Here is a 125,822-nt window from a genome sequence, read left to right as displayed (position 1 = left end):
GGTCCCCCCGCGGCCCTTGCAGTCCCGCAGAGGACAATCCCCCTGGGGCAAGCTGCTGGGTTCTCCACCCCCTGCGGAGTCACAGCCCTAACGCTGCCTCCCCCAGCAGCCCTGCCATAAGATGGCCAGCCCCGGAGGGGTGGTCAGTGCCCCACCACCAGCTCCCCACCGCATCCCAGGAGAGCTGCCACCCCTTTCCCTCTCACCTAGGTCTTCCCAACTCTTTTTGTTTGTTTCAGAAGTAGCTAATGCTGCTCTTTGAAGAGCAACAGATGAGTGAGGGCCTCCCAGTGCCTTTTATTATGTTAAATTTATGGCCTGAGCTCCACTATCACCGTTTGAACCATGGAGGCTCCCTTGGCTTTAATGCATCTCCGGTGCTGGCACCAGGCACAGGAGCAGAGGGGCACTCAGTGGCTCTGCCCTTCTGGAAGTGCTGAACTCTAGCCCTTTTCCTGCTCCCAGCACAAAGTTCTGCCAAACAGACCTCATGGGTAGAGACTGTGTGGAGGTGTGGGGCTCTGTGTGGCAAGGGAGGCCTTCTGCTAGCACCCAGCTGGCCACCGAGCCTGGCCCCAGCTGGGCAACCACCACAGAGGCATCAAGCCTGGGGAGACACCTCCAGTGAGCCATGCCTGGAGAACAAAGCCTGGGGAGACACCTCCAGTGAGCCATGCCTGGAGAAACAAGCCTGAGGAGACAGCTTGAGCAAGCTATGCCTAGAGAGCAGCTGGAGATCCAGCCCATAGAACCAAGCCTGGAGAGCCACCTCCAGCAAGCCAGGACTCCATGATGGGAACCAAGTTTGGGTGGCCATGCCCAGGAAGCCATGTCCAGGGAACCAAGCCTGGAGAGCTCACAGAGGGGAGCACAGGGAGCTAAGCCCAAGGAACCAAGCCTGGGTAATCACATCTAGAGTGCAGAGCTCACCAGGCTGAGCCTGGGAGACTGAGCCCATGGGGTCATCATCAGAGACCTGGACCTGGAGAGCCATGAATGGCCAGGCCAGCCTGGAGGGCCAGGCCTGGTGGGCTTTGTCTGGGCAGATAAGCTCACAACCATGGAATGGAAGGGGCTGGCAGCAACCTCTGGAGATCATGCAGTCCACTCCCCTGCCAGAGCAGGATCACCCAGGGCAGGGCACACAGGAACACATCCAGGTGGGTCTAGAGAAGGAGACTCCATCTCCAACCCTCTTTCATCCAAAGGCTGCAGGATGAAGCCCCTGCTGCCTGTGCTGCTCTGCCAGTGGAGTTGGTGGCTGTGCTGGGGACATCCCAGCCCTATTCCTGCAGCTGCCCCATGGTGGGGAACACCCAACCCCAGCATCTGCTCCGGGCTGAGGGCTGGGTAGGATCACTCTGGGATGGCTGGGCTGAGACAACAGCTCCCCAGGGGGTGAGCTGGACCTGAGACACCTCCTAACTTGTCCTAGAGAGGGCTGGTGGCCATTCCCCCTCCCCTGGGCAGAGAGCCCAGGAGCGACAGTCCCCAGGCTGGGAGCCCCTGCTCACCTCTTTGGTGATCACCTCACCAGGTCCTTGGCTGGAGGAACCCATTCCTTGCCAGAGGGCAAGGCTGGTGATGGGCAGCACTGGCCTGGGCAGAGAGCCCATCTGGATTCCTGTGTGACCTGTGCTGGATTTTATGGTCCTGCTCTGGCAGGAGGTTGGAATCGAAGAGCTCCGAAGGTCCCTTCCAACATCCTGTGAGCTGTGACAGTCCCCAGGCTGGAAGCCCCTGTGGCCACCTCTCACCTCCCTCACCAGGTGCTCAGCTGGAGGAGCCCACCCCCTGCCAAGGGCAAGGCTGGCAATGGGCAGCACTGAGCAGCCCTGGCACGATGCCAGCCAGGCACACCTACCTAGCCAGGGGGACACCAGACGAGGCCATGGACTTTTGTCAGCAGATTCTTCTTTATTTTTTAACGGTGCCTGAAACTCGGCCCGGGGCTATCGGGAGAGATTGGATTGCTGCGGGAAGCGACACCAGCGGGGGCGGCAGAGCCGCACGGTGCTCTTGCTGCTTCCCGCAAGGTCGAGCCGGGCAGCCCCCGGGGACGCCGCGCCGGCCGCGTCTTTCCTGCGAGCAGGATCGTATGTCGGAGCCCAACCGAGCCTGGAGAAGATGAAACCTCTGAGCTCACCTCCCTCCTCGGCACAGGCGCCAGCCGGCCTCCTGGCCCCCGCCACTGCCCTACTGCCTGGGGGCACCGGGCAGGGCTACCAGCGCTGCCCATCTTCCCCCCAGGGATGGCAGCAGCCCCCGCGGGTGTCCCTGCAGCCGGTGCCCCAGCAGGCATCACTGGGTGATGCTGAAGGACCTTCCCATGGGAAGAAGTCATCAGCCCTGGTAGGATGTGGCTGGCAAAGACCCCTGAAGGCCTTCAGGCAGATCTCCCCCTGAGAACCAGCTCCACAGAGTGCAGGCTGGAAGGGACCCTCAAAGGTCATCTTGTCCACCCCCCCCTGCAGGCAGCAGGGACATCTCCAGCCAGAGCAGGCTGCACAGGGACACATCCAGGCTGATCTTGAATGTCTGCAGAGATGGAGCCTCAACCTCCTCCCTGGGCAGCTTCTTCCAGTGTCTCCCCACCCTCACTGTGCAGAACTTCCTCCTGATGTCCAAACTAAATCTGCCCTGCTCCAGTTTCAAACCATTGTCCCTCAGCCTATCCCCACAGACCCTTCTGAACAGTCCCTCCCCAGCGATCCTGCAGCCCCTTCAGGTACTGGAAGGCTGCTCTGAGGTCTCCTTGGAGCCTTCTCTTCTCCAGGCTGAACAGCTCCAACTCTCCCAGCCTGTCCCCATAGCAGAGGTTCTCCAGCCTCTGATCATCTTGGTGGCCTCCTCCAGACCCACTCTGTGGCAGTTTAGGCTGGGTGCCCCCTGCCACTGCTGCATGAGATACACCTCTGGTGTCCTGGGTGCCCGCCCAATAGGAGTGGACACAGGAAACGGCGTATTTCTACCCATAAATCCTGCGCCCTATAAAGCCATCTGCAGAGTCATTCCTTCCTCATTCTCCCCTCTCTGCTTCCCATGGGAGATGTCCTCTCTTATCGGGTAATGCCGGGGGAGTATCCTCAAGGCCTCTTAGGCCTGACTAGGCCTAATGCCAGGAGGAGACTGGAGGGCGGGGGGGGCAGTCTCAGACCTGGCCAGCCTGAGACTTGCCTAGCAGTGGGAGGGGGGAAGGAAGAGCCCTGAGGGATTGGGTAGACCCTCAGGTGGGAGGAGGGAAGGATTGGGAAACCTCTGGGTACTATGTAAGGGACTCTGTATGCTTTAGGATGTTCTTTGCCACTATGCTGTGTAGTTTTTCTGTATTTTCACCAATTGCTTTTCCATTTAAACTCTCCCTCACTCTCCAATCCGTTTGCGTGTGTCATTCTTTTGTCCCTTCCGGGCAAGAGATGTTCTGGCTGGCCCCAAACCAGCACAGATTTTTGGTAGCAGAGGATGGTTCCTGTGGAACTCTGCAAATTGGTTTGGAGAAGTGCAGGGGTGGAAAAGTTAAAATGGTATCTGGGCGTTGTTGGTTTTGGTGGCTGGGCTCAAGGCTTTGTGCTGGGGCGACCGTGTGAGCATTTTATGGGTTCCTAGGGGACGCCCTGGTGCGTAGCCGTGGCGTGGAATCCCGTCTGCCCTTCCAAGCGGCAGCGGTGATTTTGTAGCCATTTGCTTCGGGGGGAAAGCTTAAGAATGCGGTGCCTGTCCCTTTCCCTTTTGTTCCCCGCGGCGCCAGCGGCGAGCAGAGCGGCGCGGAGCCGAGGAAGGGGGAGGGACAGTCGGAAGCAGACCAGGGTCGGCTTGTCCCGCGGCGGTGGGGGCTGGCCGCAGCGGGAGGTGAGCGATGGCTCCCGTAATCAAGAAGGCGAGCGGTGGCTCCAGTTCAAAAGCTGCTTCCGAGGACCCAGGGAGCGAGCGTAGCTTTGGCTGGAAAAGCCGCTCGTGTGGCCCGAGGGGTGGCGGCGGTTTGGATCTGTACCGCGGCTGCAGAGGTGACGGCGGCTCTCGCTGTTATCTCTCCCCTGATTTTCAGACGCGTTCCGAAAATGGCGCCTAGCACCTGGCTCCGCCTCTCTTCTCGGTGGGTTGCAGTGCCGCCACGCCCTCTCCGGGGGAGGGCTGTGTAGCCGGATCCCTCCATGCCTTGGCATGCGTACGCTCAGGGGGAGCGGTGTGCCTGTGCGCGGTGTGCATCCGTATTAGCCTCGGGCCGCGGCTGGAAGTGGTCAGCACTGGGCTTGGGAAAGGTCCGTGCAGCTTTGGAAAGTCTCAGCGTGCTGTTGCCTGCAAGGGGTGGAAGGAGTCGAGTTGAGGAGCCTGATTGCTCAGACTCGATTGCCCCGAGGGGTGGAAACATGCCGCTTGAGTGGATGGAGATTGAAGTTTGATTGAGAAATTGTGAGGTTGTTTCCAGGTGGCCAGGATGTCCATCGGATCCATGAAGAGTTCACCGTGCAGAGGAATGAACTCTGCGTCGCTGGGAGGTTCCACAGGACGAGGGAGAAGAGCTGGACTGAACTGTTACCTGAGCCCGAGGGAGAGACCTTTCGGAAGGACGCCCAGATGAGGACCTGGACTTTGCCAGACATGTCATCTAAGAATTGTCTCTGATCTGATGATATGTTTTGGGTGCAGGAATTATGGGTATGAAATAAGGGGTGGGATGTGGCAGTTTGGGCTGGGTGCCCCCTGCCACTGCCGCATGAGATACACCTCTGGTGTCCTGGGTGCCCGCCCAATAGGAGTGGACACAGGAAACGGCGTATTTCTACCCATAAATCCTGCGCCCTATAAAGCCATCTGCAGAGTCATTCTCCTCCTCTTTCTTCCCTCTGCTCCCATGGGAGATGTCCTCTCTTATCGGGTAATGCCGGGGGAGTATCCTCAAGGCCTCTTAGGCCTGACTAGGCCTAATGCCAGGAGGAGAATGGAGGGCGGGGGGGGCAGTCTCAGACCTGGCCAGCCTGAGACTTGCCTAGCAGTGGGAGGGGGGAAGGAAGAGCCCTGGGGGGTTTGGGTAGACCCGCAGGTGGGAGGAGGGAAGGATTGGGAAACCTCTGGGTACTATGTAAAGGACTCTGTATGCTTTAGGATGTTCTTTGCCACTATGCTGTGTAGTTTGTAGTTTTCTGTATTTTCACCAATTGCTTTTCCATTTAAACTTTCCATCACTCTCCAATCCATTTGCGTGTGTCATTCTTTTGTCCCTTCCGGGCAAGAGATGTTCTGGCTGGCCTCAAACCAGCACACACTCCAGCAGGGCAAAAGCATGGACAGACAGGTTTGGCTCTGGTGGGACAGACACATGAGCAGCCATGTCTTGTCTTTGCCAGGGCTGTTCCCCACACCTGGAGAAGGACAAGCATGGGGGGTGGGCTCCTTCCAGGGCCAGGTGAGTCCTACTGCATCATTCCACTGTGACACAAGAGATGGACAACAGAGTCAGCAGGGGAAGTGCAAAACTGTCCCCATCAGAGCCCATGTGAGCATGGGGGGCACTTGGAGAGCCACCAGGGACCCCAAGCAAGAACCCTGAGCAGCCCACAGCTCCTGGTGGTCTGCCACCAGCACTGAGGGAAAGGCACCACAAACAGTGCTGGCTGGAGAAGCCAAGAGCTGAGAGGGCCATGGGAGCTGGGGACAGCCAGGCACTGGGCAAACTGGGGAGAGAACCACCGAGGGGGCCAAGAGAGGACCATCTGTGGAGCATTCCCTGGGAAAAGTCCCAGGGCACTCTCCCAGCTTTCCTCAAGCTCCCCATCTTGGGGGTTGAGGGGAGCAGAAATGCAGCTCAGGCCCTGTGTTCCCCTCCAGCCACTCGCTTCTTCATCACCCTCTTCCTCCTCACACCAACCTGTCTCTGCCCCTTGTCCCTCCCCCATCCCAGCTGGCTGGGAAGTGCCAGGGCTGATGTTTCATGGCCAAATTGGGCATCCCCCACTGGGGACAGGGTTTCACTGGCCCAGCCCTGGGGGCACTGTCAGCCCCCAGCACACCCCCACCCCAGCTTCACCCATGACCAGGACCTGCCAGACAGTGTACACCCACCCCTCCAAATCCCCTCTCCCTGCCACCACGGGGAGCCACCGGCATCCAGGCTCAGCAGCCACCTCCCGGGGGCCACATCCAGCCCCAGCACCTTGGCGCAGCCCTGCCTGGGTGGGGGCTGCAGCCCCGAAGTGGATGGCCAAAGGCTGGCAGCAGGGATGCTGGGGCAGCTGGCAGGGCACAGCCAGCGATGCCCTTTGGCCGGGAGCAGCCAGGCTGTGCTGCTGCCCTGCCTGGGAGAGAGCAGAAACCACAACCCCGGCCCTGTTCCGCGCTGGCTGCGGCGAGGAGGCGGCGGATGAGAGGCCGGAGCCCAGGCTGCCGGAGATGAAAGGACCCCGCAGCGGCCCTCCCGGCTCCCCGCGGCCTCAAGAGGTCCTAAAACATTAACGAGGGCCCCCCGCCCCCAGCGCAGCAGCAGCTGCCGGCCGCGGGGTCCCCGGGGGGACGGCTGCGCGGTGGGGAGCAGCGCGGCCGCGCAGGATGCTCATTAACGACCTCCGCTCAGCCCTGCAGCGCTGCCCTCTGCTCCCCTCGCCCCCCCGGGGAGCCGCCGCCGCTCGGCCCGGGGCGGGGGTCCTGCCTCCTGCCCACCGTCTAAAGAGCACAAGGCAGGTAGGTCGTGCTGGGGAAGGTGCCCCCTTGCTGCCAACTCAGCACCCTTGGGTGCAGTCTTATTCTCCCCACACCCCTGAGGGTGGGCATGGGGGCAGCTGGCTGAGCTCTGTGCTGGGGAGAGGGCTTGGTGCTGCTTTTTTGGGTGTCTGAATGGGACTGGCTGGAGACAAGGCCCCTGGAGCAGGGTGTCCTTACAGCAACAGCTCAGCCCTGAGTGCCACCCACAGCTGGGACACCTGTGGTGACCCCGGGCAGGGGTTCTGCCACCTTCCCACCTGCACAATGTCTAAGGAGCATGAGGCAGGGGGGGGTCATGCTGGGGAAGGTGGCTCCTTGCTGCCACCTTGGCAGCTTTGGGTATGGCCTTGTCTGGGGGGGCATGGGGGCAGCTCTCTGAGCTCCACATCAGCTCCACAGCGGGGAGAGGCCTTGGTTCTGCTTCTTTGGGTATCTGCATAGGGTTCACCCAGGCCCCAGGCTGGGGCAGGGACCCTGGAGTGGGGAACAGAGAGTGCCACCCACCCAGTCGGTGCTCAACCCCACACCCTGGGGTGCCCTGGGGACTGCACTCGCCTCCTGGCCATTTCCCAGTGCCAAGGACCTTGCCACACCACTCAGCCCAGGGCACCATCCCCATCAGCCCTGCTGGCTGCTCCAGGAGCTGAGCTTGGTGTGCACCCTCACAGCCACCCAAGCCACACAGCCAGGAGCTCCATCCTCAGGTGCTGACCCTGCTGCTTTGTGTCCCCAGCCCAGGCTTTGTGTCTCCTGCACTGGGAGGAGAGCTCCTTGAAGGGCATGGTGATAGTAGCCAGTCCCAGCCCCCCGGGGACTCAAGGTGACCACTGACGCCGTGGCACAACCATCCTCACAGGCACCCACAGCCCACACATTCCCTCCTGACTCCCTGGCCCAGCTCAGGCACAGCAAAGTCCTTGGGTCAGAGGAGCAGAGGAGGCTGAGGGAGACCTCATTGCTCTCTACAGCTCCTGAGAGGAGGCTGCAGCCAGGTGGGGGTTGGGCTCTGCTCCCTAGCCTCAGGTGAGAGGAAACATCCTGAAATTATGCCAGGGGAGGCTTAGGTTGGAGAAGAGGAAAAATTTCCTTGCTGCAAGAGTGGTCAGGGACTGGCAGAGGCTGCCCAGGGAGGTGGTGGAGTCCCCATGGCTGGAGGTGTTCCAGACCCCTCTGGCCATGGCACTTGGGGCCATGGTTTGGTGGCCATGGTGGGGTTGGGCTGAGGGTTGGACTGGATGAGCTCAGAGGCCTTTTCCAACCCAAACCATTCTACGTCTCTCTGATCCTTAGGCCCGTGGGGAGGGCTGATCTCCCTGCTGCTCCGAACTGTGCCGGGGGTGCTGGGAGGGAGGAGCCGTGGGACGGTTCCAGCTCTATCGGTCTCCGGGGCCGGAAGCAGCCCGGAGCAGCCCCCAGCAGCCCGAAGCGGGGGATTTGCATAGCACAGATGGCAGCCCAGGAATTTCAAAGCAGACCCCGAGCCGCAGCAGCTGAAGGGCTCCGCGGCCCCGCGCAGCTGCCGGCGGCAAGCTGAGCTGCCCTGGCAGCCAGCGCCTGGCAGCCAAGAGGAGGATGCACGGCACGGCACAGCATCTCCCCACTACCCCCCAGCACCGTGGTGCAGGGTGGGCAGCCGGCAGCCCCAGCAGGGGGAAACGATGAGTCTGTGGGAGCAGATGGGGGGATGCGGGGGGCCCTGGCACCGCTTGGCACGGCAGGGCTGGCACAAGCAGCGGAGGGCACAACACGTGAGAGCCGGCGGGAGCTAAATTTACTGGCGGCTCGGCTCGGCGAGCGGCCTCCAAGGAGACGCCAGCAGGGGCTATAAATACCTGCGAGGAAACAACCGGGCACGGCCGCGCTGAATTATTCACGGGCGTAAGATGGCAGGACACGGAGTCACGGAGCTGGCATCGCGGGGGCACCCGGAGCCGCAGCACGGCCCCGGGGTAGCCAGGGACCGGAGCTGGGAGAGGGCAGATCAAGAGCGGAGATGAGGAAGAAATTCTTTCCAGTGAGGCTGGGGAGACACTGGCACAGGCTGCCCGGGGAGGCTGTGGCTGCCTCCTCCCTGGAGGTGTTCAAGGCCAGGCTGGATGAGGCCTGGAGCAAGCTGGGCTGGTGGGAGGTGTCCCTTCCCATGGCAGGGGTTTGGCACTGGATGGTCTATGGGGTCCCTTCCAACCCAAGCCATGCTGTGGTTTTGTGATGTGCCCCTTGAGCCAGGGGCACCCCGCGTCCTCCTCTGCCTCCCCGCGGTGGGTTTCTGAGGGGCTGCTGAGTGGTTCCAGCAGCAGGAGCAATGCTCAACATCTCGGGAGGACTGGAGGGGAGGACTTGGGGCAGTGGAGCAGCACTGAGCTCCTCTGCTCAGCTCGGCTTGGGGGACCTGCTCCTGGAAAAAAAACAAAAACAAAAAACAAAACCAAGAAACAAAATCCACAAAAAAAACCAAAAAACCCCAACCACCAAACAATAAAACCACCAACCCCCAACCAACCAAAAAACCACAACAAACAAACAAACAAAAAAAAAAAAAAATCAAACTAGAAAGCCCCCAAGCCGCCAGCCCCCTCCTCAGCACGGCCGCTGCTCCCCGCGGGGGTTCCCGTGCCCGGCCAGCCGGTGCTGCAGCGCGGGGGGGGAGGGGGGGGGCACCGGACCCGCTCTCTTCCCCGGGTCTCTGCTGCCATCCCCTGGCAGCGCGGAGCGGAGCCGGCGACACCAACCCGGGGGGACCAGAGGGATCATAGGGGGCCCGCTGCCAGCCTTGCCCCGCGGAGGAGGGAGAGGAGGGGACTTCCCCCCCACACCAGGCTGGGGGCATTTTGTCTGTTTTCTGCCCTGGTTTTGTTTCACTCACGCCGAGTGGTGCCAGGGACTCGCTGGTCCCCAGCCCCCTGCCCCTTGTCCTCACCTCCACCTGCTCTCAGCATGCCTACTCCTGGGAATCACAGAGTGGAATCACAGGGTTGGAGAAGCCCTTTGAGATGAGGAGCCCCTGCTGTAGCAGGGCAGCTGGGCCAGATGACCTCCAGGGGGTCCTTCCAAACCCACCATGCTGCTTCTGTGCTCATCCAGTCCAACCCTTACCCCAGCACTGCCAAGGCACCACCAGATCACATCCCTCAGCACCACATCTCCATGGCTTTGAAACCCCCCCAGGGATGGGGACTCCAGCACTGCCCTGGGCAGCCTGGGCTAGGCCTGGACAACCCTCAGGGGGAAGAAATTGTTTGTCATATCCAACCTAAGCCTCCCCTGGGGCAACTTGAGGCCATTTCCTCTTGTCCTTGTTCCTTGGGAGAAGAAATCCATGAGAGTCCCCTTGTGTCCCAGCTTCACTCACAGCTGGAAAGCCCAAATCTGGCCCAACAAATCACACCCAGGTGAGAAATGTCCCTTCCCCGTGGGGTCAAGCTACTCCCTGCCATGTCAGCCCTTGAAGGTGTGGTGCTGAGGGCCATGGCTCAGTGGCAGTTCTGGGTTAAGGGTTGGACTTGATCCCAAAGGTCTTTTCCAACCAAAACAATTTGGTGATTCCATGATTCCCACTACCCTGCAGCCTCAGCACCACAGCTGCAGGGGAACTTGTGCCTGTATTAGTTTTGGGTTAAATTAACGAGGCAGGAATTATAAAATCTAGTTATTTTTATTTTCCCCAAACCCCACCCCAAAGCTCTGTACAAAACTGACAGAATTATTTACAGGCTCTATTGGGTCATGAATTCTTCCAGGGTGCTTATGGCAATTTTACACAATTTAGAGAGTTCAGAGACTGGAAAAAGCTATGACACAAATAGCTTCACCCACTTATAAACCAAAGGCCAACCAATAACCCTTAGGAAGATCTGAGCAGGCCAGGATTTACTCACGAGTGTTACAGTGGGAATTTGGAGGTGGTCCCTAGCTTGCTCTCTCTGCTGACAGGCTCCAGAAACTGTCAGTTTGTAATCCAGTTCCAGGCTCAGGCTTTATCCCAGGGCTCTGGAGCAGGCACTGGAAGCAAGGCAGGACACTGGAGACGACAAGGCTGGAAGTGAGGAGAGGCTTCAGCAGAGGTGAGCAAGGCTTGAGCAAGGCAGAGCTGAGCAAGGAGGATCTGAGCAAGGAGGATCTGAGCAGGGGGATCTGAGCAAGGGGATCTGAGCAGGGGGATCTGAGCAGGGGGATCTGAGCAAGGTGGATCTGAGCAAGGGGATCTGAGCAAGGGGATCTGAGCAAGGTGGATCTGAGCAAGGGGATCTGAGCAAGGGGATCTGAGCAAGGGGATCTGAGCGAGGGGGATCTGAGCAAGGGGATCTGAGCAAGGGGATCTGAGCAAGGTGGATCTGAGCGAGGTGGATCTGAGCGAGGTGGATCTGAGCAAGGTGGATCTGAGCAAGGGGGATGTGAGCAAGGGGGATGTGAGCAAGGGGGATGTGAGCAAGGGGGATGTGAGCAAGGGGGATGTGAGCGAGGAGGATGTGAGCAAGGGGGATGTGAGCAAGGGGGATCTGAGCGAGGGGGATCTGAGCGAGGAGGATCTGAGCAAGGGGATCTGAACAAGGGGATCTGAGCAAGGGGATCTGAGCAAGGGGATCTGAGCGAGGGGATCTGAGCAAGGGGGATCTGAGCGAGGGGGATCTGAGCGAGGGGGATCTGAGCGAGGGGGATCTGAGCGAGGGGGATCTGAGCAAGGGGGATCTGGGCAAGGGGATCTGAGCAAGACTGATCTGAGCAAGGGGGATCTGAGCGAGGGGGATCTGAGCAAGGTGGATCTGAGCAAGGGGGATCTGAGCGAGGGGGATCTGAGCAAGGTGGATCTGGGCAAGGGGATCTGAGCAAGACTGATCTGAGCAAGGCAAGGCAGATCTGAGCAAGGTGGATCTGAGCAAGCCCCCAGGCTCCCCAGCCACTTGCATACATACAAAATGCCAGAGGTCACTTGGTCCAATGGGCACTAAAGCTAACATGGAGCCACCCAATGGCAAAGCCTTCTGCCAGGCTATGACCATCAAAGGCAGAGGCCAGGACCTCGTATCTGGGGCAGCTTTCGTGGTCTGACCCCAGCTGGCATCTTGTTTACCAGACAGGCAAGGGCCTGGCCCCTTTGTTCCTTTTCCCTCCTTGCCCTGTTGCTGTGGCAGGAAGGAGGGGACAGAAAGGACCTGTCTGGACATCTTGAGGCCTGTCTGGATCTGTACTGGGCCATGTGTCATGGCCTTACCACCGCAGTGCCCCACAGGCTCCTGGCATGCAGGGGTCATTCACAGCCACCCCAGCTGTGACAGCTGCCCAGTGTCCCCTGCCCCCTCCCTGCAGAAGGCCTGGGAAGAGCTGCCCAGCACCCCCTCTTCTCCTGCCCAAAGCCACAGGCATCAGGGATGTGACACTTGCCTGGCCAGGGGCTGAGGGAGCTGGAGGGGAGTGGGGCTCCAAGGCCAGTGCAGGAGAGGAGCTTGGGCAACCCCAACCCCAAGCAGCTCAGCAAAGGCAGTGCCAGCTCTGCCTCAGCCCCCTGGCCCTTGCAGGCTGTGGGGAGGGGATGGGCCTGTACTTGTTCCTCCCTGGAGAGGCTCTCAAGCTCCCAGCAGAGCCCAGATGCAGGCAGGAGGGGTAGGAAGGATGTGTTCAACGTGGAAGGGGTTTCTGGGCTGGGTTGCTTCCCTTGGGAATGGCTCAGCCTGAGCCATTTCACCTCATTTAGGAACCAGGGGCAGATGTGTGTGGCTTGGGCTGCAGAAAAGGGCAGGAGTTGAACAGGTTCCCTGCTCAGACTGAGAGGTTTGAGAACTCCTGCTCTTGAGCATGGCTCTTGCTGCATTTCTCTTTGCCAGCTCCAACTCCTCTGCCAGCAGAGGAAGATGCAACAAGAGGTCACAGGCTGAAAGGCAGAGCCAGGACAACATCCCACACCTAGAAAGGCCAAGCAGGGGCTGTCCAAGCTGATCCCCCCTTGGTGGCTTTCAGCTCCCAGGGACAGCCCTGAAGGGCTCCTGCTCCCCATCACCCCAGCCCTGCACCAACCTGTACAGGGACACTGCTCCCTGGCAAGCAAAGCTGAGGGACCCTCCCCAGCCCCAGCCCCAGCCCTGCCAAGCCATGGTGGCCATCAAGGGCCAGACCCCCCAGGGACAGCTGTGCCACCCAGGAGCTGGCTCTCTTTTCCAGGCTCCCAACAGCATGCCTGCAGCAAAGTGGGAGCAGGGATTTGGCTCCTTTGCCTTCCTAGGAAGGACTCAGGAGCAGTGTCCAGGGGGAGGTGGGAATTCACCCTCAGTGCCCAGGTCATGGCTAAAGCAAACTGGCACCTCCCCATGCCAACCCCTGCCACTCCCAAACCTCACCCTGCACCCAGGGGGCAGCTACAGACAGAGGGGTGACCCCAGCCTTGCATTTTCCACTTGCCCAGCCCAGAGCCTTGTTCCTACCCAGCCAAGGGCTTGGCCCAGAGGATGTCCCTGCCCAGATGCTGCCAGGGCACAGCCTGGCCAGAAGTTGAGCTTGCCAGGGAAAGAGAGATGAGGCAGCAGCAGAGGAGGGGGCTGGGCAGCTGGGCTGAGGGCTTCCTGTGGGTTATGGTGGGGCAGGAGCATGGCACTGCTGTGGGGAGGGAGCTGGGCAGGGCAGGAGAGAGCCAAGTTCCACAGTGAAGCCCTTTGGCTCTGCACCAGCAGGACCCCACCAGCACCATCTTGAGCCATGTCCTGTTCATCCCCACACAGGGCACAGGGGCCAAGGTGCTGCTGGTGGAAAGCACTCCCAGGTCCACCCCTCGATGGGGCTGAACCAACCCCCAGGCAGCCAGCCCAGACCACCTCTTCCCTGGAGAAGGCACTGACGTGGGGAGGGCTTGGAAATAAGCCCCTGGAGGAGGGTTTCCTGGTGAGTGCCTTACAGAGGCCATTTTGTCACTGAGGAGCTGAGGCTCCTGACCAGGACAAGGCAGGAGCTGAGGAAAGATTCCAGAGTGCCACTACAGCCCCTTGGGGCTCACCTGCTGCCCCTCAGGCCACAGCATCTCAAGCTATCCCACAAGGAAGCCAATAAAATGCTCTTGGCAGAAGCCCATCCTCCTGGGAGGCACTCAGGGTGGGGTTGGAGGCCTCCCTGCAGCTTCTTAGTGAATGGAGGCAGCTCCAGGGGGGCACCAGTGGTGTTCCCCACGGCTCAGCACTGGCACAGTCCTCTTTAACACCTTCTCAATGAGCTGGGGGAGAGGATGGAGGAACCCTCAGGCAGTCTGCAGAGGACAGTGTGTTGGGTGGGAGTTGATCTGCTGGAGGGTCAGGAGGCTCTGCAGAGGGACCTGACCAGGCTGGATCCATGGCTGAAGGCAGTGGGAAGAGGTTCAACAAGGCTGGGTCCTGCTCTTGGGGCACAACAACCCCAGGAAGGATCCAGGCTGGGCACAGGACACTGCCCAGCAGGAAAGGCCCTGGGGGTGCTGGGTGCCAGCAGCTGGAGATGAGGTCAGAGTGTGCCCCGGTGGGCAAGAAGGGCAGCAGCAGCCTGGGCTGGAGCAGCAATGGTGTGGGCAGCAGGAGCAGGGCAGGGATTGTGCCCCTGGACTGGGCACTGGGGAGGCCACAGCTGCAGTGCTGGGTTCAGTTTTGTGCCCTCGCTCCAAGAAGGACATTGAGGAGCTGGAGCAGGGCCAGAGAAGGGCAAGAAAGGTGGGGAAGGGTCTGGAGAAGAGGGCTGGGGAGGAGCAGCTGAGGGAGCTGGGGGTGGTTAGTGTGGAGCAGAGGAGGCTGAGGGAGACCTCATTGCTCTCTACAGCTCCTGAGAGGAGGCTGCAGTCAGGTGGGGGTTGGGCTCTGCTCCCTAGCCTCAGGTGAGAGAAGGAGAGGAAATGTCCTGAAATTGTGCCAGGGGAAGGTTAGGTTGGAGAGGAGGAAAAATTTCTTTGCTGCAAGAGTGGTCAGGGACTGGCAGAGGCTGCCCAGGGAGGTGGTGGAGTCCCCATGGCTGGAGGTGTTCCAGACCCCTCTGGCCATGGCACTTGGGGCCATGGTTTGGTGGCCATGGTGGGGTTGGGCTGAGGGTTGGACTGGATGAGCTCAGAGGCCTTTTCCAACCCAAACCATTCTCTGGTTGATTCTCCACCAGCACCTGCACAGCAGGGAGGACAAGTTGGATCCTCAGCACCTCATGTACAGTAAGAGGCCTAGGAGGGCTCCACACCAGTGATGAGCACAGCAGGGCTGGTGGCAGTCACTGACCTGGGCAGACACAGAGGGACCAAAGGGCACCTCTGTGCTGTGCATGGAGCCTTTACCTCCACAGCTCAGCTGCCCCTGGCACCTGGTTGCTCACAGTGGGCAGCAGAGTCCAGCCAGGAGCAGCTTGTCCCAGCCCTGTCCTGCACCTTCACCAGCTGCTCTGCTCAGTTCCTTTTGCTCTCCCCAGGAGCTGAGCTGCTTCCCAGCAAGGTGTCAGCCAAGAGGGATGAAACCCAGGGGACAAATCTTCAAATCCCAGGTTGGGGGGGTTGGAAGGGACCTCTGGAGCTTTCAGAGCAGCTGAAGACACCTGCACAGCTCAGCATTTACCTCCCCCCAGGCAGCAGAACTGGCACTGTGCTTCTGAAACATCAGGGAGCAGCCACCCACAGGCCCCAGCCAGGAGCTTTTGGGTAGAAGTCCTCCCCCTGAGCTCCACAGCTCTGCATGGCTACAAGCTGTGCTCACACCTCCTAGGTAGGGGCATCTGAGCACAGCCTCAGGTCCCAAGGTAGCAGAGCTCTGTCAGAACCATGGGGGGTTGGAAGGGAGCTCTGGAGCTCAGCCAGTCCAAGCCCCCTGCTCCAGCAGGGCACCCCCAGCAGCTTGCCCAGCAGCACAATGCCCAGGGGGGGTTGGAAGCTCTCCACACAAGGACACTCCACAACCTCTCTGGCCAGCCTGCTCCAGCCCTCCAGCACCCTCACAACAAACAACTTTCTCCTCCTCTTCAGATGGAGTCTCCTGGGTTCCAGTTTGTGCCCCTTGTGCTGTCCCTGGGCACCACTGAGCAAGGTCTGGCCCCAGCCTCTTGCCCCCCACAGCTCCTTTAGCTCTTGCTGAGCATTGCTCAGCTCCCCTCTGGGGCTGCTCTTCTGCAGGCTCTCAGCCCCAGGGCTCTCAGCCTTTGCTCCTCAAGGGGCTGCTCCAGGCCCCTTAGCAGCTCTGCAGCCTCCTCCCTTCCACAATGTTGCTCTCAGGGGTAGGGACTCTCCACCAGTGCTGATTGGGACATCTTCAAAGTTGATCTTGCAAGAACAAGCAGCTGAGAGAGGTCTGCAGCTACCCTGGGCCTGCAGGGGCCTCTGAGCAGCACCAACCTTTGGAGCCTGTCCTGCCCTAACAAACAGCCCCCAGAGTAGGATGTGTCCTGAGGAAAGGAGATGTCAAGGAGCAGCAGAGCACCAAAAGCCCTGCAGAGGGGCCCTGCAGCCCTCCTCAGGACCAAAGAAGAGGTGAAGCAAAGCAGGCTCTAGGCTCTAGGATGAGGGCAGGGACACCACTGTCCCCCACCAGGCTTTGGAAGCTGCTCCCTCTGCATCTACCCTCAGCTGAGGTTTCCATGATGGCCATCATACACCAGGGGGTAAGGCAGAAGGTTATCAGCAGCTCTGCTTCAGTACCAGCTCCAGCTGGTGATGCCACTCCAGGGCACCCCAGCTCCCTCTGACTGTTCTCCCAAGCACTCAGGAGAAGCTTTGCTTCCACCAGACCCTGCAGCCACCATCAGCACCACTCAACTCCTTCCGATGGAGAAGCTCCAGCAGGGACAAACAAGAAGAGATGACACCAGCAGAAGGACATGGAGGACAGGGAGATGTTGGGTGTGGAGAAGAGGAGGCTGAGGGGAGGCCTCATTGCTCTCTACCCTGGAAGAGGCTGCCCAGGGAGGTGGTGAAGTCCCCACCCCTGGAGGTGCTCCAGAGCCCTCTGGCCATGGCACCTGGTGGCACTTGGGGCCATGGTTTGGTGGCCATGGTGGGGTTGGGCTTCTGGCTGGACTGGAGGATCTTGAAAGCCTTTTCCAACCCAAGCAGTTCTGTGGCCCTGTAGCACACCCCCCAGATGTCTCCTCAAGATACCCAACAGGCACCTCTGAGCCTGGGGGAGCTCTTCAGCTGGCAGCAGCTGGAGATGAAGCACCACAGCTGCCCACCCTGCCCCTGGCCTCTCACAGGTGGCCTTTGGTGTTGGTTGCTGTTGGAGAGCAGGGGCAGGGTGGGCTTCCAGCACCCACAACAAGGATTGCTCTGAAGGGGGAAGGCAGCACAGAGCCCAAGCACAAGGACTGCTGCCAGGCAGAGTTCCAGCTTGCCCTAGATGCCAAGTGGCAGCTCCACCCCAGGACTTGGTCTTTCAAGCCAAGCCTCCAGCTGGAGGGGGAGGCTGAGCAGCTTCAGAGATGGTTTCTCTCAGCCTGGTTCTTCAGAGCATGGTGACCCAAGCTGGAACTGCCCTTCCCCCAGGCCCAGCTCTTGGAGTGCTCCCCAGGGAGCTGCTCAGGGAAATCCACCTGGAACTGAGCCAAACTCTTCCCATTGTCCTTCCTTGAGGCCTCTGCTCTTCTCCCACTCACCACAGCTGGGAGAGGAAGAGCTCTAGAGCTGCTCTGCTGTGAACAAGATGAGTACCAAGAACACCACCAAGGAGGCCACTAAGATGAGCACCAAGGAGACCACCAAGGAGACCACCAAGGAGACCACTAAAATGAGCACCAAAGAGACCACCAAAAAGACCACTAAGGAGACCACCAAGAAGACCACCAAGAAGACTACTTAAGGAGACTACTAAGATGAGCACTAAGAGGAACACCAAGGAGACCACCAAGATGAGCACTAAGAGGACCACCCAGGAGACCACTAAGAAGACCACCAAGGAAGCCACTAAGATGAACACTAAAGAGACCACCAAGAAGACCTTTAAGATGAGTGCTAAGAGGACCACCAAGGAGACCACTAAGAAGACCACCAAAGAAGCCAAGATGAGCACTAAGGAAGCCACTATGATGAGCACCAAGGAGACCACCAAGAAGGCCACCAAGATGAGCACCAAGGAGACTACTTAAGGAGACCACTAAGACGAGCACTAAGAAGACCACCAAGGAAGCCACTAAGATGAGCAGTAAGGAGATCATTAAGGAGACCACTAAGATGAACACTAAGCTGACCACCAAGAAGACCACCAAGATGAACACTAAGAGGACCACCAAGGAGACCACCAAGATGAGCACTAAGAGGACCACCAAGGAGACCACCAAGAACACCACGAAGAAGGCCACCAAGATGACCACCAAGGAGGCCACCAATGCAACCAGCACCTTGCACCAGCTGCTGCCAAAAGTGAGGCCAACCACAGGCTTCAGGAGCAGGGGACAGGGCAGAGTGTGCTTTGCTGAGCACAGCATGGGGGGCAGAAAATCCTATCAGAGGCAGACAGCTTCATCATGCAGCTTAGTTGAAGGCACCTCCAAAACACCACTTCCACAAGCTCTCCAGTACTGCCCAGTTGGAAGGTCCCTCCTTGACTTAGGAAGATCTAGAAGTGACCACAGCAGATGCACACCAGCAGCCCCAGTTTTTGGGGGCTGCTGGCGTGCATCTGCTGTGATGAGGAACAGAAGATGACATCCAAGCAGTGCTGCAGCTTCACAGGAGGACCTTCAGAAGCCCACAAGGATGAGTGGCAAGGGCTTGGAGCTGGAAGAGCAGAGATGGAGGCTGGAGAGGGTGAGGAGACACTGGAACAGGTTGCCCAGAGAGATGTTCAAGACCAGGCTGGACGAGGTCTTGAGCAACCTGGGCTGGTGGGAGGTGTCCCTGGCAGGGTGTTGGAGGTGAATGATCTTTGAGGTCCTTCCCAACCCAACCCATTCTGTGGTCCTATGAATCTCAGGGACACCTCCCACCAGCCCAGCTTGCTCCAGGCCTCATCCAGCCTGGCCCTGAACACCTCCACAGCATCCCTGGGCAACCTGTTCCGGTGTCTCCCCAGCCTCACTCTCAACAATTTCTTCCTCCTCTCCACTCTCACTCTCCCCTTTTCCAGCTCAAAGCCATTCTCCCTCATCCTGTCACCCTCCCAGCCCTTGTCCAAAGTTCCTCCCCAGCTCTCCTGTAACCCTTCAGGTACCCTTCAGCCCATGCTGAGTGAAGAACATGGCCACAGCTAGAGCTCAACAGAGAGCCAAGGCCCCAGCAGCCATATGGCTACACTCCAGCTGTGACCATGCCACCAGCTGCTTTCCAAACCAGCAAAGCACCAACCCCTTGGGGGCCAACACCAGAGTGCCAAGAGTTCAAGGTGACCCAAGGCCCAGGCTCACATCTGCTAGGGAGATGCTGACTGGAGTCCAGCAGCAAATGTTTCCCATGAACACAGCTGGACACAGGAACCACCTCCCAAGGGCAGCACTGGAGTCCCCTGCCTGGGACAGTTCAAGACTCAGCCTGGCAGGGTGCTGTGCCAGCTCAACTCCACTGTGACCTAGAAAGCTTGGAGCAGATGATCCTTAGGGTCCCTTCCCACCTGGCATCCTAATGTCCCTGCACACCACACTCCTCCCCCACCCCTGTAGCTGTCACTCAGCCACCTGCTCTACCACCATCCAACTGAGACTGCTCCAACCCTTCAGAGCTGCTGTCCCCACAGCAGTCACACCATGGATCATCTGCTGGGAGGCCTCCAAGAAACACCACTGCCAGGGTGCTGCTCTGGAGAACAGTTTGCTGAGGAGCAGCCCAGGGAGCTGGGGCTGCCCAGGTGGGCAAGAGGGGCAGCAGCAGCCTGGGCTGGAGCAGCAATGGTGTGGGCAGCAGGAGCAGGGCAGGGATTGTGCCCCTGGGCTGGGCACTGGGGAGGCCACAGCTGCAGTGCTGGGTTCAGTTCTGGGCTCCTCACTGCAAGAAGGACATTGAGGAGCTGGAGCAGGGCCAGAGAAGGGCAAGAAAGGAGGGGAAGGGTCTGGAGAAGAGGGCTGGGGAGGAGCAGCTGAGGGAGCTGGGGGTGGTTAGTGTAGAGCAGAGGAGGCTGAGGGAGACCTCATTGCTCTCTACAGCTCCTGAGAGGAGGCTGCAGCCAGGTGGGGGTTGGGCTCTGCTCCCTAGCCTCAGGTGAGAGAAGGAGAGGAAATGTCCTGAATTGTGCCAGGGGAGGCTTAGGTTGGAGAGGAGGAAAAATTTCCTTGCTGCAAGAGTGGTCAAGGATTGGCAGAGGCTGCCCAGGGAGGTGGTGGAGTCCCCATGCCTGGAGGTGTTCAAGGACCCTGTGGCCATGGTACTTGGGGCCATGGTGTGGTGGCCATGGTGGGGTTGGGTTGGAGGTTGGACTGGATGACCTTAGAGGCCTTTTCCAACCCAAACCATTCTCTTCTCCTATCCCTTGGTGCACACAGGAGGAGGACACTGAGAGATGAGACCAGTGGGACAGCTTTAGACCAAAAGCAGTGGACATTTATTCCTCATTTGTGCAAGAGTGTCAAGATGCATTTGAAGATGGGACAGGGGCCAGAGCCCCATGGCCAGAGGGAGCCAGGGAGGCCACAGCCTCTCTCCCTCCATCGATGGCTTTGATACAACTCTACTAGGAGGAGATAAACTTTGCAGACTCACCTACAGTCACACCAACAATGCTGGCAATTACATGGAGGGGAGGGGGGGGAAGAAGGGAGGGGTTTACAAAGGAAAGGCTCCAACTAACAGCTGCCACTAAGGGGTGAGTGAAGACTTTGTTCCAAAAAAACAAACAAACAAAAAAAAAATATCAAAGGAAGAAAAAAAATAAAGAACCCCCCCCAAAAAAAAAACAAACTCTAGACACAAACAAGAACAATTTCCAACTGTATGAACATCTGCAGATGTTTAGTGCAAAGTAATTATGTAGAAATCTACATTTGATGAAGGTTTGTGCTGATGTGGTTGGTTGCTTGGTTGGTGACCCTTTGCCATCCATGATTGCAGTTACAGGAGGTCTCAACTTACCTACAGGACACACAGGCAGCCTGGGGCGGGCTGGGAGCAACACCTCTAGGCTCTGTCAAAAGTCACTTGGGAGTTTAGCAAAGCTGCTGCTGTGGCTGAAGAGTCAAGAAAGGGTCTCCTGGCACTCCCAAGTGCAGGTCCTGAGCTCAGCTGAGCGCTCTCAGCTGGCCTCTGTCCTGTCCGGCTGCGCGACCTCGGCGTGACGCAGAGCCCGAGCGCTGCAGGGCTTCCAAAGGCAGGAGGAGGTCTAGAGAGGATCCACACCACCAGCTCTGAGGCTTGTGCCAAGCTTGCTCCTCACATTAAAAGCCCACTGAGACCAAAGCTGGATGGAATGACTGGAGGAAATCAGTTTATTACACAGATTAATCATTCTCCACCGTACAAGCTCCAGGGGAGCACTCAGCTCTTTACTATACACAAAATTTGCTGTTAAATGGGTTGGGTGGGGTCAGGGTGGGGGAGGTTTTTATCTTTTGTTTCTTTTCACCCTTACATCCAGACCTAAGCAGTTTAAAAAAAAAAACAAACAAAAAACCAAACCCTTCAGAAAAAAAAAACAAAACCCAAACCAAAAGAAGAGCTATTAGCTAGGGACTGAGTGAGAAACCATCTACAAACCAAAAGGATGGAGGGGAAGGGAGAGAGGTGAAACCAAAAACAAAACCCAAAGTCAACGGCACTTGGATGCACCTAAGAGCTCCAAAACCCACTGGAGATGGGGGGAGGGGGAACTTGGTGTCCACTTCCACCTTGAATCAACCACAGGATGTGGGCACACAAAAAGTTGTTTTTGTTTTGTTTTCCTCTGGTTGCTCAGAACATTTTAAACCTAAAGGTGTTAGGTCCTTCAGAATCAAATGGATACAGAGACAGCTGCAGGTTCTTCACCTTGCTCGCTCATAACTGTTATGAGGTTAAAAGGATTCCACTTCCAACCCTTTCATGCCCAGAGGGTGGCTCCCTGGACCCACCCCCCCCCACCACCACCACTCTACCCCAGGTCCACCCCCTGCCTGGCAGCCCTCGATTGGGCTTGGCAGCAGGAATGCTTTTAGGCTCACAACGTTATGGCTGAAGCAGCAGCTTGGGACACACACACACAAAGAAGGTCTCTGCTAGGAGTCAGTGGCGGTGGGGGAGGGGAGAGGAGGTTGGGGGTCGTTGTTCCGAGTATGTACAACACGCAGCACTGCTGGGTCAGGTAAACAATGTGCACGGGGGAGGAGGAGGAGGCGTGGGCTCATAGAAAGCAGTCAAATGGAAATCAAAAGGACTTTCTCTCTCTCTCTCTCTCTCTCTCTTTCTCTCTCAGAGTTCCCCTATCTGTATCTGTAGAGGTGATCCACAACTGCTGGCTAACGGTACAGGGCGTGAGGCGGCCTCGGGGTGACGCGGGGTTACATGGCGTACTTCTGAGTCCATTCCCGAGCTATCCTGTTGTACCTGCCGAGACAGCACCGCACGCGTCACTCACTGCACCACCCGGGCTACTCACCGCACGCCTCACTCACCGCACCACCCGGGCTACTCACCGCACGCCTCACTCACCGCACCGGCACCGCACGCGTCACTCACCGCACCGGCACCGCACGCGTCACTCACCGCACCACCCGGGCTACTCACCGCACGCCTCACTCACCGCACCGGCACCGCACGCGTCACTCACCGCACCACACGGGCTACTCACCGCACGCCTCACTCACCGCACCGGCACCGCACGCGTCACTCACCGCACCACACGGGCTACTCACCGCACGCCTCACTCACCGCACCGGCACCGCACGCCTCACTCACCGCACCACCCGGGCTACTCACCGCACGCGTCACTCACCGCACCGGCACCGCACGCGTCACTCACCGCACCACCCGGGCTACTCACCGCACGCCTCACTCACCGCACGCCTCACTCACCGCACCGGCACCGCACGTGTCACTCACCGCACCGGCACCGCACGCGTCACTCACCGCACCACACGGGCTACTCACCGCACGCCTCACTCACCGCACCACACGGGCTACTCACTGCACGCGCCACTCGCCTCACTCTCTCTGCACCGGCACCACACAGATGTTACTCACTGCACTAGCACCACACACGTCACTCACTCAGCAGCAGCAGCACCACACAGGGGCCTGAACAGGGCAGCACAGAGGGTCCTGCACAGGGCAGCATTGGGGCTGTGGCACCAGGCAGGCTATAGACTAAGGAATGAGGTCTAGAGGCCATCAAGATGATTAGAGGCTGGAGAGACTCCCCTGTGGGGACAGGCTGGGAGAGTTGGGGCTGTGCAGCCTGGAGAAGGGAAGGCTCCAGGGAGACCTCAGAGCAGCCTTCCAGTACCTGAAGAGGCTCCAGGAGACCTGGGAAGGGACTTTGGACAAAAGCTGGGAGTGCCAGGATGAGGGACAATGGCTTTGAGCTGGGGGAGGGGAGATGGAGAGTGGAGATGAGGAAGAAATTCCTGAGAGTGAGGCTGGGGAGACACTGGCAACCACCCAGGGAGGCTGTGGCTGCCTCCTGCCTGGAGGTGTTCAGGACCAGGCTGGATGAGGCCTTGAGCAAGCTGGGCTGGTGGGAGGTGTCCCTGCCCTGGCAGGGGGGTGGCACTGGGTGAACTCTGAGGTCCCTTCCAACCCAAGCCATGCCCTGGGGCCAGCCAGTTTGCCACTGCAGGTGGAGGGCAGGAGAGGGAGCAGGGCTGAGCAGGGGCTGAGGTCACTCAGCTAGGGACACTGCCCAGGGGAGAGGCTCCAGCACAAAGCTTTTCCATTTGCGTCAATAATTTTATTTTTCTTATTTTATTATTTAGTTCTTATTTTATTGTTTAGTTCTATTATTTTGTAAACTATTTGTAATTTTTTTTTAATTTAAAAAAAAAATTTAAAATTACTTTTACATTGAAAGAAATTTAATTTTTTTCTTGGGATTATATTTCATTTTCTTTTTCAACATTTGTAAAAATTCTAAATTATTTTTGCACTCTTTAAATTGGGGAGCTTTAGAACTTTTTTTTAAAGTTTTGTAATCCTTTTAATGATTTCTTACTTCAACAAATTATTTTTAACCATTTAAAAATTATTTTCCACATTAAAATTTTAGAATAATTCTAAAAAAATTTCCAAAAAAATCTTAGTCTTTAAAAAGCCTAAAAACAAAACAAAAAAAAATTCCAAAAAGCCTAAAAACAAAACAAAAAAAAATTCCAAAAAGCCTAAAAACAAAACAAAAAAAAATTCCAAAAAGCCTAAAAACAAAACAAAAAAAATTCCAAAAAGCCTAAAAACAAAACAAAAAAAAATTCCAAAAAGCCTAAAAACAAAACAAAAAAAAAATTCCAAAAAGCCTAAAAACAAAACAAAAAAAAAATTCCAAAAAGCCTAAAAACAAAACAAAAAAAAAATTCCAAAAAGCCTAAAAACAAAACAAAAAAAAAATTCCAAAAAGCCTAAAAACAAAACAAAAAAAAAATTCCAAAAAGCCTAAAAACAAAACAAAAAAAAATTCCAAAAAGCCTAAAAACAAAACAAAAAAAAATTCCAAAAAGCCTAAAAACAAAACAAAAAAAAATTCCAAAAAGCCTAAAAACAAAAAAAAAAAAATTCCAAAAAGCCTTAAAAAAAATCCCAAATTTCAAATAGGGCTTCTAAAAGGCTTCTAAAAGGCTTCTAAAAGGCTTCTAAAAGGCTTCTAAAAGGCTTCTAAAAGGCTTCTAAAAGGCTTCTAAAAGGCTTCTAAAAGGCTTCTAAAAGGCTTCTAAAAGGCTTCTAAAAGGCTTCTAAAAGGCTTCTAAAAGGCTTCTAAAAGGCTTCTAAAAGGCTTCTAAAAGGCTTCTAAAACTCTGATTAATTTTAATTCAAATTTTTTAGTCATCAAGCACTGTCAACATTTTTATTTTCTTTGCATTTTTAGAAGTTTCTAAGTTTTGAAGTATATTTTAAAATTAATTTCCAGTTTACTTTTCCTTTTTTTTAATCATTCAAATTATTTACTTTTTAAAAATTCTTAACTATTTTCTACTTTCTTTGGAAACGAAACCTTTGAAAGCCTTTTTCTTCCTCATCACACTGTAACTGGATGTTATGATTCGATGTTAACTTCCCTTTGCCAGGCCAGCCCTGGCTCTGCTGCAGTCCCTTCAACCCTCAGCCTGCAGCTGGCTGTGTAACATCAGACAGTGCAGGAGCCTCGGGGGGAGCTCCTCACTGGGTGCTGCCTTGCTGAGCAATGAACTGGAGCAGGGCAGGATGGACACCAGGAGGAAGTTCTGCACAGTGAGGGTGGTGGAACCCGTAACAGGCTGCTCAGGGAGGGGGTTGAAGCTCCATCCCTGCAGACATCCAAGATCAGCTCTCTTAACCACACCAACTGCTGCTCTGCCCAGCCTGAGCTTCCTCTCCTGGCAGTGCCCCTCTGGCTGCAGAGGCTGTTTGGGTGCTGAGGAAGAGAGGAGCAATTTGTGCCTTCAAGAGTCAAATCCCAACCTGATGTAGGGGGGGCAGTGGTGGTGGCCTGAGGGTCACCAGAACAGCCACCTGCAGCCTGTAGCCAGAAAGGAGCCTGGCAGGGGTTTGGTAGGTGCCAGCTGCTGGGCTTGGTGCCTCAGGAGGAGGACTTGGGGGGGTGGGGAGGTGGGCAGGAACACAGGAATCCATTTTTTTTTTTTTCCAGAAGGCCACAGTTCAAAACCTGCAGCCTGATGCACTCTGTGAAGCTCCACCCATGGAACAAGCTCCAAACCTCTCCTGCAGCAGCAGGAATTTGGCAGCTTTGAGAGCAAATGGCAACAGGAGGTAGGAGAGGCAAGTGAGAGCTCACAGCACTCACAGTGCATGGGGCTGGAAGGGACCCTCCAAGGTCTCCTTGTCCAACCCCCTGCAGTCACAGGGACCCCTCCAGCCAGAGCAGGCTGCCCAGGGACACATCCAGCTTGATCCTGAATGCCTGCAGGAGTGGGGCCTCAACCACATCCTTGGGCAACCACAGGGAAGAACCATCCAGTCCCACCTCCAGCAGGACCTGGGGGATCTGGGCCACCAAGCAGAGGTCTGAGGGGAAAGTGCCTCCTGGAAGTCTTCACCTCTGCCTCCCCCAGCCCCAACTGTGCTTCCCCAGGGAACCAGCACTGCAGGTTTTGAACTGTGGCCTTCTGGGGAAAAAAAAAAAAAATGGATTCCTGTGTTCCTGCTTCCCCTCTAAGTCCTCCTCCTTCCTGAGGCACCAAGCCCAGCAGCTGGCACCTACCAAACCCCTGCCAGGCTCCTTTCTGGCTACAGGCTGCAGGTGGCTGTTCTGGTGACCCTCAGGCCACCACCACTGCCCCCCCTACATCAGGTTGGGATTTGACTCTTGAAGGCACAAATTGCTCCTCTCTTCCTCAGCACCCAAACAGCCTCTGCAGCCAGAGGGGCACTGCCAGGAGAGGAAGCTCAGGCTGGGCAGAGCAGCAGTTGGTGTGGTTAAGAGAGCTGCTGCCAGCTTCTGCCTGACAACAGGAGGCACTTTGGTCTTGTTCTTCAGCAGCAGACACCTGCAGCTCTGGTGCTGGAGTTTAGGCTGTGTGACAATCCACAGGGAGGAGGAAGAGGGGCAGCCCTTGGAGGAGGAAGGGGGACGCCTAGGGCTGTCCCCCTTCCTCCTCCAAGGGCTGCCCCTCTTCCTCCTCCAAGGGCTGCCCACCCCTGGCCTTCACAGCACTGCTCAGACAGCTCCAGAAGCTGCTCCTCAAGCAGGCAGCAGAGCAACCACGTTTGGGGAATCAGTTCCCTTCCCAGCTGGTTCTGAGAGGCTCATGGAGCTTCAGCAATGAGCACTGGGAGGGCACAGAGTTTGCAGCAGGCACGAAGCTGTCACTCTTGGGTGCCAAGAGTCCTCCCTGTCTGTGCTGCTGGCTTCAGAGCAGCTCACAGAGTGCTCCCAGAGCACTTCTCCACCACCCTCCTTGCCTTGTGCTGTGCCTCTGCTTGCACCACCCTGCCGTGGGAGATGTTCTCCTGCCACAGCTCTCCCTCTGCTGGCTCAGAAGCACCAAAGCAGGCAGTGAAGGCCCTCCCAAGCCTGCTCACCTTCAGCTTCCAGCTGCCACTCAAAGCAAGCAAGCCTCTAAATTAGCAGCTGCAAGACCAATGGGAGCTCCTTCTGTGCAGGACAAGACCTCCTCAGCCTTCTGCCACCCAAACCCTCCTTCAGCAAGGTGCTGCTGGTACTACAGGTCCCATGGAGGGGAAAAAAAAAAAAAATACCTCTGGAGACCAGAGCTGAAGTGAAAAAAAAAAAGGCAAAGCCAAGTTCTCAGTGTCCCTAGGAGTGGCTGCTTTCAGGTGTCTCTTGGTTTCTGAGGGTGGCTGCTGCCCTGCCCAGGCCAGGGGACAGGGTCTGAGGGTGGCTGCTGCCCTGCCCAGGCCAGGGGACAGGGTCTGAGGGTGGCTGCTGCCCTGCCCAGGCCAGGGGACAGGGTCTGAGGGTGGCTGCTGCCCTGCCCAGGCCAGGGGGTGTCTTCCATACTCACTTTTCTCTATCTGTTTTGTAGATCCGTGCAATCTCAGGCACTAAAGGATCATCTGGGTTGGGATCACACAACAGAGAACAGATGGACAAAAGTACTGGGGAGAGAGAAGAGAGGAACTGGGTTAGAGCTTTCAGAGCAGCTGAAGACACCTGCACAGCTCAGCATTTACCTCCCCCCAGGCAGCAGAACTGGCACTGTGCTTCTGAAACATCAGGGAGCAGCCACCCACAGGCCCCAGCCAGGAGCTTTTGGGTAGAAGTCCTCCCCCTGAGCTCCACAGCTCTGCATGGCTACAAGCTGTGCTCACACCTCCTAGGTAGGGGCATCTGAGCACAGCCTCAGGTCCCAAGGTAGCAGAGCTCTGTCAGAACCATGGGGGGTTGGAAGGGAGCTCTGGAGCTCAGCCAGTCCAAGCCCCTGCTCCAGCAGGGCACCCCCAGCAGCTTGCCCAGGGGCACAATGCCCAGGGGGGGTTGGACACTCCACAACCTCTCTGGCAGCCTGCTCCAGCCCTCCAGCACCCTCACAACAAACAACTTTCTCCTCCTCTTCAGATGGAGCCTCCTGGGTTCCAGTTTGTGCCCCTTGTGCTGTCCCTGGGCACCACTGAGCAGAGTCTGGCCCCAGCCTCTTGCCCCCCACAGCTCCTTTAGCTCTGGCTGAGCATTGCTCAGCTCCCCTCTGGGGCTGCTCTTCTGCAGGCTCTCAGCCCCAGGACTCTCAGCCTTTGCTCCTCACAGAGCTGCTCCAGGCCCCTCAAAGGCTCTGCAGCCACCATCCAGTGCAGACAACAAAACTAACTTTTTTGGTGAGCTCCTGACTGCTGTGCACTAACATGGACCAAAACCTTCACAACTAAGGAGCTGCCCAAGCACAGCCTGCTGGGGGTGCTGAGGGAGCAATGGGCTTGGCCTCCCCATGGAGCAGGGACACAAAGACACTGCTCTGGCAGAATGGAGAGGAGGAGGCTGAGGAGAGACCTCACTGCTCCCTGAGAGGAGGCTGCAGTGAGCTGGGGGCTGGGCTCTGCTCCCTAGTCTCAGGAGATAGGAGTGGAGGCAATGGCCTCCAGCTGCCCCAAGAGAGGTTTAGGTTGGACATTAGAAGAAACTCCTTCACTGAAAGGGTTCTCAAAGCCTGGCCCAGGCTGCCCAGGGAGGTGGTTGAATCCCCATCCCTGCAGGTGTTTCCAAGAGCTGCTAAGGTTGCTTCATAGAACCACAGAATGTTAGGGGCTGGAAGGAACCTCTGGAGACTGTGTCCAAGCCCCCTGCCAGAGCAGGGTTGCCCAGGGCAGCTCACACAGGAACACATCCAGGTGGGTCTGGAAGGTCTCCAGAGAAGGACACTCCACAACTCTCTGGGCAGCCTGCTCCAGGCCTCCACCACCCTCACACCAAACAACTTTCTCCTCCTGTTCAGGTGGAACCTCCCGGGTTCCGGTTCCTGTCCATTGCCCCTTGTCCAGGACACCACTGAGAAGAGCCTGGCCCCTTCTTGACCCCCACCCCTCAGATATTTACAGACCTTGGTCAGATCCCCTCTCAGCCTTCCCTTCTAGAGGCTAACCAGTCCCAGAGCTCTCAGCCTTTCCTCCTCACAGGGCTGCTCCCCAGCAGTAATTTGCTCAGAGACCCCTCAGGAGCTTGATCATAGCCCTCAGTTTTTGCTGCTCTGGGGAGCCAGCAGCTCTGGGGAGGTTCTCCTCCCACTCTGCTCCACCCTGGTGAGGCCACACCTGGAGTACTGTGGCCAGTTCTGGGCTCCCCAGGTCAAGAGGGACAGGGACCTGCTGGAGAGAGGCAAACAGAGACTATGAGGACGCTGAAGGGACTGGGGCAGCTGTGGTGCTGAGGGCCATGGCTCAGCCCCAGCCTTGGCAGAGCGAGAGGATGGTTGGGCTGGATGCTCTTCAAGGGCTTTTGCAGCTGACCTGATTCTCTGATCACTTCGCGTTTCAGGATGCTCCAGCAGCACACTCTGAGGTGAGAGGTCTCCCAGTGCAGCCCAGCACACCTCTGACCCATGCTTCTACTGCAGGCACTCCCTTTCCAGAGCACTGAACACTCCAACCTTCCAGGAGCACCTTTCTCCATGCAGAGGACCCTGCATGATCCACCTCACCTGCTCAGCAGGCTCCAGTGCTGTGCTCCTGCAGCACCAAGAGCAGCTCCAGCTCCACACCCAGCTCAGCCTCCCCATGGGGGCACACAGAAGCTCCATGTGCAAACCACAGGTGGAGTTTCTCCTGCTAGGAAGCAGCTCAGGCACTGGACAGGAGCTCAGCTCTTCACAGATCCTTCCAGCACTAGCAACATGGAGAGCAACCAAACCCCCACCTGTCCTCTGGAGCCCCCAACAAACCCAAGAGGCTCCCAGCTCCCAGAACCTGGAGACACTTGTAAGAGCCACAAGCCTCCAGCTGCAGGTGGAGGCAATGAGCTGCAGAGCCAGGAGAGAGACATCTTCCCTGGCAGGTCAGCAGGAGGAGGAAGCCCAAGGTGCTGTGGAACTCAGCCCTGAGCATTAGCTGCTCTTGGTGGCAGGGCTGAGTCCTCAGCCAAGGGCAGCAGGCAGCTGTGACAGCCTTGTGTGGCCAGAGCAGAGAGCTGCAGCTGGCAGTGGCTTCAAGAGCCAAAAGCAGCTCTGGAGGAGCCCCAGGGTTTAAGCTCTGCACACAGGGTGGTGCTGCTCCAGTCAAATGGCCAAGTCACCCTCTGGAGAAGCTCCACAGGCCAGGGAGCAGCAGCCAACCAGTGAGGGCATGAGCTAGGACTGCACAGCTGCACCTTCTGTGCTCCTGACCTCCCAGCACCAGACAGACAAGCAGCAGCTCTGCTGCCCCAGCAGCCTGCACCCTGAGGGGAGGTGCTCTCCATGTGAAGCCCAACACATGACAGGCAAGGCACTGACCTCCAAAAGGAGCTGATGACCTCCACTCTCCTCATGCCTTGGGTTGGAAGAGACCTCAAAGCTCCTCCAGTGCCAATCCCCTGCCATGGGCAGGGACACCTCCCACCAGCCCAGCTTGCTCAAGGCCTCATCCAGCCTGGTCCTGAACACCTCCAGGCAGGAGGCAGCCACAAGCCTCCCTGGGCAACCTGTGCCAGTGTCTCCCCAGCCTCACTCTCAAGAATTCCTTCCTCCCCTCCCCCAGCTCCAAGCCATTGTCCCTCATCCTGGCACTCCCAGCCCTTGTCCAAAGCCCCTCCCCAGCTCTCCTGGAGCCCCTTCAGGTCCTGGAAGGCTGCTCTGAGGTCTCCCTGGAGCCTCCCCTCTTTTCCAGGCTGAACTCTCCCAGCCAGTCCCCCATAGGAAATGTTCTCCAGCCCTGTGACCATCTTCATGACCTCCTAGTTTCTGGTCTGCCCCTATTTCTCCACCAGCCCCAAGCACTCTTTGCCCAGCTCTGCTTTAGTCAGCTGCTTACAGAGTCACACTCCAACAGCTGGTTCCCACCCACAGCCTCTTCTGAAGCATGGCACAACTTGAGGAACTCCCCAGGAAAGCTGCACCACAAACACTAACTGCTCTGGAAGGGAAGCTTCCTGCTGAAGCAGTTTCATTTTCACTTCAAGTCACCCTAAGCTTTGCCTGCTAGGACCCCAGCCAGGCTTTGCTAGAGAGCTGAATTAGAATCATGGAACAGTTGGGGTTGGAAGGGACCTGCAAAGCTCATCCAGTCCAACCCCCTGCAGCCAGCAGGGACATCCTCCACTGGATCAGGTTGGCAGAGCCCTGTCCAGCCTCACCTTGAGTATCTCCAGGGATGAGGCCCCAACCTCCTGGTGCAGAACTTGTTCCTAACACAGCTCCTAAGTCTGCTACAGCACAGTTCTGACCTGACTGAAAACAAAACTTCCCACCCCAAAAGGTTTCCTGTTGCCCTTGGAGGGTTTATTTAGTTGTCCAAGATGGAAATACATCTTTTAAGTATCAGCTCTTGCTGCTTAAGTGCAGGCTAGCTCCCTGCTGAGGCATCCTGGGGGATCTGAGAAGTGTTTCTACAATGGTTTTTTGCTGCCTTTAATTTTGCCTCCTGCCTGGAGGTGTTCAGGACCAGGCTGGATGAGGCCTTGAGCAAGCTGGGCTGGTGGGAGGTGTCCCTGCCCTGGCAGGGGGGTGGCACTGGCTGAGCTTTAAGGTCCCTTCCAAGCCACCCAGGCCCTGGGTCCATGACTTGGTGCCCAGAGGTGAAGCAGGAGGGATCCTGAAGCCTCAGCAGGAGCCTGTCCCTGGGAGCCAAGGGGCTGCCACCCACCCCTGGGGACAGGAGCTTGCTCCCAGCGTGGCCAACCCCTCCGTGGGCCCCTGTGGGACAGGGTTTGGCCTGCCCAGGGGTGGGTCCCAGCCCCATCCTCTCCCAGGGCTCTCTCACCCCACACACAGGGCTCCTGCTGCCTGCTGCCTGCCCTGGCTGGTGGAAACAGCTCCTGGAGGGGAACAGCCTGACCCTGCTGCTGCTCTGGGTGACACTGCCAGGTACCCCTGCTCTGGGACACCACTCTGGGCTGTCCCCTCCCTGAGGTTCCCCCCAGTGCCTCCCCACACCTGGCACTCGGTCCCTGGCCACCTCCTGGGGACATCCAGAGGCAGTGGGAGCCAGGCAGTGGCCTTGAGCAGCCTGGGCTGTTGGGAGGGGTCGCTGCCCAGGGCAGGGGTTGGAGCTGAAGCAGCTTTAAGGTCCCTTCCAAGCCAAACCCATGCTATGAACTGATGAACCCCAGGGAGCTCAGACAGGATTCTCCCCCTCTGCTTTGTGCCAGGGCAGGTTTGTGCCCTGCCATGAACTCCTCTGCAGGGGGTGAGGAGTGCTCAGCACCACAGGGACACCTCCTGGAGGGGAGCAGCTTGCAGAGGGGCTCAGTCCCACAGAGACCTCACTGCCCCTTGGCTGACTCCAACTGCATCCTCCTGGCTGAGCTGCAGAGGATGAGGAGCAGGAGGAAGCAGATGTTAGGAGCACACAGCAGCCTGTTCAGATGTATTTTGGGAGTGATGGAATCTGAGAGCCATTCACAGGCCCTTCCCTGATGCCCTCTTCAATTCCTGCCCCACCTTCTGCCAGCTGTCCCAGTTCCAGCCTAGCTCCCAGCATCTTCCCAGTGCTGCCTGCCCACCCCCCACTGCCCCCAGGGGCATTTTCCTCTCTAATCCAGTGAAGATCTCATCACCCCCTCCAGCTGCACCAGTCTGACCAGTTACACAGCAACCCAATCCCAGCATGACACCAGCCCTGGCTGCTGCTCAATGCTTAGACAGCAGCCAGTGCTGCACAGAGCAGCTGTGAGCAGAGCTGCCTCAGCCTGCAACCATTCCTCAGCCCTTCCACCTGAGGAGAGGCTTCAGCACCCTGCCCTGAGCCACCTTCTGCCAAGAGACAAATCCAGGCACTGCTTTGCCTTTCCAGCTGCTTCCACAGATGCAGAAGCCTGAGCTGGACAGGAACTGGAGGGAGCCTGGGGTGCACTCAGGGGAGTGTGTCCAGCAGAGCCAGGGAGGTTCTCCTCCTCCTCTGCTCTGCCCTGCTCAGACCTCACCTGGAGTACTGCATTCAGCTCTGGGCTGCTCAGCTCAGCAGGGACAGGGATCTGCTGGAGAGAGTCCAAGGGAGGGCTGCAAGGATGCTGAAGGGACTGGAGACTGCCTGGGGAGGAGAGGCTGAGAGCCCTGGGGGTGAGAGTCTGGAGAGGAGAAGGCTGAGAGGGATCTGATCAATGTCTATCAATAGCTGAGGGCTGGGGGTCAGGAGGGAGGGACAGGGACACCTCACACCACAGCAGGTTGCTCACAGCCACATCCAGCCTGGCTGCAAAAACCTCCAGGGATGAGGCTTCCACCACCTCCCTGGGCAACCTCTGCCAGGCTCTCATCACCCTCATGGGGAAGAACTTCCTCCTAACATCAATGAATGTCCCCTCCTCTAGCTTGGATCCATTCCCTCCCAGTCCCATCACCACCCAACACCCTCAAAAGTCCCTCCCCAGCTTTCTTGGAGCCCCCTTCAGATCCTGGAAGGCCACAAGAAGGTCACCTCAGAGCCTTCTCCTCTCCAGACTGCACAACCCCAACTCTCTCAGGCTGTCCCCATAGCAGAGCAGCTCCAGCCCTCTGCTCATCCTCCTGGCCCTTCTCTGGACACCTTCCAGCACCTCCAGATCCTTCCTGGAACAGAGGCTCCAGCACTGGACACAGAGCTCCAGGTGTGGTCTCAGCAGAGTGGAGCAGAGGGGGAGAATCCCCTCCCTGGCCCTGCTGGCCACACTTCTCTTGCTGCAGCCCAGGCTCTGCTTGGCTCTCTGGGCTGCAAGTGCTCCCTGCTGGCTCCTGCTGAGCTTCTCATCCCCCAGCACCCCCAAGGCCTTTCCTTCAGGGCTGCTCTCCAGACAGTCCCTGCCCAGCCTCTATTGGTGCTTGGGATTGCCCTGATGCTGCAGCACTTCATGACCAAGTGTGAAGCTCCAAACCAGAATGGTCATGGCCCTTGCACAGAAGGGACCCAAAACTTCCTCACTTGCATGGCTACAGCTACAAACTGCAGATCTTGAGTCTGAAGTCATAAAACAGACCAAACCCAGCTAAAATTCAAACCTGGGGCTTCTTTTAAGGTGTTTAAAGGCTTCCTTTTTATACTGAGCATCAAAACTTCTTTAGCAGACAAAGATGTCCACAAGCTACTAGAGTTCTGAGGAACCAAGGTAGTTTTAGCTAAAAAAAAAAAAAAAAAGGAGAAAACCAACCCCCAAAAAAATAACACAAAACCCAACCAAACAAAACCCAAACACTAAAAAACCCCAAAGCACCCCCAAACAAGCCCCCAGCCCACCCCACTGGAGCTAGTGGAAGCTCATTAGGTTTTACAACACATCTGAGCAGCCCTTTGTCCCCCAAAGCTGGTTTAGAAAGGCCCAAGATGGACTTCTGGTGTGTGCCCCTTCAGCGGGGACCTGAAAACAAGCCAGGGTTCAAAGCAGCCTCCCTCTGGTCTGCAGCATTCTCCACAGTGCCAGCCTTGTGCTGCCAGCCTGGCTCCAGCCCCTGGGGTGTCAGCCCTGCCTTGATCCCTGAATTATCCCTGGAGCCTAACTCCAGGCTGATGTCTGGAGGTCCAAGCCCTGGGCTGAGGTCTGTCAGGAAGGGGAGGTCCAAGCCCTGGGCTGAGGTCTGTCAGGAAGGGGAGTCCAAGCCCTGCCTGAGGTCTGTGTGCTCAGACCAAGGTGAGGCAGGGAGCTGATGGAGCAGTGGGGACTCATCCACCCCTCTGGGCAGAGCTGAGCAGCCTCCCTGTGCTCCCAGGCAGCAGCCTGCAGCCAGCTCAGCAGCCCTGAGGCTGCCCCAGCAGCAAGGAGGCAGCAGCCCTGGCAGGCCCAGGGGCAGGAGCAGGGCCAGGGGCAGGGCAGGTACCTTTGGAAATAGTTAGTGCTGGGGACCACTGTGACCGTAGGATGTCCAGACAGATGCTGCCATTGCTGTTGATGTTTGGGTGATAGATTCTCGTTGTAAATGCAACCTGCAGGAGGAAGGAGAAGGTCAGTGGAGGACTCCCAGAGGGCCACAGCAGGCAGGCAAGGAGGGAGGGGATTGCTGCTGGGTGCCACTCACCTTGGGTGGTTTGAAGGGATAATCTGTTGGGAAGTGAATTGTCAAGAAGAATACTCCACCTTGGTAGGGACTGTCATTCTGTCAGGGAGAGAGAAGCATGGCCAGGGGAGGGGTCAGCACAACAGCACTGGGGCACACACAGCACCACCAGCAATGCTCTCAATACTTACTGGTCCCATTATTGTGGCTTGCCAATGGAACACTGCAAGAAAGAAAAGAGTCACTTCAGTGGGCAAAGCTCAAGGCAACAACTGCTGTCTTCAGAGAGTCACACAATGGGTTGGAAGGGACTTGCAAGATCATCTGGTGCCCCCCCTGGACTGGGGGGTTAAAAAGTGGGGGAGTGCAAAGGCTTGGTTAAAAGAACCAAATGCTAGAGCAGACTCCTGGGTTTGGTCTCCTTCCCCTTCAGCCTCCTGTGGCATCAGCAGTGGGTGAGGAGGAGGTCATTGCACTGCCACAGCCCTGGGGGAGGCTCAGGCCCCTCTCCACCTCATGTATTGTGAAAAAGGAAAAGAAAATTCCCCTTTTGGGGCAACTCCCAGGTGAGCCAAGCCAGCATCTCACAGCTCTCTAACCCTGGCACAGCTCCTGCAGCAGGGCCTGGCACACTCCATGCTCTGCCCCTGCTCCTCCCCTTCCCATGGTGGGACCTCAGCACCCCCCATGAGCAGGGATCAGCCACACTTGTGTGATGGAATCACAGCATGGCTTGGAAGGGACCTTCAAGATCAGCCAGTGCCACCCCCTGTCATAGGCAGGGACACCTCCCACCAGCCCAGCTTGCTCCAGGCCTCATCCAGCCTGGCACAGAGAAGGTTGCTTTAAACCCAAAGGCTGCAGGGCAGCAAGGCAAGGGGGCAAAAGGAGTGAAGGCCTCATCCAGCCTGTCCCTGAGCACCTCCAGGGAGCAACCTTGGTTATTTCTTACTAAGGGGTGAGTCCTCCAGCACCTTCTGAGTGAAAATGAAGGCTCAGTTCTCACCCTCAGCTTTTCTCAACCCAGCCCAAGGTGCTCAGCTGATGCTAACAGGACCCTGCTCATTCACAGCAGCTCAGCAGGGCTGGAGGACTCGTCCCTGACCCCCAGAGGTTCAGCAAGGCCTCAGCACAAATGAAAAGAGAGCTCCATGTGATCAAAGACTTGGGAGGTGTCCAAGCTGCTCCCTCCTGACAAGCCTGGCCACTGAGTGCAGCAGGGCCATGTGGGCATCACTGAGCTGCAGTGGGCAGGGCAGGAACTGCTGTGTCCAGAGCTGCCCTTTGGCCTCTCCTCCATGAAGCACAGCCCTGGCTGTGAGCTGCAGGCAGAGCTCAGAAGGTGCCAGAACAGGACCAAGGGGCACAGAGACTCAGAGAATGGATTGGGTTGGAAGGGAGCTCAAAGCTCACCCAGTGCCAACCCCTGCCATGGGCAGAGACACCTCCCACCAGCCCAGCTTGCTCAAGGCCTCATCCAGCCTGGCCTGGAACACCAAGGTGCCATTACAGCTGCTGGCATGGGCTAAGGCAATGGGAGCCTGGCACCCCCCTGGCAGGCAGCTTCTGGCTCCAGAGCCCACCCTGAGCAGCTGTCTGATGTTTGCCTTCTCCCACTCACTTGCCAGGACCTTCCAAAGGATCAGGGAACAGCCTTGCCATGGCATCAGCCATCTCCAGCACATGCATGGACTTGTGCAGATGTGTCCCAAGGCACAGAATGGGTTGGGTTGGAAGGGACCTCCAAGATCAGCCAGTCCCAACCCCCCTGCCATGGGCAGGGACACCTCCCACCAGCCCAGCTTGCTCCAGGCCTCATCCAACCCAGCCCAGACCCAAAGGCTGCAGGGAAGCAAGGGAGGAGTTAAAAGGAGCAAAGCTCTCCCTGCCCCACACTCTGGGACTGCTCTGGGGGTACCACACTTGTGCCCTGCAGTAACAGCCCAGCCCCAGCCAGCCTGGCAAGCCCAAGGGGCAGCTCCACACTTTGCTTCCCTCTGCAGCACCTGAGCCAAAGGCTGAACACTGCAGCAGGGGCCCAGGGAGGTAGCTGAGGCCTCAGCCCTGGAGCTATTGAAGGTCAGGCTCAAGGAGGTTCTGAGCCAGCTGCTCTGGTGGAGGATGTCCCTGCTGAGTGCAGGGGGTTGGACAGGATGAGCTCTGGACCCTTCCATGGCTGCAAGGACTGCCCCCAGAGCAGAGCTCACACCCCAGGCAGGACCTCTCCTACACAAAGCCAATGGAGAGGAGGCCCCAAGCTTGGAACAGAGGTAACCTAAGCACCATCCTGACTCAGTCTTAAAGCTCAGCCTCCACAGATGCCTCAAGAGCTCAGAAACAAAGCTGAAGGGAAGTCCAGAACAAGTCTGCTGGGCAGCAGGAAGTGCCAGGGCAGAGTTTGGCTGCAGTGGCCACAAAGGAGCTCTGACAGGTCTGCATCTGCCCCAGAAGGCATCACCACCTGGTGGGGGAAAGCTCTGTGCTGCAGCACATCAGGACAGCAATCAGAGCTGTCAGCCTGCAGGGCCCCTGCCCCCTCCCACAGCCTGTGCTGAGCTCTGCTGGGGCAGCCCCAGGAGCCTCCCTCTGCATGGCTGCCAGCAGCACCACACCTCCAGCACTGGCAGCTGCAGACCTCAGCTGCTGCAAGGTCACTCTGGAAGGCAAACTGCAGCAGGACAGTCACAGATACATGGGGCTGGAAGGGACCCTCCAAGGTCATCTTCAACCTCCCTGCAGGCAGCAGGGACACATCCAGGCTGAGCTTGGATGTCAACAGGGATGGAGCCTCAACCCCCTCCCTGGGCAGCCTGTTCAGTGTCTCCCCACCCTCACTGTGCAGAACTCCCTCCTGATGTCCAACCTAACTCTGCCCTGCTCCAGTTCCAAACCACTGCCCCTGGTTCTATCCCCACAGCCCCTTCTGAACAGTCCCTCCCCAGCTCTCCTGGAGCCCTTCAGGCACTGGAAGGTTGCTCTAAGGTCTCCTGGAGCCTTCTCTTCTCCAGGCTGAACAGCTCCAACTCTCCCAGCCTGTCCCCATGGCAGAGCTTCTCCAACCCTCTGATCATCCTTGTGGCCTCCTCTGGACCCTCTCCAGCAGCTCCAGGTCCTTCTTGTGTTGGAGGTCCCATATCAGGCCCCAGCCCTGCAGGTGAGGTCTCCCCAGAGCAGAGCAGAGGGCAGGATCCTCTCTCTCCAGCTCTGCCCACACTGCTTTGGATGCAGCCCAGGCTGCCCTTGGCCTTCTGTGCTGCCAGTGCCCATTGCTGGCTCCTGTCCAGCTTCTCCTCCCCCAGCAGCCCCAGAAGTCCTTCTCTGCAGGGCTGCTCTCAATCTCCTCACCCCCAGTCTGGATTTGCCCTGACCTAGGTGCTGGACCTTGCACACTTCACCTCACTGGACCTCATGAGGTTCTCCTCAGCCACCCCTCCAGCCTGCCCAGGTCCCTCTGCATGGGTCCCATCCTTCAGTCTCCTCAGCCACACCACTCAGCTTGGTGCCATCTGCATAGCTGCTGAGGCTGCCTCAATCTCACTGTCCACAGCACTGCTGAAGACACTGAACAGCACTGGTCCCACTACAGACCCCTGAGGGACAGCACTGGTCACCTGTCTGTCTGGACAGCAAGGACAAGGGACAATGGTTTGGAACTGCAGCAGGCCAGAGTTAGGCTGGACATCAGGAGAAGTTCTGCACAGTGAGGGTGGGGAGAGACTGGGACAGGCTGCCCAGGAAGCCTCCTCCCTGCAGACATTCAGCATCAGCCTGGAGGTGTCCCTGGGCAGCCTGCTCTGGCTGGAGGTGTCCCTGCTGCCTGCAGGGGGGTTGGACAAGGTGACCTTGGAGGCTCCCTTCCATCCTGATGCAATCTGCAGGCTCCCAGGCACACCACAGCAGTGACAGTCACAGAGCTGAAGCCCCTGCAGCCACACCTAGCTGCTGGCTACAGCTCTTGGGACAGGACTCCCTGGGCCAAAGCTAAGCCCAGAGCAGGGCTGCTCCTCCTCAGCCAGCAGGAGCAGTTTGCATGCACAGGGGAGGAGGGAATGGAGCTGGGAATGGCCTCAAACCAGGAAGGGGAAACCAGCAGAGCAGGAGAGAGCTGCCAAGGCAAGGGGAGAGGAGCAGCAGCTTTGTCACAGAGGCTGCTGCAGCCTTCTGAGCAACTCTGCATCAGTGTGGAGCCAGGAAGCCAAGGCTCAGGTGCTCAGCCCTGGTGCTCACCCATCTTCAGAGGCCTCACCAGCTGTAGCAGGGCAGGGAGAAATCTAGAAACCAACAAAGGGGTGGCAGAAACCCAGCAATGAAGGCACAGAAAAGCCACTGAGACCTTCCCAAGCATCAGCAGATGCTGTAAGGTTCCCTGTGAGTGCTCTGCAGCACAGACAGCACTGCTCAGCAAAAGGAGAAGCTGATGGAACCACCTCATCTGAACCCCACCAGGAAAGCAGAAAGCAAAGCACCTTGCCAGGGAAGCTCAACACCTCACAAGACAGCAGGGCAGGCTGGTAGCTGCCTTTCCCTCCACCTCCTAGCCCAGGCCCGAGGGAAGTGCCTGCTGAAGCCAAGCTCTGCATCCTCCCAGCAGCCAGGGCAGGTCTGATGGGCCCCAGCTGGATGTGTCACACAGCTCACTTCAGGTACTCCTGACTCTGGAATCAGCCACTCACAAAGCTCCTGATCAGGCCAGGGGGTGATGACTTTCAGCTGCTGGGCACAGGGACATGCCTGGGAGTGAACTGAGCCACTGCACAGCACCCTGGAAGTAGCTTTGAGCCATCCAGTCCCAAGCATGCTCCCAAAGCAAAGGCCAGAGGTGCGTGGGGAACACACAAAGCCCTGACCCTGCAGCTGGCAGCTCCTCACTTCCCAAAGCTGATGAGCTACAGGGACAGGGGGAATGGTTTGAAGCTGAGGGAGAGCAGGTCTGGACTGATCTTAGGAAGAACTTCTACAGCATCAGGGTAGGGAGACTCTGGAACAGGTTGCCCAAGGAGGGTGAGGATGTGCCCTCCATGGAGGTGTTCCAGGCCAGGCTGGATGAGGCCTTGAGCAAGCTGGGCTGGGGAGAGGTGTCCCTGCCCATGGCAGGGGGTTGGGGTAGATGACCTCTGAGGCCCACAGTGCACAGTGAGGTCAAGAGGCAGCCTCAAACTTCCACAGCCCCTCCTGCACAGCAGAGCTGCTACAGCTGAGTGTAAACTTATTCATAGGCCCATGGCATGGGAGGGGTTGGAAGGGACCTCCAGAGGTCACCCAGGGCAGGGCACACAGAACACAGCCAGGTGGGGCTTGAAGCTCTCCAGAGAAGGAGACTCCACCACCTCTCTGATCAGCCTGCTCCATGGCTCCAGCAGCCTCACACCAAAGAAGTTTCTCCTCATGGTGACGTGGAACCTCCTGGGTTCCAGCTTGTGCCCATTGCTCTTTGTCCTGTCACTGGGTACCACCAAACAGAGCCTGGCACCTTCATCCTGACCCCCAGCCCTCAGCTATTGATAGACCTTGATCAGATCCCCTCAGCCTTCTCTTCTCCAGACTGAACAACCCCAGGGCTCAGCCTTTCTTCACAGCAGAGATGTTCAGTCCCTTCATCATCCTCACAGCCTCCACTGGACTCTCTCCAGCAGCTCTCTGTCTCTCTTGACCTGGGGAGCCCAGAACTGGACACAGGATTGCAGCTGTGGTCTCAGCAGGGCAGAGCTGAGGAGCAGCAGAACCTCCCCAGCCCTGCTGGCCACACTTTGCTTGCTGCCCCCCAGGATGCCCTTGGCCCTCTTGGCCACAGGGGCACATTGCTGTGCCATGCAGAACTTGCTGCCCCCCAGCACTCCAAGGCCTCTCTCCAGCAGGACAACCCCTAGCCTGTAGTGCTGCCTCCTCCAGGCCTCTCCTGTGCTGCCAAGGCATTCAGTACCTACCACAGGTCCTGGATTCACCTCAGAGCCCACCACAAAGCTGCACAGGCCAATGTCCAAGAGCTGTCCTACTGCAGACCCCCTGACCTTGCTCTCCTCACTCACCCCCAGGAGCTGAGTGCTGCTGGCACAGGTAGCTCCCCAGAAGTCCTACTGCACATGGGGGAGACTCCACAGGCTGCAAAGCCACTGAGCTCAGAGGCCTCCCACAAAGCCTGCAGGAGTGGCTCTGCAACAGGCAGTGCTGAGCTCCCTGGGATGAGGGCAGGGACTGGCTGGAGAGGGCCCAGCAAAGGGCTGCAGAGATGCTGAGGGGCCTGGAACATCTCTGTGAGGAGACACTGAGGGGCTTGGGGCTGTTGGGCCTGGAGAAGAGCAGCCTGGGGGGGGATCTCATCAGTGCTGATCAATGCTCCAAGGGTGGGGGGCAGGAGGCTGGGGCCAGGCTGTGTCCAGTGGTGCCCAGGGACAGGCCAAGGGGCAGTGGGCACAGACTGGACCATCAGAAGTTCATCTGAACATGAGGAGGAACTTCTTTAATTGAAGGGTGCTGGAGCCCTGGAGCTGCCCAGAGAGGTGGTGGAGTCTCCATCTCTGGAGAGATTCCAACCCCCCTGGATGTGTTCCTGTGTGCCCTGCCCTCTAGTGCCCCTGCCTTGGCCTGGATGATCTCCACAGGTCCCTTCCAGCTGCAGATGTCTCTGCTGCATGCAACCCAATGCCAGCTGGGCATCACCCAAGGCTACCCACAGGTGGAAGCCAGCAGAGCCAAGAGACATGAAAGGAGCTTCCAAACCCAACAGCACCATGGAGGCTCCTCCTGCAGTCCCTGCCTCAGACCTGAGCAGCTGTCTCCACATCAAGCCACAAGTCCCTCACAACAGGGCCTGCACATTCTGCTTCTGCTTAGAGAAAGCCACAAGGAGTATCCCAAACTGAGTGAGATCCTGCCTGGATTTACAGAATGGGTTGGAAGGGACCTTCAAGACCACCCAGCTCCAGCCCCCTGCCATGGGCAGGGACACCTCCCACCAGCCCAGTTTGCTCAAGGCCTCATCCAGCCTGGCCCTGAACACCTCCAGGGAGGGGACAGCCACAGCCTCCCTGGGCAAAAGCCAAACCCACTTCTCAGTCCTCATCCCTGGTGAGCTCTGATAAGCATCTGGTGAGCAGGTGACAGCCCAAGGCCTGCTCCCAAGGGGCCTACAGCTCAATCCACCACAGGAACTCTAACTTCAACCTTTAAATAAGACATCACTCACAGGAGCATTGGTTGGAAGAGACCTTTCAGACTGAGTCCAACCATCAACCCAGCACTGCCAGGGCACCACCAAACCATGGCCCTCAGCACCACACCTCTACAGCTCTGAAGGCTCTCTGGAGGTGGAGAATCCATCACTGCCCTGGGCAGCCTGGGCCAGGCCTGGACAAGCCTCAAGGGGAAGAAATTGTTCTTCATGTCCAACCTAAACCTCCCCTGGGGCACCCTGACAACATTTTCTCTCATCCTATCACTCACTCCTAGGGAGCAGAGCCCAACCCCCCCTGGCTGCAGCCTCCTCTCAGGAGCTGTAGAGAGCAATGAGGTCTCCCTCAGCCTCCTCTGCTCCACACTAACCACCCCCAGCTCCCTCAGCTGCTCCTCCCCAGCCCTCTTCTCCAGACCCTTCCCCACCTTTCTTGCCCTTCTCTGGCCCTGCTCCAGCTCCTCAATGTCCTTCTTGCAGTGAGGAGCCCAGAACTGAACCCAGCACTGCAGCTGTGGCCTCCCCAGTGCCCAGTCCAGGGGCACAATCCCTGCCCTGCTCCTGCTGCCCACACCATTGCTGCTCCAGCCCAGGCTGCTGCTGCCCCTCTTGCCCTCCTGGGCACTCCCTGAGCTCATCTCCAGCTGCTGGCACCCAGCACCCCCAGGGCCTTCTCTGCTAGGCACTTTCCAGCCACTCTGCCCCCAGCCTGGATCCTTCCTGGGGTTGTTGTGCCCCAGGTGCAGTACCCAGCCCTGGGCCTTGCTGCCCCCAAACCCAACAGCACTTCCCAATTCCAGCTGTCATTTACCATCTCCTTTTCTTTCAGGTCCCATTTTAGCCTCTATGCCCAAAGACTGCCTGGAACCTTCCTAAGCTGCAGGTTACCCCCCCTCCTGGGTCAAGCAGTTCACTCTCACCTCTCTGCACTGCCTGCTAGGATCAGGAACAGGCTGGAGGACTTCCTGTGAGCATAGCAACCAGGAGTGGAGGTGCCAGAGGAGCTCAGAAAGCTGTTTCCAGCAGCCTGCTGGTTTGGACCCCAGAGCTGCTGCAGCTGGGTGACCTCAAGCCCTGTGAGTGGCAGAGCTGCTAAGCCAGGTGTGCCTGGGATGTGCTCCTGACAGTGACACAGCCCTCCAGTGGCACACAGGGAGGGGAGCAGGAGACACTGGAGGGCCAGAAGTTTGAGGTTGGTTTCATCTAAGCGAAACAGAAGGGCTCTGCTTGCTGTGGAGCTGGACATCCCCTCCCAGAAGAAAAAGGGAGGCTGGAGAGCAGAGCTGGGGTGTGGGGGGCAGCATGTGGGGTGCTGCAGGTCTCATACTTACTGTCATCACCAACAGGCCCTGCTGAACACTGTGCTGGAGGATCACGAGCCAGGTCATTCAACTCCTGCAAAACACAAACACCTCAGGTCAGGGCAGCTCCACACCCAGCAGCCTGGGGCTAAACACAAGCTGCTGGTGGCACCTGGGGCTCACTCCTGCTCACAGGGCTGGGCTGCCACCAGCCACAGCAATGGGAACACCACAGAGCTCATGGCCAGGCCAGCAGGCAGCCAAGCTGCATGCAGCTTGAACCCAGCTCTGGCACACACCAGGTACCTCCCTGCACACAGCATGGAGTCACAGCCACCTCCTTGGGTCCCAGGGCCTAGCAGGCTTCCCTTCATGGCTAGGGGACCTCAAGGAGCCCACCCAGCACACAGCTGTCTCATATTGTATCTCCAGGGCAGACATAAGATGCCCTCAATCCCCTAGCTCTCAGCAGCAGCCTGATTTTATGCCCTGGCCCCAGCAGCTCCCAGGCCGCCCAGCTGCACTGATCCAGGACACCCCCTCCAGCCTGCAGGACACAAACCCTCCAGACCCTGGGGCTGGGCTGTCCCCAGAAGTGCTTGCAGCAGTGATTACATGGAAGAGGACACAGGACACCAGGCCCTCTGCTCCTCCAGACCTGCTGGGCCACCAGTGGAAACCCTCCCCCCTTGCAAGGAGCTCTGTCAGGCTCCTGGGATAAATCCCAGGATCCCAGCACTGGAAGGGAGCTCTGGAGCTCAGCCAGTCCAAGCCCCCTGCTCCAGCAGGGCACCCCCAGCAGCTTGCCCAGCAGCACAATGCCCAGGGGGGGTTGGAAGCTCTCCACATAAGGACACTCCACAACCTCTCTGGCAGCCTGCTCCAGCCCTCCAGCACCCTCACAACAAACAACTTTCTCCTCCTCTTCAGATGGAACCTCCTGGCTGACACTTTGTGCCCCTTGTGCTGTCCCTGGGCACCACTGAGCAGAGTCTGGCCCCAGCCTCTTGCCCCCCATAGCTCCTTTAGCTCTTGCTGAGCATTGCTCAGCTCCCCTCTGGGGCTGCTCTTCTGCAGGCTCTCAGCCCCACGGCTCTCAGCCTTTGCTCCTCACAGAGCTGCTCCAGGCCCCTCAGCAGCTCTGCAGCCTCCCCTGGACTCCCTCCAGCAGTTCCCTGTCTGGAATTGGGGAGTTCTGGACACAACACTCCAGCTGCAGCCTCACTGGGGCAGAGGAAATGAGAAGCCCTGAGGGGCTGCTGCTGAGTCTCACTGCTCTGGTTGAAGGAGGGGAGTCAGAACCTCCCTGAAGCACTCCAAGCTTCAACCTGCAGCAACACCTCCCAGATCAGAACCAGCCCCCACTGTCCCCAGGCACTCACACCAGCCCCACGCTCAGGAAGTGATCTCCAGTGCTTAGTTCAGACTCAGACGTCAGCTCCAACCCTGGCTGCTCCCTTCCTGCCTTGGCACTGCCCTGCTGTGGACACACAGAGGGGTTAGGGCCAATGATGAAGATGAGATGGCTGCAGGGGTGCAAGGGAGCTTCTGCTGAGGGGTCTGGGGGTATTTACAGGCAGGAGTTAAGCTCCTGAAGAGATATCTCAGGAGTTCCAGCTCCTGCTTCCCAAGAACTGGGAGGCCACCAGTGGCCAATCCTCCTTCTGTTACCTCACAGGGACACTGCCCTCCACCAAACACCAACCTCAGGATGTTCTCCTCAGCAGGTAGAGTCTCCCACAGCCTGACCACTGTGCAGAGCAGATCCCTCTGCTTCCACTCTCAGCTGCTCCCAGCTTCTGAAAGCCTCCCGACCTGGCACCAGCCCACTGCAGCTCTTCTGGGGCTCCTGCTGAGCTCCCTGCAGGCTGCTCCCCAGGCACACCTTGCTCCCATGCCTCGTGGGTCCGCATGCACCTGGCCAGGAGCAGCTGCTGAGGAGTACCTCCAGACATGCTGGGCAGCAGGAAAGCCCTTCAGAGCTGGCAGGATAAACTCAGCAGGGCCTGGATTCCCTCCTCACCTCCTGGCTGGGCCACAAACATCAGCTGGATGGAGATCAGGACTGATGGATGAAGAGCAGGACCACGTTCTCCCTCCCCACCAGCACACTTCACAGCTCCCCAGCTCCAGAACATTACATATGTGGAGCACCATCCTGAGCAGCAGCAGAAGGCAGCTCCACCCAGAGGTGTCCTGTGAGATGTCAGAGAATCAGAATTGTGTAGACCACAAAGAGTCTTTCAGACTGAGTCCAATCCTTACCCCAGCACTGCCAGGGCACCACTGAACCATGGCCCTCAGCACCACAGCTCCATGACTTGGAAACCCCTTCAGGGATGGGGACTGCACCACTGCCCTGGGCAGCCTGGGCCAGGCCTGGACAAGTCCTTTGAAGAAGAAATTGTTCCTCATACCCAACCTAAGCTCCATCTGGTGAACTATCTCCTCTTGTCCTACCAGCTTGGGAGGAGACACTGACCACCCCCCGGGCTGCAGCCTCCTCTCAGGAGCTGTAGAGAGCAATGAGGTCTCCCTCAGCCTCCTCTGCTCCACACTAACCACCCCCAGCTCCCTCAGCTGCTCCTCCCCAGCCCTCTTCTCCAGACCCTTCCCCACCTTTCTTGCCCTTCTCTGGCCCTGCTCCAGCTCCTCAATGTCCTTCTTGCAGTGAGGAGCCCAGAACTGAACCCAGCACTGCAGCTGTGGCCTCCCCAGTGCCCAGCCCAGGGGCACAATCCCTGCCCTGCTCCTGCTGCCCACACCATTGCTGCTCCAGCCCAGGCTGCTGCTGCCCTTCTTGCCCACCTGGGCACCCCCTGAGCTCATCTCCAGCTGCTGGCATCCAGCACCCCAAAGGCCTTCTCTGCTGGGCACTTTCCAGCCACTCTGCCCCCAGCCTGGATCCTTCCTGGGGTTGTTGTGCCCCAGGTACAAGACCCAGCCCTGGGCCTTGCTGAACCTCCTGCACTGCCCTCAGCCATGGATCCAGCCTGGCCAGGTCCCTCTGCAGAGCCTCCTGACCCTCCAGCAGAGCAGCACTGCCACCCAACACAGTGCTGCCTGCAGACTGGCCAAGGGCAGGGAGCTGCTGAGAGTCTGAGCACCACTGAGCAGCATGCACTGTGCCCTGCTCAGCAGCCAGCCCACAGACACCTGGTGCCCCCAGGGCAGCAAAGGGGCACACCCACCTGCAGCACCACTGGCACCAAGGGCCACCCAACTTGCTGTGGTCAGCCTGGGCATGGCTGCAGAGCCTGGTGGAGCAGGACAGGCAGGGAGAAGCAGCAGCACAGCCTCTCAGAAGGTGCCTGCAGCATGCTCCAGGAACACCAGCAGGAAAGGCAACCTCATGGGGAAGGACTGAAAAGCCTCCACAGCTGCTGAGAGGAAACAAAACCCATCTGAAGTCCTCCTCACCACTCCCCATCCCCACACAGCACCAGCTCAGGAGGAACACAACTGTTCCAATCTATGCATGACCACAACCTCCTCTGGACTGGACTCAGGCACCTCAGCTGCACACAGGCTGCAGCTTCAGCACATTCAGCCAGCAAGGGGAACACAGAGCTGCAAAGCTGCTCTGACTCCTGCTGCTCAGGGTCCCCTCTTCACCCAGCAGGATCACACCACAGCCCTGCAGCCTTGCCAGGAGGGGAGAAGATTCCCAGCAGGTGAGGGCACCAACAAAGCTCAGCTGCCAGCAGCCAGGTTTCTCACCAGCACTCTGCCATCTCCATTTGCAGCTAGGAGCAGCACTGTGGGTTCCTGAAGCTCTGTCCAGCACCTCCCTGGAAGGAGATCTTCCCCTGCCTGCTCCCATCCCTCATCAGTGCTGCAGCCCCCACAAGGCAGAGTTCCACAGAACCACAGAAAGGTTGGAAGGGACCTCAAAGCTCATCCAGTGCCACCCCCTGCCAGGGCAGGGACACCTCCCACCAGCCCAGCTTGCTCCAGGCCTCATCCAGCCTGGTCCTGAACACCTCCAGGGAGGGGCAGCCACAGCCTCCCTGGGCAACCTGTGCCAGTGTCTCCCCAGCCTCACTCTCAAGAATTTTTTCCTCATCTCCAGTCTCAGTCTCTCCTCTCCCAGCTCAAAGCCATTGTCCCTCATCCTGGCACTCCCAGCCCTTGCCCAAAGTCCCTCCCCAGCTCTCCTGGAGCCCTTCAGGTCCTGGAAGGCTGCTCTGAGGTCTCCTGTCCTGCTCCATGACTCCAGAGTGAAGTCTACAGACCCAAGTCCTCTGCAAACAGCCACATGTGAGCTCCTCATGCCTGGAAAAAAAATCCAGCAGCTTCTCTCAAGTCCCTGCAAAACCAAACCTGCCAGCTCCTGCAGGACACCAGCTGGGACAACAATGAGGAAGGAGACCCCCAGCAGGACCCTTCTGAACACAGCCACCAGCTGCAGGAGCCCCCTGCCAGCTCTGCACACTGCAGAGGCTGAGGCAGGAGTGGATCTCCTGGCAGACTGTTCCCCTCAGGGTGCCCACCCCAGTGAGGCTCCCCCCAGTCCCTGGCAGAGAAGCAGAGCCAAGCTCCAGCACAGGACAGCCTCTCCCTACAGCTGTGGTCACCCAGATACAGGCAGAGAAGATCCAAGGGATGAGTTTGGACATCTGCCCACAGGGCACTCTGCCTTCTGAGGACTCCTGTGCAACCCCTGAGGCACTGCTGGCACAACACCAGCCCCAGCTGTGGTCACAGCTTCCAGATGTTGCTGAGGCAGACTGAGCCTGGTTTACCTCAGCAGAAATGCCTGTGGGCTGCTCATGAAGGTGGGACCCCAGAGGAGGTGTTGGTATCACCAAGCAGCCACCACCACCAGGTGTGTCAGAGTGCAGGCTGCAAGGCAGCTGCTGCCCTGGGAATGCTGCTGGGCAATGGGCAAGGCTGAGCTGAAACCAGAGCCTGGAGGAGGCCTCAGCTGGTTACCATTTGAGGCAGCTGCTGATCCTTCAGCTCAGCTCTGAAGCTGGCAGTGAGAGCTCAGGCAGCCTGCAGCTGAAGACTGAGTCACACAGCTCCTAGGAGGCCACCTCAGCAGGACCTGCCTCCAGCTGCAAAGGGCTCAAAGGTTTCTGCCACCCTCCCTCCAGCACAACCCCGTGGGGGCACCCCACGCAGACCGTGGCAGCAGCCTGAGCCTCCAGAGGCATTCATCAGCTCCTCAGCAGGCAGGGAGGGAGGTGTGGCACAAAGCAAAGCCAGCTGCAAGGTGTCCTGGGGGCCAAGCTGAATGCACCACAGCCATCAACCAAAGCTCCAAAGCCCACAGCCCCCTGGCAGCTGGGCTCCAGAGGCAGATCTGTGGCCATGAGCTCCCACCCCAACCAAGCCCTGGGAGGGGTGGATGAAGGAAGGAGAGTGGAGCTTGCTTACAGCCCAGACCCTCCAGCTGGGGCTTCCCAAGTCCCACTTACAGACCCACAGACTGCACAGGGCTGGAAGGGAGCCTCACAGGCCACCATCAACCCCCCCTCCAACTAGATGAGGCTGCCCATGAGCACCCCTGCAGCCTCCTCCTCCAGCCTCTGCCCCAATTCTATGATTCCTTGCCTCAGTTTCCCCCCAGCAGCTCATCCCTTCAGGGCTCTCCCTGCTGCCTCCTGCCTGTGGGGGTCTGGATCTAGTGTGAGGGGCCCCTGTCCATGGCAGGGGGTTGGAACTGGATAAGCCTTGAGGTCCCTTCCAACCCTGACAATTCTGTGGTTCTAGGAGGAAAAACTTCTGTGGTGTGAGGGTGCTGGGGCCCTGGAGCAGGCTGCCCAGAGAGGCTGTGGAGTCTGGAGACCTCCCAGACCCACCTGGATGTGTTCCTGTGTGTGGAGCTGCTCTGGCAGGGGGCTTGGACTCCGTCTCCAGAGGCCCCTTCCAGCCCCCAAGGTTCAGTGGCTGTGTGAAGCAACCTTAGCAGCTTGTGCAGGCCCTGAGCCCTGTGACAGGCAGGGCAGGGCTCAGCTACACATCCAGGACCTTCCTGAGCAGAACTTGCAGCCTCTCAGCCAGCAACTGTGAGCAGCATCAGGCAGAGCAGTGCCAAGCACCACAGCAGCAGAGCCCAGCACCCAGCACCCCTGGAGGTGTTCACGAAACCTGTGACATGGCAGCTGGGGACAGGGCTTGATGGCCATGGTGGTGCTGGGTTGACAGAAGGACTCCACGGTCTGGGAGGTCTCTTCCAACCCCAAACCCCCCCTCTTTCTGCTCTGCCAGCCCTCTGCCCTGCCTCAGCCACAGGCCCCACAGCCTGCCAGCTACCTGCACAGGTCCAGCAGGGGCCCGAAGGGCCTCGAGATGTTCCTCAGGCCACCAGGTCCCACCTCTGCCTGCTGCCACTGGTGCTGTGCAGGGTGAGGGGTGAGAGCTGTGCCCCCCACACATCTCAGCTGGCCACAGCCACCAAGCAGCACTCCCACAGAGCTCAGATGGCCTGCAGCACCCAGAGGTGCTGCCATGCTCTGCAGGACTGCTGCAGTTGCACAGCATCTGCCACCCCAGCACCACTGCCCCTACTCAACAAAAGCATTTCGAGCCTCAGGAAGATTCCATACAATCCTAGAATGGCTCAGCTTGGAAGGGACCCCAGAGATCATCTACCCCAACACCCCTGCCCTGGGCAGGGACACCTCCCACTGGCCCAGACTGCTCAAGGCCTCACATCCAGCCTGGTCCTGAGCAGCCCTGGCCAGGGAGGAGGCAGCCACAGCCTCCCTGGGCAGCCTGGTCCAGTTTCTCATCACCCTTATGGTAAAGAACTTCTTCCTCAGCTCCACTCTAACCCTGCTCTGCCTCAGCTTTAAACCATTCCCCCTTGGCCTGGCTCCAGACACCCTCAGGAGAAGTCTCTCTGCAGCCTTCCTGCAGGATCCCTTCAGGTACTGGCAGGCAGCTCTGAGGTCCCCCCAGAGTCTTCTCCAGGCTGAACCCCCCAAGCTCCCTCAACAGAGCTGCTCCACCAGCCCTTGGACCATCTTTGTGGCCTCCTCTGGCCTCTCTCCATCAGCTCTGAGTCCTCCTTCTGCTGGGGACAGCAGAGCTGGAGGCAGGGTTGGAGGTGAGGTCTGTGCAGAGCAGAGCCCAGGAGCAGAATGCCCTCTGCTGCCCTCTGCCCACACTGCTCTGGCTGCAGCCAGCACACAGCTGCCTGCTGGGCTGATCCTGGGCAGGTTTGTTGTCTGAAGGCTTTCAAAGCTCAGCTCCACTGACTGCTGGCCAGCCTGCAGAAGCTCAAGGCAAGCAGAGAAGCAAGCAGCAGGAGAGTCAGGGTGAAGGCAGGAGTACCCCAGGCACATGGTACAAACCCCTCTGCTGTGCCTCTCAGTGTGGTGCTTGAAGGCCTGAACTGCAAGGAGACCACAGCAGCATCTCCCCTCTGCTGTGGGACCTGAGTGCCACAGACTGAGGAGCTGGAGCAGCATGCCCTGTGCTGGGCACAGCCAAGGCCCCAGGCACAGATGGGCTGTGCTGGCAGCTCCACACACACAGCACAGGGCTGGAACAGCAAAGACCAGCTGAGCCTGGAGCCTGGCATCACCCCGGGGCTGCCCAGCACACATGAGCTGAGCCTGGAGCCTGGCATCACCCCGGGGCTGCCCAGCACACATGAGCTGAGCCTGGAGCCTGGCATCACCCCGAGGCTGCCCAGCACACATGAGCTGAGCCTGGAGCCTGGCATCACCCCGAGGCTGCCCAGCACACATGAGCTGAGCCTGGAGCCTGGCATCACCCCGGGGCTGCCCAGCACAGGTGGTGCACACACACAGCTCTGAGCCTGCTGCAGTCAGGTGGGGTCAGGCTCTTCTACCTAGGATCAGGTTAGAGGAGAGGCAATGTCCTGAAATTGTGCTGGGGGAGGCTTAGGTTGGAGAGGAGGAGAAATTTCTTTGCTGCAGGAGTGGTCAGGGACTGGCAGAGGCTGCCCAGGGGGGTGGTGGAGTCCCCATGGCTGGAGGTGTCCTGAACCCTGTGGCCATGGTGGTGCTGGGTTGCTGGCTGGACTGGGGGATCCTGGAGGGCTTATCCAGCCCAATCCATTCTGTGTTTCTGTGATCCATGGAAGGCTTATTCAGGCTGGAGGGATACTGAGACACCTCAGCAAGTCCAACAGCTCTGGGCTCCAGGCATCTCCTTGTCTTCTGCACAGGGACATCACCAGGGAATCCCATCCAGCTCTGCAGAGCACCACTGAGCTTTGGGGGCTCTCCACTGCCAGCCACCATTCCTCTCCTTTTACAGGGGCAGGGCTGAAGCACAGCCTCCTGCCACAGCACCCCAGCATGGGGGGCTGGAAGGGAGCTCTGGAGCTCAGCCAGTCCAAGCCCCCTGCTCCAGCAGGGCACCCACAGCAGCTTGCCCAGCAGCACAGTGCCCAGGGGGGGTTAGAAGCTCTCCACACAAGGACACTCCACAACCTCTCTGGCAGCCTGCTCCAGCCCTCCAGCACCCTCACAACAAACAACTTTCTCCTCCTCTTCAGATGGAGCCTCCTGGGCTCCAGTTTGTGCCCCTTGTGCTGTCCCTGGGCACCACTGAGCAGAGTCTGGCCCCAGCCTCTTGCCCCCCACAGCTCCTTTAGCTCTTGCTGAGCATTGCTCAGCTCCCCTCTGGGGCTGCTCTTCTGCAGGCTCTCAGCCTTTGCTCCTCAGAGGCATTCCCCCCAGTTCCTGCTTTCCCTCCCCTCTCACTGCAGGCATCTCCAAGGAGCTCACCCTGAGTACCTCTAAGAGCCAAGGAACCTTTCCCTTGCTCTCCCATCCAAGGGGATGCCAGGCTCCAAGTGATGTCCCAGTTGCAGTCACTGCCCGAGGATCAGCAGCACAGATGGGACAAGGCAGAGTCCCAAGTGCTGAATCCAGCTTAGTGCTTGCATTGGAGGCCACTTGTCCTGCAGTGTCCCTGTGTGCTGCCCCAGCCCCCTCCTCACCCCTGGCACAGGACCACTGCTACCTCCCCAAACCTGCCAGAGGAGTTCTTCCACGCCAGTGTGACCCCCACACTCGAGGTGTGCCACGCTGGTGGCACTGCTCACACCCTCAGTGCTCCCCACAAGGGAAGGATTCCAACGTTCAGAGCAGTGAGCACCTCAGTGAGGGTCAGACCTCACCACCTGGGGACAGCACCAGCAGCACCCTGGGAGCAGGGCTCAAGTCTGAGCTGTTTGGGAGCATCTTAAAGAACAGCTTGAGGCCCTGGGCAACCCCAAGAGCAAGCATCCCACCAGAGACAGGCTGGGCTGGGGCAGCTTCCTGTGCTCCCTCACAGCAGCACCACCACTCCTCACCTCACCCCCACTGCAAGGGCTTCAGCTTCCAGCCCAGAGCTCAACGTGCAAGAGGCCAGCTCAGCTAACACTGCTGACACCCTAAGCAAAGGTTTGCTTTCAGGGCTTCTTCCTGCTCCTCTCCAAGTCCTCATCCCTCTGTTATCCAAGGGCACAAGCTGTTGGGGAACACCTCGTGGCTGGCAGACAAACAGAAACCCAAACTGCTGAGCACAGAAGCCAGCAGTGAGATGGAGACCTGAAGGCCTCCCTGAGCACCCCAGCAGCAGGCTTCCTGCCCACCCCTCCTTTGTACTGCCCAGCAGGATTATCCCAACTCCATCCACATTCCTCAGGCTTTTGCTCTGGCCCCAAGGTGCAACAGCAAAGGTCAGGTCAAACTTGGCTCTGCCCAGTGCCCTGCACAGGACACAGCTGCTTTGCCCAGGGCAGCCCAAGCTGCCAAGGGAGCCCCCAGGGGATTCACAACACCTGGAGTGCAAGCAGCCAGTGGCTGCTGCTCAGGTGCTTAAGGGGGCAAGGCACAGCAGCTCCAAGTGCAGTCTGACTCCCATCTAACTTCTGAAGCAGATTTATTTCCCCTTCACAGGCTTTGTCTGGTGCAAGTGCTGCCTGCAGCCCCAACCTCTCCCCTCTCCAACAGCCCCCACTCTGACTGCAAGCAGACACTTGGCACTGCACACACACTGCTGTGGTGATGCTCTCACTGCCTCCCAAGGCCTTAAAGCCTCCCCCAGCCCTACACAGTCCCCTTGGGATCCTTTAGCTCTGACAAGCAGCACGAAGAACCAGGTCAGAAGCACCCAACACTAACAAAGGCTCAGCACCTCCAGCCCCTCTCCTGCTAACAACCACAGCCTGCAAGCAGAAGTGCTCCAGGTGCTGGGCCCTGAACCTCACCCTCTCAGCCTCCCCTGCTCCCCCAAAAGCTGTCCCCAGCACACAGAAAGCCCTGCACTGTCTGCCTGCCCCCCAGCAGCCACAGGAACCCTGCTGGCTGCCAGCTGTACCCCTGTGGTGGGCTCCTGAGGTCACACTCTTCCCTGCAAGCCCCCAGCCATGCCATGGAGGAGGCTCTCAGCAGGAGCCAGAGGCAGTGCTGAGCCAGTGCTCAGCTGGAGCACAACTTCTGGCTGCCCCACACCGACCTGGAAGCCTCCATGCAACTCAAACCATACCCAAAACCCCTTCCAAACCCCTCCCAAGCTCTGCCTAACCCAGAAGCACACACAAGCTTTCAAGCTCCCCTTGATGCACTTCATTTTCCATCTTGACCAGCAGAACACAGGAAGCCCCACAAAAGCTTCAAGGCAGCCTACAAAGTAGAGATGCTAACACCTCATTCAAGCCTGGTGTCAACAACTTATCTCAAACGTTGGGCAGAGGGTTTCCAGCTGGTCCTGGGCAGAAATTAGATTTACACAGTGCTGGAGAGCAGAAGCCCTATGGGAGGACAGGCTCCTACCCTTGGGCCTGGTGTGGAGACTCCAAACTGACAGCCACACCTTTTGCTGAGGAAAGGACACAAATCCCCGGCCTGACTCACTGAGGTCACCAAAGGATACTTCAGGAACCCTCTCTTTCTTCCGGGTAATGGGGACTGCGATGGTCAGGCAGAGCACGGATTAAGGCTGCAGGGATTCAGTGACGTTTATCTAGGAGGCCAAGACACCCAGCACACCCTGCCCGGGAGGAGCAGGCACCTCGCACGCCTTTCCTTGCAGCCCCTGGATGACTCAGGCTGTAGGGCAGCTCTGGCCCCAGCAGGATAAGGACTCGCACTGTTCTGATAGCCGAACGTGAGGAGGTCACTGCACCCGGACTGTGCCCAGCACGCCAGAGCCCCACACCCGCGCAGGCTCCCTGGGGCGGCAGCGCCTTTCCCATCAAGCTCCGAGCCCACAGCTCCCAGCGAGGGCCGCGCTTGGCTCCTCCAGGCTCCTTCTCCCCGGAGCTGCGGCCCGGCTCCAGCGCGGGCTCCCCGCCGCCCCACAGGGGGCTCCCGGAGGGGCCCGGGGCTGCCCCTCCGGACGCAGCCGCTCGCTGCCCGGCGGGGCGCCGGCGCCCCCTCGCGGTCCCCGGCTCTGGGGCCACGTTGCCGCGGAGGGGCCCGGCCGGGCCCAACCTGCCGCGGCCTCGGCTCTGCCCCCACTGCCCTGGGTCCAGGGCCTGGCACCCCCAGCCCGGGGGGATGCTGCCAGGCGAGGAGGGACCTGCCCAGGGAGTCAACCCGAACGGCCCGGCCGGCTGGGCCGCAACTCCCGGGCCCGCTCCCACCGCCACAGCCAGGCCTGCCGAGGGCGGCCGGAGAACTTCCCCTGAGCTCCCTCCGGCGTAAACCCCACACGGCCAGGCTCGCCCGCGGCTCCCCACCCGGAACGGGCACCGCAGGCCGCCCAGCTCCACAGGGCAGGGCAGGGCCCAGCCCAGCCTCTCCCCAGGCTGCTCCCCGGCGGGCCTGGGGCGGCGGCAGCGGCGAGGCCTACCCGGGTTATGTAAGGCGGCGGCAGCGGGGCCGGGGCGGCGGGGCCGGCACGGCGCGAGGCCCTGCCCTTACCTTGTGGATTCTCTTCAGCGCCATTGTGTGTGCGAGGCGGCGAGGAGGGGCGGCGGGGAGGGGGCAGCCGCGGGGACTATTTTCCGAGGGGGAGGGGGAAAGGAGGAGCAGCGCGGAGGTGGCGACGGCGCGGAGGAAGAAGCAGCGGCAACGGAAGGGGGAGGGGAAAGGGGGAGGGGAAGGAGAAAGAGAAAAGGGAGGGGGAGGGAAGGAGGAACGGGAAAGGCCCCCCCAGGTGGCGGCGGCGGCGCGGGGGCCTGCGGGCCTGGCGCGGGGCTGCCCGGAGCGGCGCCGCTGAGCTGGAGCTCACTGCCGCTGCCGCAGCTCCTACCGCATCCCTCCGCCGCCCCTTTATGCGCTGGCGCCCCCTCGCCGGCCTTCCGCGTATCACTCCGCTGCCGCGACTGCTCCTCTCCTCTCCTATCCCCTCGGCCGCTGCCTTGGCGTACGATTTGACGGGCACGAAGGCGGCCCGCCGCCACTGGGGCCTAGACCGGGCCGGGAGCGGAGGGGGAGGACCGGGCGAGGGAGAGCAGGAGCGGGACTCGGTGGGAACTATTTGCGCTGCGGCCGCCGTGCAGAACTCTCCAGAAGGGGGAGGGGGAGCGCGCGGAAGGATACAGCGGCGTAAGGCGTGGGCGGTGCGCGGTACAAGCGCGCGGCGTGACGCAGCTTCTCGCGAGAGCGGCGCGCGGGAAGAAGTCCCGGCCGCGCCGCCGCCGTGGGGCTGAGGCCTCGCAGGGCCTCGGCGCCCCCTGGCTGCCGCCGCGCCCCCAGCTCTGCCCGGTACCGGCTCACGCCGGCAGGCGGCTGCGAAGCGCTCGAGGCCCGTTCCTAGCCCAGAGCCGAGGCCTGGGCGGTGCGGGCCGGCCCTGCGCTCTCCCTGGGGAGGCTGGGAGGGCCCCGGGCCAGCCCCTCCAGGTAGCGGTTAGGCAGCGCCAAGCGCCGTGCGGGTGCCCCCTGTGCCTGCGGCCCCGGCCTCTGCCCCAGCATCCTTCCCCATGGCACGGGGCCGGCCTGCAGGGCTTCGTTTTTAGGCCCAGGACAAAGTACCTGGAGTAGATGAGAGCAAGGCTGAGGAATAAAGGTTTTGAACCATCAGAGTGCCCCAAACACCACAGCACTGAGCGGGGAGCACAGGGGAACTGCAGTCCTGCAGCACCCTGCAGGCAGGCACAGCCCCTCCAGCACACACCTTGGTGAGATGAAAATCCAGCAGCTTTCCAGCAGCATCCCCCCGGAGGGCACTGCCACAGGCAGAAAAGTCAATTGTCCTCGGGTGGCTGAGCAGATTGTGTCCAAAGTGTCCATCAAACAACCCTGATGGCTGCCACCAGGCTGAAGGCTTCCGGGCAGCTGCAGTGAACCCGCTGGAGCCCTATGACGAGGTCCTGCACTGTGAGCACAGCTCCAGCAAAAGGACAACTTCCCTCCAGGTCTGGGTGGTCAGAAGTGGAGTGGAAGAGGCTGGCAGCAGGACACTGCTTAGGACAAGGGCACTGTGCCCACCTTCTATCAGGGGAGCTCAGCCTGAACCCCCAGCCTGACCCAGGATGTCTTCTGATGGGAGGATGTGGGATTGAAGAAAAAGAGTTAATCAGTCTTGAGCCTGAGGCACAGGAGGACATCTTAAAGATATATCAAGCTGGAGGCTTTGCTGCTGCTCATCCCCTTCCCATCAATGCCTCTGGATGAGGAGCTGGGGCTGAGCTCCTGCCCCTCCATCTGACAGAATCATTGAGGTTGGAAAAGACTTTTAAGATCATGGAGTTGATCTGAACACAGCACTGCCAGGGCACCACCGAACCATGGCCCTCAGCACCACATCCCCACAGCTTTGAAACCCTTCCAGGCATGGGGACTCCACCACTGCCCTGGGCAGCCTGGGCCAGTCAGAACATTTTCAGTGAAGAAATGTTTCCTCCTGTCCAACCTAACCCTCCCCTGGCACAATTTCAGGACATTTCCTCTCCTTCTCTCACCTGAGGCTAGGGAGCAGAGCCCAAACCCTACCTGGCTGCAGCCTCCTCTCAGGAGCTGTAGAGAGCAATGAGGTCTCCCTCAGCCTCCTCTGCTCCACACTAACCACCCCCAGCTCCCTCAGCTGCTCCTCCCCAGCCCTCTTCTCCAGACCCTTCCACACCTTTCTTGCCCTTCTCTGGCCCTGCTCCAGCTCCTCAATGTCCTTCTTGCAGTGAGGAGCCCAGAACTGAACCCAGCACTGCAGCTGTGGCCTCCCCAGTGCCCAGCCCAGGGGCACAATCCCTGCCCTGCTCCTGCTGCCCACACCATTGCTGCTCCAGCCCAGGCTGCTGCTGCCCTTCTTGCCCACCGGGGCACACTCTGACCTCATCTCCAGCTGCTGGCACCCATGTCCATCATGTCTAGCCTCCCTGCAGATATTCCAGTCTCATTCCTGGACTTTAGGCTTGACTCTCTGAGGAGGCTTCACAGCCCTGGTGGAGGCTGCACACCACAGGCACTGCCCCATCTGCAGTGGGCACAAGATCCTGCCAATCCCTGGGGGTGGCTGTGGAGGTTGTTGAAGATCAGAGTGGTGTGGCAGTGGTGGCTGAGAGCCTAGGAGCTCTTCTTTTGCCCCCATCCACAGCTGGCCTGCAAACTGCAGTTGCAGGCACGGCAGGTGTGGGGCGGTGGGGCAAAGCCTGGCTTAGAGCAGAAGTGGGAGCCAGAGGCAGAGGCAGCAGGAGTGGAGGTGTCTGCAGGTAGAACTGAAAGCAGGAGGCCCTGCTCCATGCCAGCAGAGCCATCCAGCTGCTTAGGGAGCTGCCAGAAGAGGGCTGGGGAGCCAGGCAGCCTCCTCCACTACAGGAGAGTGGAGCCCAGCTGGGGAGGAGAGCCCAGGGCAGGAGCAGGAAAGTGATTTGCTCGATGCTGAAGAAGCAAGCAAGCCCTTGCTGTGTCCACAAACCCTCTTCCCCGGGCTGGGGACACAGCTCAGGTGCCCAGCAGGGCAGGTTCCTGGGGGGTCTTGTGCCAGCAGCCTCGAGAGGAGTGCAGGAAGCACACTGCCAGCCTCCCTGGGCACCTTTTCCTGTCTCCCACACTCTGCCTTCGCAGATGCCTGACTTAGATGTGACCTGTGGGCAGGTCTGAGGCAAGATCCTGGTGCTGTGTGTCCTGAGGAGCCTGGGGAGCCCCCAGGAAGGTGCCTGTAGGGACCATGAGGTCCCCACAGCAGCCCTCCTGCAGCCAGAGGCATTGCTGGGCAGAAAGCAGCTGGAGCCAGGGCAGGTTCTGGAGGGTCACCTCCTCAGCCAGCCTCCATCCACCCAGCATGGCCACACGGAGGGGCTGCAGGGGACCATGCTGAGAGCCTTGCTGGGGCAGAGGCCTCAGGCTTGCTTAGCTCAGCCCAGGAGGCACTCAGGCTGCTCAGCTCTGCTGTGCCCTTTGCAGGTCCCTGCTGGATGTTCCCCTCTGCTCCCCCAGGTGCTGGGCAGTGATTGCCAGGGGGATTTGCTCCATCACCTTCCCAGGGACAGGCTGTAGGTCACCAAACTCACCTCCTTGCCCTGCTCTAAGCTGTGTCTGATGCTTGCCAGGCATCCCACTTGCCAGGACCTTCCAAAGGGATCAGGGAGCAGCCATCTCCCTCAACATCCTCAAGCACATCCATCTGCTCCTATGGGCTTGTGCAGATGTGTCCCAAGGCACAGAAAGGGTTGGGTTGGAAGGGACCTTCAAGACCATCCAGCTCCAAGCCCCTGCCATGGGCAGGGACACCTCCCACCAGCCCAGCTTGCTCAAGGCCTCATCCAGCCTGGCTTCCAGCACCTCCAGGGAGGAGGCAGCCACAACTTAGACTCACAGAAGGAGTTGGAAGGGACCCTCAAAGGTCACCTTGTCCAACTCCTCTGCTGCTAGAAGCCGGGAGCTGGGAGGTCTGAGGGCAAACCTCAGCAGTAACAACTGAGCCAAAGGAGGCTCTGAGCACCTTGGCTGCTCTGGCTCTGTGGTGACTAAGTCCTGACAGCCTTGAGGACCTCTGGCCAGTAAGATCTTGGCTGCAGGAGGTCCATGGACACTGAACCAGCACTTCCTGGAGCTGTGTGGGATGTGGGGACCCAGGGTGCTGTGCTCACCATCCCTGCCAGCAGGAATCTGCTGCTGTTTGGGGCTTGGAAAGCTACTGGCTCTATAGAGCCAGTGTCTGAACCCTGCTGCTCTGCTGAAATCCCTAAATCCTGGGTTCCTTCCTCACTCCAGCTGGGCTCAGCCCCACCATAACCTGGCACAGGTGTTGGAGCTTTCCAGAGCTGTGAGCTCACAGAGACTGAGCAGCAGGGTCTGGAGTTCCTGCCTGCTGCCCTGCGTGGGAGGCTCTGCAGCCTGCCTGCAGCCACCACAGTTCCTTTCATTTTCATTTTTCTCACCACTGCCAGCTGGGCAGCTCCCACACTGCCACCAGCCTGCGAGGTGCCCCCCGTGCCAGCAGGAGCCAACACGGTGCCAAGGCTCCCGGCTGGAGCACAGCAGGCAGTGACCAGCCAGCCCCAGCCGGCCAGCTGCAGACCCCTCCGGTGAGTGTGGCAAGAGGAGTGGCAGCCCCTGGCTGTGGGGCAGGGAGGGATGGCATTGGCTCAGGCGGGGGGGTGGCCCACCAGGATCTGCCTTGCTGAACCCATTTGGGTGTGGGAGCAGCCCCAGGGTGACCCTGGGAAGGAACCCCACCTGCAGCACTGCCTCCAGCTCTGGGGCCCCCAGCACAAGAAGGACCTGGAGCTGCTGGAGAGGGTCCAGAGGAGGCCACCAAGATGATCAGAGGCTGCAGAACCTCCCGCGTGGAGACCTTAGAGCATCCTTCCAGTACCTGAAGGGGCTCCAGGAGAGCTGGAGAGGAACTTTGGATAAGGGCTGGGAGCGCCAGGATGAGGCACAATGGCTTTGAGCTGGGAGAGGGGAGATTGAGAGTGGAGAGGAGGAAGAAATTGTTGAGAGTGAGGCTGGGGAGACACTGGCACAGGTTGCCCAGGGAGGCTGTGGCTGCCTCCTGCCTGGAGGTGTTGAAGGCCAGGCTGGATGAGGCCTTGAGCAAGCTGGGCTGGTGGGAGGTGTCCCTGCCCATGGCAGGGGGTTGGCACTGGCTGAGCTTTGAGGTCCCTTCCAACCCAACCCGTGCTGTGACTCTCAGAACCTCCCCAGAGCTGTCCATGTCTCAGCAGCATGGGAAGGCTCCGCTCCCTGCCCAGTGGGCACTGGCTGTGCCCTTGCCCCCCTGCTGCCATCCCCACAGTGCTGCTGCAGGCACCAGGCACAGGGCTGGCAGCTGAGCCCTGCCTGTGTGCCACAGATGTCCCTGGCACTGCGGCAGCTGAGCCACCCCAGCACCACGCTGATCCCCGAGGCCCGGGGCCGGCGGGCACAGGGTGCCATGGTCCTGCTCCTGGCCCTCTGCGGCGCTGCCCTCTGCCTGGCTGGGCAGCCCCTGGTGCCCACCGCCCGCAGCCTCACCCTGCACATCGCGGCCCTGCAGATCGGGGCACTGCTGAGGGGCATCTGCTGCCTGGCAGAGGAGATCTTCCACCTGCAGTCCAGGTGAGCCAGCTTCGGGGTAGCTGTGCCCTGGCACCACGCTGGGCACAGGAGCAGTGCAGCCTCTGGGTGCTGTGGGAGGTTCTGCTGCTTGTCACTGTGCCCCTGCCTGCCCTCTGTGGGCAAGGCTCCCCAGCAGCCTCCTGGTTCCTCAGCTCTTCTTCCTTCTCCTCCTCGTCCCCTCTCCTGCCTGCCCAGCTGCCCCACGTGCCTGTGTACCCCTCTTCCCTAGTGTGCCCCTTCCCCGGGCAACAGGGCTTGGCCCCCAGCCTTTCCCACCATCCAGTGCTGGGGGCACAGCGCTGCTGCAGAGCCTCCCCCTGCTGCCCAGGATGACCAAGCCCTGTCCCGGCTGGGGGCACCCAGGGTGCCCTCAGGAGGGTCCCATGAAACCCAAGCCCTGTCCTGGCTGGGGGCACCCAGGGTGCCCTCAGCAGGGTCCCATGAGACCCAAGCCCTGTCCCGGCTGGGGGCACCCAGGGTGCCCTCAGCAGGGTCCCCCAGGGCTCCCTGCAGCAGCTCTGGAGCTGCTCTAGCAGTCAGCACCCTCTGGGCAGTGCCTGGTGTGCCCCAGGTGCTGTGCTGGTGGTCCCCAGCCCATCTGTGTCCTTGTCCCACCCAGGCACCAGGGCAGCTTCTGGAGGGCGCTGGGTGCCTGCTTCCCGTGGCGCTGGCATGGGCCCACGCTGCTCATCTGTGCCTTAGCCTATGTGGCACTTCTGGATGGAGAGGGGCAGCTCCTCAGCCTGCACCTCGGCCTGGCCAGCCTGTGCCAGCTCCTCAGCCTTGCCCTGGGGCTCCACGTAAGGCACCCCCACCCCCGGCTCAGTGGCTGCCCCTCAGCAGTCGCAGGGGGCTTGGGGAGGGGGCAGGGTGGGACGGGGGAGGGGCCAGGGTGGGTTGTGTGGGTTGGGGGAGGGGCAGGGTGGGGTGGGGGAGGGGCAGGGTGGGTTGCTCACTCCCCAGCTCCCTCTGGAGCAGATCTCTGCTCCCCACCCCCTGCTGCAGCACCGCCCAGGTGTCTGCTTCCTCCCTGCTGCTCTCTCTCTTTCCTTCCCTCCACAGAAGCCCTCAGCAGTGGAGTTGTCAGAGATGGCTGAGAGGTCCAAGCAGAACGTTGCCCATGGCCTTGCCTGGTCTTACTACGTTGGGTACCTCAAGATAGTCCTGCCACGTACGTAGCTTGGGCCCTGCATGGGGCCAGCTGCACCCAGCAGCCACACCAGAGCCCTCTGCCCACTGCTGTCTGCCAGCAGGGCTGAAAGAGACCATGGAGGAATTCAGCAGAGCCAACCCCACCGTGCTGCTACGGAGACAGGCCTGGAGGCTCCACATCTTGGTGCCTCTGAGCTGTGATATCTTTGATGACCTGGAGGAGGCTGACAGCAACATCCAGTACCTGACAGACCTGACTGAGACCATCCTGACCAAGGCTGGCATCAAGAACAGGGTCTACAAACACAGCCTCTACGCCATCAAGGATGAAGACAACAAGGTAGGGCTGTGCTCAGCCTTTGGAGAACATCAGCCTGAAGCTCCTCCTGGCCTCACATCCCAACCCTGTCCCCTCTCATAGCAGTGCTGATGGGGACCTGATCAAGCTCAGCAGAGCTCCTCTGCTTTCTCCTCCTCTCCCCTCTCATCCTCTCCCTTCTCCATTTTCCTCCTCTCCCTTCTTTTTTTCTCCTCCTCTCCCTTTTCCTCCTCTCCCCTCTCCCCTTCCCCCTCCCTCTCTCTCCCCCTTTCCCTTTTTCCTCTCATCCCCTCTTTTCCTTTTCCCATCCCCTCTTCCCCTCATCCCCACTCCCTTTCTCCTCCTCTCCCCTCTCCCCCTCATCCCCTCTCCTCTTCTCCTCATTTCCCCTCTCCCCCCATCCCCTCTCCCCTTCTCCTCATTTCCCCTCTCCCCCTCATCCCCTCTCCCCTTCTCCTCATTTCCCCTCTCCCCCTCATCCCCTCTCCCCTTCTCCTCATCTCCCCTCCTCTCCCTTCCCCTCTCCCTCTTCCTCCTTCTCCTCCTCCTCTTCATTAGCTCACTCAGACCTCCTCTTCCCTACTGGGGAAAGCCCCCAGGAAGGTGTGATTGGACACGTCCAAGGGGCTCCATGTGGAATCCTCCCCCCTGCAGTCATAGCCTTGGAGCCCTGCCACAGGCAGTGGCTGCAGCTGGGGCCCCCTGGGTGCAGGCTGACTGCACAGGGCAGGGGCACACTGGGGCCAGCAGCAGTGTCCCTCTCACACTGCTCCAGCACATGGCACAGGGCAGGGGCACACTGGGGCCAGCAGCAGTGTCCCTCTCACACTGCTCCAGCACATGGCACAGGGCAGGGGCACACTGGGGCCAGCAGCAGTGTCCCTCTCACACTGCTCCAGCACATGGCACAGGGCAGGGGCACACTGGGGCCAGCAGCAGTGTCCCTCTCACACTGCTCCAGCACATGGCACAGGGCAGGGGCACACTGGGGCCAGCAGCAGTGTCCCTCTCACACTGCTCCAGCACATGGCACAGGGCAGGGGCACACTGGGGCCAGCAGCAGTGTCCCTCTCACACTGCTCCAGCACATGGCACAGGGCAGGGGCACACTGGGGCCAGCAGCAGTGTCCCTCTCACACTGCTCCAGCACATGGCACAGGGCAGGGGCACACTGGGGCCAGCAGCAGCGTCCCTCTCACACTGCTCCAGCACATGGCACCGGTGCAGGACAGGCTGAGGGCTCTCGAGGGCTGTGCCCAGCAGCAGGGGGCCCTGGCAGCCCTTTGCTGGCTGCTGGGTCTGCCTTGCCCCACGTCCTCTCCTTGCCCCCCGCAGCCCTGGCACTGTGTGGTGGAGTTTGCCAGCCCCCTGCAGTCCCTCTACGCCATGTCCCAGGACGACTGCGCCGCCTTCAGCCAGGAGCAGCGGCTGGAGCAGGTCAAGCTCTTCTGCAGGAACTTGGAGGAGATCCTGAGGGGCTCCAAGGAGTGCAGGGACACCTACAGGCTGATTGTCTACCAGGGTGAGTGAGGGAAGGGCTGCCTGGCTCTGCCCTCCAGCCCCTGCACTGACCTCAGCCCTGCGCTGGTGCCCAGGAGGGGTCCCTGCAGGGGTGGGAGGCAGGGGCTGGCTCCTGACACAGGAGGGCTTCTTGCTCTGGGCCTCAGAGGAGCAGGGGAAGCTGCCAAAGCTGGTGCCCTCTTGAAGGCACCTGGGGCAAACAGAGGAGCTTTCATCCTTGAGGGACCTGCAGCGGGGCAGGGAGGAAGGTCCCTCAAGGGTTAAAGATAACGGTGAGCTGCCAGGGGAAGGGGCAGCTCCCAGCCCAGCCCTGCTGCTGTTGCTGGGAGGCTGTGGAGTCCTCCCCAGCAGAGGAGTGTGCTGATTCCTCCTGATGTGATGGGGAGTGAGGCCTTCCCTGCTTCCCATCTTTCTTTCCTTTCCCTTCTTCCTTTCCTTTCTCTCTTCCCATCTTCCTTCCCTTCCCCCCATCTTCCTTCCCTTCTCCTTATCTTCTTTCCCTTCTTATCTTCCTTTCCTTTCCCTTCTCTCCATCTTCCTTTCCTTTCCTTCCCTTCTCCCCATCTTCCTCTCCTTTTCCCTCTTTCCACTTTCATTCCCTTCCCCCCTTCCCATCTTCCTTTCTTTTCCCTTCACCTCCACTAGAGCTGCAGGGCTTAGAAACAGCTTCTGCTTCTTGCTGAGATGAATCTTGGTGCCTTCAGAGGAAGCCCAGGTTCTGATAGGGAGAACCACCTCAACCCAACGAGGCAGCTCCCATCACAGCCAGCCCCATGGGGAGGAGGTCAGCCCCAGGGGGAGGAGGTCAGCCCCAGGGGGAGGAGGTCAGCCCCAGGGGGAGGAGGTCAGCCCCAGGGGCCTGTGCCTGTGTTTGATTCTCCTTCTTGCACTCTCTGCTTTGGTTCTGGGGGACCATGGGAGCCCTCTCTGGACTACTTAGGAGATCCTGCACCTTTTGGAGGCATCTCCCAGAGCCTCTGCTGCTGCCCAACCCCTGCCTCAGGCCAGGCTGGTGAGGGTGGGGTCTGTCCTTCTATTGCAGAGCCAGGAGAGGCAGAGCCTCACTTCCTGTCCCGGGAGCTGCTCTGGCACCTGCGGCAGCAGTGTCAGGAGGAGTACAACCTCTGTGACCCCAGGGCCCCCCCCCTGCACCCCAGCCCGGCCCCCAGCCTGGAGCTCAACCTGCAGATCAGCCACGAGGACCTGCCGCTGCCCCTGCGCAGTGACTGCTTCTGAAGCCACCCTGCAGCTCCAGGCCCTTCCTCCCCACAGCCTCTTCCTCCTGCAGCCATCTCCAAGGCCCTGCAGGACCTGGCCAGCAGAGCCTCCTGTGCCTGGTGGCTGCTGGAAGGAGCTGACTCAGCTCCCTGATGTCCTCCCCCTTGCTCTGTGCTGGCCCAGGGCTGGTTGTGCTTCATCTGCTCTGATCATAGAACCCAGAACTGTGGAGCTGCTGAGGCTGGAAGAGACCTTTCAGACCATGGAGTCCAATCCTTACCCAGCACTGCCAGAGCACCAATCAACCATGGCCCTCAGCACCACATCTGCACAGCTTTGAAAGCCCTCCAGGCATGGAGACTCCACCATTGCCCTGGGCAGCCTGGGCCAGGCCTTGACAACCCTCAAGAAGATAAAATTGTTTCTCATGTCCAACCTAAAGCTGCCTTGGGGCAATTTGAGGCTGTTTCCTATCATCCTGTCACTTGTTCCTTGGGAAAGGAGACCAAAGATCCTCACTTTCCACCCATTGAGCACGAGGAGGTAAAAGAGGAGGAGGTCAGGCCTGGGGGACTCTGACATTCAGTGGTCCCACAGCACAAGAGACCTCCCTGCCTCTGCCCCCACCACTAACAGAATCACAGAATCAGAACTCTCAGGGCTGGAAGGGACCTCAAGGCTCAGCCAGTCCCAACCCCCCTGCCATGGGCAGGGACACCTCACACCACAGCAGGTTGCTCACAGCCACATCCAGCCTGGCTGCAAAAACCTCCAGGGATGAGGCTTCCACCACCTCCCTGGGCAACCTCTGCCAGGCTCTCACCACCCTCATGGGGAAGAATTTCTTCCTAACATCCAGTCTGAATCTCCCCACTTCTAGTTTTGCTCCATCCCCCCCAGTCCTATCACTCCCTGACACCCTCAAAAGTCCCTCCCCAGCTTTCTTGGAGCCCCCTCAGACACTGGAAGGCCACAGGAAGGTCTCCTGGGAGCCTTCTCCTCTCCAGCCTGCACAACCCCAACTCTCTCAGGCTGTCTCCAGAGCAGAGCAGCTCCAGCCCTCTGCTCATCCTCGTGGCCCTTCTCTGGACACAGAATGGCTCAGGTTGGGAGGGACCTCAGAGCTCATCTACTCCAACCTCCCACCAGCTGCCACCTCCCACCAGCCCAGGTTGCTCAAGGCCTCATCCAGCCTGGCCTTGAAGACCCCCAGGCAGGAGGCATCCACAGCCTCCCTGGGCAGCCTGGTCCAGAGTCTCACCATGCTGCTACTGAAGAACTTCTTCCTCAGCTCCCTGCTCTCCCTCACCTTCAAACCATCCCACCTTGGCCTGTCTCCAGACACCCTCAGGAGAAGTCCCTCTCCAGCAGAATTCCATGCTGAGAGCCACCTGCAGGGCCTGCTGATGCCCTTCATTGCCACATGCCCCCCAAGCACTCCCCAGAAGGGTTCCTCCAGCCCCAAAGGACATGACAGAGCCCCTGGGGCTCTGGGCAAGGGGCAGGGTGCAGTGCTGGGCCAACCTGCATCCTTCCCCTCACCCTGTGCCAACGTGGGGAGGCTGCAGGGGTGCCAGGGAGCTCTGCAGGACAGCATTTGCTGGCCCTCAGAGGCTGGTGCCACTCTCCTGACCTGGAAGTGCACTCTGTGCCCAGACCTTCTGCCCCCAGCATGCCCTGGAGGGCAGGATCAGCTTAGTCCTTCTCATCTAAAGCCACTCAGCAAACAGCTCCAGCTCCTTCCAGCCCTCCCCAGCTCTTCTTCCCAGGACAAAGCTGCTCTCCCCTGGCAGCTGCCCCTCAGCAGAGTAACCCAGGTGACCCTCAGGACTCCATCTCCCATGCCCATGGCAGGAGGTGGCAGGAGGCAGCCCTGCCCAGCTCCAGCTGGCAGAGGAGCTCTGGCTGCACATCACTGCCCCTGGGGTTGGCAGTGGAGCCCTCTCCAGCCTTCACTAAAACCTAAATCTGCAGCCTAAGCTCTGGGCCCTGCAGCTGTGCCAGGGACACAAATGCAGATGAGAGGGGTGTGGAGGGGGGGGACAGCAAAGGCCACCACAGACAGCAGCTGCTCTGCAGGGCTGGGAGAGGGCAGATGGAGACTGGAGAGGAGATAAAAATTCTTGGCAGTGAGGCTGGGAGACACTGGCACAGGCTGCTCAGGGAGGCTGTGGCTGCCTCCTCCCTGGAGGTGTTCAGGACCAGGCTGGATGAGGCCCTGAGCAGCCTGGGCTGGTGGGAGGTGTCCCTGCCCATGGCAGGGGGTTGGAGCTGGATGAGCTTTGAGGTCCCTTCCCACCCAACCCACTCTGTGGTTCCATGACTCTGCCAAGGCCTCAGGTGCTGAGTGCCTGGTGCTGGAGATGTCAGAGCTGTGCTGCTGCAGGCAAGGACCTGCTGCCCATGGCAGAAGACACCAACCCCTGGGTGCAGGGAGTGCTGCCCCTGAGGGCCCCAGCCTGGTGCCATGGGCACAGAGCAAATGCTGCAGGCACCTGCTGAGCTTCCAGGGAATTGCCCAGGGCTGAGCTCAGCCACTGCACCTTCATGGAGAGCTGCCTGGCACAGGGCTGGCAGCCCTAGGGCTGCTTTGGCACCAGGGCAGGCACAGAGCCACAGGGGCAGCACAGGGGCAGCCCCAATGCAGGCAGAGGTCACAGTGGGACCAGCCTGGGGGACTCTGGCTCCTGGGGACATCTTCTTCTCCCAACAGCTTCTCTGGGGAAGGGGGGAGGTGGGGGAAGGAAAGGAGAAGGGGAAGGGGGAAGCGGAAGGGGGAAGGGGGAAGGAGGAAGGGGAAAGGGGGAAGGGGAAGGGAGAAGGAGAAGAGGGAAGGGGGAAGGGGAAGGGGGAAGGGGGAGGGGGAAGGGGAAAGGGGGAGGGGAAGGGGGAAGGGGGAGGGGAAGGGGAAAGGGAAGGGGGAAGGGGGGAGGGGAAGGGGAAAGGGAAGGGGGGAGGGGGAAGGGTAAAGGGAAGGGGGAAGGGGGGAGGGGGAAGTGGGAAGGGGGAAGGGGAAGGGGGAAGGGGGGAAGGGGAAGGGGGAAGGGGGAGGGGGAGGGGAAGGGGGAGGGCGAAGGGGAAGGGGAAGGGGGAAGGGGAAGGGGGAAAGGGGAAGGGGGAAGGGGAAGGGAGGAAGGGGGAAGGGGAAGGGGAAGGGGAGGGGAAGGGGGGAAGGGGGGAAGGGGGAGAGCAAGGGTAAAGGGAAGGGGGAAGGGGGAAGAGGGAGGGGGAGGGGGGGGAAAGGGGAAGGGGAAGGGGAAAGGGAAGGGGAAAGGGAAGGGGAAAGGGAAGGGGAAAGGGAAGGGGAAAGGGAAGGGGAAGGGTGGGAGGGATATGATGTGGAGCTGAGCTGGCCAACCAGCTCTGCAGTGTGCCTGCTGTGTGCCAGGCACACAGGCCTCAAGGAGCTAAAGACCAAGCAAGAGGCAGCCACCAGCCCCAGCAGCAGCAGGGTGGCCTTGCTGAAGAGGACCCAGAGCCCAGGCAGCTCTCCTCTGTCCTCAGCTGGTACCCACTGCCCTTTGTCCCACGGCTGGGCACCACTCACCCTGGGCAGCTGAGCCAGATGCTGGCTTTCTCCACCCTGCTGGCTGTGCTGCTGGGACCTCAGCTCTGCAGAGGCTGCTGGAGAGCATCTGGTGGTAGTGGTGGCTAGGGACTGATCCTGGAGAAGGTGCTGAGCTGGCTCCTTTCTTCTGGCACTCCTGGCAACTGCTGTGTGCTGTGCCTTGAAGGCCTGTGCCATGAGCACACCTTGGCTGGAATGGCTTCCTCTAACAGCAGAGCCACCCCAGGAGCTGGCTCACCAGGAGAGTGTTCTCAGCTTCCTTTGTGCTCCCCAGCCTGCCCCAAGAGCTACAGACCCACCCTGACACTCTCTTGTGGTGGGAACCCATCTGGCAGCCAAGCTCCAGCAGCCACTCACCTGCTCCCCACCCCGGGGGATGTGGGAGAGAATTGGAGGGGGAGAGGTGAGGAGACTCTGGGGTTGAGATACAAACAGTTTAGGCTGGGGAGGAGCAGCTGAAGGAGCTGGGGGTGTTCAGTGTGGAGCAGAGGAGGCTGAGGGAGACCTCATTGCTCTCTACAGCTCCTGAGAGGAGGCTGCAGGGAGGTGGGGGTTGGGCTCCCAAAGAACAAGTGACAAGAGGAAATGGCCTCGGCTTGCCCCAGGACAGGTTCAGGTTGGACATGAGGAACAATTTCTTCCCCTTGAGGCTTGTCAAGGCCTGGCCCAGGCTGCCCAGGGCAGTGGTGGAGTCTCCATGCCTGGAGGGGTTTCAAAGCTGTGCAGATGTGGTGCTGAGGGCCATGGTTGATTGGTGCCCTGGCAGTGCTGGGTAAGGATTGGACTCCATGGTCTGAAAGGTCTCTTCCAATCACAACAGTTCTGTGATTTTATGAATGTTTGAAATAAAAGTGAATCAAATAAATAAATAATGATAGCAACGATGGCCACAGAGGAGTGACACATTGCAGCTCCTCACCACCCACCAGCTGAAGCTTACCCTGCTCCCTGCTAGAGATCCTGAAACTGCAATCACAGAACCATGGAATGGGTTGGGTGGGAAGGGCACTCAAAGCTCATCCAGTGGCACCCCCTGCCATGGGCAGGGACACCTCCCACCAGCCCAACTTGCTCAAGGCCTCATCCTGCCTGGTCCTGAGCACCTCCAGGCAGGAGGCAGCCACAGCCTCCCTGGGCAACCTGTGCCAGTGTCTCCCCACCCTCACTGCCAACAATTTCTTCCTCATCTCCAGTCTCAGTCTCCCCTCTCCCAACTCAAAGCCATTGTCCCTCATCCTGGCACTCCCAGCCCTTGTCCAAAGTCCCTCCCCAGCTCTCCTGAAGCCCTTCAGGTACTGGAATGTCTCCCTGGAGCCTTCTCTTCTCCAGGCTAAACAGCCCCAATTCTCTCAGCCTGTCTTTGCAGCAGAGGTGCTCCAGCTCCCTGATCGTCTTCATGGACTCCTCTGGACTCACTCCATCAGGTCCAGGTCTCTCTTAAGTCGAGGGCCCCACAGGTCCACATCCCTGCAGGTGAGGTCTCCCCAGATCAGAGCAGAGGGGCAGGATCCTCTCTCTCCAGCTCTGCCCACACTGCTTTGGATGCAGCCCAGGCTGCCCTTGGCCTTCTGTGCTGCCAGTGCCCATTGCTGGCTCCTCTCCAGCTTCTCCCCCACCAGCACCCCCACGTTCCTCCCTGCAGGGCTGCTCTCAATCTCATCACCCCCAGCCTGGATTGATATGGAGGATTGTCCTGACTCAGGTGCAGCACCTTGCACTTGGCTTTATTGAACCTCCTGAGGATCTCCTCAGCTCCAGCCTGTCCAGCTCTCTCTTGCTGACACCCATCCCGTCCTTCGGTCTTGTGAAGCGTATCACTCACTCGGCTATCACCCGAACGCTTGCCGAGGCTGCACTCAGTCGTTCCTTGCCTCCGCCCCCGGGGCAGGGCCGGGCCTCAGGGGGAGGTGTCAGCCCCGCCGTGACGGCAGCCTGCAACCAGCCCCTACCCCGCCTCAAGATGGCGCCGGCGGGCGGGCGGTGGAAGACGCGCCGTCGCAGTCACGTGTCGGCCCGCGGCCCAATCGACGAGGGTCACAGTCACGTGTCGGCCCGCGGCCCAATGGGCGGCGGCCCGCGCGCGTGGTAAGATGGCGGACGATAAGGTGAGCGGGGCGCGCGGCGGCCGCGGGCGGTCCGCGCGGGGACAGCCCCGGGGGAGCGCCGGGGTCGGGCACGGCTCTGCCTCTGCCCCCGGGGGCTGCCTGCGGGGCCCGGGGATCAACCCGCCTCTGTTCCCCAGGACTCGCCGCCCAAGTTGAAGGACCTCGCCTTCTTGAAGGACCAACTGGAGAGCCTGCAGCGCAAGGTGGAGGACGAGGTGCACGCTGGCGTGGGGCAGGTAACGCGCGTTCCCCCGCCGCTGTGCCGTGGGCGGCCCAGGCTCCCCTCTTGAGGGGGCTTGGTGAGAATCAGTCCCTGGGCACGGCCCTGTTCTGCCTACCGTGCCCGCTGGCCTCACCCTCGGCTCTTCTCCTCAGGATGGCTCTCTGCTGGCCTCGCCTTTTCTCAAAGGCTTCTTGGCAGGCTACCTGATCGCCAAGCTTCGCTTCTCGGCCGTGCTGGGCTTCGCGGCTGGCACCTGCACTGGCATCTACGTCGCTCAGAACTACGCCGTGCCCAACGTGGAGAGGACAATTCGGGACTATATCAATTCGCTAAAAAAAGGTCGGGACTAGCCAGGAGCCCTGCGGTGCAGTGACTGCAGGGCTGCTGCTCCTTAGCTAGCAGGCACTGAAGGTTCCCAGGGCACTCAGAAGCACCACTGCTGCTCTCCTCTGCTGGAAAGGACTTCACACGATGTCACTGCAGGGCTGGTTGTGGGGTATCTACTAGAGCTCTGTGGAAGCAGTCATCACTAACCCACAGCAGCTTGGAAGCACCAGCAGCCAACGGTTTGCCAGCTGCCTCTTCCCCCTCACCTGCTCCCCACGGCCCTGAGAGGACTGGAAGGCTGCCTGTCACCTGTCACTGTGCTTGCCACCCTTCCACTGAGGCTTTGCCCTAGGAACACGCTTGGTGTGGCTCCCTGGGGGCTCGTAGTGCTCATTCTAAAGGAAAGACACCCCCCTGGTCTGCTGCTGCGGCAGAAGTGCAGCAGGCAGTGCCCTGCTTTACTCAGGCTCATTAAATTTGTGGTCTTGGGTCTCTCCTTGACTGTTCTAGGTTGCGAGGCTGCCTGCCGGGCTGCCCGGCACTGACAGCACCTCCCCCTTGCTGCCTACCACCTGAGAATCACAGCAGTGGGAGGGTTTGGAGGGGACCTCCAGAGATCATCGTAGTCCAACACCCCCTGCCAAGCAGGAGCACCCAGGGGAGGCCCCCCAGGGACACACAATGCTTGGCACCGCTGCCGGCCCTGCCACCCGGCTGCTGCGCAGGGGGCTGTGGGCGCTGATGCTGCTCCTGTCCGTGGCCATCTATGGCTCTCACGCCCCTCTGCTCTCCCTCTGCAAGGTGGATGGGGCCATCCCCTTCAGCTCCACAGCTGTGGTGGTCCTGGTGGAGCTGACCAAGCTGCTGGTGTCTCTCCTGCTGCTGCTGCTGGCCCGGGAGCAGCCGCTGCCGGCCGTGTCCTGGCGCCACGTCGCTCCCTTCGCCCTCTCCGCCCTGCTCTACGCCGCCAACAACAACCTGGTGGTCCACATGCAGCTCTTCATGGACCCCAGCACCTTCCAGGTGCTGAGCAACCTGAAGATCCTGAGCACTGCTGTGCTCTACAGCCTGCTGCTGCGCCGGAGGCTGAGCAGCCGCCAGTGGCTGGGGCTGCTGCTGCTGCTGGCCGCTGGTGTCAGCTACAGCTGCGGCGGCCTGTGGGGCCCCGGCAGCCCCTCTGGGACGCAGCTGCACATCACCCTGCAGGGCCTGCTGCTGCTCTCAGCCTACTGCCTGATCTCAGGCCTGTCTGCTGTCTACACAGAAGCCATCCTCAAGGCCCAGGCGCTGCCCCTCAGCCTCCAGAACCTCTTCCTCTACTTCTTCGGGGTGCTGCTCAACCTGCTCGGCTACTTCTGGCAGGGGGCGGAGGGAGGCTTCCTGCAGGGCTTCTCCCCCTGGGTGCTGCTGGTTGTGCTCAGCCAGGCCCTGAACGGGCTGCTGATGTCGGTGGTGATGAAGCACAGCAGCAACATCACTAGGCTCTTCGTCATCTCCTGCTCCATCCTGGCCAACGCCCTCCTCTCCGTGGCCCTCTTCAGCCTGCAGCTCACTCTGCTCTTCTTCGTGGCCATGGCCTGCATCGGCCTCGCCGTGCACCTCTACTATGGCCTCCCCTAGCTGCTGCCTTCCTGCCCTGCCTGCTCCAGGGCAGCCTCTTCTCGTGCCTCAGGGGGTGGCAGTGCTGGGCCTGCAGCAGTGCTGGTGCCAGCAGCCTCCCTGCCCAGCTCTTTGTGGGGCCTTGGTGCTGGGGCCTCCCCCAGTACAGCCACCCACAACCAGCAGGGAGCTCTGCAGCAGCAGTGCCAAGGGGGCAGTGTGCTGTCCCAGTTCCCAGGGTGGGCAGCTGTGGCCTCAGCCTGGAGGGAGGGGTGCTGAGCACCTTGTTTGTGTGGTGTGTCAGGATGCTTCCTCCCACAGAGCACCCCTGACTCGTGCCGTGGGGGCCAGCTCTGCCCAGCTGTGTGCCCAGCTCTGCCTGATGTGCCACTCTTCCATCCTGGGGATGGTGCTCCCCCAGCTGTCCTCATAGAGCTGCCTGGAGAACCTCACACTGTGGCCAGAGGCAGCTTCCCAGCCTGGCCCCAGCCACTGGCTGTAGGGCTGCTGCTGTCCCTGGGCCCTGGTTGCCCTTCTGGGGGGTTGGTGACATCGCACTGAGGGTGGGGAGAGGGGGGAGCTCTGCCACCTGCTCCCCAGAAGGGAGATGGTATCCCATGTTTGTGCCCACACTGGTGAGCTGTGGGCACTGATGGCTCTGCCCAGGATTAGTAAAGCTGTGGTTTAGCAGCAGCTGTCTGTTTGTTCTCCCTGGGAGGGGGTCTGTGAGTCTGTCCTGGAGAAGGCATTCACATGTCTGTCCTCCCTGGGGGCAGGGAGCTGCTTAGCCTGGCAGAGGTTGGGGCACATCCAGGCCTGGTGCCAGTGGCTGAAGAGGTGACACTCACTTTATTGCACCTGGCAGCAGCTGAGGGGCCACCACCTCTCCCACCCTACCCACTGCTGCAGCAGGTGCCCAGCAGCAGAGCAGGGCCTTCCCTGGGGGTGGCAAAGGGGTGAAGCCTCCTCCCTGGGGACAGATTTCTGTGAGGAGCAGCACCCAGCAGCCAGGCCGTGGGGCCTTGCCCTGGCTGGTCTCTAGCATCAGGGCTGGTGGCTCAGTGCAGGGAGGGAGGTGGAACAGAGAATCCCAGACTGGGTTGAGTGGAAAGGGTCCTTTGAACATCATCTTGACCTCTGCAGCCAGCAGGGACATCCCCAACCAGAGCAGGTTGCTCAGAGCCCCAAACAACCTCACCTGGCATGATTCCAGCCATGGGGCATCCTCCACCCCTCTGGACAGCCTGGGCCAGGCTCTCTCTGCTCTGCATCAAACATTTCTCCCTCTTTTGGCTCAAACCTTCCCCCCCTGTTCTGCCCCAACAGATCCTGCTCCAAACTCTGGCCCCAGCTTTCTTAGAGACCCCTTTGGGCACTGAGAAGCTACCAGAAGGTCTGCTAGGGCCTCCTCCAGCTTTGAGGTGCCAGGACCCCCAAGCTGCCTGCCAGGACCCCCAAACTGCCTGCCAGGATCCCCATGCTGCCCGCCAGAGCCCCCATGCTGCCCGCCAGGACCCCCAAGCTGCCTGCCAGGGCCCCTGTCCATTCTCCTGCCCAGCCTAGGGCAGCTGCCTCAGGGTGTCTGTGTGGTGGCATCAGCCGGGCAGCTGGCAGCCCTCTGCCGCTGGCAGTGCCTGGCAAGATTCATGGTGTCCTGCAGCAGCTCCTGGTGGCAGTGCCCCAGGGCCTCCCTCTGCTCTTCTGCCAGCCGTTGCTGCTGCTCCTGAAGCACCTGCAGGGATGCCCAGGGCTGCCTGGCACGGCTCCAGCTGCTAGGAGGTGCCCAGCCCCTCGCTGCCCACCTGTGTCTGCTGGAGGTGGCTCTGCAGCAAGGCCTTCAGGTGGCACTCGGCTGCCTCCTGCTGCCTGCTGCCCCCAGCCTCACTCACCCCCAGGGCAGCCACCTCCTGCTGCCAGCGAGCTGTGTCCTGCTGCAGGGAACAAGGACAGGGCAGCTCGGGGGTGCCCTCTGCCCCCGGGGGTGCCCTGGAGGAGGAGAGCTCACAGCCCAGGGCGCTGGGCTCTCTTCCTGTGCCCACCTTGCTGCTGGCCTCCTGGGCTGGCACTGCCCCGTGCTCCAGCTGGCTCTGCAGGAGCAGGCAGTGCCAAGCCCGCAGCTGCTGCTTCTGTGCCTTGGCCAGGGCGAGCTGCACCTCCAGGGATGGGCACGGCAGGCACCGGCTCCCTGCCTGGCACAAGCAGAGCAGGCCTGGGCAGCACCTGGGGGACTCACTGGAGGCCCTGGGCGCTGCTCCTGCCCGGGAGCAGCAGCAGGGAGCCGGTGGGGTCTCACTCACCGTGCCAGCCCCGGGCAGTGGCCCTGGCTGTGCTGCTTTGCTTGGCAAGGGCTGCTCCAGCTGCCCCTGCCCTGCGCTGGCTGGCGCTCGGCTGCCCTCTCCCCGGCTGCTGGCGCTGTGCCCTGCTCCTGCGTGGGGAGAGGAGGAGCATGAGGAGGTGTGGCTGGGAACAGCAGGTCAGGGGGAGAGGGAGGGAAGCCTCTCCCAGCCCCGGCAGATCCTTTTCCCACCGCGGGAAGCGATGCTCTGCGCCCACTTCTCAGCCACCCAGGCGTGGGCCCCAGCCCTGTGCCCCTGCCCTGTCCCTCTTGGCTCCAGGCTGGCACCGGGCAGGGTTTGTGTCCCGGGCTGCTGGTCCTGCACTGTGTAGACCTGGGCCTGTGAGAGCAGGAGGAGATGCTGTGGGGATGCAGCCAGGGGCCAGGGCTTCTCCTGCAGCTGGCATGGCCCTGGGTGAAGAGGCTGTGGCCAGCCCCATGCCCACCTTAGCCCCGGGCTGCTGCAGCTGCCTTGCCCTGAGCGCCTCAGCTGCTGCCTGCTTCTTCTCCCACCTTTGGCTCTTCAGCACCTGGAGGAGGAGGCTGAGGGTCCCTTCTGTGCTGCTGGAGACCTCCAGCCATGGCACAGCTCCAGGGACACATCCCACCCCCCCCCACCTCCTCCGACTTGGGGGGGAAGTGTCGGTGCCATCCGGTCCCGTCTGATGGGCAGGAGCATTGCCTCACCTTCAGCTCCCTCAGGGCTCTCCGCAGCTGTGCCAGGGCCACCTCCTGCTGGGGGCCAGCAGCCGCAGCCAGCAGCTCCCTGCGCAGCCCTCGCAGCTCCCCGCGCCGCGCCGCCAGCTCCTGCGCAGGGTCCCAGGCGGTGGCCGAGACGCTCTTGGCCAAGCCCTTCACTCGCTCGGCCACCCCCAGGGCTGCCAGCAGCTCCTCTCTGGAGGTATCTGCGGGAGGAACGAGCCCCGGGCTGGGGCCACCAGCGTGGGGACATCCTGATGGTGGGCACAGGGGCAGGGCTGAAGGGGAGGAGTGGAGCCCCTGCCTGGCTGCCAGTGCCTGTGGATGGCCAGGGACCGAGTGCCAGGTGTGGGGAGGCACTGGGGGGAACCTCAGGGAGGGGACAGCCCAGAGTGGTGTCCCAGAGCAGGGGTACCTGGCAGTGTCACCCAGAGCAGCAGCAGGGTCAGGCTGTTCCCCTCCAGGAGCTGTTCCACCAGCCAGGGCAGGCAGCAGGCAGCAGGAGCCCTGTGTGTGGGGTGAGAGAGCCCTGGGAGAGGATGGGGCTGGGACCCACCCCTGGGCAGGCCAAACCCTGTCCCACAGGGGCCCACGGAGGGGTTGGCCACGCTGGGAGCAAGCTCCTGTCCCCAGGGGTGGGTGGCAGCCCCTTGGCTCCCAGGGACAGGCTCCTGCTGAGGCTTCAGGATCCCTCCTGCTTCACCTCTGGGCACCAAGTCATGGACCCAGGGCCTGGGTGGGTTGGAAGGGACCTTAAAGCTCAGCCAGTGCCACCCCCCTGCCAGGGCAGGGACACCTCCCACCAGCCCAGCTTGCTCAAGGCCTCATCCAGCCTGGTCCTGAACACCTCCAGGCAGGAGGCAGCCACAGCCTCCCTGAGCAACCTGTGCCAGTGTCTCCCCAGCCTCACTCTCAACAATTTCTTCATCACCACTCTCACTCTCCCCTCTCCCAGCTCAAAGCCATTGTCCCTCCTCCTGTCACTCCCAGCCCTTGTCCAAAGTCCCTCCCCAGCTCTCCTGGAGCCCCTTCAGGCACTGGAAGGCTGCTCTGAGGTCTGCCTGGAGTCTTCTCCTCTCCAGGCTGCACAGCCCCAACTCTCCCAGCCTGGCCCCACAGGGGAGGCTCTCCAGCCTCTGACCATCTTGGTGGCCTCCTCTGGACCTGCTCCAACAGCTCCATGTGCCCCTGAGCTCAGGGGGTGCCAGGGAGGGGACATGGCTCAGCCCCAGCAGGGAGCTGCAGCCTGGTACGTACGGCTCAGGGCAGGGCCCGGCGGTGCCAGGAGCTGCCAGGATCCTGAGGGCTGAGCGCTGCTGCCGGCCCCCTGCCAGCTGCCGCTCCAGGGTGAGGGTGAAGAGGCTGCTGGCACTGGGGAGAGGCCAGCATGGCAGCGGTGCTGAGCAGTGCCCACAGCCAGCCCCAGCGCCCCACGGCCCCGCAGGGCATCCCCCACATCCCTCACCCCTGCCCGGCCAAGTGCCCTTCTGCGGGGGGCTGCTGTGCTCACCCCTCGGGCAGTGCCACCATGGCAGCCAGCCCTGTGCTGTAGATGCTGATGGCAGCCTGGGCACTGGGCACAGGGATCTCTGTGGCCTCCTCCACCATCCTGAAAGCAGAGGGAGAGAAGAGTGTGGGAGCAGGGCCATGCCCCCCGACATGCCTGGGCTCCCTGGGCATGTCCCTGGCCATCCTCTGGCTGGGCACCTGCTCCTTGCCCAGCTCTGTGCCCAGTGCTAGGGTACCAGTGCCCCAGGAGGGGTACAAGCCCAACCCAGGGCACTGGGTACCTACAGGCCCAGGGGGCTGACATCCATCACTTGCAGGGCTCGGCCGTCGGGGCAGAGCAGGTCCCAGGCTTTGTCGTGGGCACAGAGCTGGAAGAGGGCACAGAGAGGGGGCACTGCTGGCACCTCGGGGCTCCCCCTGGCCAAGCACAGGGAAGGGCTGAGCAGGGAAAGGTCTCAGGGCTGTTCCCAGCTCCTCCAGCCCTAGGGCCAGGCAAAGGCAGAGCCCTGGCAATGCCCAAGGCCCGTGTGGAGCTTGGCAGGGCACCCTGGAGCCAACGAGCAAGGTCCAGCCTGGGGGCTCCTGTGCCAACCAAGGGAGGGCCAGAGTGTGCCAGCAGTCTGGAGGGACACTGAGGCCACAGGGAGCAGTGGCTGGCAGGAAATGCCCAGCCAGGAAGTGCTGGAGAGCTGCCCTGTGCCCACCTGGCTGCAGGAATTCCCACCCCTGGCGAGCCCTGCAAGGAGCTGGAGCAAGGCTGGGACCTGAGGGGCCTCAGCCCCTGTCCCCCTCAGGGGTAGGGCAGTAGGTGCCAGCCCTGGGGCAGTGTCTGCCCCTTGGCACAGCAGGGTGTGCCCCCCACCCCCAGGGCACCCTGGCCAGCCCTGGCCTGCCCTACCTGGACCAGGCTGACAGTCTGCAGGCTCTGCTCATCCCCCCCCAGGGCCTCCAGCTGCTGGAAGATGGTGCTGATCACCTGGGGACAAGCCAGGCAGGCTCCAGGAGCCACCTGAGCCCAGCCCTGAGCCGTGCCAGCCACACTGGGCACAGCTGAGCAAGCCCAGATCCCCTCTGCCTGCTGCCGTGCCCTGTGCCCTACCTGCCAGGCGATGCTCTGGAAGGACAGCTGGCAGGGGGGGCCGTGGGGGTGCCACAGCAGCAGGGACATGCTGTAGCCAAGGGGAACCAGGGCCAGCTGGGGCCTTGCCAGCTCCAGCACCTGCTCCTGGGAGGAGACACAGCCAGCAGAGCCAGCATGGCATGGCATGGCATGGCATGGCATGGCATGGCATGGCACAGCCAGCACAGTGCAGATGGCCCAGCACAGAGGACACTGGCATGGATCAGCCAGCACAGCACAGCCAGCATGGCACAGCTGGCACAGCATGGGTAGCCCAATGTGGATGGCACAGGGTAGATGCAGAGCATGTGCATGGCATGGCACAGCATGGCATGGCACAGTAATGCACTGCATGCCAGAGAGAGCAGGACAGGGGCAGTAAAGCACAGACAGGACAGCACAGGACAGCAGAGCACAGCATGGCACAGTATGGCATAGCATGGCACAGCATGGCACAGTAATGCACGGCATGGTACAGTATGTCACAGCATGGCACAGCAGGTCCCAGCACCCAAGAGGAAACAGGCAAGGGCTGAGAGACACCACCAGAACCCTTCTGTGCCCAGCACTGCAGGTGGTGCCCAATGCCCCCAGGACCACACCTGGGTGCCCCAGCCCACAGCCAGCATGTCAGGGGACAAGGGTGCCAGAGGAGGACGTGGGCATCACCATACCTGCCCTGCATCCAAGCAGAAGATGCCATCCACAGTCAGGCAGCTGCCCTGGCATGAGAGAGGGTTCAGCTTCCCCCCCACCCCCCATCCTAGTATGACCAGTGCAGGGTAAAGGGCACACTGGGATGGAGGTGGCAGGGGTGGCATGGAGGGCCTGGCACAGACAGGGGTGAGGGGGAGAGCCTCCCCTTTGGTGACCGCCAGGAACCCCCCACAAGAGTGGCCCACAGCAGGGGTAGGATCAGCCCAAGCCCTCAGCACCCAGCAGGATCCCAGGGTGGCAGGGGGCTGGGACAGAGCCCCCTGCTCCCCTCTGGGTGCCCAGCACCCCCTTGGTGCCCAGGTCCCTGCCATGCTCACCTGGGACTGCTTCCCAGCACAGAGGAGCTGCAGGGGGTCTGTGCCACTCTGCCCCAGCCCTGCGAACACCCAGTGGGGGGTGCTGGGGGGGGTACCCCTGCCCCAGCTCTGCCCCCCACACACAGCCCGGGGCCAGCTCCCAGGGCTCCCCAGCACCCCCTGTGACCACAGCCAGCAGAGCCACCGGGGGGGGAGGGCACTGCTGCCCAGCACAGGCCCACCAGGCGAGCAGAGCCCTGGTGCCACCCTGGCTGTGGCCAGCCTGGTGCCCTGCTGTGGGGCTCGGGCTGAAGGCACCAGGCTGGGGAAGGTGTCCTGGGCTCCATCTCTACCTGCAGCCTGCTGGAGTCCCACAGCTGCTCCTGCACAGATGCCCTGCAGGGACACCAGGCAGAGGGACCCTGAGCCAGGGCCTGCCCCACACACCCAGCACCCACCCGGGGCAGGATGAGCCCTGGGGAGCTGGGCAGTGCCTGGCGGTGCCACAGAGAAGGCAGGGCACAGATCCCTCCAAACCACCCTCTGGTGTCCCCCACGGTGGCACCCACCTGCCCAGGGTCCATGGCCAGCTGAGGAGCAGCAGCTGGAGAGGTGTTGGCCAGGGCAGGGGATGGGGTTACAGGAGGGGGGATCCTGTTCCCCTGCATTATTCATGGGTGCTGGGCATGGCTGGGCAGAGCTGGGCACAGCCTGGTGCCAGCAGAGTCTGGAGGCTGAGCCCTGCTGGCCATGGAGGCAAGGGGGTGCCTGGAGCCACTCACCCCCCACAGCTCCTGGCTCCAAGGGGGACATCTCTGCAGCATTCCAAGGGAGCTGAGGGAACCTGAACCATGGTGAAGAGATGAGGAGCAGGCCCAAGGCACAGAGTGACCTTTATTGGAGCTCAGTCATGCCAGGACAGCACCAAGGGAAAGGCTGAAGCTGAGGACCCCTCTGCTCTGGGGGACAGGAGAGGGGTCCCAGGCCAGCCCCTGCCCCTTGCACTTGGTCAGGACACAATGAGGAGATGCAGAGGTGTCCCCCATCTGCCACCACCCCACCGTGCCCTGAGCTGCCCTGGGCTCAGCCCCTGCCTGCCCAAACTTCCTCAGGCCAGGCTGGGTGTGAGCTGCCCTCACCAATGGAGCAGAGCAGGGCTGGGTGCTGCTGAGGGAAGGACACTGCTTGGATTCTGGGACTCAGGGATTTATCCTTCCTCATCCACCAGGCAGCAGCTGCTGCTCCCTGTGCCCAGGTCCAGATGGTCACAAGGCTGAGCACCAAGGCCTGGGTGCAGACCCTTGGGGTACAGGAGGCAGAGCTGGGCTGAGCCTTTGCTAGCACCCAGCTGAGCACCAAGGTCCTTTGCTCAGCCTCCTGCCTTCCGTGGTGCTGGTCCTGTGCTGGGCCACAGCTCAGAGCCAGCCTCACAGCCAGAGCCTGAGCTCAGCGGAGAGGCTGCGGAGGCCACCAGGAAGGTTGTGCTGGGGAGCCACAGGGCTGTGAGGTGGGAGGGGAGCTCTGGGTGGGGACCAGCCGTGGGCCTTGGGGCAGTTGAGCACTGCCTGCAGTGCTGCAGACGTGGTGGAGCTGGAGCCCTCTTGTTGAGGGCAGAAGACATCCCAGGGGCAACGCAGGCACCTTGAGCAGTTGGGGTTGGCCACAAAGAAAACCTCTCTGGTCAGATCATGGCAAGGGACTCTGCCTGAGGGGTTCCCCAAAGCTTGGGCAGGCAAAGCCACAGCCACTGTGGGACCATCACAGCCTGGCCTGGCTGGGAGAGACCTCTGCGGTGGTAAGGCCATGACACATGGCCCAGTACAGATCCAGACAGGCCTCAAGATGTCCAGACAGGTCCTTTCTGTCCCCTCCTTCCTGCCACAGCAACAGGGCAAGGAGGGAAAAGGAACAAAGGGGCCAGGCCCTTGCCTGTCTGGTAAACAAGATGCCAGCTGGGGTCAGACCACGAAAGCTGCCCCAGATACGAGGTCCTGGCCTCTGCCTTTGATGGTCATAGCCTGGCAGAAGGCTTTGCCATTGGGTGGCTCCATGTTAGCTTTAGTGCCCATTGGACCAAGTGACCTCTGGCATTTTGTATGTATGCAAGTGGCTGGGGAGCCTGGGGGCTTGCTCAGATCCACCTTGCTCAGATCCACCTTGCTCAGATCAGTCTTGCTCAGATCCACCTTGCTCAGATCCACCTCGCTCAGATCCCCTTGCTCAGATCCACCTTGCTCAGATCAGTCTTGCTCAGATCCACCTTGCTCAGATCCCCTTGCTCAGATCAGCCTTGCTCAGATCCCCTTGCTCAGATCAGCCTTGCTCAGATCCCCTTGCTCAGATCCCCTTGCTCAGATCACCTTGCTCAGATCCCCTTGCTCAGATCCACCTTGCTCAGATCCCCTGCTCAGATCCCCTTGCTCAGATCCACCTTGCTCAGATCCACCTTGCTCAGATCCACCTTGCCCAGATCCCCTTGCCCAGATCCACCTTGCTCAGATCCCCTCGCTCAGATCCACCTCGCTCAGATCCACCTTGCTCAGATCCACCTTGCTCAGATCCCCTTGCTCAGATCCCCTTGCTCAGATCCACCTTGCTCAGATCCACCTTGCTCAGATCCACCTCGCTCAGATCCACCTTGCTCAGATCCACCTTGCTCAGATCCACCTCGCTCAGATCCCCTTGCTCAGATCCCCTTGCTCAGATCCACCTTGCTCAGATCCCCTTGCTCAGATCCACCTTGCTCAGATCCCCTTGCTCAGATCCACCTCACTCAGATCCACCTTGCTCAGATCCACCTTGCCCAGATCCATCTTGCCCAGATCCACCTTGTTCAGATCTGCCTTGCCTTGCTCAGATCCCCTTGCTCAGATCCCCTTGCCCAGATCCACCTTGCTCAGATCCACCTTGCTCAGATCCCCTTGCTCAGATCCCCTTGCTCAGATCCCCCTCGCTCAGATCCACCTTGCTCAGATCCCCTTGCTCAGATCCACCTCGCTCAGATCCACCTCGCTCAGATCCCCTTGCTCAGATCCACCTTGCCCAGATCCACCTTGCTCAGATCCACCTTGCCCAGATCCACCTTGCTCAGATCCACCTTGCTCAGATCCACCTTGCCCAGATCCACCTTGCTCAGATCCACCTTGCTCAGATCCCCTTGCTCAGATCCACCTCGCTCAGATCCCCCTTGCTCAGATCCCCTTGCTCAGATCCACCTTGCTCAGATCCCCTTGCTCAGATCCCCTCGCTCAGATCCCCTTGCTCAGATCCACCTTGCTCAGATCCACCTTGCTCAGATCCCCCTTGCTCAGATCCCCTTGCTCAGATCCACCTTGTTCAGATCCCCTTGCTCAGATCCACCTTGCTCAGATCCACCTTGCCCAAATCCTCCTTGCTCAGCTCTGCCTTGCTCAAGCCTTGCTCACCTCTGCTGAAGCCTCTCCTCACTTCCAGCCTTGTCGTCTCCAGTGTCCTGCCTTGCTTCCAGTGCCTGCTCCAGAGCCCTGGGATAAAGCCTGAGCCTGGAACTGGATTACAAACTGACAGTTTCTGGAGCCTGTCAGCAGAGAGAGCAAGCTAGGGACCACCTCCAAATTCCCACTGTAATCCTCGTGAGTAAATCCTGGCCTGCTCAGATCTTCCTAAGGGTTATTGGTTGGCCTTTGGTTTATAAGTGGGTGAAGCTATTTGTGTCATAGCTTTTTCCAGTCTCTGAACTCTCTAAATTGTGTAAAATTGCCATAAGCATCCTGGAAGAATTCATGACCCAATAGAGCCTGTAAATAATTCTGTCAGTTTTGTACAGAGCTTTGGGGAAAATAAAAATAACTAGATTTTATAATTCCTGCCTCGTTAATTTAACCCAAAACTAATACAAACTCAAGAGTCCAACCACAACCCAGCACCTTCCTGTGCACAACTCACTCCCTGAGCTCCTCACCCAAACCTCTTCTAAACCCCCCCCAGGGATGCTGACTCCAGCAGCATGGCCAGGGGACACCAAGACAGCCCCTCCCCAGCACTGGGGGGCGTCCTTTGTGCCTCGCCGCGGAGCTGCTGGCCTGGGGGCAGCCCTGGTGGGGCTGTTCCCAGGTCAGGCTGTGCGGCAGGGCAGGCTGAGCCCAGCCCTGGCTCTGAGCAGGCAGCCGGCGGCGGCGGCGCCGAGCAGGGCGAGGATGAGGCAGGGAGGGACAATGACCGCAGCAGGGTGACACCGCAGCACCGACACCGGCACGGCCGCCACCGGCGTGCCCTGGTAGCCAGGCGGGGCCTGGCACACGTAGTCCTGGGGCCAGCCCTGCCCGAGCTGCCCCCTGCCCGCCAGCACCTGCAGCCCCCCGGCGCTGGAGCAGGAGCAGTCGTAGGGGTTGCCAGGGGCTGCCACCTCCCGCAGCTGCTTCACCTCGTCCCAGGGCAGCTCCCGCAGCCAGTTATTGCCCAGGGTCAGGGTGTCCAGCATGGGGCACTGCCCGAGCGGGGGCGCAGCCTGCAGCAGGTTGTGGCTCAGGAAGAGCTTCTTCAGGGAGCCGAGGGAGAGGTCTACGGCACGGAGGTGGTTGTAGCTCATGTCCAGCACCTCCAGGCTGCGAGGCAGAGCTGTGGGGACTTCGTCCAAGCCAGTGCTGGACAAGTTAAAGCTTCGGAGGGACAGTGGCCACTGGCAGGAGGAGGTCGGGGCTGTCAGCAACTTGTTGTGGCTCAGATCCAGGTGCTGGAGCTCGGGCAGCAGCTGCAGGCTCTGGCAGACAGCGTGGTAGGACCTGAGGTGGTTGTGCCGCAGGCTCAGTGCCTGGAGCCGAGGGAAAGCTCCCGGGCAGAAGGCAGACCCCAGGCTCTCGTCCCCGAGGCTGTTGTGCGCCACGTCCAGCGAGCGCAGGGCTGTGAAGAGGCTGCCGACGGCACAGGGCAGGCTGGCGACGCTGCAGCCGGTGACAGACAGCTCCTGCAGCGCCCCCAGCCAGCGGCTCAGGCTCCGCAGGTCCTGCTCCCGGCCCGCCAGCGGCGCGGAGCTCACCTGGTGGAAGCGCAGGGACAGGATGGGCAGCTCCCAGCCGGCCATTTGCTGCCAGTCGCCCTGCCCCTCGAAAGTGCAGCGCTCAAACGCCAGCTCCTGCACCTGGGTATAGGAGAAGAACCTGAGGACTCGGGCAAGGAGTACCTCGGGCACCAGGAGATCCCCAAAAACGATTTTCCTGATGCCCAGGGAGCTCAGTGTGTCAATGATGGAGGGGTCCAGGTCTGTGATGGGGAGGCCCACGTATCTCTGCAGCTCTCCCCCCCAGAACTCCACCACAGTGGCTGGGAGGCACTGGATGATGCTGCCTGAGCTCTCCTCAGACAGGTTGTAGCAGGTGCAGTGCTCCTGGGTGCGGTTGAAGAAACATCTGCCCTCTGCCTGCAGCAGCCCCAGCAGCAGCAGCACAGCCACCTGCATGCTGAGCAGCCTGGAAACCAAAAGATCAGAGAGTCACAGAGTGGGAGGGATTGGAAGGGACCTCCAGAGGTCATCCAGCCCAACCCCCTGCCAGAGCAGGGTCACCCAGGGCAGGGCACACAGAACACAGCCAGGTGGGGCTTGAAGCTCTCCAGAGAAGGAGACTCCACAACCTCTCTGGGCAGCCTGCTCCATGGCTCCAGCAGCCTCACACCAAAGAAGTTTCTCCTCATGGTGAGTTGGAACCTCCTGGGTTCCAGCTTGTGCCCATTGCTCTTTGTCCTGTCACTGGGTACCACCAAACAGAGCCTGGCACCTTCATCCTGACCCCCAGCCCTCAGCTATTGATAGACCTTGATCAGATCCCCTCAGCCTTCTCTTCTCCAGACTGAACAACCCCAGGGCTCAGCCTTTCTTCACAGCAGAGATGTTCAGTCCCTTCATCATCCTCACAGCCTCCACTGGACTCTCTCCAGCAGCTCTCTGTCTCTCTTGACCTGGGGAGCCCAGAACTGGACACAGGATTGCAGCTGTGGTCTCAGCAGGGCAGAGCTGAGGAGCAGCAGAACCTCCCCAGCCCTGCTGGCCACACTTTGCTTGCTGCCCCCCAGGATGCCCTTGGCCCTCTTGGCCACAGGGGCACATTGCTGTGCCGTCATCAATGGTGAGAGGCAGCAGCACTCCTGTGGCAGCTGAAGGGACCTGCTGGAGGGTGGCTCAGGCAGGTTCAGCCTGGACACAGCTCTGCCCTCATCCCTCCTGCCCAAACACCTTTCACATGGGCACCACCCCAGCAGCACCCATCTGGCTGCTCAGCCATGACAAACACCAGGCAGACACCCAAGGGCTGTGCCACCTTGGCAGGGAATTGGTGGCACTGGGCTCACCCCACCCCAAAGTGTCAGCAGGGCAGGGCAGCTGCTGGGCTCTGTGCTTTCACGGCTTGACAGGCTGCATGGTGTTGGAAGGGAGCCTCCAAGCTCACTTTGCCCCACCCCCTGCAGGCAGCAGGGACACCTCCAACCAGAGCAGGCTGCCCAGGGACACAGCCAGGCTGAGCTTGGATGTATGCAGGGCTAGGACCTCACCCACCTCTGGGCAGCCTGTTCCAGTGTCTCCCCACCCTCACTGTGCAGAACTTCCTCCTGATGTCCAACCCAAATCTGCCCTGCTCCAGTTTCAAACCACTGCCCTCGTCCTGTCACCCCAACCCCTTTCAAACAGTCCCTCCCCAGCCTTCCTGTAGGTCCACTTCAGACATTGAAACGCAGCTCCAAGGTCTCCCACCTGGGTCCTGTCCCTGAGGAAGTCCCAGGCGCCAGGAGACACCAGACAAGGTGAGTCTGAGCCAGGCTGAGCTTCTGAGCAGAGGCTGGGCTCCCTCTGTGCACCTCTGCAGTCCTCGCTGCAGTCTGGGGCAGGAAACGGCAACACAGACAGGGCCATGCTTGTCCTTTGTCTCCTCCAGACCTGGCTCTAGGTTGTCCTTTCTGTCCCCCCCCAGACCTGGCTCTAGGTTGTCCTTTCTGTCCCCACAGACCTGGCTCTAGATTGTCCTTTCTGTCCCCCCCCAGACCTGGCTCTAGGTTGTCCTTTCTGTCCCCACAGACCTGGCTCTAGGTTGTCCTTTCTGTCACCCCCAGACCTGGTTGTCCTTTCTGTCCCCACAGACCTGGCTCTAGGTTGTCCTTTCTGTCCCCACAGACCTGGCTCTAGGTTGTCCTTTCTGTCACCCCCAGACCTGGTTGTCCTTTCTGTCCCCCAGTGCCTTGCTTCACCACCAGCCTGCAAGGAGCCCCTCAGAGGGCCATGTGAGGCTCTGCAGAGTTCCCTCTCAGCACCCAGCTTTGCTGCCCAGCTGCTGGCAGGGCACAGATGAGCTGCTGCCAGTCTGTGCTGACTCAGCTGTCCCAGCACCCAGCTGGGCTGGTGGCTAGGAGCTGCTGGGGGTCTGCAGCCCAACCTCCTGCTTCCAGCAGCTCTGCTGCCAGCCCCTGCCCCCAGCAGCCACAGCTTTGCTCTGCCCCTGTCTCCAAACCCTGCCAGGAGCTCTCCTACCTCTCTGTGCTGCCGTGGGGCTGCTCCATCCTCCTGGGGAGAGGCTCTGCTCCAAGTCCCCTCTCTGGAGGGGCAGCTCCAAACGGGGCTGGTGTGGCTAGGGGCCAGTGACTCACCAGCCAGCTCACACTGGGACCTTCCTTCTCCCCACTGCTGCTTCCTCGAGCTGCTGCCAAACCCCAGGCTGAGGTGCCAAGGGCTGAGCTCTGCTGCCTCGGAGCCTCCCCTGCTGAGGCCTCCAGCCAGAGCAGACCACAAGCACCTGCAGATATCTTCCAGCTGCCTCGGGGCTTTCGCAGCCCTCTGCTACCCACGTCAAGATCTGGGGGGCTGGGGCTGCTGGGCACCTGGAGGCAGGCTCCTGGGCATTGCCCTGGCTCCCGGGCACTGCCCTGGCTCCTCCTGGCTGCTGCATGACTTCCTGAGCAGGATGAGGCCACGGGAAGCAACATGTCCCATGGCAACCACCCAAGGCACTTCTGCTTTGCTGCTCTGCACCAAGGAGCTCTTGGGCTGCCCGAGGCTGTGGGCAGGGAAGAGCTTTGGGGGAAGTGTCTGGTGCTGCCCACAGCCCCAGGAAGGCTGAGGAAGAGGGGGTGGGCAAGGCTGAGTTCTGGGCTCCTCACTGCAAGAAGGACATTGTGGGGTTGGAGCAGGTCCAGAGAAGAGCAATGAAGGTGTGGAAGGGTCTGGAGAAGAGGGCTGGGGAGGAGCAGCTGAGGGAGCTGGGGGTGGTTAGTGTGGAGCAGAGGAGGCTGAGGGAGACCTCATTGCTCTCTACAGCTCCTGAGAGGAGGCTGCAGCCAGGTGGGGGTTGGGCTCCTCCCTAGGAACAAGTTACAGGCTGAGAGAAAATGTTCTCAGGTTGTAGCAGAGTAGGTTTAGGTCAGACATGAGGAACAATTTCATCCCCTTGAGGCTTGTCAAGGCCTGGCCCAGGCTGCCCAGGGCAGTGGTGGAGTCCCCATCCCTGGAGGGGTTTCAGGCTGTGCAGATGTGGTGCAGCAAAGCTTTGCAGACACCAAGAGGAGCTGCAGGAGATGGAACCTCAGCAAGCAGTGTGGGCAGGCAGCTCCTGCCCAGTCTGGGGACACTGTGGTGCAGTCTAATGCCACATCAGCACCACCCTGGGAACTGCACCTTCCAGACATGCAGTTTCCTTGCCTTTCTGAGACCCAACCCGGGCAGGGAAATCCCCAGGGAAGGAAAAATCCCTGACAGATCTTTCCAAATGCCTGGTGGCCTCCTCTCACTGATGGAGACCTTGGCACAGGAACAGCCACCAGCTGCCAAGGGAGCATTAGTCAAGCCCAGGAGCCACCTTGCCAAGGAAGGCAGCCTTGGGTGGAGAAGTCATAGAATCACAGAATCAACCAGGTTGGAAGAGACCTCCAAGCTCATCCAGCCCAACCTATCTCCCAGCCCTATCCAATCAACCAGACCATGGCACCAAGTGCCTCATCCAGGCTTCTCTTGAACATCTCCAGGGATGGTGACTCCACCACCTCCCTGGGCAGCACATCCCAATGGGCAATCACCCTCTCTGTGAAGAACTTCCTCCTAACCCCCAGCCTAGACCTCCCCTGGCACAGCTTGAGACTGTGTCCCCTCCTTCTGCTGCTGGGTGCCTGGGAGAAGAGCCCAACCCCCACCTGGCTCCAACCTCCCTTCAGGTAGTTGTAGACAGCAATGAGGTCTCCCCTGAGCCTCCTCTTCTCCAGGCTGAACACCCCCAGCTCCCTCAGCCTCTCCTCACAGGGCTGTGCTCCAGACCCCTCCCCAGCTTCGTTGCCCTTCTCTGGACACCTTCCAGTCCCTCAACATCTCTCTTGAACTGAGGAGCCCAGAACTGGACACAGGACTCAAGGTGTGGCCTGAACAGTGCTGAGCACAGGGCAGAATAACCTCCCTTGTCCTGCTGGCCACACTATTCCTGATCCAGGCCAGGATGCCATTGGCTCTCCTGGCTGCCTGGGCACACTGCTGGCTCATGTTCAGTACTATCAACCAGCACCCCCAGGTCCCTCTCTGCCTGGCTGCTCTCAGCCACTCTGTCCCCAGCCTGTAGTGCTGCTTGGGGTTGTTGTGGCCAAGGTGCAGAACCCTGCACTTAGCCTTGTTCAATCTCATCCCATTGGCCTCTGCCCACCCAGCCAGCCTGGCCAGGTCCCTCTGCAGAGCCCTCCTAGCCTCCAACAGCTCAACTCCTGCTCCTAATTGGTGTCATCTGCAAACTTACTGATGATGGACTCCATCCCCTCATCCAGATCATCAATAAAGATATTGAACAGGATGGGGCCCAGCACTGATCCCTGGGGGACACCACTAGTGACTGGCCACCAGCTGGCAGTGGCACCATTCACCACCACCCTCTGGGCCCAGCCCTCCAGCCAGTTCTTGACCCATTTCAGAATGAATCTCTCCAAACCATGAGCTGCCAGCTTTGCCAGGAGCTTCTTGTGGCAGATGGTGTCAAAGGCTGTGCTGAAGTCCAGGCAGACTGCATCCACAGCCTGCCCCACATCCACCAGGTGGTAACCTGATCATAAAAGCAGATCAGGTTGGTCAGGCAGGACCTGCCCTTCCTGAATCCATGCTGTCTGGGCCTGATCCCTTGACCATCCTGTAGGTTCTGTGTGATTGCACTCAGAATGAGTACAATCTCAGAATGAGTCCCACCCAGCACAGAGCTGCACACTTGGCAGCTGGGAATGGGTCCTGTCCCCATCCTGCCTGGGCCACAGGCAGCTGGGAATGCTCTGGGTGCCAGGGTGTGCCAGTGCCACAGCCTTCTGCATTGCCTCCTGCCTGGTGCTCAGCACCCTCTGGGCTCTGAGAAACAGCAAGCTCACAGCATCTGGGAGCAAAAATTTGTTTGGGCTGGTCCTGGGCACCTCAGAGTCACAGAATCACTTTGGTTGGAAGAGATCTTTGAGGTCACCAAGTCCAACCAGGTCACCACTGAGCCATGGCCCTCAGCACTACACCTCCAGGGCTCTGAAACCCCTCCAGGGGTGGGGACTGCACCACTGCCCTGGGCAGCTGGGCCAGGCCTGGACAAGGTTTTTGGTGGGATGATAGAAGCCTTGCTGAGTTCTCCTCACTCCTGCTTCTGGGCAGCTAGAGAGCTCTGCCTGTGCCTGGGACTTTTGAACTGCTGCCCAGCAGCTGCCTTTTGCTGAAGATGAAGCTCCTGTGTCTCCTCAGGGGGCAGCCACATCCTGCTGTGAAATAAGAAGTGGTTTTGGAGCCATCTTTTTGCTGATGACTTCCTCCTCCTACCACTGTGGAAGATGCAAGCCCTGTTGCCTCATGTCCCTGGTAAAACTCTGAGCTCGTGGAGCTTCACCAAACACAGCTCAGCTCAGGAAGGAGCAGGAGCTGCTGGCTCCAGCCCTGCAAAGTCAGCAGGGTCCATCCTCTGCTTGGTTTTCCCCCACCAAGCACACTTGTGTCTGTGTCCCTGTGTGCAGGTCCTGCACCCCATCCCTGGAGCCAGTGCTGGGACAATTGGCAGCACCACAGAGGTTCACAGCACCTAAAAGGGTCTCTGTGTGCTCCCTGTGACCCAGCCAGGCAGCCCTGCTGGCCCCAGCCATGCAACAGGACTGGCTGTGTGCCCTCAGGACAGGATCACAGCTCACAGGATGTTAGGGGGTGGAAGGGACCTCTGGAGAGCATTGAGTCCAACCTCCCTGCCAGAGCAGGACCACAGAATCCAGCACAGGTCACACAGGAACACATCCAGAGGGGTCTTGAAAGTCTCCAGAGAAGGAGACTCCACAACCTCTCTGGGCAGCCTGCTCCAGGGCTGTGACTCTCACAGTCAAGAAGTTCCTCCTCATGTTGAGGTGGAACCTCCTGTGCTGCAGTTTCCATCCATTGCCCCTTGGCCTAACCCAGGGCACAACTGAGCAGAGCCTGTCCCTGTCCCCTCCCTCCTGACCCCCAGCCCTCAGCTATTGATGGACATTGATCAGATCCCTCTCAGCCTTCTCCTCTCCAGACTCTCAGCCCCAGGGCTCTCAGCCTCTCCTCCCCAGGCAGTGCTCCAGGCCCTTCAGCATCCTTGCAGCCCTCCCTTGGACTCTCTCCAGCAGATCCCTGTCCCTCCTGAACTGGGGAGCCCAGAACTGGATGCAGTATTCCAGGTGAGGTCCCAGCAGGGCAGAGTAGAAAGGGAGGAGAACCTCCTGGATCTGCTGGCCACACTCCCCTGAATGCCCCCCAGGATGGCAGGGGATGCCCAGCCAAGACCCTGCCCCAGGAATGTCTCCTCCTGGTCCTCCTACTATGGGTTTGGTTGGAAAAGACCTTTAGGATCATTGAGTCCAATCCTTACCCAGCACTGCCAGGGCACCACCAAAACTGAACCCAGCACTGCAGCTGTGGCCTCCCCAGTGCCCAGCCCAGGGGCACAATCCCTGCCCTGCTCCTGCTGCCCACACCATTGCTGCTCCAGCCCAGGCTGCTGCTGCCCTTCTTGCCCGTCTGGGCACCCCCTGAGCTCATCTCCAGCTGCTGTCACTCAGCACATTGTGGTGGTTTGGCCCAGGCCTGGAGGCCAGCTGCCCACCAAAGCCGCTCTATCACTCCCCCTCTTAAATGGACAGGGGGAGAGGGGAGGAAGAAGAAAAAGAAATTGACCAAAGCTAATAATAAGATAGAAGCGAATTTAATAAGAATAATAGTCAAAAGCAATAGACCGCGCGGAAGCAAGAGAGAGATGTTAGTCTCTACTTCCCATCAGCAGGACGATGGTCGGTCTCGGGAAGTAGGGCTCTCTAAGCTTGATAGTTGCTTGGGAGGATAGACGCCATGGACCAATCCCCCCACTTCCTTCTTTTACTTCATTCTTATATCTGAGCTGACGTCATATGGCATGGAATACTTCTTTGGCCAGTCCAGGTATGCCAGCTCAGCCATGTCCCCTCCCAAGATCCTGCCCATCCCTCAATGTACTCTTGGGGCAGGGAAACATTGAAAAGACATAGCCTGGGTACTTATTCAACAGTAGCCAAAACACTGCTATGTTATCAACTGCTGCTGCAAAACACAGCACTGGAGAATTAACTCCAGCTTGGCCAAACCCAATACACACATCCAGATCCATTTCTGCTGGGCAGCTTCCAGCCACTCTGCCCCCAGCCAGGAGCCTTCCTGGGGTTGTTGTGCCCCAAGCACAGCACCCAGCACCCAGCCCTGGGCTTGGTTGAACCTTTTATGGTTTGAGCTTGACCCAGAGTCCAAGTGGCCAAATGGAACAGGTTTGGACTGCCTCCCCCTCTCCCTTTCTTCCTGGTAGGGTAAAAGCAACTACGGCAGGAGAAAGGAGAGGTAGAACCATGAAAGAAATGGTCTGGAATGGGTTTGGAAGTAAAAAGGTAATTTTCTAACAAAACAGATCTAGCATTTGAGTATCAGGGAAAGCTACAGAGGTCTAAGGAAAAGGGTAAATAGAAAAATATACAAAACCAGGCTCAGCTGGCACTGGATTCCCCTGATTCAAATGGATGCAGCCTGGATGCAGTTCTTCAGAAGTCTGGAAGCAGCATGGAGGCAAAGCAGGAGGTGCCTCAGGAAGCAGCAGCAGCAGCAGCAGCAGCAGCAGAGAGCTCTGTCCGTCAGGCAAGGTGCAGGGGAAAGAGGGAAGTAAGAAAAAGTTCTCCTTAAAGAGGCTTTGCTGGGCAGGAAGGGGGAGTGGAACAGACCTTTGAGCCAGGGGACCCCTCCCCTGGGCGGGGGGAACTCCAATCTCTCTCTCTGCCCAGTGGATCAGGTTTCTTTTGCCCTCCTCGGGGCTGGGTTCTTTCCAGTCCCCCTCCAGGGCTGGGTGTAATCTGGCACAGAACCTCCTCCCCCTGACCTCAGCCATGGGTGCAGCCCGGCCAGGTCCCTCCGCAGACCTTCCCGATCCACGCACAGATCAGCTCCCACCCAGCTCGGTGTGCTCCGCAGACCGCCTGAGGGTGCCGGGATCCCCTCCCCCAGCTCACTGCTGAAGGTGTGGAAGGGACCTGGCCCGGCGCTGAGCCCCGGGGAACGCCACCGGCGACCCCCTGGAGCTGCCTGCACCGCCAGCGCTCCGTGCCCGGCCCCGGGCCGGCGCTGGAAGCCGTGAGGGGCAGCCAGGCCGAGCCGCGGCCCAACAGCCTCCGACCCAGGAGCTGCGGAGGCGGGGGTCTGCCCGGGCCCCATCCCGCGGGGCTGCCCTCGCTGTGGGGATCACCGAAGCCCAGTGCCCGCTGCCCGGCGCTGCCCCGGGGACAGGCGGCGGCGGCCCCGGCAACGCCTCCGCGCTGCGGCCCAGCCCGGGCCCGCCCCGGCCTCCTGCTGCTGCCGCCCGCCCCGGCCCCGCCCCGCCCCGCCCGCCTCCTGCTGCTGCCGCCCGCCCCGGGCCCGCCCCCGCCTCCGCCTCCGCCGCGTCCTCCTTCCCCGGCGCCATGTGGGGCGGGCGGCGGCAGCGGCCGGGGCCCAGCGGGGTGGAGGAGCTGCGGGCCCGGCGGCGGGAGCGGGAGGCAGGTTCGCGCCGGGAGCGGGAACCGGGAGCGGGAACCGGGAGCGGGAACCGGGAGCCGGAACCGGGAGCGAGGCTCCCCCGGGGCGGGAAGGGGCAGCGCGGCCGGCCGGGGCCGAGCGTGCTGGGGACATTCAGGGATCCCCCATGGCCCTCAGCGCTGCCCCGCAGCGGGACCAGAACAGGAGCCCGGCCCCGACTGGCATCAGGGGACAGGGAATGGGTGGCGACAGGGGACAGGGGGTGAGTGGCATCAGGGGACGGGGTGAGTGGTATCAGGGGACAGGGGGTGAGTGGCAACAGAGGGGACAGGGGGTGAGTGGCATCAGGGGACAGGGGGTGAGTGGTATCAGGGGACGGGGGTGAGTGGTATCAGGGGACGGGGGGTGAGTGGCATCAGGGGACAGGGGATGAGTGGCAACAGAGGGGACAGGGGGTGAGTGGTATCAGGGGACAGGGGTGAGTGGTATCAGGGGACGGGGGGTGAGTGGCATCAGGGGACAGGGGGTGAGTGGTATCAGGGGACAGGGGGTGAGTGGTATCAGGGGACGGGGGGTGAGTGGCATCAGGGGACAGGGGGTGAGTGGCATCAGGGGACAGGGGGTGAGTGGTATCAGGGGACGGGGTGAGTGGTATCAGGGGACAGGGGGTGAGTGGCAACAGAGGGGACAGGGGGTGAGTGGCATCAGGGGACGGGGTGAGTGGTATCAGGGGACAGGGGGTGAGTGGTATCAGGGGACAGGGGATGAGTGGCATCAGGGGACGGGGTGAGTGGCATCAGAGGGGACAGGGGGTGAGTGGCATCAGAGGGGACAGGGGTGAGTGGCATCAGAGGGGACAGGGGGTGAGTGGCATCAGAGGGGACAGAGGGTGAGTGGCATCAGAGGGGACAGGGCTGAGTGGTATCAGGGGACAGGGGTGAGTGGTATCAGAGGGGACAGGGGGTGAGTGGTATCAGGGGACAGGGGTGAGTGGCATCAGGGGACAGGGGGTGAGTGGTATCAGAAGGGACAGGGGGTGAGTGGCATCAGGGGACGGGGTGAGTGGCATCAGGGGACAGGGGGTGAGTGGCATCAGGGGACAGGGGTGAGTGGTATCAGAGGGGACAGTGGGTGAGTGGCATCAGAGGGGACAGGGGGTGAGTGGCATCAGAGGGGACAGGGGGTGGGTGGCATCAGGGGACGGGGTGAGTGGCATCAGGGGACAGGGGGTGAGTGGCATCAGAGGGGACAGGGGGTGAGTGGTATCAGAGGGGACAGGGGGTGAGTGGCATCAGAGGGGACAGGGGGTGGGTGGCTTCCTGTGTGCTCCCTGCTCACTCAGGCAAGCTGGGCACAAGCTTTGCCCGGGAGTTCTGCCCCGGGTGCCATTTCCTCACCCCGCCCTTGCTGCATTTTGGGTTTGCCAAGGTCCTGCCAAAATCAAACCATCCTCGGGTACCTCCCGTGTTGGCCACGCAGGTCCCCACTCCCCAGCCCTGGACGTCCCCAGCCCTGGTGCCCCCCAGCCCTGGTGCCATGCCGGTGTGCCCAGCCGTAGCTTCGCACCTCAAGCACAGTGCACCGTGCCAGGGCCAGGCGCGGGCAGTGCCTGCTGCTGGCAGCTGCTGGTGGTGGGCAGGAGGAGGCTGTTGGGTGGCTTGGGGGAAGCCTTCTAAGCCGGCAGGTGGTGACCGGCAGGGAGGTGACCGGCGGGGGGTGACCGGGGGGGGGTGACCGGCGGGAGGTGACCGGCGGCGCTTGCAGCCCTGCGCAGGGCCCGGCGGCAGGAGCAGCTGCTCAGCAAGAGGCTGCTGCGGGAGCACAGCGCCGCGGGGCTCGGCCGGGGCGGAGCAGAGCCCACGCCCGCCCCTCTCTCCGAGGATGAGGTGAAGCCCAGGGGGTTCCCCTTTGTGCTGGGGCGCCCTGCGGTGCTCCCCAGCCTGGGGAGCGTGGGTGGAGGGGGGCTCGGGAGGGCACCCAAAGCAGTGTGGCCAGAGAAGGGGGGAGGGGATCCTGCCCCTCTGCTCTGCTGAGACCTCACCTGCAGGGCTATGGACAGCTCTGGGGCCCCTGACACCAGAAGGACCTGGACCTGCTGGAGGGGGTCCAGAGGAGGCCACCAAAGATGATTGGAGGCTGGAGAACCTCCCCTGTGGGGACAGGCTGGGAGAGTTGGAGCTGTTCAGCCTGGAGAAGAGAAGGCTCCAGGGGGATCTCAGAGCAGCCTTCCAGTACCTGAAGGGCTCCAAGCTGGGGAGGGACTGTTCAGAAGGGGCTGTGGGGATAGCACAAGGGACAATGGTTTGGAACTGGAGCAGGGCAGACTTGGGTTGGACATCAGGAGAAGTTCTGCACAGTGAGGGTGGGGAGACACTGAACAGGCTGCCCAGGGAGGGGGTTGAGGCCTCATCCCTGGAGACATCCAAGCTCAGCCTGGATGTGTCCCTGGGCAGCCTGCTCTGGCCGGAGGTGTTCCTTGCTGAGTGCAGGGAGGGTGGACAGGGTGACCTTCCAACCCCATGTGCTCTGTGACCTTTTCCTGAGTCCCTGCTTGCCCTTCCCCCCTCTCTCCCTGCTTGGGCAGCTGCTGGAGCTGCTGCGAGGGCTGCGGAGGGGCTCAGAGGACAGGAGGCACTGCCTGTGCCGCCTGCGCCATGCCCTGCGGCACAAGGAGAGCCAGCGGAGCTTCCTCAGGTGAGCTGGGCAGGACTGGGCAGGGCAGGGCTGGGCAGGGCTGGGCTGGGCAGGGCTGGGCAGGGCTGGGCTGGGCTGGGCAGGACTGGGCAGGGCTGGGCAGAGCAGGGCTGGGCTGGGCTGGGCTGGGCTAGGCTGGGCTGGGCAGGGCTGGGCTGGGCAGGGCAGGGCTGGGCTGGGCTGGGCTGGGCTGGGCTGGGCTGGGCTGGGCTGGGTTGGGCTGGGCTGGGCTGGGCTGGGCAGGACTGGGCAGGGCTGGGCAGAGCAGGGCTGGGCTGGGCTGGGCAGGACTGGGCAGGGCTGGGCAGGGCTGGGCAGAGCAGGGCAGGGCAGGGCTGGGCAGGGCTGGGCAGGGCAGGGCTGGGCTGGGCTGGGCAGGACTGGGCTGGGCAGGGCAGGGCTGGGCAGGGCTGGGCAGGGCAGGGCTGGGCAGGGCTGGACTGGGCAGGGCTGGGCAGAGCAGGGCTGGGCTGGGCAGGGCAGGGCTAGGCTGGGCAGGGCTGGACTGGGCTGGGCTGGGCAGGGCTGGGCTGGGCAGGGCAGGGCTGGGCAGGGCAGGGCTAGGCTGGACTGGGCTGGGCTGGGCAGGGCAGGGCTGGCAGGAGCTGGCAGCACTCTCTGTGTCCCTGCAGGCTGGATGGCAGCATCCAGACCCTGGTGGGGCTGTTCACCAGCAGCCTGGGGGAGCTGCAGCTGGGGGCTGCCCGCTGCCTGCATGAGCTGTCCTGTGGAGACCCCCCCGTGGCCGAGGCCTGCCTGCCCCTCACCCCATACCTGCTCACCTACCTTGCAGGGCACAGCCTGGAGCTGACGGTGAGGGCACAGCTGGCACCTGCCAGGCCCTTTGTGCCAGTGAGCCTTGGGCAGCTATTGGCTGCTCTTGGCCTAGCCTGGCTCATGGGGGAGGGCTGCTGGCAAGGGGACCTCAGCTTCAGCCTTGAGCAGTGCTGTCCCCGGTGCCAGCCCAGGGCAGGGAGGCTTTGTCTGGCCTGGTGGGGTGGGCAGGGACCTCAGGATCACCCAGCCCAAGCCCTCTGCTGAAGCAGGGCACCCACAGTGGGGTGCCCAGGAGCACAATGGCCAGGGGGGGTTGGAAGCTCCCCAGAGAAAGGCTGGAAGGGACCTCTGGAGATCATCCAGTCCAAGCCCCTGCTCCAGCAGGGCACCCACAGCAGCTTGCCCAGGAGCACAATGCCCAGGGGGGGTTGGAAGCTGTCCAGAGAAGGAGATTCCACAACCTCTTTGGGCAGCCTGCTCCAGGCCTCCAGCACCTTCTTGGGGGTAATGTGGAGTCTGCCCCATCCCAGCACCAGAAGGAGCTTGGTTCCATCCTTCCAGGTAGCAAATACCCCAAGCCCCAGGAGGCCAGGCAGATCTTCCTGCCACAGCCCAGGGTGCAGTGGTTCTCCCCATCTGTGATGGGTTCCTCCTCTTCAGCTCCAAGCTCTGTCTGGGCAAGCAGAGCCTGCAGGCTGTGGTAGTTGGATCTGAGTCTGACCTCTGGCTGAGCCCGAGTGGCCCTTGGTGTGTGTGTGCTGGGTCAGGCAGAAGCCCTGGGTGCAGGTTGGGAGCTTCTGAAGGTGCTGGAGAAGGGAAGGGAGCAGTGCAGGGACAGCCACTGGGCCTGCACTTCATGCAGCAAGCAGTGCTCCAGCTTGGGAGGCCCCAACAGCTGCAGGCTGCTTGGAGAGGCAGACAGGATCCCACCTAAGGAACAAGCTGGGCACAACCCCAGGGGGATGGTCACCTCTCAGTGGCACTTGGCTGGTCTCAGGTGGCCACTGGGGAGCTTGGAGGGTCTCAGGGCAATGCCAGAGCAAGAACTCAAAGCCTGAGCCACCCCCAGAGTGGAAGTGAGCAGAGCCCAGCCTGAGGCAGGCAGCAGAGGGACAAGTTGCAGCTGGTGCAGCTGGAGAGCCCAACAGCATCCAGCTGTGCTCACCTCTGGGGCCAGCTGTGTCCTGCTCAGGGGGGGCTGAGCCCTGTGCCAGCCTGCAGGCAGGCAGGGCAGTGAGCTGCTCGCTGGGGCTGTGTTCCAGGAGCTGTGTCTGTACACCCTGGGGAACCTGGTGGTGGAGAGCCAGGCTGTGAGGAGACAGCTCCTGCTGCAGGGCATCATCCCAGTGCTGGCCTCCTGCATCCAGGTGAGTGAAGCAGCTCAGCCCTGCCCCTGCTCCTGCCCTGCCCCAGGCAGAGGTCACCTCTGCTTGCACCCTTCAGAATGGCTGCCTGCTGAGGTCCAGCTGGCTGCAGGGGCTGTTCCCTGCTGGCTGAGGATATCTCCTGGGCTTCCCTGCTCTCTGCTCTCTGCTGATCTGTCACCTGCAGATCTAAGTGCTCAGAGCAGTGCTGCTGCTGTGTTTGGGCTCCAGGATCCAGGGGAATCACAGAACCACAGAATGCTTTGGGTTGGAAGAGACCTTGAAGATGAAGTCCAACCAGCAACCCAACCCCACCATGGCCTAATGATGTCCAAAAGTGCCATGGCCACAGGTCCTGAGCACCTTCCAGGGACAGAGACCCCAACACAGCCCTGGACAGCCTGTTCCAGGCCTCTTCTGGGGCAAAAATTGTTCCTCATCTGCAACCTAAACCTCTCTCTGGCTGCAGAGGGTCAGCTTTGCTCTCTCTCTGGTTGCAGAGGGTCAGCTTTGCTCTCTCTGGCTGCAGAGGGTCAGCTTTGCTCTCTCTCTGGTTGCAGAGGGTCAGCTTTGCTCTCTCTCTGGCTGCAGAGGGTCAGCTTTGCTCTCTCTGGCTGCAGAGGGTCAGCTTTGCTCTCTCTCTGGTTGCAGAGGGTCAGCTTTGCTCTCTCTCTGGCTGCAGAGGGTCAGCTTTGCTCTCTCTCTGGCTGCAGAGGGTCAGCTTTGCTCTCTCTCTGGCTGCAGAGGGTCAGCTTTGCTCTCTCTCTGGTTGCAGAGGGTCAGCTTTGCTCTCTCTCTGGCTGCAGAGGGTCAGCTTTGCTCTCTCTCTGGTTGCAGAGGGTCAGCTTTGCTCTCTCTCTGGTTGCAGAGGGTCAGCTTTGCTCTCTCTGGCTGCAGAGGGTCAGCTTTGCTCTCTCTCTGGCTGCAGAGGGTCAGCTTTGCTCTCTCTGGCTGCAGAGGGTCAGCTTTGCTCTCTCTGGCTGCAGAGGGTCAGCTTTGCTCTCTCTCTGGCTGCAGAGGGTCAGCTTTGCTCTCTCTGGCTGCAGAGGTCAGCTTTGCTCTCTCTCTGGCTGCAGAGGGTCAGCTTTGCTCTCTCTGGTTGCAGAGGGTCAGCTTTGCTCTCTCTCTGGCTGCAGAGGGTCAGCTTTGCTCTCTCTCTGGTTGCAGAGGGTCAGCTTTGCTCTCTCTGGCTGCAGAGGGTCAGCTTTGCTCTCTCTCTGGTTGCAGAGGGTCAGCTTTGCTCTCTCTGGCTGCAGAGGGTCAGCTTTGACTCTCTGGTTGCAGAGGGTCAGCTTTGCTCTCTCTCTGGTTGCAGAGGGTCAGCTTTGCTCTCTCTGGCTGCAGAGGGTCAGCTTTGCTCTCTCTCTGGCTGCAGAGGGTCAGCTTTGCTCTCTCTGGCTGCAGAGGGTCAGCTTTGCTCTCTCTCTGGTTGCAGAGGGTCAGCTTTGCTCTCTCTGGCTGCAGAGGGTCAGCTTTGCTCTCTCTGGTTGCAGAGGGTCAGCTTTGCTCTCTCTGGTTGCAGAGGGTCAGCTTTGCTCTCTCTGGTTGCAGAGGGTCAGCTTTGCTCTCTCTGGCTGCAGAGGGTCAGCTTTGCTCTCTCTCTGGTTGCAGAGGGTCAGCTTTGCTCTCTCTCTGGCTGCAGAGGGTCAGCTTTGCTCTCTCTCTGGTTGCAGAGGGTCAGCTTTGCTCTCTCTGGCTGCAGAGGGTCAGCTTTGCTCTCTCTCTGGTTGCAGAGGGTCAGCTTTGCTCTCTCTCTGGTTGCAGAGGGTCAGCTTTGCTCTCTCTCTGGTTGCAGAGGGTCAGCTTTGCTCTCTCTCTGGTTGCAGAGGGTCAGCTTTGCTCTCTCTCTGGTTGCAGAGGGTCAGCTTTGCTCTCTGGCTGCAGAGGGTCAGCTTTGCTCTCTCTCTGGTTGCAGAGGGTCAGCTTTGCTCTCTCTCTGGTTGCAGAGGGTCAGCTTTGCTCTCTCTCTGGCTGCAGAGGGTCAGCTTTGCTCTCTCTGGTTGCAGAGGGTCAGCTTTGCTCTCTCTCTGGTTGCAGAGGGTCAGCTTTGCTCTCTCTGGCTGCAGAGGGTCAGCTTTGCTCTCTCTCTGGTTGCAGAGGTCAGCTTTGCTCTCTCTGGCTGCAGAGGGTCAGCTTTGCTCTCTCTGGTTGCAGAGGGTCAGCTTTGCTCTCTCTCTGGTTGCAGAGGGTCAGCTTTGCTCTCTCTCTGGCTGCAGAGGGTCAGCTTTGCTCTCTCTGGTTGCAGAGGGTCAGCTTTGCTCTCTCTCTGGTTGCAGAGGGTCAGCTTTGCTCTCTCTCTGGTTGCAGAGGGTCAGCTTTGCTCTCTCTCTGGTTGCAGAGGGTCAGCTTTGCTCTCTCTCTGGCTGCAGAGGGTCAGCTTTGCTCTCTCTCTGGCTGCAGAGGGTCAGCTTTGCTCTCTCTCTGGTTGCAGAGGGTCAGCTTTGCTCTCTCTGGCTGCAGAGGGTCAGCTTTGCTCTCTCTCTGGTTGCAGAGGGTCAGCTTTGCTCTCTCTGGTTGCAGAGGGTCAGCTTTGCTCTCTCTCTGGCTGCAGAGGGTCAGCTTTGCTCTCTCTGGTTGCAGAGGGTCAGCTTTGCTCTCTCTCTGGTTGCAGAGGGTCAGCTTTGCTCTCTCTCTGGCTGCAGAGGGTCAGCTTTGCTCTCTCTGGCTGCAGAGGGTCAGCTTTGCTCTCTCTGGCTGCAGAGGGTCAGCTTTGCTCTCTCTGGTTGCAGAGGGTCAGCTTTGCTCTCTCTCTGGTTGCAGAGGGTCAGCTTTGCTCTCTCTCTGGTTGCAGAGGGTCAGCTTTGCTCTCTCTCTGGTTGCAGAGGGTCAGCTTTGCTCTCTCTCTGGTTGCAGAGGGTCAGCTTTGCTCTCTCTCTGGTTGCAGAGGGTCAGCTTTGCTCTCTCTGGCTGCAGAGGGTCAGCTTTGCTCTCTCTCTGGCTGCAGAGGGTCAGCTTTGCTCTCTCTGGTTGCAGAGGGTCAGCTTTGCTCTCTCTCTGGTTGCAGAGGGTCAGCTTTGCTCTCTCTGGTTGCAGAGGGTCAGCTTTGCTCTCTCTCTGGTTGCAGAGGGTCAGCTTTGCTCTCTCTCTGGTTGCAGAGGGTCAGCTTTGCTCTCTCTCTGGTTGCAGAGGGTCAGCTTTGCTCTCTCTCTGGCTGCAGAGGGTCAGCTTTGCTCTCTCTCTGGCTGCAGAGGGTCAGCTTTGCTCTCTCTCTGGTTGCAGAGGGTCAGCTTTGCTCTCTCTGGCTGCAGAGGGTCAGCTTTGCTCTCTCTCTGGTTGCAGAGGGTCAGCTTTGCTCTCTCTGGTTGCAGAGGGTCAGCTTTGCTCTCTCTCTGGTTGCAGAGGGTCAGCTTTGCTCTCTCTCTGGTTGCAGAGGGTCAGCTTTGCTCTCTCTCTGGTTGCAGAGGGTCAGCTTTGCTCTCTCTCTGGTTGCAGAGGGTCAGCTTTGCTCTCTCTGGTTGCAGAGGGTCAGCTTTGCTCTCTCTGGCTGCAGAGGGTCAGCTTTGCTCTCTCTGGCTGCAGAGGGTCAGCTTTGCTCTCTCTGGCTGCAGAGGGTCAGCTTTGCTCTCTCTGGCTGCAGAGGGTCAGCTTTGCTCTCTCTGGTTGCAGAGGGTCAGCTTTGCTCTCTCTGGCTGCAGAGGGTCAGCTTTGCTCTCTCTGGTTGCAGAGGGTCAGCTTTGCTCTCTCTGGCTGCAGAGGGTCAGCTTTGCTCTCTCTCTGGCTGCAGAGGGTCAGCTTTGCTCTCTCTGGCTGCAGAGGGTCAGCTTTGCTCTCTCTGGCTGCAGAGGGTCAGCTTTGCTCTCTCTCTGGCTGCAGAGGGTCAGCTTTGCTCTCTCTCTGGTTGCAGTCCCCCCATGAGGCAGTGCTGGAGGGTCTGGGCTATGTCCTCTCTCAGCTGCTCCAAGCCAAGGAAGCTCCCATGGAGATCATTCCGTGAGTCCAGGCCTCTGAATCCTGCTCCAGGAGCTTCTGCAGCCTGTGGCCCCCAGCACAGGGCAGAGCAGCCCCCTGCTTGTGGCCAGGGCTTGTCTGTCCTTGTCCCTTGTCTGTCTTGTCTGTCTGTCCTTGTCCCTTGTCTGTCCTGTCTGTCTGTCTTTGTCCCTTGCCTGTCCTGTCTGTCTTTGTCCCTTGTCTGTCCTGTCTGTCTGTCCTTGTCCCTTGCCTGTCCTGTCTGTCTGTCCTTGTCCCTTGTCTGTCCTGTCTGTCTGTCCTTGTCCCTTGCCTGTCCTGTCTGTCTGTCCTTGTCCCTTGCCTGTCCTGTCTGTGTGTCCTTGTCCCTTGCCTGTCCTGTCTGTCTTTGTCCCTTGTCTGTCCTGTCTGTCCTTGTCCCTTGCTCCTGTCCTTGTCCCTTGCCTGTCCTGTCTGTCCTTGTCCCTTGTCTGTCCTGTCTGTCTGTCCTTGTCCCTTGCCTCTCTGTCCTTGTCCCTTGTCTGTCCTGTCTGTCTGTCCTTGTCCCTTGTCTGTCCTGTCTGTCTGTCCTTGTCCCTTGTCTGTCTGTCCTTGTCCCTTGTCCTGTCTGTCCTTGTCCCTTGTCTGTCCTGTCTGTCTGTCCTTGTCCCTTGCCTCTCTGTCCTTGTCCCTTGTCTGTCCTGTCTGTCTGTCCTTGTCCCTTGTCTGTCTGTCCTTGTCCCTTGCCTGTCCTGTCTGTCTTTGTCCCTTGTCTGTCCTGTCTGTCTGTCCTTGTCCCTTGTCTCTGTCCTTGTCCCTTGTCCCTGTCTGTCCCTTGTCCCTTGTCTGTCTGTCCTTGTCCCTTGCCTGTCCTGTCTGTCCTTGTCCCTTGTCCCTGTCTGTCTGTCCTTGTCCCTTGTCTCTGTCCTTGTCCCTTGTCCTGTCCTGTCCTTGTCCCTTGCCTGTCCTGTCTGTCTGTCCTTGTCCCTTGCCTGTCCTTGTCCCTTGTCTGTCTGTCCTTGTCCCTTGTCTGCCTGTCCTTGTCCCTTGCCTGTCCTTGTCCCTTGCCTGTCCTGTCTGTCTGTCCTTGTCCCTTGTCTGTCTGTCCTTGTCCCTTGTCTGTCCTGCCTGTGTGCCTGCCCTGACTCTGCTCTTCTCCGCAGGCTGGTGCTGAGCTCTGCCCTGCCCCAGCAGATGCTTTGCAGGCTGCAGGGGGGGCTGGGGGCTGGGGCAGGAGCTGCTGTGGAGTTTGCTTGGTGCCTGCACTACATCACCTGCAGGTGAGTGCCTGAGGGGGGCTGGATCCTGCTTTGTGTCCCAGCACAGGCAGGCTGCAGGACTGCCACCTTCCTGCCAGCTGATGCACCAGGGGAGGCTGCTCCCAGTCCTCTGAGCTCTCCCCAGGGCTGGGGCTGTTCCCTGCACTTCCCAAGATGAGCTCCCTGGATCCTCAGGCCTTGGGCTGTGCCCAGTGACACCTGCCCAGGCTGGCAACTGCCAACCATCTCTGCTGCCTTGGTGTGGCTGCTCCCAGTGCCACCTCCTTCAGCAGCTGCCCCAGAAGGGCCTCTGGGTGCACTGAGGGAAGGGCTGAGGTGCTCCCAAGCCCTCACAGATGGTTCCAGCAGATGTTTGTCCTGAGCTGTTACACTGTTTGCTCAGCTCAGGGACCAGCTGCTGGGCTACCATGGAGCAGGCCCTGGGGTGGCTCAGCACAGAGCTGCCACTGTCCAGGCCCTGCTGTGGGCCAAGGGCTGCAGCATTGCCCTCTCTGGGCACCAAGAACAACCAAGTGAAGTCCAGCTGGTGGCTGAGCACCAGAGGTGTCCTCCAGTGCTCAGCACTGGGCCACTCCCTTCAGTGTTTTTATCAATCATCTGCATGAGAGGACTGAGACATCCTCACAGGCTGACTGCTGACAGCAGGGTGGGTGGGAGTTGATCTGCTGGAGGGTCAGGAGGCTCTGCAGAGGGACCTGGCCAGGCTGGCTGGGGGGGATGAGGTCAGAGGGGTGAGGTTCAACCAGGCCCAGGGCTGGGTCCTGCCCTTGGGGCACAACAACCCCAGGAAGGCTCCAAGCTGGGACAGGGTGGATGGAAAGTGCCTGGCAGAGAAAGACCTGGGGGTGCTGGGTGCCAGCAGCTGGAGATGAGCTCAGGGGGTGCCCAGGAGGGCAAGAAGGGCAGCAGCAGCCTGGGCTGGAGCAGCAATGGTGTGGGCAGCAGGAGCAGGGCAGGGATTGTGCCCCTGGACTGGGCACTGGGGAGGCCACAGCTTGAGTGCTGGGTTCAGTTCTGGGCTCCTCACTGCAAGAAGGACATTGAGGAGCTGGAGCAGGGCCAGAGAAGGGCAACAAAGGTGGGAAAGGGTCTGGAGAAGAGGGCTGGGGAGGAGCAGCTGAGGGAGCTGGGGGTGGTTAGTGTGGAGCAGAGGAGGCTGAGGGAGACCTCATTGCTCTCTACAGCTCCTGAGAGGAGGCTGCAGCCAGGTGGGGGTTGGGCTCTGCTCCCTAGGAGTGAGTGACAGGAGAGGAGGAAATGTCCTCAAGTTGCCCCAGGGCTGGTTTAGGTTGGACATCAGAAGAAAATTCTTCCCTGAAAGGGTTCTAAGGCCTGGCCCAGGGAGGTTGGCTGAGTCCCCATCCCTGGAAGTGTTCCCCAGAGGCAGAGCTGTGGTGCTGAGGCCAGGGCTCAGCCCCAGCCTTGGCAGAGCGAGAGCAGGGTTGGGCTGGATGCTCCTGAAGGTCCTTCCCGACCCAAAGCCTTCTGCTGCCCCCTTTACAGCCACACAGCCAACAGGGAGCTGCTGGCCCTGGGGGCTCTGCCTGTCCTCAGCCAGCTGCTGCTGGACCTGGCCACAGACCTCCCCCCAGAGGCTCCCGAGGGGCTGGAGCTGGTAGCACAGGGGCAGGGCAGGGCGGGTGCGGGGGGCTGAGGGCCGGGGGTGGCGCTGAGGGGCAGGGGATGGTGCTGAGGGCGGGGGTGGTGCTGAGGGGCAGGGGATGGTGCTGAGGGCCGGGGGTGGTGCTGAGGGCCGGGGGTGGTGCTGAGGGGCAGGGGTGGCGCTGAGGGGCAGGAATGGCGCTGAGGGGCAGGGGTGGTGCTGAGGGCCGGGGGTGGTGCTGAAGGCCGGGGGTGGTGCTGAGGGGCAGGGGTGCTGCTGAGGGGCAGGGGTGCTGCTGAGGGGCAGGGGTGCTGCTGAGGGCCGGGGGTGGTGCTGAGGGCCGGGGGTGGTGCTGAGGGCCGGGGGTGGTGCTGAGTGGTGCGGATGGTACTGAGCGTGTGTCCCCAGCTGGTGTCCCCGGTGCTGCGGTGTCTCAGCAGCCTGCTGGCCGAGCAGAGTGGTGCTGAGGGGCAGCCCCAGGACCATCGCCTGCTGGTGGCTCTCTTCCTGCTGCTGCAGAGCTTCCAGCCCCAGCAGCCCTTCGTGCTGCAGGAGGGGCTCTGGCTGCTCAACAACCTCACAGGTGAGTCCCACTGCTGCCAGCCCTGCCCTCGCTGCTGCCCCCTGCCCCCTGCCCTGCCTCTCAGTGGCTTCCCCTGAGCTGCTCCTTCTCTGCCCCCCAGCTCAGGAGCCCTTCTTCTGCTCTGCTCTGCTCTGCCTGGACCTGCTGCCAGCCCTGCTGCAGCTGCTGCCCTGTTCCCAGCTGGGCAGCCTGCTGGTGAGACCTCCCCTCCTGGGCTCCCTGGGGCCTGCCTGCAGGGTGCTGAGGCTGCAGGCTGGCTGTGGGCAGGAGGGAAGGCTTGGTGGAAGGTCTCCTGCTGTGGGAGTCACCATCCACCCCCCGGGGACACCAGCTGTGCACTGACGCTGCACAAGGGCTGGGCCCAGCAGAAGAGGGGACCCAGGGCAGATGGCACCTGGGGCCAGGCCTGCAGAGGGGCTGGGGAGCTGCTGCCATCCCCTGCCAGGCCACAAAGCCTTAGGGAGACAGAGAATGGTTTGGGTTGGAAGGGACCTCAAGAAGGCATCTCACACCCACCCCCTGCAGGCAGCAGGGACAGAGTCCTTTGGGTTGGAAGAGACCTCTCAGGCCATGGAGTCCAATCCTTACCCAGCACTGCCAGGGCACCACCAAACCATGGCCCTCAGCACCACATCTGCACAGCTGTGAAACCCCTCCAGGCATGGGGACTGCCCTGGGCAGCCTGGGACAGGCCTTGACAAGCCTCGAGGGGATGAAATTGTTCCTCATGTCCAACCTGAACCTGCCCTGTGGCAACCTGAGGCCATTTCCTCTTGTGCTGTCAGTTACTACCTGGGAGCAGAGCCCAACCCCCACCTGGCTGCAGCCTCCTCTCAGGAGCTGTAGAGAGCAATGAGGTCTCCCTCAGCCTCCTCTGCTCTACACTAACCACCCCCAGCTCCCTCAGCTGCTCCTCCCCAGCCCTCTTCTCCAGACCCTTCCCCACCTTTCTTGCCCTTCTCTGGCCCTGCTCCAGCTCCTCAATGTCCTTCTTGCAGTGAGGAGCCCAGAACTGAACCCAGCACTGCAGCTGTGGCCTCCCCAGTGCCCAGCCCAGAGGCACAATCCCTGCCCTGCTCCTGCTGCCCACACCATTGCTGCTCCAGCCCAGGCTGCTGCTGCCCTTCTTGCCCCCCTGGGCAGTCCCTGAGCTCACCAGCACCTTGCACTAGGATCAGGTAGCTGAGCTGGGATGTTTCTGGGGTGTGTTCAGCATTCACTGAAGCCTCTGCTGGCTTCTCCCTGCAGGTCCTGACGGTGCTGTGCAACGTGGCAGAGAAGGGCCCAGCCTACTGCCAGCAGCTGCACCAGCAGCAGGCCCTGCCCCTGCTGCTGCCCACCCTGCTGCTGCCTGACCCCAGCCTAGTGGGGCAGTGCCTGGAGCTGCTGCACCTCCTCTTCCTGCACTGGCCAGAGGTAGGAGTGAGGGGTAGCTGCTGCAGGGCCAAGCAGGAGCTCCTGAAGCTGGGATGGGGGTGGGCAGCACCTCCCTGACCCTGCTTTCAGTCAGTGCCACCCCAAACCCCAGTGCCCAGCTCCCAGCTACTGCAGGGGGCACTTGGCTGCTGCCAAGGCTGGAAGCCCTCCCTGCCTCTCTGGGGAGCTCCTCCTCATTGCCAAGGACTGGTCTGGGGGCACAATGAGGTTGTTACTGACCTCTGAGGGTGTCCTGGGGGCAGTTCTGGGGCAGTTGTGCCCACTTCAGGCTCTGTGCATGCCCACCCAGCACTTAGCACAGCTGCAGCTACCTGGGCTTGAGCCTTTGGTGTCTGGCAGGGCTCTGGAGAACCCCTTGGGCTGTGCAGTGGTGGCTGTGGGCAGGCAGGGCCAGCTGTGGCAGCCAGCCAGCTGCCAGCCCTCTCCTCTCACCCAGGCTGCTGAGGACTTCGTCAGGCAAGGTGGGCACCAGGCTCTGGAGCGGCACCAGAGCAGCTCAGAGCTCCAGGAGAGGGCAAGAGCACTGCTGGGCATGCTGGGCACAGCCCTGGGAGCTTCCAGCCCCTGACACACCACACTGCCCACCTCCTCCTGCCAGCTCCCCCTCCCTTCCCTCCCTCCGTGCTCCCAAGCCCTGTGAGGGCTCTGCCCAGCAGTGCTGGGGATGCTGGGCATGGGCAGGAGGTCAGCAGAGCCTGGCACAGGGGCAGAGCTGAGCTGCCAGCTGTGCTCCTGGGGCTGGGGAGGTGGTGCATGACCCAGGGTGCTGCTGCTGCTCCCTCCAGCAGCTCTCTCATCCCGGAAGGCAGCAGTGAGGCCGAGGGTGAGCAGGGGCCCTTTATGCCATCCCTTCAGTTACAGACACAGGTTGGACATTAAAGTTGAGCAGCCCAGGCCCCAGCTGGGCCATGGCCACCTTCTTCTCTTCACACCTTGCTCTTCACAACGTTCTCCAAGGCTTTGGCCACTTCATCCACCGAGAGGTTGCTGAGGGACACGCTCTTCTCCTTGCCAAACTCTGCAGGGAAGGCAGAGGGTTAGGAGGCTGCTTTGGTCCTCTGCTGGTGCAAGGGACAACCCTAAAGCTCTGCCACAGCCCAGACTCTCCTCACCACCCTCCACACCTCTCATTGCCTGTGCCCAAGGTCATAGAACAAAGGGAGGGGTTGGGTTGGAAAGGACCTCAAAGCTCATCCAGTGCCAAGGCCCTGCCAGGGGCAGGGACACCTCCCACCAGCCCAGCTTGCTCAAGGCCTCATCCAGCCTGGCCCTGAGCACCTCCAGGGAGGGGGCAGCCACAGCCTCCCTGGGCAACCTGTGCAGTGTCTCAGCACCTGAGGGAAGTATGGCCCAGTCCTTCTCCTGCCTTCTTGTTACCTTTCATGGAATCACAGAGCCTGTGGTTTGGAAGAGACCTTAAAGGCCACTGGTCCAGCCCCCTGGAGCCAGCAGGGACATCCCTGACTGGAGCAGATGGCTCAGAGCCCCAAACAACCTGACCTGGAGTGATTCCAGCCATGAGGCATCTCTCATCTCTCTGGGTCTCACCATCTTCCCTGTGAAGAATTTCTTCCTGGGTTTAAAGCCCTCAGCCCTTGTCCCACCACTGCAAGCCCTTGCAGAAAGGCCCTCTCCAGGGTGCTTCTAGGCCCCCTTTAAGTGCTGGAAGGTCGCAACAAGGTCTCCCCAGAGGCTTCTCTTCCCCGGGCAGAACAACCCCAACTCTCTGAGCCTGGCCTCACAGCTGAGGGCTTCCAGCCTCTGATCTTTGCTGCACAGCAATGGGGCAGAGGCTGCCACCATATCCCGAGGCAGCCTGCTGGCTTGCAGGCTGCTCACATCAAGCACTCACCAACACCTAGGTCAAATGGTGCTGCCAAACCTGCTGCTCCTGCAGCAGCCCCTGCCCGGGGTCTGCTTCCCTGCAAGTCAGGCTCCTCTGCAGAAGAGTTCTGCAGGGCTGGGAGGTCACAGCCACAAGCTGCCAAACCACCTCCTCGTCCCTTTTCTTGCCTCACTCCGGCTCACACAGCGGGAGCACCCACCTCTAAAGTCAATCCTCGCCTCATGGACAGCTGCTTCCCTTCCATCAACGTCCCTTACCGTGACCACAGACACCCCTCAGCCCCCATGCGCTGCAGCCCGCCGGGCGCTGCCCCTCGCCGGGCTCTGGCCCTCGCTCGCAGCCCCGCGCGCACTCACCGTAGCGAGCCCACAGCATGGGCTGCACCCCAGAGCACTCCCGGATCAGGATGGGGAAGTCGGGATTTGCCTTCTTCAGGGTCACGTAGTGCTGCTCGATGAATTCCCTGCGGAGGGAAGGAGGCGCAGGGGGTCCCGGCGGCCGTTCAGGGCAGGGCCGGGCCGGGCCGGCTCCGGGCAGGCAGGAGCCTCGCTACCCCGCGTCGGGCCCGCTCACGAAGCATCCCCCGTGGGCTGCAGCCCTGCCCCAGCCCCGCGGCCCAGGCTCACCTGACACCGCGGCTGCCCGGGGAGCGCTGGCAGAGGTGGATGCGGAGCTCCCGCAGGCCGCGGCCCAGCCCGCCCCCGATGCCCCTCACCGCGGCCGCTGCCATCTTCCGCCCGCACCTGACACAAGCACGGGGCGTGGCTTCGGCGGCCACCAATCGTGGTGCCCGCCGGGACGCATCCTCCGCCAATCGTAGAGCTTCTCGGGCGCAGCCTCCAACAATCGCAGCGTGGCCGGCGAGGAGCCGACCAATGTGAGCGGAGCGGGGGCGGGCCGGTCGGGCGCGGTGGTTGCTGGGAAGGGGAGAGGCGGAGGGCAGCGGAGCGTGAGCGGTCGGGGCGGTGGTGGCGCAGCGATGCCGGAACGCGACAGTGAGCGGGGCTGGGCGGACACGGGGCACCGCGGGCCACCGGGACATCCCGCGGGGCTCCGGGACATACCACGGGCCGGAGGAGGCCGGCCCTGGGTGGGGGCACGCTGGACGCGGGGGAGCGGCCCGCTCGGGGCGGGGCTGGTGAAGGCCCAGTCGGGGCCTGGGGCGAGGAGGGAGCGGGACCCTGGGGTACAGGCACGTCCCGGCCTGGTGAGGGGAGCGGCCCCGCTGGGGAAGGGGCGCTGCGGCAGCCTGGGGAGCCGCAGTGATCGAGACCGGGTTGGACTGGGCCGTGAGCAGCCCCCTCCGGCGGGAGGTCCTCCCGTGGCAGGGGTGTGGGGGATGGGCTTTAAGGTCCCTTCCAACCCAAACCCTTCTGGGGTGCTCTGATGTCCTGGGATCCGGGGCAGTCCGGGGCGTGAGTGGATGCTCAAGGGGGGACAAACCAGGAGGTGTTCGGGGGTGAAACGGCGCAGGGAGTTTACACTGGGGCACCCTCGCGGCGTTTCAGAGAGCTGTGGAGGCTGTCCCAGGGCTTGGGGGAAGGGAGAAACCCCTGGGGAGGCTGCAGAACACCCACTGGGAGGTGCAGAGTCGCTCGAGGTGGGGGGCAGTGCCACCAGAACCCCTTCATTCTATGTGCCCTGGTGAGGCCACCCCAGGATGCCAGGGAGCTGGGCTGGGTGCAGCTGTGGGTGGTGATGGGTAAGTGCTGGGGTGCTCAGCTGGCAGGGCTGGGGAGGATTGAGCTGCTTCCAGGGGGGTTGAAGCTACACAGGCAGACTCTGAGTGCTCTTTTTCCTCCTGCTGTCCCCTAGATGAACCTTTCTCCAACCCCCTGGCCCCTGATGGCCACGATGTGGATGACTCCCACTCGTTCCACCAGTGAGTATCACACTGGGGCAGGCCCCTGGGGCCAAGGCTGCTTCCCCTTTAGAAGGGGCAGTAAGTGGTGCAGTCAAGCCTTGGGGCTCCCCAGGCCTAGCTCTGTCACCCAGGACTGGCTCAGAAGCCATCAGGCTGCCAGGGCTGCTTGGCTGATGATGGTTTCTGCTTCCTCTCTTCCTTGCAGGTCCAAGCTGACCAATGAAGACTTCAGAAAGTTGCTTATGACCCCCCGAGCTGCTCCTGCATCTGCACCACCATCCAAGTCTCGCCACCATGAGTGAGTGGGGCCCAGGGCTGTGGCACAGGGCAGTGGCTGCTTCCCCTCTGGGCTCCATCCCTGCCTGCCTCTCTGCCCTGGCACTCTGTACTGTACCATCTAAAGGAGCTGTTGCTCTGAGTGGGCAGCCAGGGACCTGAGCCTTGCTTTGTGCTGGGGTCCCTGTGAGTGGCAGGGGTAGAACCAGGTGGGGCAGGACTGCTGGGCATAGCAGAGCAGGTCCTGGGTGGCTGGAAGGGGCTTGGTGCAGGATTTGGTTATTGGGCTGTGAAAATTGGTGCTCTGCTCACCTCTCCCTGCTGACAGAGTGAAATTGGGGACAAATGAGGCTGTGCTGGGCCCACCTGGGAGGGTGCCAGTGCCCTGCTGTGGCTGCTGGTGTGGCTCTGCAGGCTCTACCTGTGGTTTCTTGTCCTCTTTCCAGGATGCCCAGGGAGTACAACGAAGATGAGGATCCAGCAGCTCGTAGGAGGAAGAAGAAGAGGTAGGAGAAGAAAGAGTGAGGTGTCAGGATTTGTTCTCACACATCACATCTCTCCTGGTCTGCTAAAGAGGACCCTGAGTGGTTTGGGGGCTCTGGAACCAAGCAGAGTGAGAGGAGCTCAGGCTGGGTGGCTGTGAGTGCTTGTAGGAGGCAGGCAGCAGGCCTGGGGGGAAGCTTCACCTCTGGAAGGAGCAGCAGAGGCTCTGCAGGTGTCTGGTGCAGCAGGGCAGGGGTGGGACAGCTGCACTGGTGGCTGTGTCTTTGGGAGCCTGTGTGCACAGCAGGGCTGCACTGACCTCTCTCATTTGGAAGGGCAAACTGAGCTCTTCTTCAGTCAGCCCCAGGGCAGCAGCTTCCCCTTGGCCAGGTGCATAGAGAATGGCTTGGGTTGGAAGGGACCTTTAAAGCTCCTCCAGTGCCACCCCCTGCCAGGGCAGGGACACCTCCCACCAGCCCAGCTTGCTCAAGGCCTCATCCAGCCTGGTCCTGAACACCTCCAGGGAGGAGGCAGCCACAGCCTCCCTGGGCAACCTGTGCCAGTGTCTCCCCAGCCTCACTCAACAATTTCTTCCTCCTCTCCACTCTCAGTCTCCCCTCTCCCAGCTCAAAGCCATTGTCCCTCATCCTGGCACTCCCAGCCCTTGTCCCAAATCCCTTTCCAGCTCTCCTGGAGCCCTTTCAGCCACTGAAAGGCTGCTCTGAGTTCTCTCTGTAGCCTTCTCCAGGCTGCACAGCCCCAACTCCCTCAGCCTGTCCCTGCAGGAGGCTCTGCAGTCCCCTTAGGCCAGGGACACAACATCCCCGACCGTGCCCCAGCCTGGAGAAGGTTGCTGGGGGAAGGGATTTGGGAAGCAGGAGAGGGCAGGTGTTGGGGCCCTGCGGCTGCCCCTCAGGCTGAGCTCTGCTCCCACCCCTCAGCTACTACGCCAAGCTGCGGCAGCAGGAGATCGAACGCGAGAGGGAGCTGGCCGAGAAGTACCGCGACAGAGCCAAGGAGAGGAGGGACGGCGTCAACAAAGACTACGAGGAGACGGAGCTCATCAGCACCACGGCCAACTACCGAGCCGTGGGCCCCACCGCCGAGGCGTGAGTCAGCTCTCCCTCCCCGCCCCTCGCCCCGCCCCGGGGGCCGCCCCCTGATCCCCCTCCTCCTTTCCTCTCTCTGCCTGGCAGGGACAAATCGGCGGCAGAGAAGAGGAGGCAGCTGATCCAGGAGTCGAAGTTCTTGGGTGGTGACATGGAGCACACTCACTTGGTGAAGGGGTTGGACTTTGCCCTGCTGCAGAAGGTGGGCATGGATGGCACCCTTGGCTGTTCAGTGGGTGGGGGGAGAAGCTGGACAAGGAGGCAGCAATGGGCACTGGCAGAGGTGGAGAGAGGGGATCCTGCTCCCTCTGCTTTGCTCTGAGGAGACCTCACCTGCTTAGGAGACCTTAGAGCAGCCTTCCAGTACCTGAAGGGGCTCCAGGAAAGCTGGGCAGGGACTTGGGATGAGGGCTGGGAGTGCCAGGATGAGAAGCAATGGTTTGAAAGTGGAGCAGGGCAGATTCAGGTTGGGCATCAGGAGGGAGTTCTGCACAGTGAGGGTGGGGAGATACTGGGACAGGCTGCCCAGGGAGGGAATTGAGGCTCCAGCCCTGCAGACATCCAAGCTCAGCCTGGATGTATCCCTGGGCAGCCTGCTCTGGCTGGAGGTGTCCCTTGCTGAGTGCAGGGAGGGTGGACAGGGTGACCTTGGAGAGTCCCTTCCAACCCCATGGACTCTGTGAATCTCTTGTTCCACTCTCTCCCACCCACTCTGTGGATTTCTCTCTCTCTGGAAAGGATTCCCAGAGGGGTGGGCAGCTGGTGGTGGTGGTGGGCAGCTGGTGGTGGTGGTGGGCAGCTGAGCTAGGGGCTAGTGTCTGATGGTTGGCTTCACTCTGTGGCCAGGTACGAGCTGAGATTGCCAGCAAGGAGAAGGAGGAGGAAGAAATGATGGAGAAGCCCCAGAAGGAAACTAAGTGAGCAGCTGAGGGCTGGGCTGGGCTGGGAGGAGCTCACAGGGGAGGCACCTCCTGACAAACCTTTTCTGTTCCCCTTCAGGAAGGATGAAGATCCTGAGAACAAAATTGAGTTCAAGACTCGCCTGGGTGAGGCTCTGAGGTCCCCACCTGCTGTTGGGCCTCCAGGGACAAATCCTGGAGGGTTCCTGGAGGAATGGGAACCGTTAGGCATTGGAGAGGGAGAGTCTGAGGCGTAGGCATCCTAAGGGCTGGAGGAAACATGGCCCTGGGGAGGTCCCCTGGTGGCCTCTCAGTGCTTCAGGAGCCAACCAGAAAGCTGGGGACAGAGTTGTGAGCAAGGCCTGAGGTGACAGGACAAGGTCTGAACTGAGAGAGGGAGACTGGGAGAAGGGAGAAAGGTTTGGCACTGAGGGTGGGGAGAGCCTAATCCAGAGAGGTGGGAGATGTGCCATCCCTGGAACCATGGCAGGTGAGGTTGGTTGGGGCTGTGAGCAGCCTGCTGGAGCTGGGGATGTCCCTGCTGGCTGCAGGGGGTGGAAGTCATAGCACAGTGCAGGGTTGGAAGGGATCTTGGAGATCATCACCTCCAAGCAAGATCACAGAAACCTTCAGGTTGGAAAAGGCCCTTGGGGATGCCCAAGCCCAACTGCTGACCCTGCTCTGCAAGCTTCACCCCTAAACCATATCCCCAAGCAGCACCTAGGGCAACGTGCCCTCACCCCAGCCTGCTGCAGGGGTGCTGTGGTGTGGTGCTGGGGGCACCTTTGTTACAGAATCCCAGAATCACCCAGGTTGGAAAAGACCTCACAGATTATCAAGTCCAAGCTGTTACCTAACACCTCCTGACAACTAAACCCTGGCTCCAACTGCCACAGCCAAGCTTGTTTTGAACCCCTCCAGGGATGGTGACTCCACCACCTCCCTGGGCAGCACATCCCATGGCCAATTACTCTTCCTGTGAAGAATTTTCTCCTCCCCTCCAGCCTAAACCTCCCCTGCACAGCTTGAGACTGTGTCCTCTTGTTCTGGTGCTGGGTGCCTGGGAGAAGAGCCCAACCCCCACCTGGCTACAACCTCCCTTCAGGTAGTTGTAGACAGCAATGAGGTCTCCCCTGAGCCTCCTCTTCTCCAGGCTAAACACCCCCAGCTCCCTCAGCCTCTACTCACAGGGCTGTGCTCCAGGACCCTCCCCAGCCTCATTGCCCTTCTCTTGGACAGTTCAAGTCTCTCAATGTCCTTCTTGAATTGAGGAGCCCAGAACTGGGCTCCAGGTGTGTCCTAAGCAGTGCTGAGCACAGGGCAGGATGACTTCCCTGCCCCTGCTGGTCACAGTTGCTGATCCAGGCCAGGATGCTGTTGGCCTTCTTGGCCACAGAATGGTTTGGCTTGGAAGGGACCTCCAAAGGTCTTCTAGTCCAACCCCCCTGCAGTGAGCAGGGACCTGAAACCACCTTCAACTTCAGTTCTAAACCTCTCTTGACACCACAGGCTGCACACAGCTTTCACTGCTGCAGGTCTAAGTCCAAAGCAAGCTCCTCTTTGCATGCTTGGAAAACACTGTTCCAGTGCAATCTCTTCCCCACTCAGCATCTCTGTTCAGGAGGTGAAGTTTTGTCACCAAGCAGGCAGCCTTGGGAGCTCACTGTTGGAGATGACACTCATGAAGCACTCCAGGCCCATGGGACTGTTGTGTCCTTGCTTGTCACATACAAAGCTCCAGTCGGGAACAGTGCTGAAAGGATTTAATGGCAAAGAAATTACCCAAGGGCAAATCTGTTCTCTTTGTCTAGCAGTTAGGATTCCTGGTTCTAACCCAGGCAGCCTGGGACTGGCTGAAGAGCAGCCCTGGAGAAAAGGCCTTGGGGGTGCTGGGGGATGAGAAGCTCAGCAGGAGCCAGCAGTGAGCACTTGCAGCCCAGAGAGCCAAGCAGAGCCTGGGCTGCAGCAGGAGAAGTGTGGCCAGCAGGGCCAGGGAGGGGATTCTCCCCCTCTGCTCCACTCTGCTGAGACCACACCTGGAGCTCTGTGTCCAGTTCTGGAGCCTCTGTTCCAGGAAGGATCTGGAGGTGCTGGAAGGTGTCCAGAGAAGGGCCACGAGGATGAGCAGAGGGCTGGAGCTGCTGTGCTCTGGAGACAGACTGAGAGAGTTGGGGTTGTGCAGGCTGGAGAGGAGAAGGCTCCCAGGAGACCTTCCTGTGGCCTTCCAGGATCTGAAGAGGGCTCCAAGAAAGCTGGGGAGGGACTTTTGAGGGTGTCAGGGAGTGATAGGAGTGGGGGGGATGGAGCAAAACTAGAAATGGGGAGATTGAGATTGGATGTTAGGAAGAAATTCTTCCCCATGAGGGTGGTGAGAGACTGGCACAGGCTGCCCAGGGAGGTGGTGGAAGCCTCATCCCTGGAGGTTTTTGCAGCCAGGCTGGATGTGGCTGTGAGCAACCTGCTGTGGTGTGAGGTGTCCCTGCCCATGGCAGGGGGGTTGGGACTGGCTGAGCCTTGAGGTCCCTTCCAGCCTTGAGAGTTCTGATTCTGTGATTCTGTTAGTGGTGGGGGCAGAGGCAGGGAGGTCTCTTGTGCTGTGGGACAATGTCAGAGTCTCCCAGGCCTGACCTCCTCTTCCACTTCCCCATGCCCAGTGGGTGGAAAGTGAGGATCTTTGGTCTCCTCTACCAAGGCACAAGTGACAGGGCAAGAGGAAATGGCCTCAGGTTGCCACAGGGCAGGTTCAGGTTGGACATGAACAACAATTTCTTCCTCTTGAGGGTTGTCAAGGCCTGTCCCAGGCTGCCCAGGGCAGTCCCCATGCCTGGAGGGGCTTCACAGCTGTGCAGACGTGGTGCTGAGGGCCATGGTTTGGTGGTGCCCTGGCAGTGCTGGGTAAGGATTGGACTCCATGGTCTGAAAGGTCTGTTCCAGCCTCAGCAGCTCCAGGTTGACAATTCAGTGATCCTGTCCTAGTGAGGCCTTTCCCTGCTGTCTGTGCTGCTCAAGGCAGTTTCTTGTCCAGCGCTAACCTGCCCTGCCGCTGCCCCCAGGGCGCAACATCTACCGCATCCTGTTCAAGAGCAAGGCCTACGAGCGCAACGAGCTGTTCCTGCCCGGCAGGATGGCCTACGTGGTGGACCTGGACGACGAGTACGCGGACACCGACATCCCCACCACGCTCATCCGCAGCAAGGCGGACTGCCCCACCATGGAGGTACACCGCCCCGCCCCTGGCCCCGGCCCCGCCCCTGGCCCCGGCCCCGCCCCTGGCCCCGGCCCCGCCCCTGGCCCCGGCACCGCCCCTGGCCCCGGCACCGCCCCTGGCCCCACCCGCACCACCCGCCTCCTGCAGCTCCTCCTCCGGCCTCCTCCTGCTGCGCGAGGGGGAGTGGATGGAAAACGCAGGAAGGGACCGGGAAAGGCTCTGCTCAGTGGTGCCCTGGGATAGGACAAGGGGCATTGGATGGAAAGTGCAGGAAGGGACAGGGACAGCCTCTGCTTGCGTGTTCCCTAGGATAGGACAAAGAGGCACTGCATGGAAACTGCAGGAAAAGACAAGGATGGGCTCTGCTCAGTTGTGCCCTATGATGGCACAAAGAGAACTAGATGGGGACTGCAGCAAGGAAGGGACAGGGACAGCCTCCATTCAGTTGTGCCTTGTGAAAGGACAAGGGGCAGTGGATGGAAACTGCAGGAAGGGACAGGGACAGGCTCTGCTCAGTTGCATCCTGGGATAGGCCAAGGGGCAGTGGATGCAAACTCCAGCACTCCAGGAGGCTCCACCTCAACATGAGGAGGAACTTCTTGACTGTGAGGCTCACAGAGCCCTGGCACAGGCTGCCCAGAGAGGTTGTGGAGTCTCCTCCTCTGGAGACTTTCCAGCCCTGTCCGGATGTGTTCCTGTGTGACCTGTGCTGGATTTTGTGTCCCTGCTCTGGCAGGGGGGTTGGACTGGAAGACCTCCAGAGGTCCCTTCCATCCCCTAACACCCTGTGAGCTGTGATCCTGATTTCCCTTGCAGGCTCAGACCACGCTGACCACCAACGACATCGTCATCAGCAAGCTGACACAGATCCTCTCCTACCTCAGGCAAGGGACCCGCAACAAGAAGCTCAAGAAGAAGGACAAAGGTAGGAGCTGGAGGGATCTGAGGGTGTGAAGCATAGCCCCAGGGTGTGGCTTGGAGCTGGGAGAGGGCAGATTGAGGCTGGAGATGAGGAAGAAATTGTTGGCAGCGAGGGTGGGGAGACACTGGCACAGGTTGCCCAGGGAGGCTGTGGCTGCCTCCTCCCTGGAGGTGTTCAGGGCCAGGCTGGATGAGGTCCTGAGCAGCCTGGGCTGGTGGGAGGTGTCCCTGCCCATGGCAGGGGGTGGAGCTGGGTGACATTCAAGGTCCCTTCCCACCCAACCCATTCCATGGTTGTGTTTGGGCTTGCCCTAAGCCAAAGCCTGGCAGCAGGAGGTGGGGGGCTCAGGGGACAGCATCTCCCTGTGGGTCCCCAAGCACCATGTCCTGAAGGTCAGCTGCTTTGTGCCTGCTGCAGGGCTGCCTCCTGCTGCTCTCCCAGTCCTGGGCAAGGCCCAGTTTCCTTGGGGAGCTGTCCCCTGTTGGGGTGGGGAACAGAAGGGCTTCCTGAGGGGCCCAAGAAGAAGCCAGGCCCTCCTCCAGCCCCACTGCTCGGGCCTGGGAAGCAGGCTGGGGGCAGGGCACAGGGCAGGGTGGGGGATGTGGCTCTCACTGCTCTGGTGTCCTTGCAGGGAAGCTGGATGAGAAGAAGCCTCCTGAAGCTGATATGAAGTAAGTGGGTCCTTGCCCACAGGCTGTAGGGTCACAGCTGTGACCTAAGGAACATCTTCTGGGCTAACCACATCTGGAGAGGGCTGGGTTCAGTGCTCCTGGAGAGAGCTGCCTCTGGGCACCTGTGGTTTGGAGACAAGGTCTGGGTCTGATTGTAGGCTTGAGGCAGCCAAGGGATCTCTTGTCCTGGAGCACAAGCAGCAGGTGCAGGCTGCAGGAGAGAGCAGGAGTGCAGTGATGGCTCTGACAGAGCAGCACAGAATCTCCTGGCTGGGAGAGACCTTGAGATGATTGAGTCCAGCCATGACCTAACTGCTCTGTGCTGAGGAGACACTGAGGGGCTTGGGGCTGTTGGGCCTGGAGAAGAGCAGCCTGGGGGGGATCTCATCAGTGCTGATCAATGCTCCAAGGGTGGGGGGCAGGAGGCTGGGGCCAGGCTGTGTCCAGTGGTGCCCAGGGACAGGCCAAGGGGCAGTGGGCACAGACTGGACCATCAGAAGTTCATCTGAACATGAGGAGGAACTTCTTTAATTGAAGGGTGCTGGAGCCCTGGAGCTGCCCAGAGAGGTGGTGGAGTCTCCATCTCTGGAGAGATTCCAAACTCCCCTGGATGTGTTCCTGCCTTGGCAGGGGCTTGGCTTGGATGATCTCCAGAGGTCTCTTCCAGCCCCTGCCCTGCTGTGGTTCTCTGAGCTCCCTGTACACAACTCTTAGTCCATGTCCCTGAGCTCCTCATTCAGAGGTTCTCTGAGCACCTCCAGAGGTGGTGACTTGACACCTCCGTGGGCCAGTTGCTGATGACCCTTTTGGTGAAGAAATGTCCCTGGTGCCCAGCCTGAGCCTCCCCTGGTGCACCCTGAGGTCCCTTCCTCTCGCCCTGCGGTGAAGGGGCAGGAGGTGCCCTCGGCGCTCGCTGTTGGTCGCTGTGTGCCCCTTGGGCAGGCTGCAGCTGGTGGCCTCTGCTCTGGCAGCAGCCTCACTTCAGCCTTTTTGTCCCCTGCCAGCATCTTTGAGGACATTGGGGACTACGTGCCCTCTGCTGCCAAGGCTCCCCGGGAGAAGGAGCGGTACCGGGAGCGGGAGCGGGAGCGCGAGGAGGAGAAGAAGAGGCACAGCTACTTTGAGAAGCCCAAGGCTGAGGATGAGGTGAGCCTGCTGCTCCCTCCCACCCCACCTCCCTGCACACCAGCAGGCAGCTCTCTGCCAGCAGGGGATGGGGCTTGAGGCTTCATCCCTGCAGATGTTGGAGATCAGCCTGGATGTGGCCCTGGGCAGCCTGCTCAGGCTGGAGGTGTCCCTGCTGCCTGGGGGAAGTTGGGCAAGGTTGGCACAGGTTGCCCAGGGAGGTGGTTGAGGCTCCATCCCTGGAGCTGTTCAAGGTGAGGCTGGACAGGGCTCTGGGCAACCTGATCCAGTGGAGGATGTCCTGCTGAGTGCAGGGGGTTGGTCTGGATGAGCTCTGGAGGTCCCTTCCAGCCCAGACCATTCTGTGATCCTAAGGTGACCTCAGAAGGTCCCTTCCAGCATGATGCCAGCTGTGACTCTGTGCCCTTTGGGGTCACCCTGGTTGTGCTCCCCCACGTGCCAGTGGTCAGCTCTGGCTGAGCTCTGTCCAGCCAGGAGCTGGGGGGGGTCTGGCCTTGTGTCCTCTCCACCAGCAAGGAGGGCAGGGCCACCCCAGGGCAGCAGCTTTTTCTGCTTGCCACCAAGAGTCTCCAAGTGGAGCTGCCAGCTCTCAGCCCTCCTGGCTGACTTTGGTGCCTCTCCCCCTTCTTTGCAGCCCCCAGACATCGACAAAGGTGAGGCTGGAGGGGTGGAGGCATGGGGGAGGTTTGGAGGGGCGTGGGGGAGGCTGCAGGGGCATGGGTGAGGGCATGAGGGAGGGTTGGGGGTGAAAGGCTGGAGAGGGAGGCATGGGGGAGGCTGCAGGGGCATGGGTGGGGGTGTGGGGAAGGCTTGGAGGGTCTGGCTGGGGCTTGGAGGGTCTGGCTGGGGCTGGAGGGGCTGGTTGGGGCTGGAGGGTCTGGCTGGGGCTGGAGGGGCTGGCTGGGGCTGGAGGGGCTGGCTGGGGCTGGAGGGGCTGGTTGGGGCTGGAGGGGCTGGCTGGGGCTGGAGGGTCTGGCTGGGGCTGGAGGGTCTGGTTGGGGCTGGAGGGGCTGGCTGGGACTGGAGGGTCTGGCTGGGGCTGGAGGGTCTGGCTGGGGCTGGAGGGGCTGGCTGGGGCTGGAGGGGCTGGCTGGGGCTGGAGGGGCTGGCTGGGGCTGGAGGGGCTGGTTGGGGCTGGAGGGGCTGGCTGGGGCTGGAGGGTCTGGCTGGGGCTGGAGGGTCTGGTTGGGGCTGGAGGGGCTGGCTGGGGCTGGAGGGGCTGGCTGGGGCTGGAGGGGCTGGTTGGGGCTGGAGGGGCTGGTTGGGGCTGGAGGGTCTGGTTGGGGCTGGAGGGGCTGGCTGGGGCTGGAGGGGCTGGTTGGGGCTGGAGGGTCTGGCTGGGGCTGGAGGGTCTGGCTGGGGCTGGAGGGTCTGGTTGGGGCTGGAGGGTCTGGTTGGGGCTGGAGGGGCTGGTTGGGGCTGGAGGGGCTGGCTGGGGCTGGAGGTCTTGTTGCTGGCCTGGGTGAGCTCTGGTGTCCCCAGAGGTGCTGTAGGGAGGGCATTGCTGCCATGAGGGTTTGGGGGTGCAGGGCCTGGTGCCCACAGCCTGGGCTGGGTTTGCAGATCCTTTGCTGGCAGCAGAGCAGCTCCAGCAACCTTCTGCTGGCTGTGAGCTGGGGGGGTTGGGGTCTCCAAGGAGCAGCCCACCCCTGCCTGTTCTCAGACTGGTGTGCTGCTGCTGGCTGTTGCCCTAGCTGTCCTCTGCCTGTGCCCCCATGCCAGTCACTGTGTACAGGAGGGCTCTGCCCAGTGCCAGCTGGGCTGTGCTGGGCTCCTCCTCCCCAAGCCCTCTCCCTGCTGCTCTCTGCCCCAGGGCCTGGCTCAGCCAAGGAGCTCATCAAGTCCATCAATGAGAAGTTTGCTGGAGCTGCTGGCTGGGAAGGACCAGAGGCATATCCTTGACTGTGCCCCAGCCTGGGCCAGGCTTCCCTTGTCCAAGCAGGGCCATGTGGTTGTCCTGCCTCACCCAGGAGGCAGACAAATGCCAGCCAGACCTTGCTGCTCCTGTGCCAGACAGGAGCTCTGTGGGCTCCTGCTTGGTGGTGGTAGGGCAGGAGGTGGCTCAGGCCTTAGCTGCAAGGCCACCTGGTGATGCTTTCCTTGACCAGTGCCACCTTGAAGAAGCCAGAAGACAAGAAGCAGCTGGGGGACTTCTTTGGCATGTCCAACAGCTACGCCGAGTGCTACCCTGCCACGTAAGGGAGCTGCCAGCAGCTGGCTGGGAGCAGAGGGCACCAGGGGCTGCTGGGCTCTGCCTGCCAGGGCTTGGGCAGCAGCCCCTAACTGCTGCTAAAGTGCTCCCCAGGGCCCTGGCTCTGGCAGCCCTTGGCCTTTCCTGCTGGAGGTGACCACCTGGCTCTGCTGCCCCACGGTGCCAGGAGAGGTGGAGGTGGGTGGGAGCCTGCTGGGTGCCCTGGGGATTGATGCCCTCAAGCTGTGGCTGCAGAGTGGTTCCTTGGTAGAAGAAATTCCATCCTGCAGAGCCACCTCAGGAGCTTTTGGGATCTTGGGTGCCCCTGTGGCACAGCTCACCTGCAGGGCTTGCAGCTGGAGGGGCTGCTCTGAGGTCCAGGAGCTGAGGCCTCACTCTGGTGGCTCCATGCCCTGTGGACCCACTCCTAACCTTTTCCTTGCTTCTCTTTGCTGGCCAGAATGGATGACATGGCTGTGGACAGTGATGAAGAGGTGGACTACAGCAAGATGGACCAGGTGTGATGGCAGCAGCAAACAGGGGGAGAGGAACCCACTAGGGAGGAGCAGAGGGGTTGAGTGCCCCAGAGTTGGGTGTTGAGGGATTGCTGATCTGCTGTGTGCCTGGCTCTGGGTGGCATCTGTTGTGTAGGGAGCAAATGGGGTGCTGGGGCTTGATCAGAAGGTGCTGGGGATGTCCTCATCCATCTCAGCTCCCTCTCCCACTGAGTGTCCTGCCTGGGGCTTCTCGGGGAGGGGATCCTGGAGCCAAGGCCACTCTGGGCACACAAAGCCATTGAGCTGGGGCTGGTGGGAGGTGGAGACCTTGCCTGGGCCCCTGGGGTGGTATGAGAAGCCCTGGGCAGTGCCAGCTGCTCTGAGCCCTCCTTTGTCTGCAGGGCAACAAGAAAGGCCCCCTGGGGCGCTGGGACTTCGACACACAGGAGGAGTACAGTGAATACATGAACAACAAAGAGGCTCTGCCCAAGTGAGTGCAGCCCCGGGGAGGGGCTGAGCAAACTGCCCACAGCACAAGCAGGAGTTGGAGCTGCCAGAGCAGGCCACCAAGATGATCAGAGGGCTGAGAACCTCCCCTGTGGGGACAGGCTGGGAGAGTTGGGGCTGCTCAGCCTGGAGAGGAGAAGGCTCCAGTGGGACCTCAGAGCAGCCTTGCAGGACCTGAAGAGGCTCCAGGAGAGCTGGGAAGGGACTCTGGACAAGGGCTGGGAGTGCCAGGATGAGGGAGAATGGCTTTGAGCTGGGAGAGGGGAGAGTGAGAGTGGAGATGAAGAAATTGTTGAGAGTGAGGCTGGGGAGACACTGCACAGGTTGCCCAGGGAGGCTGTGGCTGCCTCCTGCCTGGAGGTGTTCAGGACCAGGCTGGATGAGGCCCTGAGCAGCCTGTGCTGGTGGGAGGTGTCCTTGCCCATGGCAGGGGGTGGCACTGGCTGATCTCTAAGGTCCCTTCCAACCCAACCCACTCTGTGATTCTGGGTGGGGTTGGCCAAAGCTGGGACCTGAGAGAGCTTAAGGCAGGGTGGAGGTTCCCTGGTGAGGATTTAAGGATCCTGAGCCTGGTGGCTCCCCCATGAGCTCTGCCTCCTTCCCCAGGGCAGCCTTCCAGTATGGGATCAAGATGTCAGAGGGACGCAAAACTCGGCGCTTCAAGGAGACCAACGACAAGGCCGAGCTGGACCGGCAGTGGAAGAAGATCAGCGCGGTGAGGAGGGAGGGGGTGGGGGCTGGGAGGGGCTGGTGGGGGCTGGGAGGAGCTGCTGGGGGCTGGGAGGAGCTGGTGGGGGCTGGGAGGAGCTGGTGGGGGCTGGGAGGGGCTGCTGGGGGTAGGGAGGGGCTGCTGGGGGCTGGGAGGGGCTGCTGGGGGCTGGGAGGGGCTGCTGGGGCTGGGAGGGGCTGCTGGGGGTAGGGAGGAGCTGCTGGGGGCTGGGAGGGGCTGCTGGGGCTGGGAGGGGCTGCTGGGGGCTGGGAGGAGCTGCTGGGGGTAGGGAGGAGCTGCTGGGGGCTGGGAGGGGCTGCTGGGGGCTGCCTCTGCCCCTAGCTGTCTTGGGCTGAGCTCTTCAGCCCAGTCCATGTCCTGGGCTCTGCTGCTACCAAGTATTTGGGGCTCCAGGCCTGTTGTTGCTCTGGGAGCCATCCTGCTGGAGGCTTTCTGCTCCAGGTTCTGCAGCAGATGTCTCTGTTCAAAATGGGCAGCTCAGGGCCATCCAGAGGGGATTGGGGGGGACAGGGCATGTGTGGTGGCTCCCTCTGCTCTACCTGCCAGAGCTGGGGGTGTCCTGGGCAGGGGGAGCTGGCCAGGAGCATCCCGAGGGGATGGGATAGGCATGGGGAAGGTGAGAAGAAAGGGCCTTTGGTGGCCAAAATGGAGGAAAGGGAGAAGAGGCCAAGCTGCTCCAGACTGTGGGCAGCTCACCTCAGCTTGCTGTGGGCTGGGCACAGCTCTCCCCAGGTGTATCTTGCCCCCTGTGGGCAGCAGCTGCCCCCAGGCTGAAGGGCACTTTGTGCTTTCTCTGCAGATCATCGAGAAGAGGAAGAAGCTGGAGGCTGATGGGTGAGTGAAGCTTCTGCTCCTGGGCCTGGCTGTCCCCTGCCACCTCACACAGGGGCTGCAGCAGGACAGAGACCTCCCCAAGGGGTCTGGGCATGGAAGCAGAGCAGAGAACATTTGGGTCACTCCAAGTGCTCCTGCCTTGCAGGGCTGCTCTGCCCTGGGCCATGGGTGGGTGCTGAGCAGATCCCAGGGCTGGGAGCAGACACTGCAGGTCTTCCCTGACCTGAGGAGCTGTGGGGGACCCCTGAACTGTTCTGTGGGGTGAATCTGTGGCTCTTGATGCTGTGCCCTGGGTGGGAGGATGATGGAGCTGCCTGCCCTGTCCTCACCACCCTCCTGCCTGTCTGTCTTCTCCAGGGTTGAGGTGAAACGTCCCAAGTACTGATGCCTGCAGCATCTTCTGCAGCCCCTGCCTTGTGGCTGCTGTCCTCCTGGAGCTTGCTGGTTTGCTCTCCTTGTCTCCACTGCTCTGTGCAGGGCCAGCTGTGTCCCCTGCCAGCCTTGTGCTGTGGGGCTGTGCTCAGCCTCCCCCCCACCCCCTTGCTGTATAAATGTTTTAGCTGTAATAAAAGTGAATAAACTCTTCATGAGGGTCTGGGTGTGGGGCTGGGGTCAGGGCAGCAGGGGGGCCAGGGCTCCTTTTCCCCACCAGGCCCTCACAGGGCAAGCCCCAGCTCAGGCTATTTACTGGGGGAGCCTTTTAGGGTAGGGGCCAGGTAGCCCCTGCCCAGCCCTGGTCAGAATTGGCAAACAAGGCTGGGTGAGGGAAATATCCAAGCTGAGCAGCTCCTGCCTCAGTCTGTGGGGAAGAAAGGGGACCCCTGTGTGAGGGACAGCAAGAGAAGAGCCTGAAGGAAGGGACAGCAGGAGTCAGTAGTGGGCCCAGTGCTGCTTCACACCTCTGTTGGTGACAGGGACAGGGGCTGGAGGCACCTTCAGCAAGGTTGCTGTTGGCACCAAGCTGTGTGGTGCAGCTGATGTGGTCCAGGGAAGAGATGGCAGCAGAGGGTCCTGGACAGGCTGGAGAGGTGAGCCCTTGAGGTTCAACAAGGCCAAGGTCCTGTACCTGGGCTGGGGCACCTGCTGGGAGCAATCCAGGCTGGGGCTGAAGGGCTAGAGAGCAGCCCTGGGGAGAAGGACTTAGCGATGCAAAGCTGGACAGGAGCCAGCACTGAGCACTGCCAGGCCAGAGCCAGCCTGTCCTGGGCTGATCCCCAGCAGGCTGGGCAGCAGGGGCAGGGAGGGCATTCTGCCCCCCTGCAGAGCTGAGGCGGCTGTGGAGTCCTCAGCACAGACAGGGACCTACTGCAGCAGGGCCAGCGGAGGCCACAGCAGTGCTGGGAGGGGGGAGAGGATTGGGGTGGTTCAGCTTGGAGAGGAGAAGGCTGCAGGGAGACCTGGTGGCCTTTCAGTGCTTAAAGAAGGCCTGAAGGAAAGCTGGGGAGGGACTTTATCAGGGAGTGTAGTGGCAGGACAAGGGGTGATGGTCTGACACTAAAAGAGGGAGATACATGTTAGAAGGAAGATATTCTGCACTGTGAAGGTGCTGAGAGCCTGGCCCAGGCTTCCCAGAGGGATGGGAGCTGCCCAGACGGATGGGAGCTGCCCCCTCCCTGAAACTATTGCAGGTGAGGTTGTTCGGGGCTCTGAGCACCTTGCTCTAGCTGCAGCTGTCCCTGCTGGCTGCAGGGGGGTGGACTG

At 60.6% G+C, this 125,822-nt stretch overlaps 8 protein-coding genes across 8 annotated transcripts; 5 read left to right on the top strand and 3 right to left on the bottom strand.

The window, feature by feature from the left end:
- Positions 1-21,652: 21,652 nt before the first annotated feature.
- UBE2D2 (ubiquitin conjugating enzyme E2 D2) lies at positions 21,653-55,147 on the bottom strand. The gene is made up of 7 exons (XM_054389454.1): positions 55,059-55,147; positions 43,249-43,312; positions 34,941-34,972; positions 34,771-34,848; positions 34,573-34,678; positions 27,169-27,262; positions 21,653-22,105 (listed from the first exon to the last, which is right to left on the bottom strand). The coding sequence occupies exons 1-7, from the start codon at positions 55,080-55,082 to the stop codon at positions 22,060-22,062; spliced, it is 444 nt and encodes a 147-aa protein (XP_054245429.1). The 5' UTR covers positions 55,083-55,147; the 3' UTR covers positions 21,653-22,059.
- A 264-nt stretch (positions 55,148-55,411) lies between these two features.
- STING1 (stimulator of interferon response cGAMP interactor 1) lies at positions 55,412-64,845 on the top strand. Its single transcript, XM_054389020.1, has 9 exons — positions 55,412-55,759; positions 56,396-56,494; positions 59,465-59,602; positions 60,373-60,617; positions 61,237-61,417; positions 61,680-61,788; positions 61,871-62,109; positions 63,424-63,610; positions 64,652-64,845. The coding sequence occupies exons 1-9, from the start codon at positions 55,412-55,414 to the stop codon at positions 64,843-64,845; spliced, it is 1,740 nt and encodes a 579-aa protein (XP_054244995.1).
- A 5,635-nt stretch (positions 64,846-70,480) lies between these two features.
- LOC128973081 (SLC35A4 upstream open reading frame protein-like) lies at positions 70,481-71,534 on the top strand. Its single transcript, XM_054389273.1, has 3 exons — positions 70,481-70,500; positions 70,638-70,736; positions 70,876-71,534. The coding sequence occupies exons 1-3, from the start codon at positions 70,486-70,488 to the stop codon at positions 71,071-71,073; spliced, it is 312 nt and encodes a 103-aa protein (XP_054245248.1). The 5' UTR covers positions 70,481-70,485; the 3' UTR covers positions 71,074-71,534.
- A 197-nt stretch (positions 71,535-71,731) lies between these two features.
- Positions 71,732-72,670, top strand: LOC128972896 (probable UDP-sugar transporter protein SLC35A4). Its single transcript, XM_054389019.1, has one exon. The coding sequence runs from the start codon at positions 71,732-71,734 to the stop codon at positions 72,668-72,670; it is 939 nt and encodes a 312-aa protein (XP_054244994.1).
- Positions 72,671-75,123: 2,453 nt separating this feature from the next.
- Positions 75,124-84,759, bottom strand: LOC128972895 (uncharacterized). The gene is made up of 8 exons (XM_054389018.1): positions 83,458-84,759; positions 78,292-78,417; positions 78,091-78,168; positions 77,478-77,560; positions 77,194-77,292; positions 76,941-77,054; positions 75,672-75,912; positions 75,124-75,324 (listed from the first exon to the last, which is right to left on the bottom strand). Exons 1-8 carry the CDS (start codon positions 84,757-84,759, stop codon positions 75,124-75,126), a joined length of 2,244 nt encoding a protein of 747 aa, XP_054244993.1.
- Positions 84,760-93,260: 8,501 nt separating this feature from the next.
- Positions 93,261-107,461, top strand: TMCO6 (transmembrane and coiled-coil domains 6; the record flags this gene model as incomplete). Its single annotated transcript, XM_054389016.1, has 12 exons — positions 93,261-93,339; positions 95,080-95,201; positions 95,900-96,009; positions 96,642-96,822; positions 98,049-98,153; positions 101,995-102,080; positions 103,199-103,315; positions 104,819-104,930; positions 105,327-105,501; positions 105,602-105,696; positions 106,750-106,917; positions 107,375-107,461. Coding segments are annotated over exons 1-12 (1,437 nt in total), but the record flags the coding sequence as incomplete, so codon positions are not given.
- Positions 107,462-107,736: 275 nt separating this feature from the next.
- On the bottom strand, positions 107,737-109,514 carry NDUFA2 (NADH:ubiquinone oxidoreductase subunit A2). Its single transcript, XM_054389262.1, has 3 exons — positions 109,411-109,514; positions 109,141-109,247; positions 107,737-107,956 (listed from the first exon to the last, which is right to left on the bottom strand). The coding sequence occupies exons 1-3, from the start codon at positions 109,512-109,514 to the stop codon at positions 107,865-107,867; spliced, it is 303 nt and encodes a 100-aa protein (XP_054245237.1). The 3' UTR covers positions 107,737-107,864.
- A 209-nt stretch (positions 109,515-109,723) lies between these two features.
- IK (IK cytokine) lies at positions 109,724-124,691 on the top strand. The gene is made up of 20 exons (XM_054389411.1): positions 109,724-109,779; positions 110,600-110,666; positions 110,854-110,946; positions 111,371-111,430; positions 112,349-112,516; positions 112,604-112,718; positions 113,363-113,433; positions 113,516-113,562; positions 116,469-116,632; positions 117,440-117,548; positions 118,177-118,216; positions 119,221-119,362; positions 119,997-120,015; positions 121,176-121,254; positions 121,477-121,557; positions 122,014-122,071; positions 122,452-122,540; positions 123,164-123,272; positions 124,087-124,121; positions 124,479-124,691. The coding sequence occupies exons 1-20, from the start codon at positions 109,764-109,766 to the stop codon at positions 124,504-124,506; spliced, it is 1,590 nt and encodes a 529-aa protein (XP_054245386.1). The 5' UTR covers positions 109,724-109,763; the 3' UTR covers positions 124,507-124,691.
- Positions 124,692-125,822: the final 1,131 nt, after the last annotated feature.

Source organism: Indicator indicator, chromosome 18 (assembly GCF_027791375.1).
Source record: "Indicator indicator isolate 239-I01 chromosome 18, UM_Iind_1.1, whole genome shotgun sequence".
Classification (NCBI taxonomy): domain Eukaryota; kingdom Metazoa; phylum Chordata; class Aves; order Piciformes; family Indicatoridae; genus Indicator; species Indicator indicator.
Note: the sequence above shows the minus strand (reverse complement) of the source record. Positions and strands in the feature narration are given on the sequence as shown.

Excerpts from the sequence above, each read along its gene's own strand:
- UBE2D2 (XM_054389454.1), bottom strand. The coding sequence starts at position 55,082 with ATGGCGCTGAAGAGAATCCACAAG. Across the intron at positions 34,849-34,940 it reads AAGCCACAATAATGGGACCA|AATGACAGTCCCTACCAAGG; the intron begins GTAAGTATTGAG and ends TCTCCCTGACAG. Across the intron at positions 34,679-34,770 it reads ATCCCTTCAAACCACCCAAG|GTTGCATTTACAACGAGAAT; the intron begins GTGAGTGGCACC and ends TTCCTCCTGCAG.
- STING1 (XM_054389020.1), top strand. The coding sequence starts at position 55,412 with ATGCGCTGGCGCCCCCTCGCCGGCCTTCCGCGTATCACTCCGCTGCCG. Across the intron at positions 55,760-56,395 it reads AGAGCGGCGCGCGGGAAGAA|GCTGAAGGCTTCCGGGCAGC; the intron begins GTCCCGGCCGCG and ends GGCTGCCACCAG. Across the intron at positions 63,611-64,651 it reads CAGGCTGATTGTCTACCAGG|AGCCAGGAGAGGCAGAGCCT; the intron begins GTGAGTGAGGGA and ends CTTCTATTGCAG.
- LOC128973081 (XM_054389273.1), top strand. Across the intron at positions 70,737-70,875 it reads TGCACGCTGGCGTGGGGCAG|GATGGCTCTCTGCTGGCCTC; the intron begins GTAACGCGCGTT and ends TCTTCTCCTCAG.
- LOC128972896 (XM_054389019.1), top strand. The coding sequence starts at position 71,732 with ATGCTTGGCACCGCTGCCGGCCCTGCCACCCGGCTGCTGCGCAGGGGG.
- LOC128972895 (XM_054389018.1), bottom strand. The coding sequence starts at position 84,759 with ATGCAGGTGGCTGTGCTGCTGCTGCTGGGGCTGCTGCAGGCAGAGGGC. Across the intron at positions 77,055-77,193 it reads ATGGTGGCACTGCCCGAGGG|TGCCAGCAGCCTCTTCACCC; the intron begins GTGAGCACAGCA and ends GCCTCTCCCCAG. Across the intron at positions 75,325-75,671 it reads GAGCCCTGAGGGAGCTGAAG|GCCCAGGTCTACACAGTGCA; the intron begins GTGAGGCAATGC and ends CTGCTCTCACAG.
- NDUFA2 (XM_054389262.1), bottom strand. The coding sequence starts at position 109,514 with ATGGCAGCGGCCGCGGTGAGGGGCATCGGGGGCGGGCTGGGCCGCGGC. Across the intron at positions 109,248-109,410 it reads CCGGGCAGCCGCGGTGTCAG|GGAATTCATCGAGCAGCACT; the intron begins GTGAGCCTGGGC and ends TTCCCTCCGCAG. Across the intron at positions 107,957-109,140 it reads CATGCTGTGGGCTCGCTACG|AGTTTGGCAAGGAGAAGAGC; the intron begins GTGAGTGCGCGC and ends CCTTCCCTGCAG.
- IK (XM_054389411.1), top strand. Across the intron at positions 110,947-111,370 it reads TCCAAGTCTCGCCACCATGA|GATGCCCAGGGAGTACAACG; the intron begins GTGAGTGGGGCC and ends TCCTCTTTCCAG. Across the intron at positions 113,563-116,468 it reads TGAGTTCAAGACTCGCCTGG|GGCGCAACATCTACCGCATC; the intron begins GTGAGGCTCTGA and ends CGCTGCCCCCAG.